The sequence below is a fragment of the Rhipicephalus microplus genome, chromosome 6 (assembly GCF_043290135.1).
Source record: "Rhipicephalus microplus isolate Deutch F79 chromosome 6, USDA_Rmic, whole genome shotgun sequence".
In the NCBI taxonomy this organism is placed as follows: domain Eukaryota; kingdom Metazoa; phylum Arthropoda; class Arachnida; order Ixodida; family Ixodidae; genus Rhipicephalus; species Rhipicephalus microplus.
Genome location: NC_134705.1, coordinates 94,960,302 through 95,104,480, shown reverse-complemented (window position 1 = coordinate 95,104,480; position 144,179 = coordinate 94,960,302). Strand labels below are relative to the sequence as shown.

At 45.1% G+C, this 144,179-nt stretch overlaps 1 protein-coding gene across 1 annotated transcript; it reads right to left on the bottom strand.

Moving 5' to 3' along the window:
• Positions 1-27,796: 27,796 nt before the first annotated feature.
• On the bottom strand, positions 27,797-97,092 carry mAChR-A (muscarinic Acetylcholine Receptor, A-type). The gene is made up of 3 exons (XM_037418946.2): positions 96,942-97,092; positions 34,017-35,456; positions 27,797-29,069 (listed from the first exon to the last, which is right to left on the bottom strand). The coding sequence occupies exons 2-3, from the start codon at positions 35,409-35,411 to the stop codon at positions 28,539-28,541; spliced, it is 1,926 nt and encodes a 641-aa protein (XP_037274843.1). The 5' UTR covers positions 35,412-35,456; positions 96,942-97,092; the 3' UTR covers positions 27,797-28,538.
• Between the last annotated feature and the right edge of the window lie 47,087 nt (positions 97,093-144,179).

The window sequence follows — 144,179 nt, the reverse complement described above, 5'->3', positions numbered from 1 at the left end:
CGTGGCTTCCCGCCTCCGCACAGGGATCTTACCCGGTGGGAGGCGGTGAGGTTGCGCCAGCTCCAAACCGAGACTGTGCTGACCCCATCGCTAGCGCGACACGTGTGCCCCGAACTCTACGTGAGTGAAATGTGCAGTGTGTGCGCGAGCGCGAGAGCCACCCTGGCTCACATACTCTGGGGATGTGACGCAGACAGCGCGGACGGTCCGGTGTTACCGCCGCAAGTAGAACAGCGTGTGGGGTCTACGGACCCAGGAGACCAGCGAAGGGCCGTCCGGCAGCTCGAGGTCGCACTGGCGCTGCAAAGGCGAAAGGGGGACACCCTCAGTAACCCGAGCGGCGACGGGGCACGAAGGCCTTGAGGTCTAGGCCCGCGTGACATTAGGACTTCTAGTGTAACGTGAGATAGGGTGAACCCCACGCCCTGCGCGGCCGGAGGGAATCCCGCATGCTGGAACCCAATAAAGTTTATTCTCTCTCTCTCTCCAAACGGCATCACATTGAATTCAAATAGTCCATCTGTTGTAACAAATGCCGTTTTCTCCTTGTATTCCTCGTGCATTGGAATCTGCCAGTAGCCTGACCTCAGATCCACAGACGAAAAGTAAGAGGCCGATGATAGACAGTCGATAGCATCATCAATCCGCGGGAGTGGGTATACGTCTTTTTTAGTGATGGCGTTGAGACGGCGGTAGTCAACACAAAATCGCCATGTCCCATCCTTCTTCTTCACTAGAATTACTGGGGCGGCCCACGGACTACATGACTCCTGAATTACATTTTGCTTGAGCATCTCGCAAACCTGTTCATTGATCACTGCGCGTTCTGACGGTGATACACGATATGGTTTCTGTCGGAGAGGTCTGTGAGATGTCGTGTCGATTCGGTGCTTTATACGAGAAGCAGGGAATGACGGTGAATCATGCTGAGCGAAATCAAAAATACCGGCATGTTTGCGCAGAATACTCGCCAGTTTGTTACGTTCCTTGGTGCTGAGTGACTTATCAATCATAGCCATAATGGTGGTGTCCCTGGCGTGCAGATTATTGCAACGGGTCCTATCCGGGGAATCATTGCTTTCTGCGAGGGTGGCAAGCGAGAATACTTGGTGTTCACGAATCTCTGCAAGTTTCAGATTCTTCGGCAGCGCTGTAGGTTCACTAGAGCAGTTAATCACCCACAAACCAGTATGCGCTTGCGCAACCGATAGTGTACAGTACGGTATTAAAACTGTCTTCTTTATGCAACTGAGATGCACGGGCTCCACAGTTGCGTCAAATGTTTTCTCGCTTGCAGGTGAACAGACAACAGGGACGCAATTTGCAGACAACGGCGGCACAGTTGTGTCCACAGACACGCAAAGAGCACTTTCTTGAGAGGGCGAGTTTTCCATAAACGAAACTGGGATATCAGAATCTACTGTAATTTGTCCTGTGCGGCAATCGACAGTAGCACCACATAGCTTCAAGAAATCGAGTCCCAGAATGACGTCATGCGTAGTATGAGGGAGAACAGCAAACTCTGCGACAAAGTTCTGGCATGCCAAACTAACAGTCACAGTGCAGACACCAACAGGTTGTAACACCTCTCCGCTCACTCCACGAAACGTATCAGGACGGTCCCAATGAAACATAACCTTTCGTCCAAGAAGGCGGGTGAAAACTAAACTCATCACTGACACGCTTGCACCTGTGTCCACCAACGCCATCGTTGGTACACCATCGATAAGCACTCGAACCTTATTTCTAAACATGGAAGCTAACGGAGGTATATCTGTTGAAATCGATGACTGTCCGGCGACCTCACCTCCAACGGCCGCGCTGGCTAGTTTTCCGTAAGAGGCGAGGAGTGGCGGCGCCGAGGAGACGGTGATCGGTTGGCACGAGGGGCAGGTGGTGGTGTTACACTGCGGTCAGAGGCCGGAGATTGGTTTCGTAGTGGTCCTGGGATCTCGTAAGACCCGCTTCCCGGGAATGTCGGTGCTCGGGTAACGCCAGAACGGTTAAATCTCGGTGATCGGTCATACCTTGGCGGCTGCCGGTAATTGCAATACCTGGCAATGTGTCCTTCGAAGCCACAGTTGTAACAGACTGGTAGAGGACGCTCACCGAACCAATGCTGGGACCGCTCAGCTGTGAAGGGTCGGTGACGAGCTTGTTGAGCGGGGGCTGCCCACCTCTGTGTGGCGGGGCCGTGCCGAAGGCGTTGGCCATATCGCTGGTCGGCCACGAATGAATCACGACGTGGCCGCGGATTTCCAGTTTCGCTGATGTCTGCCACACATACCGATGGTGGCAAAGAAGCTGATGGTGCCGCCGTGTAGTAGGGTGGATTGGTAGGTGGATGAGGAATGGTTTCGTCAAACCTACTACCTTGTCGTTGCAGCTATTCACGCACAATTGCCCGAATAGTAGCGGCAAGGTCGGTGGGCGGGCTCACGTCGACGCTGGCAACCGTTGTCACATTTGCCAGCCTACCAAATTTCGGGGCGATGCGACGAGTCTTCAATTTTTCAAACGTGCGGCAGTGATGTTGCACGTCGGAGGCAGAGGTGAGGTCATCCCTGCCTATCAGAAAATTGTAAACGTCTTCCGCTATGCCTTTCCATAGGTGTCCGACCCTGTCTTCTTGAGACATCTGCGGGTTTATTATCTTGCAAAGCTTAAGGACGTCCTCTATATAGGCAGTGCAGGTTTCTCCAGGAGTCTGGGCTCTTCCGGCAAGAGTCCGCTCCGCGCTTTTCTTTCTTGAGTCGGAGTCACCAAAACACTTCTTGAGTTCTTGAGCGAAAATAGCCCATGTTGTCAAGGACTCTTCGTGGTTTTCATACCACATCAGGGCAGTGTCCGTGAGAAACAGCGCGACGTTTTCCAGCTGATCGATAGAGTTCCAGTGGTTGTACCGGCTCACCCTTTTGTAGTGCGTTAGCCACGCGTCCACATCTTCTCCTGCCATTCCCGCGAACGGGCGGGGTTCCATGTAGTGATGCCTTGGTGTAGCCAGTGTAGATTGGCGCGAAGTCGAGGCGGTTGATTCCTGACCTTCGCTCTGGGTCATGACTGTTGTCGGCGGCAGACCGGCAAGACGACGGCTCCGGCGAACTCCGAACAGCTGTAGCTCCGTGGTACGTCGACGTGTCGTACCCCGCACCTCCACCACTCTGTTACGTCTACGAGGGGTTTATTTGAAGCAGACGTAACGGTCGACTCGACGGTATACCACAGTGAACGGGCAGCAGCGAGCTTTTGCCACCAACTGAACGTCCTCCTCTTCTGCTACCTCCATGTTCCCCGCTACACAGGTGCACATACCTAAATTACACATGTGGTAACACTATGATGAAATGATGCGAGATGGTGGTACTTAGAGTGTTGAATAGATGGACGAACGGACACACCGACAGATGCATGGATGGGCGCATGAACGGACGCAGGCGCGGATGCATGGACGAACGCAGGGACGAACGCACGAACAGATGCACGCACGGACGAATGGATGGACACATGGACGGTTACACAGACGTACGCAGGAACGGACGGAAGCAAAAACGAATGGACGGATGAATGCTTCGCCCCACTCCCCATCATTCACTCCGTGGATATGCTGCCATTTTTTTTGTGCCCTGCTTCCATGTTGCTTTTTTCCCTTCAAGATAACGGGCTCATGCGTGCCCTTCGAGGAATCCTTGGCTCCCTATATGATTTTTACTGCAGGCAACTAGCAAAGCATTGACTGTTCACAATCGTGAATGGCCGATGGAGACACAAAGACTTGGTGTTGTCCGCAGGCAGATTCGGCACGTCTTCATTTGTAAGGGAGCCAATGTGACGCCCCTGCTGCTGGGTATACAAAGTGATTGATCGATATGTGAGGTGCAACAACCTAAAACCACCAAATTGTTATGAGAGATGCCGTAGTGGAGGGCTCCGGAAATTTCGACCACCTGGGGTTCCTTAACGTGCACCGAAATCTGAGCACACGGGCCTACAGCATTTTCGCCTCCATCGAAAATGCAGCCGCCGCCGCCGGCTGCATACAAAGCATTTGTGGGCTCATAGTGAGGAGGCAATATCACCCTTGCGGCACGTCGACAAACAGCGGGCGGACGGATCAAAAGGTTGTTTTTACCGGCTCATTCCCGTCTGGGCAGTACAAAGCGTACAGGAGGCTGCAAAGCTATGGGGAATCTTTAGGTAAGTGGAAAACATGTTGTTCTAAACCATGGTTTGTTAACATAGTTGTCCATTGATATTTGCTAAAAAACACCGCAGCAACGTTTTTTTTTCTGAGTCATGTCACGGTTTTGTTCATCTTTACTGGGCCAATCGCACGCCTTCAAGAAATAATACTTTTACAAATTATTCATGAATTGGTGTTTTCCGTGTCAAAACCACGTTGTTTTTGAAGCATGATGCAGTATGCGGTTCTCGATCAAAATCAACTACGTAGAGTTTCTCAAGCGGCACCTAAAGTCAAGTACACGGATGCTACTGCTCTCACTCCCGTAGAAATGCATGATTGATTGATTGATTGATTTGTGGGGTTTAACGTCCCAAAACCAGCATATTATTAAGAGAGACGCCGTAGTGGAGAGCTCTGGAAATTTAGACCACCTGGGGTTCTTTAACGTGCGCCTAAATCTGACCACACGGGCCTACAACATTTCCGCCTCCATCGAAAATGCAGCCGCCGCAGCCGGGAATCGAACCCGCGACCTGCGGGTCACGTAGAAATGCAGCCAGCGTGACTGGGATTCAGAATCACGGCTTAAATGTTCGCATCAAAACATTTCGACCGGGCACGTGACTATGCGCTACTGTTCAATTACTTTTGTTTTTAGAACAAAGCTGCTTAACGTTGCCGTAAATTTTTCTGGCCTTTCATAAAACGGTGATGTGTCAGGGCCAGAACCCTTAGCCAGGAATTTTTTTGATAGGCAGAGGGGGGGAGGGGCGGGAGAGCTTCCGTTGAAGGCTCTCAAAAACTCCTATTTTTGTTATTAAATGTGAAGCATTTCTTAGCGAACTTTGGTGACTTTGAGCGTATCTATCTAGCCGCTTACGCTTGGGTGCTCTCGTGGTCACCCTTTTAACTTGGCGTGAACCAAAATTAGCATGGGAGGGTAAAATAGTTTAATGAATATGACGCGCTGGTCAGGACATGAATAATGTCACAATCCCGTCGCGCACGCCGTCAAACACTTTTCGTCAGACACTGGCACATACCGACGGGCGGGTATGCGCCACTGGTGTGCGGGTATGTGCCACAGGTGTTTGACACTTAGTATCTACTGAAGAATAATGAGAACACACAACTCGCGAGCGTTAAGAAATACCCGTCATCGGTAGCGTCGACCTGACGAATTTAAAGAATAAATGTCAGGGTCCCAGCTGGAATTGAACCCAAGCATTCTGCGTGGCAATGAAGCATTCTACCACAAAGCTATGCCAGGTCTCGGAGCTGCTTTTCAAATAGACGCTAATCTTCGTGAAACGTCAATTGGGGTTGCAGTGCTGCCTACCCAATTTTATAAACATTACATATGTACTCCTTTGATACAGCCGTCACGCCGGGTTAACGTCAGTTGTAGTTAGTTGACATGCACTGAAGATGATTTGTGTAGCAGTGTCCAAGGCCAGCATCCTCGCGAGCATCAGCGCTTCATATCAGCTTCTGGTGTTGGTAATACGTATGTTCCAGTTGACATCGTTGCGCAAGTGCAAGCAACTGGCTATATAAACATCTGCAACTCTTCAACATATGTCTGTGCGTGCAACATTTGTATATATATTTTGCGTGATTTCATGACGTGTCGGTCAATAAAAAAATTTCAACACGGTCACCTTCCCCCTGCATGCTTCGTATAACGACGATTCCCAGGTACGTTGGATCTGCCGAATTTTAGTCTTCGGTAGTACACCCATCCTTCATCCGAATTTTAGAGGGGAAGGCGGAGGGGGATATGTCACCCTCTCGCTACGGGCCTGGCCACGGCCTGTAACAAAATTATCAACATCATGAACGAGTGCGTGCCACAGAGTATGGGTAAAACCCACTACCCATGATTGGTCCACTTAAAATTATCAAAAAAGACTTTCGTCATGAAGCGGCCGATCTTCCAGAGTTGGTATGCCTCACAGTTTCCAGGCTACAAAGAAACACACAAACAAACTAATTAAACAAATTTGCGCCACTGCGGCGTACCGTATAAATATCATATTATTAAAAGGGTACCTGCCCCGTAAACTGAATAAAGCCCGCCACACTATTAAGTTTCCTAAATATACACTAGAGAGAACTCTGGTGATAGTGTCTGTGGAAGCTACAACGCACGGCGCTTCAGTGAGCATGCGAATGATGGGTAGTACATGAATTTGTCTACTTTTTGTACTTCTGGCTCTGTGTGTGTACGGGCGGCTTGGAGCTGTTTCCTCGCGAAACAAAAATCAGCAAAAGTTCAGTGGTTGCGCTTCACCACCTTAATCTTTTAGGCTTACCCTTTCGAATCGGGTCACGAAGTTCAAAAGGATTCGTTCTTTCCTTTGAAACAAAACCGAAACAAAGCAATAAGCAAAGCCACAAGTACAATTTGCCGCTGGCAAGTACGAAGACTAGGCATTATCGTGTACTACCCATCATTCCCATGGTCACTAAATGGTCACAGCACCAGAGTCCCCTCTAGGTAATCTTAGGAAACTCATCTCTGGTTCCGAAAAAAAATGAAACAGGCAGTTAAAGCCCCAACAAATGGTAGCGAAAAGATGAAAGTGAGCCGGAGGCCACGATATCGCACCGCTAGAGAATACTAGACAACAGGAAGGGCAACTTTGGCGTCCAGAAAACAATATTATGATAAAAGGTCTGCGCTAACGACGACATGCCCGTCGATCGTTGAGAGATGCGACCGCTTGTTTTTGGCGCGATGTTCTGTATCTCGGCTTTGAACATTGGTGCCGTGATGGTTTAACTAGAACCTCTCGGAATCAACGTAGAAGAAACCTAGCAATAACCCCGATCACACAACTGGGGCCTCGAAACCCACTAGAAGGAACCAGATTAGTGTTCATGCATAGTCGTCTACTTTTTTTGTTTGAAGCCTAGTGTGGCTACGGGCAATCTTCGAAAACTTTTTTTCTCAGCAAATGAATTCCCTCGTCTTAATCGCCATGGCTGAAATTGAACCGATGAGCTTCAGCTCAAAGGCAAGATGCTACAATCACGCGGAATCAGCAGTGTAAACATGGAATATATAATAATAAATTAGCTTTAGTAAACTTCCTACATATTACCCGAATACAAGATAATCAGTTTATTTGAATGTAACTATTCGTGACCTAGTATTGCGCCACCCTAATTAATGTTGCCGCCAAGTTAGGCCCTTCGGAAAGTCATTGTGGAACTTAGGCTTTATTGTGCCTTTGTAACGCCTGACCATTGAACGTATTGCCACCAGCACGTAGTGGGTCGACAGCAAGAGCGGCTCTCAATCTGGAAGAAAAAGAAGATCACGTGCTTCTTCTCTGCTCGAGAGCCAGCCACGACTGACGCATCGTCCTAGAGATAGCTACCCGGTGGTTTAATAAACCCCCAGTACTTGTGACTCATCGTGACAAACTGGTGGAAGTGCTGGGTAGTCTCACGGATGCTTCAGACCCCCCCCCCCCCCCAGGAAGCCGTGATACTAGTCCAGTGCCAATCAATACTCCCGTGCATCGGACCAGCCATCGAATCAGGGGATTGCCTCCGGAAATCGACGATACTGCTCCCACCACGTCGACAAACATGACCAGCGCTTCAGTGCAAACCTCGTCAACAGGCACGGGAAGCACGACGTCGAACCGCAATACGTTGGAAAGACCACGGGCACCGACGACGTTCCATGGCACGGATCACGAGGACGTTGAGGACTAGTTGGCAGACTTCGAGCGCGTAGCCACCTTGAATGAGTGAGACGACGCGGCGAAACTGGGTAGTGTCTATTTCTACCTCGAAGACGGGGCACGTACGTGGTATCAAAACCGAGAGGAGCAGCTGACGACGTGGCCCGAATTCTCTCGTACACTTCTGCAGAACTATGCAACTGCTGATCGCCAAAAATGAGCTGAACGAGCTATTCTGGCCCGCGTCCAGTTGTCAAACGAGACTGTGACCGCGTACGTCAAAGACATGACGCGCCTCTTCCGACGGGCTGATTCAAGAATGACGGAGGACAAGAAGTTGCGTCACTTGATGCGCGGTGTCAAGGACCAGCTTTTTGCCGACCTCGTGCGCAGCCCTCCGAAGACGGTCGCGGAGTTCTTGTCCGAGGCCGTGACAATGGAAAAAATGCTGCAGCAGCGATCCAACCAATACGACAGGCAAGCTAGTGGAATGTATACTGCCGACATTTTCACCGCCACTAGAACCAGCTACGACTGTCTACGTGAACTCATCTGTGATATAGCACGTGAATAGTTGCAAAAGGCTGGTGTAACACCTCATCCTATGGTTAACTCTACTGCAACTGTGATCAAGGATGAGCTGCACCAGGCCCTCCGGAACACTTTGTCTCCTGATACAGCTGCGCAAGCTCCTGCTGAATACCGCCGTGAGACAACCTACGCAGAAGCCTTGAAACGCCCTGCTGCATCGCCGCCATTATCCGTCCATCCTGTTCCTGCTGTTTCACTCCAGTCAGCGCAGCACATACCGTACTACGAAGGCACGTACACGCCACCACCCTTTCCCTTTGTCCCTGGCGCTTCTGTCGCCCATCCTTCGGTGTCACCAGTTCAGTAAATCGACGATCGGTGCACGTCTCCTCGGAAGTCTGATGTTTGACGCACACCTGATCGCCGGCCTCTGTGCTTTCACTGTGGAGAAGCTGATCACTTGTACCGCCAGTGCCCATATCGCCGTCTTGGGCTTCGCGGTTTCTCTGCGTACTCACCACCACCCCGTCACGGCCAGAGACCGCGCGAAATCGATAACTACCTCTCCCAGCAGCATGCACCACCGTCTGCCGGGCGCCAGTCGCGCTCGCCATCACCGAGGCGATTTTCATCAATGCCCCAGCGGTATTCTACCACACGGTCTCAAAGCCCCCGCCGGGAAAACTAGCCCAAGCGACCTCTGGGGGCGGGGTCACTGAACGTCGAAGCACTGAAGACCTCCTATTGACGCAGAATCGTACAGAAACCGGTCCAACATCACATACTGCTGCAAAGGATGGCCGACTTTCACTCGACATAGCAGTGACAATTGATGGTTGTGCAGTTAATGCGTTATTGGGCACCGGCGCCGACTATTCCATACTGAGCGGGAAGCTGACAACGCAGCTGAACAAAGTCATCACGCCATGGCATAACTCACAGATTCTGACAGCTGCTGGCCACGTCGTTACTCCACTGGGTGCCTGCACAACTAGAGTACAGATGCAAGGGTATACATTCGAAGCAAGCTGTCTCGTTCTACGCGAATGCTCCCGTGACGTCATCCTGGGAGTTGACTTTCTACAGGAAATTGGAGCTATCATTTATGTGCAAGAGCTCCGCGTCACGTTCTCAGAACCAGCGAGAAATCAACGTGCAGGATGACGGAAGGCGTGTCGACGTACTGCGTATTTCTGAACAGAGCGTGACGCTTCCTCCGGGAGCAAGTGTTCTAGCCGACGTAACATGCTGTGGTTTGAGCGATGGCGATGTGGTGGCCGAGACAAATTTAGAACACCTCCTGCAGCAAGGCATTTGTGTAGCTAGAAGTTTAATACATGTTCATTATGGCCGGTCTCAATTGCTCGTAACCAACTTTAGCAACGAGCATCGACATCTGTTCCGTGGCACTTCGATAGCGTTTGCCCACAAAGTAGCAAACGTCACCAACTGTCTCACGTCAGAACTAGTGGATACCGCCGACACGTCAATGAGTAATATTGACATCAATCCTGATCTGTCCACCGATAACCAGACTGCGCTACGAGCACTCTTGTTCGAGTTCAGGTCTTGCTTCGCAAGTTGCTTAGAGGTCCGCCAGATGTCTGTCACTCAACACAGGATCATCACGTACGAGGACGTACGCCCGATACACCAGAACCCCTACCGTGTGTCGGCTAAAGAAGGTGAAACGATACGTACGCAAGTCGGCGAGATGCTTGGCGATGGCGTTATTGAACCATCTAACAGCCCACGGTCATCTCCAGTGGTACTTGTCAAGAAGAAGGACGGGTCGCTACGCTTCTGCGTCGACTACCAAAAGCTTGACAACGTGACCAAAAAGGATGTGTATCCGCTGCCACGTATCGACGATTCGCTGGGTAGATTTCGTCGTGCCCATTATTTCACTTCTCTCGATCTCAAAAGCGGTTATTGGCAAATCGAGGTAGATCAGCGAGACCGTGAGAAAACAGCCTTCGTGACTCCAGACGGCCTATACCAATTTCGAGTGTTCCCTTTTGGCTTGTGTTCAGCACCGGCAACTTTCCAGCGAATGATGGACACTGTCCTCACAGGGCTCAAGTGGCAGACTTGTCTTGTCTACTTTGATGATGTAGTGGTCTTCTCTACCACGTTCGAGCAGCACCTTCACCGCCTGCGCAGCGTGCTCGAGGCTATCCGATCGGCGGACCTCACACTAAAGCCACAGAAGTGCCACTTCGGCTATAAAGAACTAAAATTTCTTGGACATGTAGTTAGTGCCGAAGGAATCCGGCCCGATCCGGACAAGCTTGCCGCTGTTGCCGAATTACCAGCTGCTGTCGATAAGAAAGCCGTCCGGCGCTTCCTTGGTTTGTGCGCCTACTATCGCCGGTTCATTCATGGCTTTTCATAGATAGCAGAACCTCTGACTCGTCTCACAATGGACGACACGCCGTTTGGCTGGGAAAACGAGCAACAAGCAGCTTTTGATGAGCTGCGAAAGCGCATGCAACCTGCGCCCGTTCTTGCTAATTTCGATGATGATGCTGACACGGAGGTCCATACCGACGCTAGTAACATTGGGCTCGGTGCAGTGCTCGTTCAGCGTCAAGAGGACACCGAAAGAGTGATACCCTACGCCAGCCGCTCTCTATCCCGTGCCGAGGCGAATTATTCCACTACGGAGAAAGAGTGCCTCGCAGTCGTGTGGGCAATCACCAAGTTTCGCCCGTACCTTTATGGTCGTCCCTTCAAGATAATGACGGACCATGACGCGCTCTGTTGGTTGGCAAGCCTGCGCGACCCTTCAGGACGGCTAGCACGGTGGAGCTTGCGGCTGCAGGAATTTGATGTCACCATCGTCCATAAGTCCCGCCGTAAGCATGAAGACGCTGACACACTGTCACGCGCACCCCTTCATGTCGTCAGTCAGGAAGCAGAGGAAGACGAAGGCTTCCTGGGTGCCGTTAGCGCATCAGACTTGAGCAAACGGCAGCGAGATGACGCAGAGATTCGTCCAATCATTGATCATTTAGAGGGCCAGGGCGCTATCATACCACGTAATTTATGCCTCTCGTTGACGTTGTTCTGCCTGCGAGACGGTGTGCTGTACAAGAAGAACGCTCGTTCAAACAACCGTGCTTACCTCCTGGTGGTCACCATGCTTACCTCCTCACGTCCTCTTCGCTTGCTATGACGAACCCACATCCTGTCATCTGGGCTACTCAAGGACACTTGCCAGAGTGAGCGAGAGGTACTATTGGCCAGGACTTTCAGCAAGCGTCAAGAAGTATGTCAAGAGCTGTCGGGAATGTCAGCGCCGAAAGCAACCATCTGTTAAGCCAGCTGGTTTGCTTCAGCCCACCGAAGCACCCTGCACGCCGTTCGACGAAATCGGCATGGACATTCTCGGGCCATTTTCCCTGTCTGCGGACAGCAACAAATGGGTGATCGTCGCGACTGACTATTTGACATACCACGCTGAGACGCAGGCGATCCCACGAGCCACGGCTTCTGAGGCAGCACAATTTTTCATGCGCCACATCGTGTTACGACACGGTGCTCCTTCCAGTGTAATAACGGACAGAGGGACGGCATTCACGGCGCAGCTTACGGACGAAGTTTTCAAACTGAGCAAAACCAGACACCGAAGGACAACTGCTTACCACCCGCAAACCAACGGGCTTACTGAGCGACTGAATAATACCCTCGCAGACATGATCTCAATGTACATTGACGTACAGCACAAAACATGGGACTGGATCTTACCTTACGTGACCTTCGCGTGTACTACCGCCGCGCAAGAGACCACGCGATTCACGCAATTTCGGCTTTTCTACGGCCGCGTAGTGCAGACCATGCTAGACTCGATGCTACGGTGTCAAGACGACGACAAGTTGGCAACAGACGCCGAAGAATTAGCAGAGCGTGCTGAGGAAGCCCGGCAGCTCGCGCGACTGCACTCGGCCAGCAACAGCAGGCAGACGCACGACGCTATAACACCCGCCACAGAGAAGTGTTTTACAACTCCGGAGATCAAGTTTGGGTGTGGACGCCCGTCCGCCGCAGTGGCCTAAGTGAAAAGTTACTGAGCCGGTACTTTGGCCCATATAAAGTGTTACGCCGCGTCACTGACGTGAACTACGAAGTGGTTCCGGACTCAACACCACATGCACGGAGCAGGACCTGACTGAGGCCGGACGTCGTTCATGTGTTGCGCATGAAACCATTTATTGCGCGTTGCTCGTAACTTTTCCTTTACTGTACAGCGTTCTTTGTGTTTTTTGTTTATTTTTGTGAACTTGCTTTTTCGTTTATTGACGTTTGTTATATTGGCACGCTCTGCAATTTCTACTTTCACTTTATCCGAATTTCCAATTTCTTTTTCACGTGCCTATGTAGTAGCATCGCGGTGCTGCTATGTACTTTTCTTTCCTCTTTTTGGGACTTTTTTTCTTTTCGGAAGGGGGATAATGCCACCAGCACGTAGTGGGTCGACAGCAAAAGCGGCTCTCAATCTGGAGGAAAAAGAAGATCACGTGCTTCTTATCTGCTCGAGAGCCAGCCACGACTGACGCATCGTCCTAGAGATAGCTACCCGGTGGTTTAATAAATCCTCGAGTACTTGTGACACATTGTGACAGTATTCACAGGCATCTTCTTCTACAAGCAAGTGCTTAACATTTGCGAAACCAATACAGGACAACTTGTGAGTGCGCCATGCCTAATGACACAACAAGTTTTCCACGAGGAGAACATGGGACCGAATTAACCAAACAAGCTGTCGTTCGCAGTGGCGTTTCCCATTGATGATCCTGATTTATGTGACCATGTTCAGCATATCATGATTGACTGAAATATTTGCTTACGAAAAATTGTAGCCTAAGACCCCTCTGCGATTACGGGCCATAGTTTCCGATAAGTGAGATATATCCTCGTGCTATAGCCACCACTTTTCTGTTGTCAACTAAAGACCGTGATTCAAAATAGTTCAGTTTACGAAAAACCTTGTGTCATGCAAGTGACGGAGCCCGATTGCTGTGACTTCACCATTCGGCAATACTCAAAGAAGTTGGAAGCAAGCCAGTCAGCTATTTTAAATAAAAAAATAGAAACCACCTGTTTAATTATGCTTTCCAATAAGGAGGTGCATGAGTCGACATTATTTTAAAGCCCCTGTGCTCCAGGACTACTATTTAACATCAAAATTTCAAGAAACAAATTTCTCTATACTTCCCAATTTTCTGACGGATAAATAAAACTGGGACAAGACGGATGATGCCTATGCGGTTAGGAAACATTTCACAGCGGCGCAAAAACACTTTTCGCGTCAGCAGGAAGAACATCTGACCGCATAGTTTGAATCTCGGCATATAAGATGCCTAATGCACGTACACACGTAATCTTAAAACAGCACGTACAATCTAGAACATATGCTGAGAGATTTAATCTCAGAAAACGTACAAGACGTGCGGTCTCCATCTTCTTTGCATATAACTGTATTGTTGTTAGATTTATCATTTGTAGTCCAGGTGTCAAGCATCTTCGTGCTTGCATTCACTCTAAAGGTACATTCTCTCTTATGCGGGAGTGCTTTGTAATACTTTGTTTTAAACCACCCCAGTACGAATGGGATACTTCAGTGAAAATTGGGTGTTTTCTTTTTCTTTCCAATAGCAACGTTTTCAATTCTGTGCTCACTCGCTTTTCATGCGCTGTATGACAGACATGCACTCTGATAAAGCTGTATTCAGGCTTTGTGTGGATAAGAAAACTTTATTTGTTTATTTATTTAAAGTAGACATGTACTATATAAGAAGTCAGAAATAAACCTTTTTTAAAAGTGTGAGTCAACTTTCGTATAACTGCTACTGTTCATTGCACGTATAATTAGAAATAAATGCAGGAATATTGGTCATATGATGTCACAAAAGTGGAAATGAAACTGTTCCCAGAACTATGATGCTTCCGTGACCACTATTTCGGCATAATGAATAATATACTTTTTTCTGCAATACCATCTTGCGATAACGATAGTTATAGCGCGAGATCAAAACGACGTAAAAGCGACAAGAAGGAGGCTTTGTCGTCGCTCGGTTCTCGCGTTATAAATATCGTCATGTCATACCAACTAGTCCAAACCGCCACGCTTCTAAGTGCCATCTTGCTGTTTTTCCAAAGAGGTAAGTGTGTCTCAAACAGGGCACGTGCCTTCTCAAATAGTAAGCTTTGAGCATGAGTCTGTGTATGTGTGCACATGTGTAAATATAACATATCGAACTGTACCAAATCAAAATGTGACTTCTGCGATCTCATGTAACGTTTTTATTAAAGAGGCAATATGTTGGCGAACGCCCGCCATGGTGCTCTAGTGGCTAAGGCACTCAGCTGCTGACCGGCATGTCACGGGATCGAATCCCAGCCACGTCGGGTGCATTTTACATAGAGGCGAAAATGCTTCAGGCCCATGAGCTTAGATTTAGTCGCACGTTAAAAAGCCCAAGGTGGCTCACATTTCTGGAGCCGTCGACTAAGGCGTCTCTCATAGTCATATCGTGGGTTCGGGACGCTATACTCCAACCATGTTTAATCCGTTGGGGAAGCATCTTAGCTTAAAATAGGTACAGGTCTTGTCTGAATGTGTCTTTATTGGTGTAGTTTAGGCTGTGTCGAGCTCAAACTTTGGTCTGAAATAAAGAGCAAATGATTAGCAAAAAGAGAAGCAAAAAAAAACTTGCTGTGTTTTCATGGTGTTACATCATCGTCAGAAGGCGTGCTTACTGTTCATATATGTATGATTTATTCATACATGCTAGAATGCCAAAGTTATCTGATAACCATTAATTGAACATAGGGCGTGATGATAAGAGTAATAGGCTGTGACATCGCATGTAAATATGGCATTACGGAATTTCTGTTTCTAGAATATCACAAGGCATATTAATTTTTTTCCTAAGTGATGTGAAAGCATCACCTGCACGTACAGGTTTTGTAACTTTGAGGCAAAGTTGAAGCAGCTGGTGTTTCATACAGCAAAAACCTTGTTCAATGTACGAATCCAGATTCATTGTAGGCCGAAGAGCATGGACGACATTCCAAAGGACAATTTACATAACGGGAAAACCTTCGTTATCATGCTTGAGAAACTGGAAGTCGAGGTCTCTCTAGAATCTGTCAAACCAATTTGATCGTGTACGTGAACACTCTTGTACTTTATTAAGAGCAGCCTTCTCTGTACCACAATCTAGGAGGACATGATTTTGCGTTACCGTGCATAGCTAGCAGCGAAATATATAGGGAACCAATAACGAGTTGATTGCGCAGGTCGACGAGTTCATTTGATCGTGTTTGCTACCCATCGTTATTGCAATTTCAAGCATTTGTAGCAGCTCACGTGCACCAATTACTACAAATACAAGAAATGTACAAATTTTGCTCTCTCACTTCTAGTTGGAATAGAAAAAGATTCGGTTTTCTACGCACTACTGTTCCGAATGAGGAACTTGTGGAGGTGGTAACCTTCCCCTCCTACACAACCTCACTTCCCTCTCCCATCCTCTTGCTAAACGGTCATATACAAAGCTATGCCATTTTTTGCCGTCTTACAACCTTCTTTCTCTCCTCCTCGCTCTGACTTTCCGCCTTCTCAACTTGACTTACCTTTTCCACTCTTTCTTGTACCACACAAAATTTCAGTACGCTGTACACTGTCCTTTTCCTTCCTTTCTTGCTTTTCCTTACCCTCACTTATCTTTCTCAGCCCTCTCTATGTTATACTACTCATGACTACTCTATGCTTCCTTTTGGCTGTGGAAAGCTGCGACGAATTTTTAGCGGTCACAATCCATAGCTGGAACTCAAGCTTGAACAATTAGGCTGTTAAAAGCTGAAGTGGCGTTTGGTTGATTCTTCTGTAAGCAAACGAAAAGTGAGCTCTTGTGGGTGACGTAAAAAAATCTGAAAAATAGGATCCACCTTTTTTACAAAAACTTGCCCAGCTTCTCAAGAAGAAGCTGGCGTCTGAAGCACGAATGTCTGAAGCAGAGCTCAAATACTATTGCTTCCAAACACCCTGCGGAACTCTGTTGGCTTACTTTGGCCCGAGTTATGTCCAAGCATTGTTTTCTCAAGACTGCTTGCTCTTGTGTAAGTGTAGGCTAGCAGTAGCCCTCGATGCGGGGCACTTCTAAAAAAGCCACTCGACTTGCGAACACACGGAGACACGAAACGACAAGAAGAAAGACGGACGCCGTCATTTTATTGTTCAACCGGAATAATAGCAATACGCTTTCTGTTTTGCTTCACTTCCACTCTTCGGCCCCGAACTCGATCGAAGGAAAAGGAATACAAACACCGATTGGGGCCACGGGTGACTGAAAACGCACGACTCACTATTGACAAAACGCACTGGTGTGGTGTTGAACAGCGCAACGACACCTAGTGGCAGCAGTCGGCTGAGAAGAGGTTTCTGGTGGCGACAGGGTCAGAAACAAATAGCCAATGTAGACTCACACACACTTAAACACACATTCACATTGACGATTACAGGTGCATGCGTGCAGGCAAAAAGCCTGCCCACAGGCCTTGTCATCGTCATTTGGCACACGTGCGCAATTGGGTCTATCTCCAACAGGGATGCAAAAAGCGCCGAACGCCACGTACAGGTAGGCATACGGCAACTGCTCACCACGCCGGTAGGTGTCGTCGCAAAGCAGCGTTAATGACTTATCTACGGCAATATGAAAGAAACGCAGAAGCGCACTGAAACAGTACCAACAACAACATCAACGACAAAGAAGACTAGATATAACGCGTCACTGTCAAAAAATGTTTTCTTTCTTTAAATCGTTCCCTAACAGGCGACACTTTTCAAGCACACATCTACTGAAGAAACAAACGTCAAATCCCATACATTTCGCTGTACTCTATGGAAGCAGCACATCTTTGCCGCATTCGTTTGAAGCACCGCATTCGCTCTGATGTACACCGCGATCGCACCGTAAAAGCACGTCGCTGCCTGTCTCGCTTCTCTTTCGAGTAACAGAATACACGTGGTCGGGTCACGGAAAAGTGAAGCTGTACGAGATTGCAGACAAGAGCGATTCACTCCGAGTGGGAGGTTTTCAAGAAGAAAGAGAGCAGTGGAGCTTATCGCGACATTCGTGAGAACAACATCCAAATGGTGCCGTCAATTACTATAGTGCCTTCCTTGTTCAGATGCGTAAACGCAACTGAACAACATGGTAGCGGGTATCGACCCGTCTCATCTAAGAGAGTAAAGCGGACTGCTGACAGAGTGCATAGTGTATGAATAGCACTGCTTGGTACCGGTGTTAACCTATGCTTGCGCCATAGCATGTGTAGGTGGCGCAGTGCCGGACAGTATGCTGTGACGATATTGGTCGCTTGGTGAAGACGAAATTTGGATAGTGTACGTGGCACAGTCGACTGTAGTATCACGCATTTAGTGCAACAATTCGTGCAACACTTCGGGGACCTAGGAGCCATTGTCGTTGGAGAACATTTTGGTATATAAAAGGGAAACGGTGGACTCTGTCACCCGCACGAAATAAAGGATTGTTGGAGATCTGGATTCCCTAAATGCAATCCCCTCCAGGAGTGCGTTCAACTGGGGCTGTTCGGTACATGATGAAGACGAAACAGCACTGGACACGTGATGTTGAATGAGTGACAGCCCTTATCTGTCATTGTTTCACCTCCCCGTTTTTAGCTCTGTTTCTTTTTGTCTGTAAATGCGTTTTAAACTAAGATAACGAGCGCAACGCTAAGGCATCGCTGACGCATGCTTATCATCTGACAACCCAGTTAGCAATATGCAAGCATGAAATAGCGTGAGACAAGGAGGGCGTGAGAGACAGCTTATTTTTTTTTTCAGAGTACACTTGGTTTTGAAGAGTAGGCCACAGAAAACTCACAATGCCAAACCTTTACCAACTGTGATAACGTTAGTGTGCTTTTATCTTATATATTTCGGTCGCACGCTCAACTCCTGCAAACCTAAATGCAAATTTTTTATTACAGCGATAGTTCATAATGATTTAAACTGTTTCCAGTCGCCAAAAGGTCAGCCAAAAACAGTTCTTTTTGTAAGATATAAATTTAGGGCTACCAAAACACCCAAGTCCTACCCATATGAAAAACCTCAACCCAGGTGTTCTACTTATAATTCTTTTATCGTGATGTCAAAGACACACTCAAGATTCACTAAATCTGCTCAGTAATGATGCAATAAACAGAAGCTCGAAAAGCGGATAAACTGAAAGCCACAGGTAGAAAAATGTGATCCAGTAACGTTTTTGACAATAGCTTTGTGTAATGAACCAATGTAATTTGTACTAAAAAAATTTGCCTCCTTTCTACCAAATTGCCAAAAAATGTGCCCGAGCAGATTAAGAAAAAAACACCAAACAGTAGTCAATGATCCGTGAGGCAGAGAACACCTTCAACGCACGTGAGGCATTCGCAAAACTGTCTGTTTTTTGTTTTTGTTTTTTTCTTCGGTTTTTTGCGGCAGCAAAAGTTGAGAAGCGCAGACATTGTAAGGAATCACAGTTTCACCTAATAGTTTCAGAATATTACGTAAGATCCTTAAAAACCATACACGAATATGAACAAGAACAGCGTCAAGGAGAGGATCTTTCACACGCTGCGTAGGTTGGCGGTGCACCTAATCAAAGGGTTGGTGCACAAGAAAGGCGAGGTGGGGTCAGTAAACGTAAATATGGATAACTACACACCGGGATGACAGGCAGATAGAGCTACCACATGTCTCTTTTTTTTTTCTCTCTTTGGGCATGGTCGCCTTCTGAAGTGTGGCTCGTGCACACGCTTCAAACTTCTTAACGAACGCCATTCGCGCGTTTGAAAACACACAAAGTCGGTAAAGTTTATGTTTAAAGAAATACCGTGTGCATCGACTAAGTTATCGATTGCTCTTTCCTGCGTCAAGTGCAGGGAGACGTTTTTTTTAAATTTCTACGGTGTAGACTGACATAACATCTGGTGCGCACAATCCGAGATTCGCAGCGAAGACTTCTTGTACAACTGTTGGTGAATTCAGATCAACAATAATTGGATTACAAGCGAGATAACTGAATCCTGTTCACGGTATTTTTTTTTTTTGTTGCTAACGTGAAGATGTGGTATTCAGAACGGGAAGTGTGTATCATAGAAGTTCTTCAGGCTACAGGGTAACAGGAATAAAAGAATATTGCAACTACACTGAGGAATTTAGTCGTAAGATAATTTTGCAGAGTTTTTTGCGACTATGACTTCGCACAAACACGCCGAGCCACAGCTAATGTCAATTCATAACATAGGTAAGGGCTTGTCTTATCTCACTGCATGACATGCCTCGACACACTCAACTCCGCAACTCTAGGAATATCCGTGAAGAGGGCTCGCACATATAAGGCAGGAGCGCGAGAGTCATAACAGCGTGCCTCCAAAGGGCAGCAAATATGGTTTGACTACATGGCGTTCGCCCATCAGTTCTGATGACAGGCATGTCAGGGGGCTATAAAGTGATGCCGCTGATTTGTTACCTCATGACGACGTTGAGAACTCCCGTGACTGGACAAATTTTGCTTGGAAGAAGCTACACTTGTCGCGCCATTCGGATGAATAATATCTGGTTGAATAAGCCAGCTGTAAATTTATCAAATAACAGAAACGAATTTTAAATCGCCCTCAAAACGCGGCATATCGTTAGCGTACAGTTCATATATATGAGTGCCATAGTTACGTGTTCAGGTATCTCACGAAACGAGAGATTAGTCAAATTTCCGCGAATTTTCAGTGTACTGCACTGGTTTTCTTTTAACTGTGTTATTTTCATGCATAATTTTTTTTCATTCGAAGAGTGACACCGCCACATAAAAGTGAGTACCTAAAGAACGACGATGTCTTTCTTCGTCGTAGACCATTTATATCTCCGTAAGACAGCTTCTGCATTCAGAGCTACGTTAATATTTTTTTTTGAATTCCTGCGTTCGTAGCGCTTGAAAGCTTGCGCCATGAATAATATTCAAACGTTCAAATGGAAAAAGGCTTCCCGTGTCCAAGTTTCGCCGTGAGTGGAAGCTACAATCCACGAAGAAGAAAACACCTCAACGCTCGAGTGACGCTTTTGTCCAGAACTTGCCTAAAAAGCACTTCGTACATCGTTTGTCCGCGTCAATGAAGTGATGAAGAGACGACGAACATACATAGAGGTCACAGCGCAGCAGTCAGGCTTCCGGAATAGGCGAACGTTGTGCATTTGACTTTCCCGCGTGTCCTGCCCAGTAAAACAATATTCAGCGCTGAAAAATCTTTCAAAGACGTGTCGTGCAGTCATGGTGTAGAAGGGAACGGGTACCTGTGCTGGACGAAACGACAACGAAGCGAACGAGTGCGCACGTACATCGCGTACCTTTCTTAAGGGGTCAGAAATTCTGTCAGGTTGCAGCCCACCACGTGCGCGATGGAAACAGGAGGGGGGAAAACACTGCAGTCGCTTTTTTGATAGAGGCCAAATGATACAGGTCCATGTACTCGGACAATGCAGGGCCGGTTAAAAGACGCCATGTGGACTAAAGTTTGGAAACCTTCCACTACGCCACGCCTCATACTGATAACATGGCTTTGGCAAGCAGATCTTCACGTATTACTATTAGATGTGTGGACACGTTACTTCCATGGGTGTGACTCTTGGCTTGCGTCTGTTCATCGCGTTTGTACCACCCTATAATGCCCAGAATAAACATTTACCTTTTTTCACAAGGGGCTCTATCTAACCAGCTTGAATGACTCTTGGGTGCTTATTGGTTTAGTCCAGGTAAAAAAAAAGAGCTCTAGGCGTAACAGCCAGTCTAGTTTACCGTAGTTTCCAACACACTTGGTGCAGAATCCTGGAAATGTGTGATATTTTAACGACTCTATAAGTATAAACGAGCTAATGGTTCGAAGTTATGCACTATATGCCAAATTTATCAGCTGAAAGTGACCGATTTAGAAGTGCAAACAATATCAGTTTATCATTTCTTTGTGTTGTTCGCTTCACCAATTAGGCTAACAAGGAGAAAGCTTACAGGACAACGCTAACACTTTCTGCGACATGTAGCACTTCAATTTCGCGTTATATCTCAGGGAATTCAGCAGACTCGTTGCCGAAATCTTGTTCGAACGAAAAATGTCCTTCTAATGTCTTTCTGGGCTAGTTATACGAGCTCCTTTAGATTTCGTTAGGCGCAAAAAGTTGGTAGCGTACAGTGGAATCAATGCCATTCCTTGTACGACTGCACCCTGTCAACTTCTTTCCCTTAAATCTCACCGGTAGATGCAGAAAAAGTAGCTCGTGCAGGTGCACACAATATTAACACACACGTAGTTGCCAACAAAACGAACGAACAGGTATTTCAATCTGCAAACTTTTTTTTTTCACCACGCATATTGTACAAAGGTAGCTTGCACAATCTTGTATGTGTGATGTGCATGCCTCATCGAAGTGGAATCTCGACGACGATATATATTTATATATATATTATATTTATATATTTAGTATATTTGCTACACAGTCAGGTACAGAGAGACAGTTTAAAAAAACATGCACTTGTGATCTGCTTGAGTGTTTCAATCACCACGAGCACAGTTGGCGCGGAGAGGTGATTTTTTGTTTTGAAGGTAAAACACTGGCACTCGTACACCTATTGTTACGACTACACATCTCGCTAAAGAGTCGTGCGCAACGCTGTGTTATACGTGTTGCGAATACCGTCTTTTTTCCCCTCAGTATATAAATAAGGACATCACTTACCCTAAAGCACATCGCTCACTGTTACAGCCTATATAAACGCAAATGGAGGAGCTGGAGTTTAGTGAACAGCTGACATCAAACGGAACACACGGAAAATTATTGATGCGAGAAGCAGGGGAAGCAGTGCGCCAATTTTGGCAAGCCTCCTGAAGGTGCAGCCGTAGGTAGCTACTACAATAATTTAGGAATTCGTAGAGAACTTAGACTTGGAACAATCGGAGACAGCAAAAGTATAGACCTAAACCCATTGTGCATCACTCGACGTTAAAAGCGTATGCGGATCTTGAACACACATTTGGTGTCCTTGCATAAAAATCGAAGAAACTTCTGGGATGCGAACCCACACACGGTTGATTGCTAACGTTATTTGACTTCACCCGAAACCGTGTGGTTTTCCTAATTGTGAAGCCCAATAATCCGAACGAGTATAAGAGATCTGATAATTTCAGTTGCCTAGCGTAAGCCGTATTTGGCAGGAGCTTCACAAACACTTTTAAAGATCTCAAACGCCAAATTGCAAGTCACAAAGCAGTTTCCGCAGACGTTATCTGCCGTAGGTGAAGTTAACTGTCCTTGTCAGAAGGAACGCCTCATTTGATGATGTGCTCAGGGTGGCCAACAGTACCAAGAATTAGGAACACGATGCTGCTAATGAATCCTAAAGAAATGAAGAAAATCTAAACGCGAGGCCTGTGTGGTGATGGAATCTAAAGACGTAGCGACAGCGGGAGAGGATGGAACAGGAAAGGGAGAGGCAAAAATTTACACGTAATTTGCACATTCTCGATGCTCTGTTGTTCTAGTTGTGTGCTTCCCGCACCGGCCTGCCACCACGCCACGCCTGTATACAACTGCACTAGTGTTTTGTGCTCTATAAAAAAGCCACCTACTGGTTAGTAAACGCCACAGTGCTGCACTACAATTTTGAAGACAGCCCAAGACATTGGTTATCGCTTAAAACGAAAGGTTCCTCATCGGAGACTTGACTTGTAGTCCTTCATTTTTGCGTCAATTGCGATGAGACTGGCAACTGAACTGGCAAGTGGACTCGATCTTTTGCGCAACTTTGTCTCTGCAGGGGTCCCGTCAGTAGCGTTTTTTTAGGGTTTCAAGCACCACTTTTTCGGGCTACATCAAACGAAACTCACTGCCATTCTGATAATGAAATTATGAATAGCCCGACATTCGTTCTGTGCATTCCGTCGGCAGCATTCCCTGTATGACTTGTTGTCGAAGGAGACCAATGGAGGAGTTTTTTAATGACAGCACTAGAAACCATGAATGATTTATGCACTACTTCACGCACTACTCACTGTTGCTTTTTCGATACTCTCCAAGAGCTTTTTTCGGGATGTCTCCTTAGAAATGCGGATATACTAAAGGATATTTCAATTTCAGATATCTCCTGGGTTACACGAATAACCTTTGTGATGTCCAAAATATTTAGGTATCCAGGAGTCACAACAGTATTGCGGGTATGCCAATAGGCCTCCATAGCCACTTTTGGGGGATTTTGAAAGATGAAGACAGGAATGGAGAGGAGAGTGTAGCATACCAGTCGCTCTAGACTTGTTAAAACCCCTGCCTTTCCCTTCTCCCCTGTTTATGTTTTCAGGAGAGCTCTTTTTTTTTTGGCATACAAGTTATATTAGGAGCAAAATATTTGATTACTTGTTTCAATTTCCAGATTTGTCTTGTGGCCAGGTTTTACTGCCATTGAGGAATTTCTCTGCCTTTCGTTTCTTGAATTAGCACGCTAAATATAATTCATCGTGTACACTGAGAAATATAATAGAAGAGCAATATTGCGACGTAAATTCCGCTCGTCAGAGAATTGCGGTGGCCTTCTTCACCGAGGTGGCTTGTGTGTAGCGCGCTCGCTGACACCTGTCGGCGACAGTGGTCTGCGTCATTGTTTCAGGAAACAAAGAAAGAGAGTAGAGTGTGAGTATGTAATTTTCCGTTGTGTGCGTGACGTTGTGGCTTTCATATCTAGCTTTGTCAGTGCAAATAAGTTGCGTGCAAGTCCGCGAGCCATCGTTCGCCGTGCGCTCTTGAGCCTCCTGGGTGCCCCAGCAGCATGATCCGCGCTTTTGTGCTCAGTTATTAGACACCTAGCTTTCCTCGCAGATCGTAAGAAGCGCGTTCGTTCTTCTCATATTTCGCGAAAGCTATGAACGGTAAGATATTATGACTTAGAAACTGTTTCTTAAAACTCAACGATGTGAATTTGATGTATGCTGGTTCTTCAGTGCAATATTCCGTTTCTTTGCGGGTGCTACTTTATGAAGCTTTTTGAATGATCCATTAATCTTCCATCCAAGGCAAATTTTTTCTAACTTGCTGCATTCCTAACACAGACGCGTTTTTGCATTGCTATAGTCTACCTGTCAAGATCTGGCGGCTTAATATGATAGCTCAATAGAAATAATTTTGTCAAGAAACTTACCTTGGCTATCATTTAGAAAGCAGGCCTTACTGCTGTATTTTCATCTTCATGTGTCAAGAAGGAGCATATGAACATATGTGTAGAGCAAACTGGAAGCATCTGTTGACATGAAAAGGCGCTTAGAGAAAAAGTAAACGCAGGGTCGAAAAAAGAGCAGTCGAGGCATCTTCGCCACGCCATTTTTCTTTACCTTGAGTTCTCGTGCTCTAGATGCAGTGTTTTAGGGTAAGCTCAAGACCAAAGTGATTTTTCATCTTTTTAACACCGTAAAAAATCATATAGCCAAGACTATCCAGCAACAGTAAAAATCATCACATTTTTTTCCAACTGCTTCTGGTTTTAAGCTGCGTATCATGTCATAAGCCACACGTCTGTGCCACACGTCTGTGCCAAGCGGGTAGCCGGGCTCATCAGATGGTCTCAACCGCACGGCGAATATGACGATCGGTGACATGGCAGTCAGTGAGAACGACTGCGTGCTCGAACGTGAGTACATGTGGTTAACCATAAGTGTGTAACTCTGAAATAATTTAAGAATGAGAGAACGTCACGCGTTTAGGGGGAGGCGACAGATTTGGTAAGCACAACGACACACACGTACTCTTTCCTACGGGTTTCTGGGCAAGGCGTATACAAGCTCTGGACGAGTATCGCACTGTGGAGTGGAGAAAAAAGTTTGAGCCAAGATTAGGTGACTAACGGCTGCGGCCAAGTTTGAGGGAGACAAAACAGAAAGATATCGTGGAGGGTGGGTGTTTCGTTCAACGACAATATAAGAAATTACACGATGAGTATATTTCGCATATGTACAACGTGTGCAAGGTTCGACGACAGAATTTCCCGACGGATGCGGTGTGGAACGAGCAGCGTATTCAAAACAGCTTCTTTGGTACAATGAGTCCACGCTTGTCATCAAAGAGGAACAGTTCTACTCTGTTGCGCAACAATGCACCGAGATGGAGAACCTCAAGGCAACATATTGTCAAACAAGTAAATGAAACTGTTTGGCACAGCGCTGCACGCATGGAGTTTTCTAAATATCCGCTAGAGGGAACCCTGGTGCTATTGCTTACGATAGCAGCAACGTATGGCGCTTCAGCGAGCATGGGAATGATGGGCAGTATAAGGATTTATCTAATCTTCGTACTTCTGACTCCGTTCGAGTTCGCATGGCTTGGAGCTGCTTTGGCACGAAACAAAATTTCGCAAATGTTCCGTGGTTGCGCTTCACCGCCATATCCGTTTAGGCTTACGATTTCAAATCTGGTCACGAAATTCAAAAGGCTTAGTTTTTTCTTTTTTCAAACCAAACAAACGAAGCCACACTTGCGATTCGCCACCCGCGAATACGAAGACTAGGCGAATCCGTGTACTACCCATCAATCTTATGGTCGCTGAAAAATCGCAGCACCAGAGCCCCCATCAGTTTCTTTAGGGAGCTCTATGGTTGCACAAAACATACCGTACTAAAATAAATAAGCTGGTTTTTCTGCTGTAAGCTGTCACGCTTACGTACAAATAAGCAAAATTATTACCAGTAACTGCCAGAGGAAGCAGTATGGTAGAAATATTTATGGTTGACTGCGACTGATCACGGTCTAAAAACAAATTATAAAACAAGGTTTTGTAAAAGAAGCTATAACGCTTCACCTTATTCTAATGGCACATCAGGGAGGTGTGCCATTAGAATATTGGGAATTATCTACGTTTGTACAAATGGCGTCTGAACGGACATTCAAATTGGAGCATTGAGAGTATTTATGTGTTTTTGAATGACTAAAAAGCACGCAATTTCGGGGGGATCGCCACTTAAGCGGTTCGTCGTTCTCCGGACCAATCTGAGCATGAACTCTCCGACGCAGCATGAAGCTAAGCTCAACAACCGCGACGGGCGAAGAACGCTTAGTGAGACATTGCGACTGATCCAATGAACGCACTCGTTGCACTCCGCTACCATCCCAGGGGCCGCCACGTCGGACGCAATAAGCAACTCTGATCAAGGTTTTCACAACAGTGCCCGTCTTCGGGTAAGCTACAGCATTTGCGGAGAGCGAAAAATTCAAAAAGGTGCAAACATGCTCGAGGATGGCTCGATACCTGCGCAGTAAGCAAAGGATTAACAGAGAGACTCAAGGGTGCGGCTCGCACACCTAAGCTTAAGAACACCCTCTCGAATGGCGCACGTCGTGAGGCCTGTTATTACAATCTCGCGATACTTTGCACAATGGTGACGAGCCAATGTGCTCTATTGACTATATACAGACGTAATGAAATCGGCACGCACGAACGAGTGTTTAGGGAGTCGAAAAACACGTTGCCGATGCAACTTGTTGGATCGGCCGATTCTCTCTTCAAAGAAACGTTTCTCCTCTCTTTCCCTCTGTTTCACGTTCTTGCGAAATATTCGCGGCAAAAAGGACAGCTTTGATGGCTAGAAAAACACGAAGGGACGCCGACATTAAAAAAAGGAAGGTCTTCATGTGACGTGACCAAACAGTCAATGATCTCGTAAGCGTGACTCGGTAATCATTTCAAGTGCTTCCGGATGAACAGGTGGTTCACAAGATTCTCATCGGCACCTTCTGCTTCTCTACACACGCTTTGACAACTAGTGTGGCTATTTCCGGCTTGAACGATGTTGTGGATTCGATTCATTGGGTGTTACACGTTCCTAAAAAACCACCGGCGTTCAGAGACTACGCTTTTTTCCTCTATTGCGTTCATTCATGAATGAAATTATCCTAGACTGCACGCCACCCAAAGCTTAGTGCCTAAATTTAGACAATCTTCCTTATATACGGCTGCGAGACACTGTAAAGATCAACAACTGGTGCCACAATGATGCAATCAATTTATAGTTGACTCGGGCGGAACAAGTATCGGCTTTGTGTGTCAGGCTAACCCCACCTGATTCAGCTCCATTGCTGTTACAGCGATCACTGCACTCACTTCACATCGAGGCTGTGAACCAGCCCACCGCAGCCTCACTTACATTTGACACTAAAGCAAGTTCCTCTACACCGCTTTCAAAAAGTACCAGTTTTAAAGTAAAAACTTTTTAAACTTAAAACCTACTAACTTGCTACGCAAAAAAGCAAGTGTTTTTTGTCATCTTGCTATTCTGATTATTTTTTCCCTTTCACATCACGCTAACTTCTGCGTATATACACTTGAAAGGACAACTTTGGCACTGCGAGAAGGATGCACTCAAGTCGCCCTTGAAGCTGCATAGCTGGACATAAAGTTATTACGCTATATCACGCCTATCATGTGACAACCTAATCAATCTGATCACCCCGTTCTACTGGGAGCACTTGAACGTGTTGCACGCAGTCATCGACGTGTAGAGTAGTGTCTACCGTGGTCAAACACGCCAAAGAGTGCTCATCCACCCACCGTAGCAGCGGCCGCTCTTTCTTCCATGGAAGCCAATAGAGCGACGTGCAGAATGGTGCTAGGAAGTGCATAGTGTTATGTCGGACACGCAATCGCACTCTTTGACGACGTCGCGGAAGCCCACTTACGCGGAAGGTTTGTCACGCCGGCCTTCTCGTTTTCTCGGCCCCGGTTGTGTTTGGCTCCCTCGAGCCTCCTCTACACTCTATATATGCTACGGTAACCACCAAGCGTAAGAGTAGGCCCCCTCCCTGCGACAGTAAGGGATGTAGCCTTGAACTTCAGCTGGCCACTCACAAAAAGGCTTAACCCAATCGCGAGTATGGAACCTTCCTACAATCCTGGATACCCCAGCAGCTTAGGTACTGCTCATGGTTTACGACACACAAGAGACCACACAAGAATGCCACGTTCTCTTCGAGGCGACGAAGTCGTGGCCTTCACAGAGGAGACAAGAGCGCCACTACAGACCCGGAGGCCACTTCAGGTGAAGTAGCCGCGGTTCATGGACCGCTGCTTGTTGTGCCACTTGCACGACAGGATGCGCATATATGTCCGGCGGAAGTTCGCGTTGCACAGCGCGTAGCACAGTGGGTTCACCGTGCTGTTGATGTAGCACAGGTAGTAGACGAAGTTCCACAGGCCCGTCGGTATGCAGTCGTCGCATGAAGAGACGGTTTTGATGAGCACCAGGACGTTGTATGGCGTCCAGGTGACGATGAAGGCTAGCAGGATGGCGCTCAGCGTCTTCGCGGCTTTTTTCTCTTGCTTGCGTTCCTGCTGCTTCCGCTTTTTCTTGGGCGCTGCCCGCTGCTTAGCGACCACCTGACGGTGCACTAGTTTGGTGTTGAGCGGTATTCGGATGGTCTCCAGGCCGGAGTCCCCTGTCCTCATGGCGACCGTCGAGTCCTCAGACGACGTCCGGGCGAACGTCGCGGCCGCACCAGAAGACGCCGCGCCGCCAGCGGCCTCGTGCTTTTCGGCGTCCTCTTCCAGGATCATCTTGATGGAAGCCTGCGAATGACACAGAAAGACAAAGCACATCAAGCAAGTTCGCAGACACCTGAATTGTGTCATCGCAATCTAGGGAAGATCATGGCGGTATTCGTGAACATCTTTCATTATTATGCACTAGCCAAACATTAGCCTACTTTAGTTGGCATTTGCTAGCGAGAGTCAGTGCTGGTACTATGCGACCAAATCTAGTGGCTGAAACGCACTACATAAGGCAGGTTCATGAGGAACTATGAATATATTACAATCAATATATTCTGTGTAAGCAGTACAGAAAGCTTGACAGCCTGAATTGGTTTCATATTTGTGTCCCGTCCTGCCACGAATTGCGATCAAATATTAATATGTTCGTTTGCTTTGGGAAGCAGCCGGACACATACACCTTTTGGCGTGCACTGTGTACTCTGTAGTCGGGATTATGGTGTCGGGGCTGAGTTGTCAACCACTAAACATGGACTGTTGGTGATTTTTGGAAGAAGTGCTGGGTCCGCGTTAGTCAACAGGCATTACTGAAGATAGCATAATTGTCACATTTGCTCCTTGGGCTTGTTGGTACAGATTTTTGTAGAATGAGGCAGCCACACACCTCCACACGCGAAGTATGTCTGCTCAATCTTTCCTGGTGTAGTGTAAGGCGGGTGCGCTACATCCTTACCGAAGTACATTCGTTTTGTAATTGAGATGTCCAACTTTGTAATAAAAGTGTGCTGCCACGGTAACATGATGTTGCTATAACAATCAACTTCGTTGAAGGTTATGATAATAGGGTTCATATTTCACGCAGTAAAGCTGAGAGATGTTAAGGTGGAACTGCAGCCTTTGAGGTGGTGATGCAAAGTTCTATTTTCTGAAGCACGGTACGGATTAATTTGATTAGTATGTGGGGTTTAACGTCCCAAAACCACGATGTGATTATGAGAGACGCCGTAGTGGAGGGCTCCGGCAATTTAGACCACCTGGGTTCTTTAACGTGCACCCAAATTTGAGCACACGGGCCTATGGCATTTCTACCTGCATCGGAATTGCAGCCACCACAGCCGAAAAAGCCCGGTATAGAGAAGATATAACACTACTGGGAAAGAGTTGCGTAATAGAAAATCTATAACGCAGTAGACAGCAGTTATAACAATATCGGTTTTAGCGATACATTGATTAAACAATAAGAGGGTGCTGTAGCATCCACTTTTGTTATTTTGATGGTAAAATAACACGCTTACAACAATGCCCGCATGCCGCATGGTGAATTACTGCAATGAAATCTGGCTGCAGGGTGTTAGCACAAACATTAATAGAACGCGAGATCAGATAAGGAAGAGTGTGAGAAATTCTAGCTGCTGAACGTTCGCACAAAAACCCAACAACTATATGGCCTGCGGTGTAGCCTTCTCGGTATCCACAGCTATGTGCGCCCCTAGGAGGTTCTCACTACACTTTGCCACAAAGCAGTACAGTATTAAGAAGAAGCCATGTTTTGAAATACCTAACAGTCTGCGAGACGATGGATATGGCCGCACTGGTGGCTTCTGCAATCGTAGTTTCACACATGCGTTTCGGACATGCATTTTAAGCACGTCCAGAATGCATGTGTCTAAAACATAAGATTTATAACAGTCTCAGCATCGTAAACTTCAGATATACTTATACATTCACTATATGGTGCTTGTAAAAGTGCAGTGACGGGGGCCGAATTTTCAATCATTCGCGAAAGATCGGTAGTTGTGTCACCTTTTGGTATTTTTGAGTGTTGGCATATGCTGTCCATTATTGCAGAGTTGTAAACAGACTTCCATCTCTTATTTAAATTTTTTGTTACACACACTTACAACAATTATAGATTATAACAATGAAAACTCCTATAACAATGGAATACGTAAGGTCGAGTATATTTGACATTCAGTTTTCAACCAACTAGTGGAGCGACGCCTACACTTCAGAGCCTCTTAAGGCCACCCATCATTCATTCGAATGTTCTTCGTGGACTTTGCGATGAATAACGTTTAGGCAATATCGCCCTCATTAATGTGATTATTTATTCTCTGCGGCCTGTTGTATCCCTCGTGTCCCTTCAAGCTGTATTTGACAGCTTCTTGACGGGGGAACCCCCCCCTCCCCCATTTTTGTGTTGGAAATAAATTTCAAAGTTCAAAAATAACGCAGTTCACTGCTATCTTCCCACTAAGTACACGTGATGCTGTTTCCTTAGCTAATGGCAATTGGGTACTGGTTTTTCGAAGCTTCTATCAAGGACGGCGACACCGAGAAGCACCCATGAAACCTAAGCGGCAACGCTCATAGAAGCGATATTTAGTGAATCCCCGTCGAGATTAGCAGACATTTTCGAAAGGCCCTCTTCGAGACGAATAATTGTAAGTGGACGGGCTTGTGGTTCAGGGTACTTTGTACACTGCGCTTGTGGTAGTAAAGCACTAAGCGCCAGTATTTTCTGCTCTCCACCGCGTTGTACGTTTTGTTGCGCTCTGCGTTCAACCATTTTTTCTGCCAATATATCTCAGACGAAATACAAAGTATAAGTATGCTCAATGAACAATGAGCATTCTGCTCATGTCGCGTACATTTAATAAAAATGCGAAGCATTTCTTTGTGTTCTGCAAGCACTTTCGGTGTCTATCTATGTATCTATCTAGCTAGCCCCTTACGCCTGGGTGCTCTCGTGATCACACCTGTATCTTCGCGTGAACAAAAATTAGTATGGGAGGGCAAGATGATTTAGGGAATATCACACACTGGTGAAGGCATGAATAATGTCGCGATGCCGTCACGTACGTGGTCAAACCCTTGCCGCCAGACAGTAGCGTATACCCGTGGGCGGGTATGTGCCGCTGGTGTGCGGGTATGTGCCACAGGTGATTGACACTTAGCATCTACCTAGGGACAAGGAGAGTACAGATCGGCAATTTTGACTCGTGGGCGTTAAGAAAAACCTGACACGAGCAGCATTGACCAGATTATTGCAAAAAAGAAAATGTCAGTGTCTGAGCAGGAAAAGAACCCAAGCATTCTGCGTGGGTATCAAGATTCATACCACGAAGCCACGCCAGATCTGGGACCGACTTTTCAAATAAACCGACAAGTTCCTGAGACGTCATTCGCAGTGCTGGTTATCCAATTAAACAAAACATTACATATGTACTACTATGTTACAACCGTCACGTCAGGTTAACCTCAAATGCCGGTAGCTAAGGCGTCAATCCAAAGTGAAGCAGGAAACCGTTCCCACGAAATGCTGCTTGCACTCTCTAGTTTGGAGATGCTTGAACAATGACACAGTGAGGCAAGCAGAAAGCCCCAAACGGAAGTGCTCCAGCAATTGAACCTTACTGCAACATCGTGTCTGCATTTACACGTGGCAATTTGAACCATGTAACCTATATGTTAACGAACCATCGCTGCTGTTTTTTTTGTTTTTTTTTGTTTGTTTGTTTCAAAGGGGAGGGGAAAACACCCTTGTTTTTCCAGTACGTTTAAAAATACAGTGTTCAATTCCAACAAACCCAACAAGCAGCACCCTTTAGGTATATTACCATCCTCTGACGGGACAATTATGATGGCAGGAGAGCATCTGATTCAAACGTACATCACCACTGACAATATAGGAGCCCACATAAGACACCTCTGCTGAGTTCCCGGTCACCATGTTGCTGTGTTAGCACTTCAGGAACCACAAGCGATGTTTTCAAAACGTATTTCTGCTCTTAGAAATTGCCTTCCATTGGGCTTCACTCCAGCAAAAAGACTACCATCACCTCCGTGGTGCCTACAACAACCACAGGTGTGCTTCACTATTCCGAGAATTACGAACAAGAGCCGTCACTCAACAGTGATCCTGTGACAGGCAACATTGTCACTACGCAACGAAAAATACGGCCAATGGACTTACATTTACACCAATGAATTGGTCTCGGCAGACAGCTCCACAAGTGCTGTTGTCATCCCGACGTACCAGGTCACTACAAAGTTCAAACGGTCCCACAGGACAACATCCACAGCAGCAGAGCTTTATTCCTTACGTGCTGCTAAACTTTAAATCGCGGAAGCCCGGCCTCAAAAATGGGCTGTGTTCTGCGAGTCTAAGGCATACCTTAAGAGCTTGCAATCAGCTTTACGACAAAGGGTGCATCAACAACTAGTGAATGAAATAATAAAAGTGCTTCACGAAGTTTTATCTAAAGGACATGACGTGTTGTTCCAGTGATTACCAGGATATTCTGGCATTGTCGGTAACGACCTTGCTGATGATGCTGCCCAATCCACCCACGCGGACGCCCAGACAACCCCGATTCCACTGTCGAGAACCGACGCTGTAAGGGGCCTTCACTCGTTCGCTAACACTATGTCGGAGACTTGGCTGAGTGACCCTAGTGTCGGCAAGAAGCACCTACATAAATAAGACTCATCGAAGAAGCTTGAAGCTCTATCGGACCTGTCCCGTCAGGATGCTACTTTACTGTGCCGCCTGTGGTTAGGAGTAGCTTTCACGAAGGCGAACTCCTTTCGCGTAGGAAGGGGGATAGCTCCCGATGTGAATCGTGCGACACTGACGAGACAATAGAACATCTACTGTGCACGTGTGATCGTTTTACGAGCAACCGTAACTTGCTTCGCGAAACGTTAGAGACACTAGATAGTAGACCTTTTTCCGAAGAGAAGATCCTCGGTTCATGGCTCTACGCGTCGTGGGCCAGCAAAGCGACGCGGGCATTGCTAAGTTTTCTAAAGACGCCCGCACTACGCGACCGCTTATAAGCGTACAAAGTACAAGGTCGCATGTACCCACACGTTGCCCTTCACTTCTCTCTTTCTTGTCTTTTAATCCCCTCACCCCTTCCCCCCGTGCAGGGTAGCAAAACTGACTTGCGTCTGGTTTACCTCCTTGCTTTTCATTTCTTTCCTTCCTCCCCCATCCCCCCCTCTGACTGTGACACTTACCTGTGACGTCTCGCCTTCTAACGACGGCTGCGTCGGCAGTCTAATCAGTATGGTGTAGACCGAATCTGATGAGTAGGAGCGGGATGCCGACGTGGCCGCTGCCGTCGCACCGGTCTTTTCGTTGCGTCGGAGGCCGTTGCGGTCGGTCATGGGGATGCTGACGCCACCGGTGCCGCCACCACCACCACCTCCTATGCTGGCGATGGCGCTGCTGGTTCCCGTTCCGGTGCGTCCGGCCGGGTTCAGCTGGACCAACTGGTCCGCCCGGAAGGTCATCGAGGCCGACTGCACGGGAGTCTCTATCGACGCCGGCGTCTGGGTTCCAGGCGAACCTCCATGGCTGGTACTGTCGTCGTCCTCTTTGTCGTTGTCGATGCGACACCAGGAGAGGAGCACGTCGCGAAGTCGCCGCCTCTTTGGCGCCGCCGGGGGCAGGTACTTGGAAGTCTCGACGCACAGCGAGGTTGGCACGTACGTAGTTTCCACGTCCGGCGGGCAGGAGTCACTGCGGCCGCGGCGGAAGTCCTCCGACTCGGCGGGGTCATCGCTGGACGTCGACTTCCGGCTGCCGCCGGTCTCCTTGCGGCCCGCCTGTAGTTGTGTCAGGTCCCTCTGGCGCTTCTCTGTCTCGCGCCAGATGCGCCAATACAGAATGCACATGACCGTCACCGGCACATAGAACGCTGCTAGGGCCGTCCCGAATGTCACGTATATGTTGGTCTCCAGGAATTGAATGTAGCAGCGGTCCAGGGGGACGCTGCGCTGACCTTCGATGTAGGGCCACGAGTAGATCCATGGGGGCCACAGCACCAGTGATATGACCCAGGCACTCGCAATCATTATGGCCGCCCTCTTAGTTGTCCTCCGGGCCCGGTAGGTTAGCGGCCGGGTCACCGAGAAGTACCGGTCGAAGCTGATTATTAGCAGATTGAGCACCGACGCGTTGCTGGTCAAGTAATCGAATGCGAGCCAAGTGTCACATATGAATGGACCCAGTGGCCAATGGTCGTACAGCGTGTACATGGTGAACAGGGGCATAGATATAACCCCGATGGAGAAGTCGGCAATGGCCAGGCTAAGCAGAAAGTAGTTGCTGATGGTCTGTAGTTGCTTGTCCAGTTTGAACGAGATCATGACCATGAGGTTTCCTATGATGGTCACCGCGCTCAACAGAGCGGCCAGGAAGGCTATCAGTATCACCTCGGGAAGCGAGTATGGCGCCGAGTGGCCGCTACTGCCTGAGGCCACGCTGTCATTTGTGGCATTTCCAGTTCCGGATGTGGTACTTGCGCCTCCGGAGCCGTCGTCGAGCACGCCGCTCCAACCACCGCTGCCTCCAGCCTCGGTGGCAGCGAGCAGTACAGAGGCGTTGAGTGCGGCTTCCAAGAGACCCATGCTCAAATTGGCTGTCTGATCACCTCATCCCGTAGCAGTGCTCACCTGCACACAAGAACGCACAAATGAACGTTTTTATAGCTTCCACAAGTGTAATAATATATTTTAAGGTTATAGCGAGCCTCCGGCTTAGATGAATGAGGCTTAGGAAGAAACTTTGCGCAACAATTAGGCACCGAAAAGTATAGCAAGGCCTTGGTGGTCGTAGTTGTGGTAACACGTTATAGTTCATTTGCACAGGATGCGTAAGCAGCTATAAAAATTTCTTACGTTACTCGCATAGAAATTGCTTCTTTAGAGCAAAACAATATCTTAAGGGGCGATGTTATAACCTCGCAGTACGATAATTAAAGCGAGGACATTAATACCCTACTCTATGATTCTGGTGAGCCTTAGCCCATAGTTTTTTTTTTTTCATATGGGCGTTAGGAGCTGCTTCTGACTGCATGACTTATTAGTCGAGCAAATGTAGTGTTGTCATCTCGGGGAGTCCTTTCGGACAGACAGCCCTATCATGATCGAAAATGGGTTGCGTGTAGTAATTAGTAAATGGGGAGCGGGTTTATTTTTTTCATGAGATACAGCGTCAACGTCAGTTTCCTATTTCATCAAAATACATTTTTACTACAAGCAAAGCTGGGCCATTCATTAGCTCGGGGCGACGATGTGATGAAGTGCCGAGAGCCTGAGATACGGCTTCCAGGAAAAAGCTGCATGTAAACCTATTGCACAACGCCTTGTAATCACCTAAAGTATAAGATTACACAATTATTCGTATGAAAAACCAAGTACACCATCAAAAATATTCGTAGTCATTATCACCATATCTACAATAGAGATTAAAGACGAGTTGAATCCTAAATCGCCTCAGTGTTGTTTCGCTAGTCGCTCGTACAACTGAGTACCGAAGTCAGGAGTCAAACATTAAGAAACGCACTAAGTAAATAATATCCACCTATGGACACTGACTCATTCAAGTGGCCAGCTGACGCACCTATTTTGTTTCTCCGTCTTTCGCATTTGTTTAAGATTGTTCTTACATAAGCGACGTGACCAGCATAATAACTGGCGCCAGCTTGCGCGACGCAGTGCCGCTGCAGTAAGCAAAACTCTACGCTTTTCTTCCGTTCTCTCCGTGTACAGACTTATTCAAGTGCAAGTTTGGGTGAAGGAAACAAAAGGAGCAAGGGTTACTCGTATTTACGTTTCGCTCGGTGACAAACACTCAGTCCGGCCGATTCGCTGACCCACGCCGCTCGAAGCTGCTCCGGGGTCATGTTGCAACGCTCCCGGACGGTGATGCGATGCGCGCCAGCTGGACCGGAAGAATTGAAAGAGCGAAATTCCGAGTGGTGACGAAATGCGATCGCGGGTTCCCGATGCCCACGCGTTACGCAGATCAAGCCACGACAGTCAAGAAACGAAGACGGCGCTGCGGTCACGAGAGCAAGGAAGGGATCTTATTGCTGGCATATACTAAAGCGTCGGACGACTTGAAACGAATGGGAGCGTATCGAAGAAGCGGAGGAGGGTGGGAGGGGGCATTGCTTTTCTTTATCGAGTAACCCGTCACTTGACAGCCGGCGGCTTGTGGCGGCGATTTATGGAGGCGGTGGCGACGATCGTGGGGCGCTGTCGCAATGCGCACGGCCGTCGGCGTAGCTTTCCATTTAGCGCTCTCCTGGCACAGACCGTTGCGTCGGCGTCACTGCGCGAGACGGGACAGCACAGGGACACGGGCAGGGGTTCCACCCTGCCGTCGATGTACCTGCGTCTACTTGTTGGTTCATTCTTCGGAAATGACTATAGGTATAGTTACTTTCCTGTAAGGTTGGAGGCAACAGCGATGTCGCTAGACATGATTTGATATGTGGGGTTTAACGCCACAAAACCACCATATGGTTATGAGAGACGCCGAAGTGATTGGATTGGATTGGATAAACTTTTATTTGGTCTTCCAAAACACAGATCACTGTGTTGCGGGCAGCTCCCACGTGGGGACTGAGATGCCAAGCTCCTCAGCCGCCTCGCGGGCTTGGTGGACAGCCCAGAGCTGATCTGCCAAGGACGAGCTGCGGATTGCCGCCTCCCATCTGGCAGAGGTGATGTTCAATATATGAGCGAATTCGGTGCACTGCCAGAGCATGTGTTCTAATGAAGCTGTTTCCCCACAATGTAGACAAGCATTACTTGGGTATAGGTCAGGGTACATGATCTGTAACATTTTCAAAGTAGGGTACACCGCGTTTGCAAAAGCCTTAATGTAAGTGCTTGGGGCCGGGTTAGATTTTTGTGAGGTGGAGGGAAAGACGCCGTAGTGGAGGGCTCCGGAAATTTCGACCACCTGGGGTTCTTTAACGTGCACCCAAATCTGAGCACACGTGCCTACAACATATCCGCCTCCATCGGAAACGCAGCCGCCGCAGCCGGGATCAGAACCCGCGACCTGCGGGTCAGCAGCCAAGTACCTTAGCCACTAGACCACCATGGGGGGCATGTCGCTAGACACACATCATCGACTAGATCCAAGAAAGTTGGTGAAGTTTGTGTGAATCCGTAATGCTACTGAAGCCCGAGAAAAAAAAAAAGACGACAGAAGAAAATAGGGCAGCTGAGATGAGAGATAGGTCGCGACGACACTGACATTGGCCATAACGCATTGCGCACGATCATACTTAGACCTTTTATTGAACATAACTTAATACTGAGCCAAGAACATCTGTAAGAGAAATAACGTGCTCCGTGCATGTCGAGATAATAATAATAATAATAATAATAATAATAATAATAATAATAATAATAATAATAATAATGAATTACAATCAATAAACATTCATTTTACGGGCCCTAGCACAGCAATGGGGGTGAGTGCAGGCGCACAAAAATATAAAACAAAAATTTACAACAAAATGCAAACAACAGAAGACATGCTTATTAAATCATATAAATACAGAGAAAGCTCACTGACAAAAACAAATTAGCTCGAAATGGGAAGTATAAAAGTTAATATGAGAATCATGGAATGGCGGTGAATATAAAGAGGAATATAAACGAATTTGTGGGAGGCTTGCTGAAAAATGAAAAAGGGAAGAATCTGTACATTGTGAAAACGTATTTTAAGACATTGCAAAGTAGAGATAAAAAATTGGCAGATCCCACGTACAGTCGGAATCAATTATATGCGAAGCATAAATCAGAAAGGTTCATATTTCACTTCAAAATCAGCGCAATGTTACGTGGTGGAGACACATGATACCGTTCATAACTTCCGTGTAATGATTATCATGTTTGGATGTCTCGTTTACCTTCGTCATCTATTCACGTCACGTGTGACCAAGTTTAGTATGTGTGGAGATAGCCCACTACGAGCGTGGTATGTTGTCATGTTCTTGCATGACGTGCGTGTCAGGATTATCATGTTTTCAACTGTCATAAATTTCGTCATTCACTGATGTCACGTAACACCGAATTTGATATATGTGGAGCCAGCAAAACGGCCGCGAGCACAATATGAGGGCCCAATATATTGCAATGCAGCGTTGACGTGCGCACACGCTGATGCACAGCGACGTTAAGTGAGCAAAACGCGACCACTCTATTGTCTGACTCCAGGCGTGACCGGTGCGACCAGCGTCCTTAAACGCAGCGCGCCGGCAGCCAGCGCGCAATGCGACATGCTACATTTCGCGCTGGTGTGTTACCCAGACAACACTGCGTCTGCCTCTCTTCGGGACGGAGGGACGCCGGACGGACGCCGGACGCGCTGAAGTGCGCATGCGTCAAAGCAACGCAGCGCGGCACGCGCCCACGAGTGTATATATATATATATATATATATATATATATATATATGTGTGTGTGTATGTATATATATATATATATATATATATATATATATATATATATATATATATAGCAGGACTGGCGCCTCGCGTGGCAACGCCGGCGCGACGCGCCGAAATGAACGCCGGCGAGCACGCGCACTGCGTCACGTCGAAATGTATTGGCGCCTTGACTGTGGCATGTAGTCATGTTCTGACATGGCACGCATCTCATGATTATCATGTTCGCCCCAACGACATACCTTCGCCGTCCATTGACGTCACGTAATACCAAATTTGGCATATGTGAAGCTAGCGAAACGGCCGCGAGCACATCATGAGCGTGGCATGTAGTCAAGTTGTTACATAACTCGCATGTCGTGATTATCATTACCATATGTCATTAACATATGGCGTCCGTTCGCGTTGCGTAATACCAAGTTTGGTACATGTGAAGCCACTGAAACAGCCGCGAGCTCATCATGAGCGTAACATGTAGCCACGTTGTTACATGACGCGCATCTCATGTTTATCATGTTTGAACCTGTCACATACCTTGTCATCCACTCACGTACCGTAATACAAAATTTTGTATATGTGACGCTAGCGGAATGGCCGCGAGCGCATCATAAGCGGGGCATGTAGTCATGTTGTTACATGAAACGCATGTCATTATTTTTATGTTAGGGTCTGTCACTTGTGTTCGCCATGCAATCATGCCATACCATACCAGTTTTGCTACATGACATGTGAACTAAACCACTGCAAGAGCAGCAAGACAATGAAATGTAAATCATGACATACATGTCATGATTTTCATGTTATGACTAGTCAAATATGCTCGTCATACCGTCATGTTATGCCATACCAAGTTTGGTATCGATTCCATTATTCAATTGGCCAGGAGAGCTAAAAGTCGTAGGCGGCTAGATAGATAGATACGCTCAATGTCGCCGAAGTTTGCTAAGAAATGCTTCGCATTTAAAACAATGGCAGTAGACTGTGAAAAACATCAAGGTCATTAAAGCTTACATTACATAGACGTAGTATTCTGTGAACGGTAGAGTGTTGAAAGAAGTTGGCAGGCACATGAAATGGTCAATTCTTTTTGGTTAACTTAACCGGAATCCGAAAATGTACATATCTCAGAAGCAAAGGGCAGGATACCATACCGTCAATAAATTATTAAACAAATAAGATGTCAGCGCGATTTTGTCGGCAGTGAAGGGACGGCAACGATAATAATCTGGCGGTGTTAAAACGGGATACTGAGCGATTTCTAGCAAAACAATGATTGTAAATGCTTATGATTTTTTTTCTAGACTTGCTCAGTGGTGTCACTTCCAGAGTACTGCAAAGATTCTGCAAACACAACCGAGAGAATAAAAGGTTCGCGTGACAGTACGTTTAGAGTGAGCAAAAAAATTGAGCATGCTATCAAAAAGAGCATCAAGATCACTGAACGCATAAACCTTACATAAGGACACGGTACTGACAGAGTACGAAAATGACACGATGGATGTTTCGCGAGATATTCTCATGAACTTGGTTTTTGAGGTATTCAGGGAAATGTTATCATTGTCACGTCATTCAGACAAAGAACACAAGTTTGACTGCAGCAAGCGACAGTCGTTAACTGGATCGATTTCCTTAAATATCTTGATTCCATTGGCATACAAGAGGAAAGGCGAATGACGAATTGCAAAAGAAACGCCGTTCACAAAAATTGAATATACGAGTGGGCTTAATACCGACCCTCGAGGGACCCCATTTCTAATTTTGTATACAAGGAAGACATTGAGTCATTTACGGTAACATACCAGGATCTATTAGGCCAGGGGCGTAGCCAGAAATTTTTTTCCGGAGGTGTTCACACCAACACGACTTGGGGGGGGGGGGGGGGCAGGGGCAGCAGCTTTTCTTTGTGACGTCACCATCAGCGGTAGTTTGAGCAGATTGTGTACATGTACTCGTATAACAATGCCCTGAAACCCTCCCCCCTCTCCCCTTGGTTATGCTTGTGAGGAGAGAAAGTAAAAGTAAAGTCATCACAGTAAATTACAGTAAATGATTGGCAATTAATTTATTGATATGCTCTCTGGGGTTCTTTAAAGGTCACCCAAATCTGAACCCACGGGCTCACAATTTTTTCGCCTCCACTGAAAATGCAGCCGCCGCCGCCGGGATTCGATCCCGTGATCTGCGGGCCAGAAGCCGAGTACCTTGGCACCTATATACCATCACGACGGATGTAAACAACAGTCAAAGTGACCGTTTGGAGCAACGGCCTCTCATCGCACCATTGAATGGACAAGTGTTCGAAAAGGCATCATTGCCATGACCCGCCCGACCGGAGAAGACATCGTTAATCGTTAATCTCTCATAAGCGTAGATGACGTATAGTCCTCGTCGTGGGGAAGTGCGTTTGACAGGGAAAGGACGGTTCCGCTTACAGCGAGTAAAGTGAGGTATACGCAGCATGTTTTTGCACATTCAAAATTACATCTTGCATGGTTTTGCTTACTTTGCCGGGCGAATCATTTCTTACTGTTGATGTTTGCGACTGCATGTCTATCGGAATGATTTTTATGTTAGGCTAAATATGTCAAGCAGCCCTGACGCAGTGATAGCTTTCAGTCAACGTTTCCTACTTTACTGCACGCATCCAAACATGCTTGCGATACGCAATATGATTTATTTTTTAAGTTATGCTGCGCGTTGGCAACACGATTCCGCACGCGTTCATTTTTGGGCAGACTTTCTCGCAACCTTGGTTGACATTATAGTTGCACTGTGACTTTTGATAGCAATGAAGCTCTCCAATAATAGAGATGTTATTGTGCAATTTGGGGGGCAAGGTAATGATTGTTGAGCAATGTTCAGTTGGTCTGAACATTGAAATTGTTTAATTGGTTCAGTCTACAATAGAGGGGAAAGACGAGTTGCACCCTAAATAACCTCAGTGTTGTTTCGCTAGTCGCTCGTATAACTTCATGCAATGCTCAGTTGGTCTGAACCTTGAACCCAACTATACCTACTCACATAAAAATAGCTGGTTCGCTGCGTATATGCGCTAGAAAACCTAAATACACGCAAAAACGTCTAATGTTCTCTTTTTTTCGTGGATTTCGTTGCTCTGTTCCCTGAAATGATAGCGTTGCGGCAAGGTGTCTTCTGTTGTTTTCAAGTGTGCAGCCGTCATTTCCTTTTACGTCAAAAGATTCAGAACTGTACAGAGTGTTTAACCACGCAGAATAGATAAGCCATGTACACATTGCTCTAACTAGTACGTGTATTCATGTTTTCAGCGCAGAAGCAGCACAAGAGCCGCCTCGTACCGCACAAAATCTCGAATGATCGGTTCACTAGTGATGAACGAATCAACTCCGGTCTTTTTCAGAGCATAGTGCACCACAATCAATTTCTCAGAACACTTTGACTCTGACGAGAACTGCCAGAGCATGCAACACGGCTTTACTTACGCTGTACTGTGCACTATCCGTGCCTGTCGATTGTCTGTTTCGGACATTATGGTGCGAGTTGCTGGAACTTCACTACTAGCATCAGTTCCTTCACGTTCAGTACCGTTCGTGGTATGGCGTCTCAACGCAACAGAGCCTACCAGCTCTCTGTATAGAGCGCAATTACAAACGCGAGACGTCTCGTGCACATGGTAAGATACTCGGCAAGCGCGACTTTACTGGCACCTGAAGGGAGGCGCAGGAATTGCATACCCGCGAATCTTTCCGCAAGGAGAAAAACGAGTGCTAGTGTTTAAGGCGGAGCATCACCAGCCGACAAGTATCGCCGCTAAAGTACAAGTTTCTCGGATTCATTGTCACTGCCCAAAATTTGCTGAGCGCGTTGCTTCTTATAGCAACGCGAAGTCACCGCCTTGAAGTACACTGCCTACTCGTATTGCTGGGTAGTTTATGTTCTGTGTCAATCAGCGCCTTTCTATATCACTCAATGGCTGCCCAGAAGCGCCGTAAGGTTACGCTTGATGCTTACTTCTCGAAAGGCGACACTGCTCCCAGTGTACTCTTAGCTGGCAAAAAAGCTACAGCAGCCGAAAAAAAAAACGGTTCCCAGCTGTAGTTCTGCACTGCCTGAATATAACTTGTGTGCCGAAGAGAGAGAGAGAGAGATAAAGATGCAAGGGAAGGCAGGGAGGTTAACCAGACGCACATCCGGTTTGCTATCCTGCACTGGGAAAGGGATAAAGGGGAGAAAAGAGGTTGCAGAGAGATGAGAAGGTACACACAAACACTCGGGGAGCACACACAGTCTACAGGCGGTCGCTCAGGTTTGTTGGCTTTAAGTAAAGTAGCAGTGCTTTAGTCGCTTTCTGCACAACTGAGGCAGATGCCCAAGTTCCTAGTATCTTCTGCACACAAAATGGTCCGGGGTCAAGTTGATTCAAAACCATCCGGAGCTGGCATCACTGTGTGTCGTAGCAAGCGCAGCTGCACAGGACGTGTTCGATGGTCTCTTCAGCTCCGCAGTAGTCGCATGCAGGAGTGTCTGCCATACCAATGCAAAAGGAGTACACCTTTGTAAATGCAACACCCAACCTAAGGCGGCATAACAGTGTCGCATCGGAGCGGGAAAGTTGTGATGGTAGCTTTAGCTTGAGCGAAGGATCCAGTTCATAAAATTGACACCTTTGGAAGCTGGTAGACGACCAGAACGTAAGAACTCCTGAAAACATATCAGAACACGATGCATGCATGGAAAACTTGATTCCTGACGAAGACATTGGTCTTTATTTGTTTAACGGGCTAATACGCCAGGAGTTGCAGGACGACTAGACTAGACGACGTTTGCTAATGACGTCGTAGAAATTAAGCGCTACACCTTTCTCTCAGTTAGTAAATGCTAACTGAAGTACCGACCTCATTGGCTAGAAATGTTTGCCTGGATGGTGTCTTTCAAACATCAGGAGGGAGCTCTCTGCAATACACGTGTACTTTTGAGAAAAAAAAAGAGTTCAGGCAAGGGGACTCACAAACTTTTCAGTGCCTTGGTCCTCTTTCCGTTGACGCGTTGGAAAAACGCGTTCAAAAATATAAGAAGCCACAACGAGTGTGACTACCACAAGACCACTGCTATAAACGCGTGTGAGTGTTCGTGTTAATTAAAATTTAATCGACACCATTTCGGTAAGCCATGTCACTTTGGTGCGTGAAAAGGTAATTTCACAGAGTTTGTTTCATTTCTTGTAAAAAACGATGGTTACTATGAATATTGTTCCTAATTTTATATGATAACATGTCCACGCATGTTTCTGCATTCTGTTGCTCGGTATGCCCATCTAGTCATGTCAATGTGGAGTGACGAACAGATGAGGCGAATTAATATATATATATATATATATATATATATATATATATATATATATATATATATATATATATATATATATATATATATATATATATATATATATATATATATATATATATATACAATATACAATATATATATATATATATATATATATATATATATATATATATATATATATATATATATATATATGTATATATATATTGTATATTGTATATTTTTTCAGGATTATGTTCTTATTCCAACGCTGTTTGCCACACTCCTCAACAATAAACCTTGCAATCACTACAGCTGTCCCCACTGCATTTCTTATTACATTGCTTCAGGTTTATGTGTACCAGGTCGCGGGGGGATTGAATCCCGGCTGTGGCGTCTGCTTCGATGGAGGAGCAAATGCTGTAGGCCCATGTGCTCCGATTTTGGGGCACGGTGAAAAACCCCAGGTGGTCGAAATTTCCGGACCACTTCACTACGTCTTCTCTAATAATCATATCGTGATTTCAGACGTTAAACCCCACATATCAATCAATCAATCACGTGTATGGCCACCATTAGCTTAAGTGACAAGATTAGTATGTAATTTGGCCTTTCTAAGCTTATGGTTGGCCTGCTAGTTTGCCTGTGTTGCACCTTCGTCATTAAACACTTCGGAGTGCCTTTAGCCGTTAGGGAAGAGTAAAGTTATGTATCAATATATTGTAGACAAGCATACAAGCGAAGTTTGGTAAATAAACAAAGTAATCTTTCGCGCACGCGTGCGTGCGCGCATATGCGTGCGTGCGTGTGTGTGTGTGTGTGTGTGTGTGTGTGTGTGTGTGTGTGTGTGTGTGTGTGTGTGTGTGTGTGTGTGTGTGTGTGTGTGTGTGTGTGTGTGTGTGTGTGTGTGTGAGGATCTGTGGCAGAAAAATAGAATTAGTGGCATATGACTGTCATTCCGAATTATTCCTATGATCTGGCTTTTTGACGCCGCTTGTCACCGTTTTCTGGTTTTGTTGTATTTCTTGCAAAATTGTGATAGTAGATATACGAGAGCAATTGCTGGTTGTTACAATTATGCGTACAAAGAATATTTGTTCACCTTTCTGATGTGCGTGATGGTAGACATTTCGTCGAGTTCCAATCGCGAAAATTCACCACCGGAATTCACCTGAAAAAAAAAAAATCGGCAGATACCACGTACAGTGGGAATCGATGATATGCAAAGCATGAAGGAGAAAGGTTGATAAGTGACTTTAAAATCGGCACATCGTTATGAGGTGGAGGAAAATGATGCCGTTCATGCCCTCTGTGTCATGATTATAATGCTTCGAAGTGTCGTTTACCTTCGTAATCTATTCACGTCACGTGATACCAAATTTAGTATATGTGGAGCTACTGAAACGACCGCGAACACGCTATCAGCGTGCTATGTTCTCATGTTCTAACATGACACGCGCGTCAGAGTTATCAAGTTTGCACCACTAACATACTTTCGTCATCCATTAACGTCACGTAACACCAAATTGCGTATAAATGGAGCTCGCAAAACGGCCGTGAGCGCATCATGAAGGGCCCAATATACTCCAGTGCAGCGTTGACGCGCGCGCACGCTGGGCCCAGCGATGCTACGTTTGCAAAACGTGGGCGCTATATAGTCTGACGCCAGGCGCGACCAGCGTGATCAGCGTCCGTCGGCGCGGCCCGATGGCGACTGGCGCGAAATGTGACATGCTGCATTCTCGCGCCGATGCATGAGCCAGACAACACTGGGTCTGTCTCTTTTCGACACGGAGGGACGCCAGACGCACTGAAACACGCATGCGTCAAAGCAGCGCAGCGCGGCGCGCGCATGCGAGTATATGCCAAGGCCGGTGCCTGGCGTGTCAACGCCAGCGTGACCCGACGAAATGGATGCCGGTGAGCACGCGCACCAGTCACGTAGAAATGTATTGGCGTCTTGACTGTGGCATGTAGTCATGTTCTCACAAGACAGGCATCTCATGATTATCATGTTTGCACCAGTCACATGCCTTCGTCATCCATTGACGTCACGTAATACCAAATTTGGTATATGCAAAGCTAGCGAAGCGGCCGCGAGTGCATCATGAGTGTGGCATGTAGCCATGTTGTATTTGACACGCATGTCGTTATTATCATGTTTGTATGTGTCATTTACCTATGTCGTCCGTTCCCGTCGCGTAATACAGAGTTTGGTACATGTGAAGCAAGCGAAACAGCTACGAGCGCCTCATTAGAGTAGCATCTAGTCATGTTGTTACATGACACGCATTTCATGTTTATCATGTTTGTACCAGTATCATACCTTCGTCATTCATTCAAGTCACGTAATACAAATTTGGTATAAGTGAAGGTTGCGAAACGGCTGCCAGCGCGTCAACATGACGTGTAGTCACGTTGTTACATGACACGTATGTCATGATTATCATGTTTGCACCAGTCACATACATTCGTCATCCATTCACGTACTGTAATACCAAATTTGGTATGCTTGACGCTGGTGAAACGGCCACGAGCTCATCATGAGGTTGGCATGTAGTCATGTTGTTACATGACAAGCATGTCATTATTTTCATGTTAAGTTCTATCGCTTGTGTTCGCCATGCAAGCATGCTATACCATACCAGTTTTGTTACATTCCATGTGAACGAAACCACTACAGGAGTTGCAGGACCATACAATGTAAATCGTAACATTCATGACATGCATGTCCTGATTTTCATGTTATGACTAGACAAATATGTTCTTCATACAGTCATGTTATGTCACACCAAGTTTGGTCTCGATACTATCATCAAAACGGCCAGGAGAGCTAAAAGTCGTAGGCGGATAGATAGATAGATAGATAGATAGATAGATAGATAGATAGATAGATAGATAGATAGATAGATAGATAGATAGATAGATAGATAGATAGATAGATAGATAGATAGATAGATAGATAGATAGATAGATAGATAGATACGCGCAAAGTCACCGAAGCTCGCTAAGAAATCCTTCGCATTTAAAAAAAACTGTTAGGAGTGTCAAAGTGGCTGTACTGCACATTTTTCTCTACTAGTAAATGAATATCAGTCAAGTTTGGTGCCAGCATGTGGCGCCGGCTGGTCATCTTATTTTGCATAATTGTCGACGTCAGAAAAACACCAGGCCTGCACGGAACTCGCAGCTCTGTCACAGCGAACGCTACAAGACCGGCCTTTGAGAGCCTTTTCTTAGCACCCTTTGAGTAACTGCTACAAGTACACTTTCTGGGTACCCGCTACGCCCCAATTCATAATTTTGGTGTAGTAGGCTGGCATTCACTATGCTGTCCTTTATAATTTTTCGGAGAAGCGTGGTATCCGCTATAAACTTGCTAGCAATATTGTGCAATATATTTTTGCAGTGGCTGAAGACGAAGAAGATTTATTCTTTAAGTAGGTATGCGCCACAGTCAATAGGTGATCAAGAACAAGCTTTCTAATATATTGTAGCATTGGACGGGTTAATCGTTACGCAATTTGAATTGTGTGACTCCTTTTGCTGCTTCGGTGTTCTAAAATTAATATTAACGCGATTGCTTTCCCGACACCTTGCCTGCCTAAAAACAGCTTAAAAACCAGTTCCCAGCAGTGGTGGGCTCAGTTTTGGAATATTACGCTGACACGCAGTGGACCTGTGTCGGATCTCGTTGTGTCCCGGTGTTTTTTACTTACTTAGTTTTTTTTCTTATTTTTTGATTACAGACACCAGCGGTGGCGGTGGCGCCCGACAAGTACGGCGCCATACGTGACTTGTGTTCTGATCTCATAACAGCTTTCACTCTAAAAGCAGTCTGCAAGCAAAAACCATACGATGAGCCACGGTGGATGAACACCCACGCTCTTAATCAGAGTGCCCCCCCCCCCTTCCAATAAAAATTTTCTATCATCAAGCACCAGTAATTTCGAATGGAGAGTTGTTACACTCGGGTACATTGTCAACGTGCTCTTGTCGTTAGCTTGGGCGAGCTGATTACTCGAGTAGATATCAACGTCACTTTCCATTTTACGTTTGGCTGAAATACCTTAATACTCAGCCCGACGTACATAAGTTTCATTCCCAGCCAGGCGGATTGATTGATTTGAGGGATTTGACGTCCTAAAACGACTAAATGATTATTGGAGACGCCGTTGTGGAGGGCTCCAGAAATTTCGACAACCTGGAGTGCTTCAACATGCACCCAAATCTGAGCACACGGGCCTACAACATTTCCGCCTCCACCGGAAATGCAGCCGCCGCAACCCGCATTTGATCTCGCGACCTGCGAGTCAACAGCCGAGTACCTTAGCCACTAGACCACCGGTGCAGGGCCATTCACAGCCAGGGTGGCCATATTTCGATGAGTGGCGGAAGGGCAAGAATGCCCGTATGCTTGAATTCCGGCACGCGGTAGGAGACTCTGCAGATCGATATTCATTCGCACTCCTTCGGTACAAAATACCTGACAATCAAAAGCGTTTTTGGCACTGCAATGTCCCAGGATGCATCACCATACAATATTATTGTGATGTGGAGTTTAGCGTTTCAGAGCCACCATATGATTATGAAAGACGGCACAGTTGAGGGCTCCAAAAATTTCGGCCACCGGCGCCTCTTTATTGTGCACATAAATCTAAGCGCGCGCGCCTCAAAAATTTTCGCTTTCATCGGAAATGCAGCAGCTAAAGCTGGTATTTGATCCTGCAACCTTCTATTTAGTATTTGAGCGCCGTAACTACTATAACACAGTGGTGGGCTGTTTGCAGTACAATACAGCACAATACAGCCGCCTGATTCAACTGTACCTTTCGTTGAGACACACCGTACGAAAGGACCTGAAGTCACGTCGATATAGTAAAATTGATGTAGTGGCATGAATTCATCGCCCAGTTTAGTAAATGAACTCGGTCCTGCAATAAATCTGATGGAACACCATAAAACATATCGCTTCGGGGATTTACGTTTAAACCATGCGCATCGTTCCAGCTTGGCTTAAAATATAACAAACAAGTAACAAAGAAATAAACGAAATAAATCTTAGCGTTCCCGGAAACTATATACCTCGCTGGGCCGAAAAGGCTCGTTACGATAACGATATTTTTACTCAGTGCGTCAGCATAAAGCGAAAGCGCAGACACCGCCTTCTGTTTGCAGTGCCAGGTTACCTCTTTCGTAGATGAGGCGCGCACTGAATACAAGACAGATGCCTATTCTGCGGCAAATGTCCAAATATTCACTCAAGCTGGATTTAGGAAAATGGAATGAAACTAAAACAAACACGCACACTGTTCTGGAATGAAATCTTAGGAGTTATTAAGATGTAAAAACACGCGACTTGAAGAGCAATAACAGCGCCATATTTGCTTCCTACGGAAGTTTATGTGGCTCCAGTTCATACTCAGTTCTTTCCTCACAAACGAAGGTCTTAAAAGGCGGCGCCTTTGTGTTTACATCTTAGAAAGCGTGCGCAGTTCTTTCCTAAATGCGCCAACCAACCTCTAGCTAGAGGTCCTGCTGGTCGGACTATCACCCAGCTGGAGATAAAAAAAAAAATTTGTCACGCCATGTCTAATCTCGGTATAACAGATTCGGTGGTGAGGGACACGGAATGCATCAATCACGGCGAACAAATGGCGCAGCAGGAAGCGACAGCACGCCATTCGGCGACTTGAATAATGAACGCCTGCTTCGAACCGCTACTCCTCGTAGTAGATCACGCAGTCGTCGCAAGCCAAGCCGAGTCGACAGATGGCGGTAAAGGCCGCCGCATTGACTTTGAATCGTTGCTAGTGTTTGCTGAAGATGTTCTTTTTAACAATAACAGCACTGCGTTTGCCGGCGGGCTGTTTGGCGATGCATTGTCCGTTTACTGTCGTGATGCGTGGAAAAATACAAAAACGTACAGGGTAGAGCGCGACGTCGGGACTCTTTATCCTGTCTCTTCTTGCTTTTCAGTGCGTTAAGAACAACAAAGCTATCTTTTCTTAGACAAAAACATTCTGCGCTGACGTGAAAAATCCTCGCTACTTTACAAAAAAATTGCACTGATGCTGATATTTTGATGCCTTTTCAATTTCAAGTTTGCTATTTTTGAGCACCGGTAAAGTACATACAAAATGCGAGCTCCTGAATACTAGGAGGCGTGTATAAGAGTGAGAAATTGCACTGCCCTCAAGGTTATGTGTTATTTTATTCTTAAATATTATTTATGGCGTTCAATAGTTACCAAAACCGCTGAATTGCAACAATTATCATGAAGAGTCCTTCCTGAACGGAAGTGAGCTGGCTCAATCTCTTTCACGAAGAGCTTCCAACAGGAAAAAGACAAATGAAAAACAATAACTTGTGCCATTATGCATGTTCCCTGCAATTAGATCGATTAAAAACGCTAGCTCACGAGTGAAGAAATACGCTGTGCCACAGCATGCTTTTATGAAAAGTCGCCGAGATTCTCTGGTATTCAAGTTGAGTAATTCTGTCTTGGTTGGTATATTTTATAGAAAACTGGAAAGAGCTCTTTCCACGAAAGCTCATAAACGCTTATATATCTAAAAAGGGCGTGAGGGAAAGGACGCAAGTTACAACGTATTTGTCGGCAATTCTATGCAGTGAACTGAAAAGTGAAAACCCATCATCCACACGAGACATATGCAAAGCCCTTGAACTAACATATCTTTCATGTGCATGATTTCTTTTCATTTTTTAGTCTCTACATAGAATCATTAAGACTTATCTCATCACAATGGTCCACCTTCTCACATTTTTTATGATCCATGAGCGTATATATTGTCACGCACTAAAGGCCGTACATAGACAAGACAGGAACGGTGAGGTAGCAAAGCACGAACGTGTATCGTGATCGAAGACCTAACGCACACTCCCTCTTTGTCATCTTCGCCCTTTTTTGCTGGGCGCGGCTTGCCGGCTACAACACCAGGTGGCAATATGAGGTCTTTCGCTGAATAATGCCATGGCTGTAAGTTCGCTAGGCTAGTTGTGAGGCTGCGCTTCGTCTGTTCCTGTAAAGCTCTACCACGGTTCGCATTTTTTTTCTATTTTGCTATCAATTAATAATCATAACAAACGAGCATGAAGAAGATATAATTGGTTGATATGTAGGGTTTAACGTCCCAAAACCACCATAATATGATGGTGAGAGACGCCGTAGTGGAGGGCTCCGGAAATTTTGACCTCCTGGGGTTCTTTAACGTGCACCCAAATCTGAGCACACGTGCCTACAACATTTCCGCCTCCATCGGAAATACCGCCGCCGCAGCCGGGATTAGAACCCACGACCTGCGGGTCAGCAGCCGAGTACCTTAACCACTAGACCACCACGGCGGGGCAGGATGAGGAAGATAAGGAGAGAAAATGTGTATAAATGTTCAGAAATGAAGGGAGGTAGGCTGGAAAATAAAAAAAGTCACAGCTTTCTTGCAAAAGCGAAGTAATGAACGCGATAGCAACAAATTGAAAGGTCACGCGTAGAATGGAAAGCAGATCCAAAACGTGCCCGGCGTTTCTCACGCAGAAATGACGCACGAAACATACTCACAGGTACGAATGCATACTTATTCTGAACGTCATAAGAATAAGCATCTCAGCTCTTACTTCGCTGTATCTGAAAAGCGCGCGCTTTTCGCAAACGCAGAGTGCGATGATTGCAGTGACCTTTGTGCACCCGGTAACTACAGCAGAATCGTTCCAGGTAAAGCCCGAGGCCAGCCAAAACGTGCGATTGTCCCCTCCTCCCCCCCCCCCGCAAGATAAGGGCACGCGAGCATAGAGTTAAGGGCGCACGAGGGAGCGTCGCGCCCCTTTTCTAAGCGTTGCAAAGTACACGTGGGAGATGAGAGCGTGCGCCGCCGCGCAATGTGGCGACGCGTGCTCACTGCGCCATCTTGCTGGTATTGCTAAAAACGCTAATCCTTTCCGAGATGCCCGTCAGCAGCGATGTGTGGTAGATATAAGTAGCTTGCCGTGTGGATGGTGACGGTTGTGCGCCTCTGTGGCTTAGCGGTTGACGCCTTGCTTTCAAGATGCAAAGGCCTCACGTTCGATTCCGTGCACCAGAGTCTTATCCTGGGGTATTTTTGCATTTTGATATATATATAGATATATGGTGACTGACGGTGACGCCGACAACGGCGACAAGGTCCAGCCGGATATATTTGCTATCGCAATAGTATCCGGTTTCCTATTCATCCTCGTGGAAGGGCTAAGGAAAGGCAGAAAACCAACGATATACGAGAAGAAAAAAGAAAAGCTGGTAGAGTGACGAGAACCTGGCTGACTATCCTTCTCTGGGAAAGAGGTAAGGATAAAAACAACAGAAAGGCCACCGACAAAAAAAAAAAACAACGGAAAGGCCACCGTTGACGAATACGTAGTACCAGAGCTGTGCTATGGTCACAGATGGCCGGTAAGCCCAAAAGTCTTTGTAAATAAAAAAAAAGAAACAGTAGTTTGTGTCTTACATCGGTGCGATACGGGCAGGTTCTGATAGGTCGCTTTGCTTAAGAGCTTATACACAGGCCACCCGCTTTGGTATTTCCGACTTCATTTAAGATCTTTAAAGCATGCCGTACGTTTCTTTTTATTTTTGAGAATTTACGTCTGCCTATCAGAAAAAAAAAAAGAAATTTTGACAGACCACCAGCAGGAACCAGTTGGTTTCTGCTGACAGCAAGTTGTGTTTTCATCAACTTTTCTTCAAACTCACATTACAGTTATTTGTAATAACATCCCCAATACTTGGCATCATTGTCTGTCAGCTCCCGTTAATCGTGCGTTTAACAATCAAAACGAGCCCTTCTATTTACACCTTCTTTATCATAGCAAGGGTCTCATTCTCGCACAATTGATGCTTCCAGGAAATACGAGAGGATTTAGTTGTCAGCTGACACCTCTATATAAAACTATGCACGTGTTACTGCACGCTAACAGGCAACAAAAAGTGACCTACACTCACTGTAACGGCTACTGGGGGCGCTGACTGGTGATCCCAACTTTAAATGCACGTGTATACGATATGTCAAGTGGGCGGAGAGATAACTGTCATTGTAACTGTAAAGCATCGGCCACGTAACTCGAATATCACAAGTTCAGGTCCTGCAGACAGAAAGTTATCCTTTCATCCTTGTTTCATCTTAGCATCTTTGTCTGTTGCTTCTTAATAATGTTGTATCTAAGAAACGAGAAGAGCCTTCAACTTTGCAGTTGTATCTATTACCACACTTCATGACATAACGTGGACGGAAGGTTTTAAGGAAAAAACTATCTTCAAGAAGGTTCCATAAATACGACAGAAGATGCGAATAATTCACCTTAATTAAAAACTAACCGCTCGAGCTATTGCGTATGCATATCACTTCGGTACGCCACAATATATGAGTAGCGTGCCGCATTTTTAACTGCTATGCTAACCCTTGATCAATTAGCACTTTATCTCAAATAGCCTTTTATACGAGTTTTAAATCTGAACAACCTCTTAACGCACCCACTAAGGTTTATGCTAACCTACTTTGAGCGCACGTAATTCGCATTCACTGACTCGCTTCCCTGGTTCTGGATAGCTAGTCTCGCGTACACCGAACAGAGAATATTATGATACGGAATCAATTGCTCCCGTAGGCTGCGCGTACGTATACGGTTGACCAGCCACGAAGACATCCCGTCTGATACATCGAGCCTCCAGCGTGTGTGGACCGCCACGCTTCTACCGTCTGGGTCATGACCAGCGTGCCGGCGCAACGGCTGGTCAAGACGTATACGTAAAAAAGGAACACCAGCGAAAACACCAGAAAGAAGCGAGGATATAGTGGGCTCAATTATCTGGAGCCCGTCGTATTTCTTGCTTACAGCACTCGCCCTGGCCCGTATTCCTTTCGCGTGTTTTTTTTTCCTTCCTATAAACGCCCTGTCCAATCTACCCTACGCACCATGTCTCCAGTTCCTCTGTAAGCATGTTGTTGCTGTTTTTTTGTTTTCTTTAGCGTGCATGATTTTTTTTTGCTGTTTATGTATTTCGCATCAGTGCTTCTAACCGCTCCATCGGCTTCCTATCCGAGTCTTCCTTTTCTTCCCTACCATCGCTTGTTCTTCCTCGTGACGGCTTCCATACACCCTTTTATAACTCTGTCAAACCTATTCTTGGTATCTGGACTCATACTATTGTACCGCTGTTTCTTTACACTTCCTTCTGCACCACTGACTTGCATTTTTTCTAATCTTTCGGTGTCGTTATCGGACTCGTTATATCGCTGAGAGATATTACAAAGAGTGTATGCCTTACGCTGGACAATGTCGCAGCGCCATATTCCCACACAGTTCTCCCTGTTTGCCCCCCCCACCCTGCCCCGCCTCGACGCTATGCGGGCTAGATTGTCCAGTGCGTCCATCATTCTTGCCTTCCATTTTATCTTTGCAAAGCAACGGCTGACTCGGTATCTGGCGCTTACTGACCAGAAACGAAAAAAGAAAAAAAACATACACCAGAAATAACGGCCTTGGCACCTTAACGGGTCTTTGACGTCCAGCTGTGAATCTTTCGCCATGTTCACCGACTTCGAAAGAGAAGCAAATAAAAAAATGCAAAACGTAGGTGGAGGTAAGCGGATCGAAGCCTAGAAGGATTGGCGATTTGTGGAAAAGGATAAGCCTCAGCCATCCCTTATCGGCACTTCCGGGTCTCCCTCTTGCAATGTTTTAGGGGCGAAGCTCCTTAGGGCGTGGGCTGTGCGTCCCCTGTAGCCTGTATGTAGCCACCTCTAGTTTAGTTCTTGCAGTGTTCACTAGATGGTGGTACCATCCCCTGTATGTAGCCACCTCTAGTTTAGTTCTTGCAGTGTTCACTAGATGGCGGTACCGTCTCCTGTATGTAGCCACCTCTCGTTTAGTTCTTGTAGTGTTTACTAGATGGTGGTACTTGTAGCTGATGATGAAAATATGCAAGATGTTATAAACTAGAAAGCGGTACTTGTAGTTGATGAAAGACGCGAGATCTTATAAAATAGGAATGATGTCACATATGGCGCGTGTCATTGGTTGAAGGCAATCGTTCGATTTAGTGCGGCGACGTACGCTAGGGGGTGCGTTGTAATAAAATCCGTTCGCTGTTGGCGCGCGCTCGGAGTCGCCGGGTGGATAAGGCTGCACAGCGGAGAGAGCGCAAGGCGGCAGCAGCGCGCGCTCGCAGACAGAATCCCGATGTGCGAGCGCGCGAGGCAAGGGACATCGCAAGCCATCCATCGTCTAAGAACAAATAAAAGTTGATTTGTGTATATACACACAAAGCGTTTCTCACGTCTTTACATGATGATCGACTGGGCGAATTACACGGAAGATTCACAGTTTACCGATGAATCCTTCCGGAGCTTCACCCATTCATCATCATTCACCCCGTGAATATGCCGTAATTTTTTACGGACGCCCGAGTTTTTCTTTCCTATTTCTAGTTATTTCTTATACACATACGTGGACTTTGTCTGCGTTGTTAATAACTGTCTGTAGAAATGCGGACATAAGTTAATCGTTGTTTATTTTGTAACCTTCTTTTCTTGCAAAATAAAATGATGTAGCACCTTGACCTAGGAGCATGGGGTACTGTCTTGCTGCATTAGTCTGTAATGGCACTTCCTGTTTATTCTTCATAATGCAATGGCAAGATTCTAACGTTAGAGAGCCAGAACTTCAATTTTAAATTCTCCATCTACGCTTTCAAAACAAATTTATTCTTAGTTACAGCACGCTCAGGGAATTTGATCTGTTCTGTTTCATTTTATTCATATTCCAAAGAGACAATTATGTGTTTGCCCCGCCACGTTGGTCTAGTGGCTAAGGCACTAGACTGCTAGCCCGCAGGTCACGGGATCAAATCCCGGCTGCGGCGGCTGCAATTTCCGATGGAGGCGGAAAGGTTGTAGGCCCGTGTGCTCAGATTTGGGTGCATGTTGAAGAACTCCAGGTGGTCGAAATTTCTGGAGCCTTTTGCTACGGCGTCTTTCATAATCATATGGTGGTTTTGGGACGTTAAACCCCACATATCAATCAATCATTCAATTATGTGTTTTAAAAATAGCAATAGAGAACACGCAGGCGGACTACTAAATACAACCTCCTTAATTCAATACAAAAAACCTTTAGCATACGTCATGTTGCGACAATACTCGAACGTCGGTCCTCGGGCGCACTTGTTTACAGTACGCTACAGTGAAGACTCCTTTCAAATTATGCACCTATGTATCGTGGGGAAGGATGCAATATTGCTTTTTTTCTTGCAGCATCTTCATGCTCAGGTGTTTGTTCTGGTGCTCTGAAGAATAAGACATTTCAATTCTCTCTTTTCTGTCAGTAGTCACGAACATTCTATCGCAAATGGTTGGCTGGACTTGGCTTGCTACGCATATGCATCTTGAAACCACTCGTTTTACATATCTTTCCTGTTCACCCACTTATCGATCAGCCTTCCAGAACATGCACTTTGAATACGTCTTGCAGAAAAGAAGCGTCTGCTTCATATGTGTTGCCTAAAGTTTTAAACTGCGTGCTTTTGCTCAAGTGAATGTTAAGTAAGCATCCTATTTGCACAGCCCGAACTGACTGGTCTACGGTTGAGCGCGCAAAGCATTTACTAGCTGTTAGGTTAGCTCGCTAACTGCTTACACTTGAATAAAATATTACAAACACGCATAACCCCCTGTTTTGCTTTGCTCATTAACTAGCACATGTATAATAGGTTTATTTTTTCTGCTGCATGCGCTATCTCTGTTTCAATAATTCTCTTCTGAAAAGGACAATGCTGTACTGGGTTTACGCATGCCACCAACGTTGGCACGCCACCATCACAAATCCACAAAAAATTCTCGCCACGTCCGCGCCATGATATTGGTCCAACTGCGAGGCTATCGCCCTTTTCACCGGGCATTGCGATTTCGCCCAATGTGTCGGCAATGCTTTACCGTGTCTCTTAATCATTATTATTATTGTTATCATCATGACCACTTTGAGTATAATCAGTATTCATTTTAATGCTCACCTCTTGATTTTGTTTGATTTATTTATTCGTTAGGACCACCATCTATTAGCGTGACCTGCGTAACGCCTACAACAACTTTGAAATTCGAATTGAAATTGAAATTTATTCCGCGACATGAAGATGTTCGAAGGAAGGAAGGTAAAAGCTGTAAGAACAGCTTGAATAGCCCTGACCCACCAGTACAGAGGGTAGCACAGAAGACGTGCTTCTAACGAAAACCAAAATAAAAGTGTTTCTCAATGTGCATAAAAAATGAACAATGAAAGATTACAATGTAAGGATAAAAAAGGTGGTCGGCAGGACACATTATTATACAAACAATAATCACAATTGGTATAGTGATATGCTAGATATATCAGTGCTATGTTTCCTTATTAGTCGGGTTAGAAGTGTAGACAGTTCAAAACTTTAACAATTTATTTCCGTATTTGATTCTACATTTTCATGTGTACGACACTTCAGGTTGTGTAGATCATAAACAGGAAAGTATTTCTCTAACGTAGCACTTCTAGCAATCATATCGCTATTTTTAAATAAATTGAACTCACATAAACAGCAGATGCGGCAGCAGTACTAACTTCTATTACTACTACGACTTCTAGTGCTGCTACCACGGCTACTTTTTTTTCTTCTACAACTTCTACTTCTAATAATACCACCACCACCACCACCACTAATACGACTACTACTAGTGCTACTACTACGACGACGACGAGAACGATGTCGAGCGTAGACTAGTATACCTTTGTTTTAAAAAACGCTAGCAGAACTCTCAGCCTGCAAAGAGGCTGCTCCGTGTCTTGAGGTCTCCATTATACTGAACCGATACCAAAAGAAGGAAACAATGATCAATCAGATGCATTCTCTTTCGAACATAAAGAACCATTATTTCGCCACATACATAGTATGTAGATTGCCGCACTCGAAGGCGGGCTTCTAGTCTAAATCGTTTTTTTCTTCTCGATGCAACTGAGTAACCACCTACGCCTTCAGTCCAGTGGTCGTGGAGGTTGAAGGTCGATTTCCTTTTATGCTCATAAACGCGGTGCCTCGATATCGACTTCGAGTGGAGTTGAAATCGATTCGCTGTCGCCCACCACCTAACTGGTTTCCCATCGGACCTCCTCATCATGCTACCGTGTAGCTGGTCCACAATCCGCCACCACACCGAGAGCGCTCCACTGTCCACTACATTTTTGCCACGACGGAAACGTACAATGGTAATGACCTGCCACTAGTATTAGTTTTTTCTTCGCGATATTGAAAACTGAAGTGGGTTTTGAAAAAAAAAAAGGACTACGTACGGGAGTTGGTCATTATCTTATCGGAGCTTTGTAAGGGCGCTGTAAAATGTGCTGAGGAAAATGACGTCGTTAAATTGTGGAAACGTTGAAGCAAGGCCAAGTAAGATAGGACGAGTTCTGGGGGCATTTATGGCGGGACGATCGTCAAAGGATGAAAAGGGTATTGGGAATAGATAAGGTATAGCAAAGGTGCGGCTAATAAAAATATTGCGTATGAAGTATAGTATATTGAGGTGCCAAACTGTCTTCAATTTTGTATTTTGTCTTTCAGGAGACGTGAATCGAGCTGCATGGAATAGTGTACTGAAAGCAAACTGTATTCTAGTTGTTGCAGACTCTCATTTTAAAAAAATGGAAGAAAGTTTTGCGCCATTATTATGGCCGGTTCACGCTTCAGAAAGAAAGTAACGCTGCCAGGTTAATGGCTATGCTTTTACATCACAAATTAATCAAGTAGTACTGGTAATGCAAAGTTTAGGTGCTGAGTCTTAGCCGTAATGTGCGGCCTGGCCCGTCGTCTAGAATTTTGAATGCTTAAGCTCTGTATGGTCGGTAACGCCTGACTAATCTTTAGGTAACAGAATTCTCCACAATAAAAATCCACGTTTTTGAAAACTAACACCTGCCCCATAAAGTAAATTTTTTTGTTGAAGAACACTTACAGCGACTGCTGCCATTCCTAGTGAAAGGATGCTCTGTATTATCAAGTTAGATTCGAGTGCCAAAGCCGACTGAAAATTCTCCCCAGAGAGTCAATTACTGTAAGCACTTACACATATCACTACAGTTACTATGTAATTACGCATTAGTAACTATAGCGGAGGCTGCCGCTGAACGAGCGCTAGGTAGTAGAGCCGAATAACGGGGCTCACTTTGCACTTGTCTCGCAAGGTAAACAATTTGTGACGACGCCTTCCTGCGGCAGTGACGGAGGCAGAGGATGCGGCAGAAGCGCTAACGAGAACATCTTGCGAGCGCTGCACAGTTTGAACTAAGAGCCGACCGAGCGGTGCCTTAGTTCTTTCCTTCGTGCTCCAGGTGAAACGAGTCGCTAACGACGGGCTCAAAAGCAGCTGCTCGCCCTCCTCTACCACTCCTTTTCCTCTAGCGCTGGGCATCCTTGATGTCGTCACTGGTGCACCTAAGGCATCCAATCAACCTCCTTCCTGGCCACAGAGCTGCTGCCAATTCAAACCCGCCTTCCCGAACAGCCTCGCTTCCATGTATCTAATCATCAGCACCGTGTGGTGAGACGTACCTCGGCGCGGCTTCTGTTCTTAGGGAAGAGAGAATGAGGTAGAAGGGGGCGAGAGGTGTCCCCTTTACAGATGCGATGTGGGAAAGCAAGCTGAATATTGTTCAGGAGAAGGCGACGCTCGACAAGACGACCGTAGATAGCGTTGAGGGCGAGGTTAGGGGGTTGGGGTGGTGGTGCTTGCACATGGGCGAGAACATAACCGACGCTGGGGCTCGAGACGAAGGCCGTAGGCGTCACCTCCAGGACAATGCGAGGTCCTGCCTTGCTCCCCGCCCGAAGTGTGTTGTACTGACGGTCGAGAACGAGGTACAAACGCGCCGTCGCTGAACACGGGTTCCTAATTAGTACAGTCGAAGCACGTCCTTTCGACACGCATCTCCTTCCTTCCACAACATCGTCCGCACACTCCTAATCCACCCCTTTTTTCCCGCTTTCTTTTTTAATATCTTCACCGACTCTACGAAAGTGCGCGTACGTTGCTGTAATTATCGACGGAGAAAGCTCCGAATCACATCGATTCCAGAAAGGTGCGCCTGGCGCATGTCGATAATGACAAAACGATTGAGGCAGCTTCTTATTAGTCGAGTCAAGTTGGAAGAAAGACCCCAGCAAGGTTTTTTTACTTTCCTTTTTTTCTGTCTCGTTCGATGTTGCGTTTCTTTCTATTTCTCTGCACTTGTTGTATGTCGCCTTAGTATACGTCTCCTGCTTTGTTTCTATTTCAATTTATTGTCAGTCCTCATTTTATGTCCTTTTCTTTCATTTCTTTGTTTTTCTGGTAATCTCACCTTATCACTTCGGTTTAGCATCTTCCTTTGTCTTTCCGTCTATGCCTTTCTCGGCCTTTTTATGGTTTTATGCATTTTTTCTCTTTAGTTCTTTCTGCTTTTCTCTTTTGATGATCTCTATTCTGTCACTCTCTCTCTTTTTTTCTATGTCTTCGTTTTCATTTGAAGACCGCACCTGCTGTACTTATTAGCGGGGCTTGTTTCTATTCTCGCGGCGCAAAACCAACCGAGCTAGCTTTCTTATTTGTATTAGAAAAATAAGACCACATTAAGCAACTAAAACTACATTCTTTAGGCGCTGTGTTTATTACTTTCACGCATTCACTCTTTACAATTGTCTGCTTAAGGTTATCTGCTTCAAATTGTAGTTTTTAAGTCTCATATATTGTTAATTTTTTTACCTGGCGTTTTATTTCATCCACCCTGCATAGGCTTAGTGTCCAGAATACGGAAAAAATATTTTCCTTAAGTTCACCACCTCTCCACGATAAAGCAGCTGCGACAGCAGAAGAGACTAAGTTAATAATGAACATCGAAACTACTATGAAGCAAACTATGTCAATTTTTGAATTATTCGCGCTGTTGCCTCAATTCTAACTCAATAAAGCGTGTGTTTGCCCCCCCCCCTCCTCCCCCGGACATCAATATCGCACATAATTTTACCGCGATTAGCAGTTCTTAGGCACGCGCTCTGGATTGTGCCATCGTGAAATTCATTCTGCGCGTTGAGTTGGCTCTAAAGCCAGAAAGTTGTGGTCACGAAGCCGTCGCTGCTTGCACCCAACAAGGTTGAGGTATACATAAATGGTTAATTCTATGATTCGACTGGTGACATAGTTATTAGAGACAGCTCTTGTAAAGATATGGGCGACTATCAGTTATTTGCGAAAGCATCAATTAGCTGCCAGAACAGTTCGCACTGATCAGCATGTCCATAGATTGTCCCCATAACTGATAAATTACAATAACCGGCCAATATCAATTTCATATTTCACCTAAAAATACAAAAAAACTGAATAAAATGTGGTGAGTCTTGCTTAAGAAGATTCGGGCAACGGTACCACTAAGCCGCACAGCAAGCTAGTCTAAAAAAAAAAGGTTGCATACTTCGCAAGCTGGCTAACTTGCTCTTTATATCCTACATTAAAAATTACTGTAACCACACTTGCGTCGACGACTAAAAAATAAAATCACTTTCTGATATTACATGTGCGTTGTTCATAGCGCACAAGAAACACCAGCCCTGAGATTTGTTTCTTTTCTTTATTGTTCTTAAAACTTCGCAAGAACACAGCAAAACTTGCTGATAAAAGAGACTGCGAGAAAACCCACCGCTTTTTAATTACAAGCGCGGCATTTCTTCGTAAATCCCAGCTTAGAAATACCCTATTACGCTACCTCGAGCATTATCTTGTCCTTAATTCCTCAATGATTAAAGCGAACTTAGCAGAAGCACCATGCTCAGAAGCAGCCACTTTCGAATAAAAAACTCGCCGAATTCGTTTTTCGCCGGGCCGTTAAAAGCACCCAGGATTTGCGAACCAGCAGTGCACTCAGCGGAATGCGATGGCACGAGACACACTTAACTAAGCTCAGTCAATGCAGTCGAGTTACGTTTCCTACACTAACTGTTTTCTCGAGCATGCGCTTATCTTTTATTATATTATCTTGTTGAAGTACTGCAGTAGCGCGAAGCAGGGTGAAAGACGCAAAGACGGCAAAAACGACACTTAACAAAACACTAAGAACTATAATTAGCCACAGCAGCTCATTTTCTAAGGCTGCGGATGCGGACGAAAAGTTAACTGAGAAGCATTTGGAACACCACAAGTTCAGGAAAACAGAAAAGCCAAATGTTACATGACTGTTGGGAGAACAAGTGGAAGAATGATATAACAAAGCACCTGCTGCATCGGGCCACCGCGTAATTCCCCAGTAGATTGGCGTTCTGCACTGTCTTTGCAGTGACGCAATGAAAAAGTTTGAGTAAAGCGCCTTTCACTCTCTCTTTCTTTCCTTGAGAGAGAGAGAAAAAGATGAGTAGTCGGATGGGCCTTCGAAAAATGTTTTCACTGAAGATTCCTGTATATCAACATAGAGCATTTCATTGAAGAATACGAAAGAATTACGCAACACAGACCTCGAGCTGGTTCTTTTGCTCACTTTGCAGGAAGCGCTTCAAAACGAAACGTGAGAAGCGTTTTAGTGATTTCGGTGGAAGGAGCAAGAAGTGGCACTCTGGCTTCCCTTCAAAGCACTTGCGTAAGCGCATTTCCGAATTTCCAAACGTGTTTATTTCGTAGCATTGCTTATGGAACTAAAGGCATTTTGATCGTCTATCTATCTATCTATCTATCTATCTATCTATCTATCTATCTATCTATCTATCTATCTATCTATCTATCTATCTATCTATCTATCTATCTATCTATCTATCTATCTATATATCTATCTATCTATCTATCTATCTATCTATCTATCTATCTATCTATCTATCTATCTCTATCTATCTATCTCTATCTATCTATCTATATTTATTTGTATCTATCTATCTATCTATCTATCTATCTATTTGTGTCTGTCTATCTACCTATCAATCAATCTATCTATCTGTCTATCTATCTATCTATTTATCTATTTCTATCTATATATCTATCCGCCTACGTCTGGGTGCTCTCGGCACTTTCTTCTGAATTTGAGGTAGAGAAAAAATAGTATAGAATGACAAAAGGGTTTCACAAATAGGCCTGGTTGATCGCGACACTAATAACGCTAAAATCCTGTTGCATACTTTATAAAACTTGTTACTTTAGCACATGTGGTGCATACCCGCATACCATGGGCCACAAGGTGCGCCCCACGTGAGTTACAGTTTGTATCTACACAGCAACGGTGAGAACAGGCTTTCGTAATTACGATTCATGAGGTTTAAGAAAAACTGGCGTCGGGAGTGTTTACCCAAGCTATACAAATAATAAATATCAGCGCCTCAACAGGAATCAGTACAAAGCACCATGGTGGCAATCAAGTATTCTACTACTGAATCGCGAGAGGTCTCTAAAGTGCATTGGAGAAAGATGCTATAATAGCGGGAAGTTGGTGAAAGATCACTTGGGCTCGCAGCACTAGTCATGTAGTTTTTAATGCAATAGGAACTATACGGACACTCTCGGCTGCATTTTGCCGCCGTCGTAGGCGTCGGTGATAGCCGTAATTTACCGTATATGTGTACGTAGATGCATGTACATATATAAAAATGCAAGAAAGAAAAAAATTGGCCCCGCATCTGCATGTTACACTGCAAATGTCGTCGAATCTCGCGTCTGGAGAGAGGGAACGAAACGTTTATTTGATGTTCTGTGCAATAAAATTGGTGAATGGTATTCTGGAGGCGCTGCGTTAGAGTGCCTCGAGCGTGCAGCGGAGGCGAACGAGCGCGTCAAGTCACGTCACACGTGAGACATGAGTACTATCTGGCAGTTATATTGGAAAACGGAGCGCGCGGCGTGCGCGCCCGTCTCGGAAGTGGTAAGGTGTAGAACGCAAGGCGACGGGTAGGTGCCACCACCGTGTCGTCTTAGCAAAGCGTTGGAAACACTTCCCTTTTTGTTCAAGTGTTCCATGGTCAGCGCAGCGTGATAAGCGTTACGGTCCTTAGAATTACTTATGTATGCCCTTTACTAGTAAAAGACACACATACATAATATTGAAGGGTTGTCATGTTGCCTCAGATATGCGCAATAATTGCCTTTTATTGACAATCGCACAAGTATGAACGCTGAATCTTGAGCAATATTGGTGGGCGCTGCGGATGGGGTCGGCCGTATGGTGTGCCGTTAAGTGCAGACAAACAGAAAAATCTACAGGCAGACAGACCAAAATTTTTGAATCGAAAGTTCAACTTCTTGCTTGTGAGTGCGTGGCGTTAGCCACTGAGCCACGAAGAAGAATCGTCTTGAAGGCTCAAAAGGCAAGCTATACATATTTACCACTTACTGCTCGCGATAGCAATCTCGGGGGCACTATCGTGTTTTCCGCATTACCAGCGAGATGGCACAACAAGCACGCGTCGCCAAGTCGGCATGACGTGGCGGTGCGCGCTGATGCGTTCATCTCCGACGTGTATATTGCCCCGCGAGGGGGGGGGGGGAATAGACGATCACGCGTGCGTGCGCTTATCTCGTGGCGGGGAGAGTCGTACATCTTGGTATTTCACCGGACAGATTCTGCTGTAGTTACCAGCTCACAAATGTTACTGCACTGGGCGCACAGTCGCCGTTTGCGAAAAGGACGTGCTTTTCAGACGCGACGAAGAAACAACTGAGACACTTATTCGCGTTCGTTTGTGCCTGTGAGTACATTTTGTGCGTCATTCGTGCGTGAGAAAGGCGGGACACATTTCCATTTGCTTGCCACTATTCACTTGACATTGCAATTTGTTGCTATCTCATTCATTGCTTCACCTTTGCGGCAAAGCTGCGACTTTTTTTTGACACTACATAGGTAACTCTTGGATACAGGTGTAATAGCACGTTAACTTCAAGTAATTAGTTAAGGGCTATCCACTGAAGTCGGTCTTTTAATTAATAGTGCGGGCTGCCATACTCGCAATCACAAGCGCTACGTATAGGTCTATCACTCCTGTGGGTAACACCCACGTTTCTGTTGTCATATATTTACGGAACTGCAGGATAAACAACTCGTGATACATCAAACTTTTCTGATAATTTAACTCATGTTTGCGTACAACTTTTGTACACATCTTTGCCGTCATGTGGTAACAATCGGTCCAAAAAGTATTACACCTATGGCATTATTTCCTCCTTTTACTTCGTATAAGATCGATTTGCATTGTACTTCGGGTCTGCCAAATTTTTCGAACCAATGTTCTTCAAGCCCGAAGCACGACAAATGCGTTTATAATTAATCGACGTTGCGCGTTTAGAAACATAGGACAAGGGAAGGGACAGGATGGAGCGCTTACTACCAACAAAATTTTATTTCGAGGAGCGTACATATATATGCTCATGAAATTCGAAAACATCAGACAAACAGATGAAAATCACTCTATTGCCATGCGCTAAAAACTTATGATCTCAAAAACGACAATTCTTTTTCACAAAGACCGAGAGAAGGATACTCTAGGCATTTATAATACCACTCACTGCGATAACTTTATTTTAACGGCTCAAAGATTACACTTGGCCACTAACAATTTTTTTTTATGGCGAAGCTCCCTGACGCCCGTCCCTGTGTTGAGCAGCATCACCATTGGCGTCAGCGTAAGCGTAGGCAATAGAATGGAGAAGGACGCGAGAGAGCGAACATCTCTCAATTTCACCAGCCACTGGCTTTTAACTTCGCTTTCCTCCTCAGTTAAGTGCTCTAGCTTCTTGGTTGAAGCCCGTGCGCATGCAGGCGGGCAAGTGCACAGCAGGCGTCTTCGCGTGTCGCAACTAGGCAGTCCGGGTTACACTTGCTTCGTGACAACTGCAATGCACACAGTGGTGTGTCTAGAACTCGTGCCCTGGCAGTTTATGTGGCAAAATAGAACGATTTTAAATTGCTATGACTCCGGATAGTCAAGACTTCAGAGTTAGCGTTGTCCCAACACTTGGACAGCCCACAATTCGGGTATAGAGAGTCTCGCAATCATCAGGGATTTTCTTTAGATGCGAACAGTCTAATGGCCAAGCAGTATCCAGTGTGCAGCGTGATCACCCTTAGAGCACATGTGCGCTCCTCCCTCTCCCTAATCCCCTCTCTTACCTCGCCGTCACTCGCTTCACCCTCTTTCTCCTTCAGGCATACCTCCAAGCGTGATTACAGTCGCGCTAAGCTATGCTTGAGTATGCACATTCCATTTCCCCTCTCCTACGCTCCCTCTCCTCCTCCTCGCAATGCCTACGCATGCAGTGTCTGATAGCCTACGCACGCTACCCCTCTCTCTCCTCTATGCGTCCTTCTCACCGATATTACACTTCCATTGCGCATGCACGTTCCCTCCATCTCTTTGCTTTCCTACGCTAACTCTCTCTCACCTCGCAACGCGAACGCACAGAACCCGTGTTATCCAGTTTCTTTGATGAAAAAATTGGCAGATCTAACGTACAGTGCGGATCGATGATATGTGAAGCACGAAATAAAAAGGTTGATATGTCAATTTAAACTCAGCACAACGTTACGAGGGGCAGGTGATTGATGCCATACATAACTTCCGTGCTATGATTATTATGTTTGAATGCGTCGTTTACCTTCGCCATCTATTCTAGTCACGTGATACCAAATTTAGTATATGTGGAGCTAGCGAAACGGCCGCGAGTACGCTATGAGCGTGATATGTTGTCATGTTCTTAAATGACACGCGCGTCAGGATTATCATGTTTTCACCAGTCGTATACTGTCATACATTGACGTCAATTAACACAAAATTTTGTATATGCGGAGCTAGCAAAACGGCCGCGAGCGCATCACGAAGGGCCCAATATAGTCCAATGTTGCGTTGACGCGCGCGCACGCTAGGCAAAGCGACGCTACGTCAGCGAAACGCGAGCACCATAGTCTGACTCCAGGCGCGACCAGCGTCTATCGGCGCGGCCCGACGACAACTGGTGCGAAATGCAACATGCTGCATTTCGCGCCGACGCGTTACCCAGACAACACTGCGTCTCCCTCTTTTCCTGGCGGAGGAACGCCGTATGTGGTAAAACGCGCATGCGTCAAAGCAACGCAGTGCGGCGCGCGCCTGCGAGTATATGGCAGGACTGGCGCCTGGCGTCGCAACGCTGGTGTGACGCGTCGAAGTGAACGCTGGCGAGCACGCACACCGCGTCACGTTGAAATGTCTTGGCGCCTGACTGTGGCATGTAGTCATTTTCTCACAAGACACACATCTCATGATTATCATGTTTTCACCAGTCACATACCTTCGTCACTCATTGACATCACGTAATACCAATTTTTTCATGTGTAAAGCTAGTGAAACGGCTGTGAGCGCATCATGACTGTGCCATGTAGTCATGTTGTTACATGACACGCATGCCGTGATTATCATGGTTTGGATGTGTCATTTACAAATGTCGTACGTTCGCACCGCGTAATGGCGAGTTTGGTACATGTGAAGCTAGCGAAACGGCCGTGAGCACATCATGAGCGTAGCATGCAGTCATGTTTATACATGACGCGCATATCATAATTTGCATTTTAGGGTCTGTTGCTTGTGTTCACCATGCAATCATGTCATACCATACCGGTTTTACAACATGCCATGTGAACGAAACCACCCCTAGAGCTGCAGGACCATAAAATGTAAATCATGACATTTACAACATCCATTTCATGATTTTCATGTTATGACTAGTCAAATATGTTCTTCGTACAGTCATGTTATGCCATAACGAGTTTGGTATCGATACCATTATTGAAACGGCCAGGAGAGCTTAATCTCGTAGGCGGCTAGATAGATAGATAGATAGATAGATAGATAGATAGATAGATAGATAGATAGATAGATAGATAGATAGATAGATAGATAGATAGATAGATAGATAGATAGATAGATAGATAGATAGATAGATAGATAGATAGATAGATAGATAGATAGATAGATAGATAGATAGATAGATACGCTCAAAGTCACCGAAGTTCGCTTTGAAATGCTTCGCATTTAAAAATCGGGAGATCCCACGTAACTGGGAATCCACGTTATGCGAAGCATGCGGATGAAAGGTGATCGTGTTGCAATTTTTTTATTGGACGATACGTCATGAAATCACGCTAAGTTAATGTACAAATGTCGCACGCACACACATATGTTGAAGAGTTGCAGATGTTTACACAACCAGTTGTTTGCACTTACGCAACGATGCCAACTGGAACATGCGTATTAGTAACCCCAGAAGCTGCTTTGAAGCGTTGATGCTCGCGAAGGTGCTGGCCCTAAACACTGCTACATAAATCAACTTCAGCGCATGGCAACTAACCACATCTGAATTTAACCCGACGTGACGGCTGTACCAAAATAGCACATATGTAATGTTTATAAAATGGGGTAGGCAGCACTGAAACCACTTTTAACGTTTCACGAAGATTGGCGTCTATTTGAAAAGTAGTTCGGAGACCTGGCCTGTAGCTTTGTGGTAAAATGCTTCATTGGCACCCAGAATATTTGGGTTCAACTGATCGATTGATTGATATGTGAGGTTTAACGTCCGAAAACAACTACATGATTCTGAGAGACGCCGTAGTGGAGGACTCCGGAAATTTCGAACACCTGGGGGTTCATTAACGTGCACCCAAATCTGAGCATACGGGCCTGAAACATTTCCGCCTCCATCGGAAATGCAGCCGTCGCCGCCAGGATTTGATCCCGCGACCTGCAGCATGCGGGTCAGCAGCCGAGTACCTCAGCCATTAGACCACCGCGGCGGGGCAATATTTGGTTCGATTCCAGCTGGGGCTCGTAGGGTCCACGCTACCGACGTCGGTTATTTCTTAACACTCACGCGTTAAAATTGCCCGTGTGTGTTCTCGTCGTTCCTGGGCAGATACCAAGTGTCAATCATCTGAGGCACATATCCGCATACCAGCGGCACATACCCGCCCGTGGGTATGTGTCACTGTCCGGCGGTAAGTGTTTGACGACGTACGCGACGGGATTTTGACATTATTCTTGTTTTGACAAGCACGTCGTATTCGCCAAACCATCTCAGCCTCTCATGCTAATTTTGGTTCACGCCAAGTAAATGGGGTGACCATGTGAGCACCCAAACGTAAGCGGCTAGATAGATAGATAGATAGATAGATAGATAGATAGATAGATAGATAGATAGATAGATAGATAGATAGATAGATAGATACGCTCAAAATCGCCGGAGCTCGCTAAGAAACGCTTCGCGTTTAAAAACAGAGTGCTCGCGTATATAGAGGTACTCAATCTTGGCCTCTAACGCAGTGCTGGTGGGAGATTTCTTCTGTGCGTTGTAGAACAATTAAAATTCTCAGCGTGCGTATTAACTAAAAGCATACGGCGGGTCTCTGTGTCCAATGGTGGCCGTCTGTTTCTCATTACCCATCAGCAGTGATTGGCATATTGCAGTAGGAAATACCGCTCCACCACTGCGTGCTTTGCCCCTCCCCAGGTTTCTGTCCTGCGCAACGCCGCGATGAGCACCATATGCAGCGTCAACGCCACCGCTGGTGTGAGACTTATTTCCCGCTGCTTCGCATCTACACAAGGTTCCCTTTAGAGGGAGGTGGTGTATTTTTTTGTAACGAACGTGTTTTAAATCGGTACCCACCGAGATTTCAGTGACGTACTACCGTACCAGATATATCTGAGCGAAATGCTGCTAACAAAGATAGGACCGAAAAATCTTTCATTTATTCGGTGAATCTGAACCTACAAACTATTTGCTCGCTACTATAGGAGGCGTGCACTCTACCCAATGCGCTAACGACACGCATGAATCAGTCATCGCAAACGCGCCTTGAATCTGCGCACTATCTGCTTTTCTCGGGGACCTTGGTTGCTGGCGTGGAAGAGAAAGGTTTTGGTGTGACCATCTGGGGCTCACGCACAGCGTGAACGTCGTCGGTCGCATTTATCCGAAGGGGTTCTATAGCTGTGTAGCATCAATATACAATTTTCCAGCCCTCAAACATCAGTGTAGAATGAACAATCAATCATACTCATGTAAATACACCATTCACCTATTAACTTTTATGACAAAGATATCAACCTCGCTTTTTTTCTTTTTCATTGTCTTTATAGATGCTGTTGTTTATATAATAGCCAGATTTATCTTTTCCTTCACTGCGTTGCTGTTGTTGTTTTTTTGCGCTCTGGTTAACAGTAGGCGGTGTGTTATCTCATTATATTATTAGAAAGTTCATGGTAGTGGGCACTACCGACTCATATTAGGACAAAACAGAAACACATGAACACAAAGAAAACAAACAGAACTTCTATCACGGAGCAATGTGCGTCTTTTTTAGGCATTGTATAAGCCTGGCTCACCTTTCTTTTTTATGTTCATGTGCAAAGAATAACCAAGAAGCCATTCTGGAACAGCTTCTCTATTAGCCTTCTAAAACTTTCAACTTCTGAGAAGATTCAGCATTAAAACAAAAGAATAATTGAATCACGAAAAAAGTTGCTGTTGGGACTACGCTTCTGCTAGTTGTTCTTTCCGGTTTGCATTAACCTAGTGAATTGAGTAACATTTATTTTTTACTGCCCCCCAACGGTCTTTATCGAGAATGTCTCGCAGTTCCTTTAGCCATCCGAGCTTTTCTGAAGACCGGAGAAGGCTCGATGAGATTTGCAGGGATTTGCATGCAATCGAAGCTATACAGGCTTGTGGGCCTCGCTATCTTCTTCTGCGACTGACTGGCTCATCCATAGTCTAGGATATGTTCGCAGGAGCTTATGCGTCTCTTCCAAGTGGGACTCGCGAGAGGACTCCGCAAGGGCCACCTCGGCGTACGTTGATAACGTGAATAAAAAATGAACCGGCACTGCATAGACCTTTCTCTATTTTTGTGTTATGACTTATGCAATGGTAATGCGTTCGCCCGAGTCATCCTATGCCGACTTTCTTGCTTCATGCGAGACCCAATGCCGAGGATTTACGTTCAATACGTAGGATGTGGGACTGCTGTCGAAGACAGCAAAACATTTCGCCAACGTCTTTATTGGTCGCATAAATGTTTTTTTTTTTGTTAACGCACAAAACAAATGGAGGCTCACCGCTGTTAAGGAGCTGTCCAGATAACCTGCATGGTGGTGCAATATATATATATATATATATATATATATATATATATATATATATATATATATATATTTATATATATATATATATATATATATATATATTATTGAAATCTAACTGCCAATAATGCCAAGGAAACTAATGAGCTACCACGACAGCTATCCCCCAAGCCACCTCTATTGGCTATCTCTGTGAATTAAAGCGTGAGAGTGTCAGTCAGCGCCATCGGTAGCCATGGCGGCGAGTGTGGCACCCTCTTATAAGGCTGTTTGGCGTCACGTAGCACGTGAAGTTATGACGAGCTGGCAGCTCACCAGTCCCTCGTACACAACCTAAGGGCACTAAGTCGGCCAGTACGAGACCCTCATTAATGAAGAAAGAATTCCCTTTTATATATATATATATATATATATATATATATATATATATATATATATATATATATATATATATATATATATATATATATATATATATATATATATATATATATATATATGAGAATAAAAGGAGTTTGACTCACAAGTGAAAAGATTTTTTACTTGACGTTTCGACCGTGGGCCCGGCCTTCGTCAGAATGAAACAAAACACAGCAATGGTAACCACTTATATGCCAGTTGGTCACATGGATTGTAGATAGGTACAATCAATACACGTGGAAAAAATGCGTTCAAAATGTATCAACATACTGTTCGTCAGTAACATACTCGCGTAACAAGAAGATTCAACAGCAATTGACAGCTCATGTGGTGACGAAAAAAACACCGATAACAGAAGATTAACACGTGAAAAACAGCACCTACACTGTTACGGACAATTTTCAAGGATATAATAATAAAAGGTGATCAATGCGCATGACATATTACTGGCGCAAGAACGTTAAGGTGCCGGGATTTTCGTTGAGACCGAAAGCAATGGTACTGAATTTGTGGATGAGATATGATTCCCGGACTTCTCTGTCACGATGGGAGCTAAAGCCTGACTCTAGAATTGTAGCTTTTATCTTGCTGAAGGAATGACCTGGAAGCGCAACGTGTTTCGATAACGGTAAGTTAGGAAGGGAAATCGCGTGTGCTTTATGATTATTAAAACGTAGACGAAAGCTGGTCTCGGTTTGTCCAATGTATTGCATACCACATACAGAGCACTCCAGAAGATAGATTACGTTCGATGTGTAACAGCAAAAGTTACCCTTTATTTTAAGACTGAAACCGGAGGCGGTACTCTGAGCTGAAAGTGATGTTGTCATATGTGCACAAATTTTGCAGCGTGATTTATTGCATGGATGGCAACCCGAATATTGCGGTTTAGTAACTTTAGAGGATGTGACTAAGTCGTGTAAATTTTTAGAGCGTCTGTAGATTACTTTAGGTGGAATCGGGAAGATTGTTCGGAGACGTTGGCTTTGCAAGAGGATATTATGATGCTTTTGAAGAATACAGTTTACTCTGGGAGCCGAAGCTGAATGAGTGAGGACCAGGTTGGTTAGGCGTGAGGTGGCAGTCTTTTTCGGTGCCTTTAATAAGGTCTTGCGTTCGACGAGGTCAGCCTTTTTGAAAGCGTCTTCTACGAGACGGACAGGATAATTCTGTTTAACTAAAGATTCCCTCAGGGAAGTGCAGTTCTGGTGATAATCAGACTCATGTGTACAAACGCGTTTGAAACGGAGTGCCTGACTGTATGGAATGCTGGTCTTCCAGTGCTTTAAATGACTACTGTGAAAATGAAGATATTGGTGCCTGTCTGTGGGCTTCTTGAAAAGCGTGGTGCTTAGTCTGCCGTTCCGCAAAAAAACAGTAATGTCAAGAAAATCTGCGCGCTTGTCCGAGAATGAATGGGAGAATGATATGGAACTGTGAACATTGTTGAACGCTGTTATAAATGAAAGTAATGCATGCTCCCCGTGTTCCCAAATCAGGAAGATGTCGTCAATGTACCTTTTATAAAAAAGTGGCGTTAATGTTTGACTACTCAAGAATTCTTTCTCCAGCACACCCATGAAGATATTAGCGTAATTGGGGCCAATTTTAGTCCCCATGGAAGTCCCGTTCACTTGTACGAAATGGTCATCGTTGAATTCAAAGTTATTGTATTGAAGAATTAATTTCAATAATGTTGCTAATGTTGCGCCATCTATAGAATGGTCGGAGGCCGAACGCTCGTATTCCTGACTATATATATATTCCTGACTATATATATATATATATATATATAAGGGAAAGAAGTGTATACCTAAGCGCTCGTTTTTCCATGTTTTAACACAATATTAATGAGATCTAACAGATAAATATATATATATATATACTCATCCCCTGATAAAGGGAGGTCCCCTCCCGAAACTGTTGGGAAATAAATATATTTATCCTTGTTGACAACGCTCCCGTTGTGCCATATCCCATACCTATATATATATACATATATATATATATGTATATATATATATGTATATATATATATATAATGAAATCTAACAGACAATGCCAAAAAAAGTATAGGAGAAATCATTAGACCTAATTGTAAGGTAAATGTGAAGAAAGAAAAGTGAGTGAAAAGGTAACTTGCCGTGGGCAGGAACCAAACCTGCGACCTTCGAATAACGCGCTCGATGCTCTACCACTAAGCTACAACGGCGTGTATCCTCCCAGCCACTTTCGTTTTTGGTATATAAGCTAATATAAACGAAGGAGTGTCAGTCAGCGCCATCTCTAGCCGTGGCGGCGAGTGTGGCACACTCTTTATGAGCATGTATGGCGTCACGTAGTACGTGGGCTTATTACGAGCTGGCAGCTGACCAGTAATCCCTCGTATACAACTTAAGGCACCAAGTATTCCAGTACGAGACCCTCGTTAATGAATATGGAAAAGAAGTGTATACTTAAGGGTTCGTTTTGCCGTGTTTTTACACATTAATAATGAAATCTAACAGACAATGTTGCCAAGGAAAGAATAGGGGAAGGTATTACACCTTATTGTAAGGTAAACGTGAAGAAAGAAAAGTGGTTCGGTTCCTGCCCAGGGCAAGTTATCTTTTCACCCACTTTTCTTTCATCACATTTACCTTAAAATTAGGTCTAATAACTTCCCGTATACTTTCCTTGGCATCATTGTCTGTTAGATTTCATTATTATTGCGTCAAAACACAGAAAAACGAGCCCTTAATCATACAATTCTTTTTCTTATTCACTAACGAGGGTCTCGTACTGGCAGAGTTGGTGCTTTAGGTTGTCTACGAGGGACTATTGGTCAGCTGCCAGCTCGTAGTAAGATCACGTAATACGTGACGCCATACAGGCTCATAAAGAGTGTGTCAAACTCGCCGCCATGGCTACAGATGGCGCTGACTGACACTCCAACGTTTCAATTCACTTATTTAAAAAAACAAAATAAAGTGAGTGGGTTGATAGCCGCCGTTGTAGCTGAGTGGTAGAGCATCGAACGCGTTATTCGGAGGTCACAGGTTCGGTTCCTGCCCACGGCAAGCTATCTTTTACCCACTTGTCTTCCTTCACATTCACCTTACAGTTAGGTCTAATAACTTCCCCCATGCTTCCCTTGGCATTATTGTCTTTAGATTTCAATAATATTGTGTCTAAACACGGAAAAACGAGCCCTAAAGTATACACGTCTGTTCCTATATATATATATATATATATATATATATATATATATATATATATATAACAGAATCTCAGCTTCTGTTCTTTTTCTTTCATCGGCGATTATAACAATGCCTTCCGAGGCATTCAATTCTCCCACTCATACTAGGCCGCCAGTGTGAACTTTCTTGACGTAATAGTGACACAATGGAAACAATTGACGACCAAAGAAGTTAGGAAACCAAGCGATACACATTAGTATCTTCGTTTCCATAGTAGTAATACTAAACACTGCAAAACTAGTATTCCAAACAGTCAGGCCATTTGAAATAAACGTATCTGCTCCTATAACAATGAATTCGCTCACAGCTGCGAAGACCTACAAGGTGCAAATACGAGGCAAAGGTACCCCACTGAAATCATTGACGATGCCCTGGAGAAGGCAGACAACATCGATCGCAAAGACTTGCTTACATGTAGCAAACGATCAGCAAACTCCGAAAGCAACAGTCATTCTGAACCTCATTTTTACGCACTCAGCTTAGTTTCCCAATTTGGCCATTATTCTAAAAAAAAGAACCACAACATTTTGCAACAAAGTGATCACCTAAAAGACATTTTTACGAACCAACTGAGGGTAGTTTGCGGAGAGAACTTAAACTGCACGATACATTAACATCATTGAAGATAACTGATCGGTCCATTTGCAATGGTTGTCATCCTTGCTCAATACCTCGCTGGAAGGTTTTCCCACACAAGTTCCCATACCACAAGTATCACCACCTCAAACGTTTCCTTAAGAATAAGTGGAGACTTCACTTGTGACAACACTAATGTTATCTACGTGCTTGAGTGCTCCACTTGCCGTAAGCAAAGCATTCGGCAGACCGAAGCATCTTTCAGATAAAGTGTTAACAACCACAGAGCCCATACTTTTCACCTTCCTTATCTTCCGCAGTCAAAACATGTCCTGATGCCAGGGTGCTGTTTATAAATATTAAGGCCACAATACCATAATCTTGGTTTAAAACTCGTCATGACCGAGAAATTCGTGAGCCTTATCTCACTAACAAGCTCAACACTTTGGACTCTGGCCTCAACGAAAGCGTCGAACGCGCATCCTTTCTAGCAATGTTCATCGCAATTATGCACTAAAGGTCCTTCCCCTCGGTTCACTTGATGTTTTCTTTCATTGGTCTGTACATGCAACGTGTGCATGCCGTGTTTGTCTGCACATTTGACATCGACACTTCACTGACAAGTAGAGTTTTGTTCTTTGTTCTTCTAGTATCTGTCCGTCCGTAACCTGTGCCTTTGATATTTGCTTCGACGCTCACTTTTTAAATGCGAAGCTTTTCTTAGCGGACTTCGGCGACGTTGAGCGTATCTATCTATCTATCTATCTATCTATCTATCTATCTATCTATCTATCTATCTATCTATCTATCTATCTATTTAGCCGCTTACGTTCGGGCGCTCTCGTGGTCACCCCTTTAACTTGGCGTGAACCAAAATTAGCATGAGAGGGTAAGATGGTTTGACAAATATGACGCGCTGATCGAGACATGAATAGTGTCGCAATCCTGTCACGTACGTTGTCAAACACTTCACGCAGGACAGAGGCGCTTACACAGGGGCGGGTATGTGCCGCTGGTATGCGGGTATGTGCCACAGGTGATTGACACCTATTATCTACCCAGGAACGACGAGAACACACATGGGCAATTTAAACGCGTGAGCGTTGAGAAATACCCGACATTGGTAGCGTCGACCCAACAAATGCAAAGAATAAATGTCAGGGTCCCAGCTGGAATCGAACCCAAGCATTCTGCGTGGTAATGAAATATTTTACCACACAGCTACGCCAGGTCTGCGAACTACTTTTCAAATAGACACCATCTTCGTGAAACGAAGATAGCGTCTATTTGTGGTTGCAGTGCTGCCTACCCAATTTTATAAAACTTGCATATGTACTCCTTTGATACAGCCGTCACGTCGGGTTAACGTCAATTGTAGTTAGTTGCCATACGCTGAAGTTTTTTTATGTAGCAGTGTCCAGGGCCACCATTCTGTCGAACATCAGCGCTTCCTATCAGTTTCTGGTGTAGCTAATACGCATGTTCCTGTTGGTATCGTTGCAAAATTGCAAACAACTTGCTATATGACCATCTGCAACACTGTTACGTATGTCTCCGCGTGCTATATATATATATATATATATATATATATATATAAATATATATATATATATATATATATATATATTTATATATATTAATATAACTATATATATATATATATATATATATATATATATATATATATTGTCACTTCATGACTTGTCGCTCAATACACAAATATTGCGACATGGTCACCTTCCCCCCGCATGCTTCGCATAACGTCGATTCCTAGGTACGTGTGATCTGACGTAGTTCGTAATGCTGACGTAGTTCGTAATGACCATTCTTATGGATTGTGTGATTTCTCCGGCCCTTCAAAGCGCCTTATGCTTGTCTATTCTTCATTCATTTTCTGACGCATGTGACTGACTCTCTCGTATGTGTACCTGCTCCAATATATATATACACCTGATTGTTTTTTGTGTGCGTCTGTGTTTACGCCTAATATCGTCCGGTGTAGGCATGATTCTAGAATATGGCAACGCAAGACTTTATTGTTTACAGATTGTCGACTACTTTTTTTGATCTCTGCTAGGGGTGGTGAATTCCGTGACTTGTGTTAATGATATCAACAAGTACTGCTGACTGGGTGAGTTGGTGTATGATAAAACGATATTGCTTGAGAAAAGCTCAGTGTGAGCTTGAAGAAAAGATCCTATGCAGTCAAGAATGAAAAAAAAAACAGACGACAGTGTCAGCGCAAACTTCCAACTCTTCTTAATTGCGTACCCTTACAACACATTATAAAGCTCATTCCACGGGACGCAACACACATGACACAACCGTACGCGTGTGGCACCGCACACTCTACCAAGGAAACCTAGTTGGGATCTGATCTCAAATAATAATCCTATATCAACGCTTCACTGTCCACGCTCTAGGAAATGGAGCTATTTTTGAGATAAGGCCACAAACGGCGTACTCACACGCAACTTCGCACATTTTGCGATAGCCTTCGTCCAATAATTTCCCATGTCAGCTGTGTATGACTGCGACCCAAGACGACCCACTGGTTACAAATTGGAGTGCATCCACACGTCCTACAATGCATAGCCAGAAATCCACCAGAAGAACACCTTTATGGAATAATGATGGGTACCTTTCAATTACTGGGCTAAACAGCGGCCGTTTCAAAGTTATCCTCCCAGTGCAGCAAGGATGCAACAAATATTTTGTTATGAGGCCATTAGTTTGCGATTTAGACGTTTAACTGTATTTTGACAAAAATTGCTACCACAGAATAGTGTCGGTAATAAGCAATGACGTTGCTCAAGATTAACGCGCAAGATGCAATCCAGACGAAACAGCACGTCTATGAAAAAAAAAAAGCGATACAGCTTCTCTGAATTTACCTTCAAATAATACTGGTGTATCTAAGAGCAAAAAAAATATATAGATCTGGCTTGTTACGAGGAAACGACGCACCCAAGCAGACCAACCACGTCAATGCCACCCAGGCGACGAGCAGCGCCGTTGTAAGCTCGCGAAAGCTCACGAACGAAACTGCCGACCGTAAACCCGTTAGCACGTCGTTACATCGTTACGAACCCATTAGCGCACAGGCGTCTAAGGCAACGCGGCATTGAGGCGGCGTTTCCTTTTCGAGGCTCGAAGACAGGAAGACCTGTGGTTGATCTCATTTGCCTTCTCTACCCTTCCTCCTTTCCCACCCACCCACCCCAGCTTTATTTGGAATTTGTCGCCTTGCCCTCACCGTTCTGCCAAAGACCAGCATCACTGAAGACGCCTACAAGACCTGTTAACAAGCCTCCGGGCTCTCTAATCATAGAAGCTCGTGGATTAACTGTGCTGCTCCTCGTCCTCCTTGTTCACCAAGGATCATTTGCTTCTGAGGATCCCCCGAGTACGCCTTGAGAAGAATTTATAGTGTTGCACCCAGCCTTCTACAGCCAATCCCAGACCCTTTCTCCATCTTTCAGTCAAAATGAAGCAGTCTTACTGCTCTTTGCCGTCATCATATACTCGTACGGGTAGTAGTAGAAGTGGTAGGAGTAGTACTAGTAAAAGTTAGTAATAGTAATAAACATTAGCCCTAGTAGTATTAGTGGTAGCAGTAGGAGTAATAGTAGGAGACGAAGTAGTATTAGGAGAAGCATTACCAGTAATAATAGTATTAGTAATAGTAGCAGTAGCACCAGCACCAGTTTCAAAAGGTGTCACACAAGTGACGTCACAAGAGAAGAGAGATGATAAATATATCTATAACCGAAAATTGATTACAATGATGAACGTCTTCAAAAAGATAATGACGTTGATTAAGGTGATGATCATGACCTAACAAAAAGATCAGCAAAAGGATCCCAGAGCGCATTGCAATGTCACTTTAATAAATTAAATAGAGGCTTACGTGAGTATACGTAAGTATCTAATCTACGTAATTAGAAACTACACGCTTACAGCTTCACTGCCCGACTGTTTTAAGCACATGCAACCGGTCGAAAAATAAAAGTTTTTTTCGCTTCATCCCGCCTCTTTCCACGCGCAACACAATGCGTGGCATGAAGGCTGTTTTAAAGGACACTTTGCTACGGTATCCGGTACGGAATGGAAATGGCAAGGCATTGCCGAGCATAGTAAAGGAAACGAAGGAAGAGGAGGGGGGAACGAGGGGTTGAGAGCTAGCTGTGTTCTCGAAAATGATTGCCCGGTGGTGTCCTTAATTGCCTCGGTTATTTCGGGTGGCTCGAGGCGGTGGCTATACCGTCGTGTAGAGGCGTGGGAATGCACCGCGGTGCGGCGCATTGTTTCGCGTGGTCGGGAACAGGTGTCGCTGATTTCGCATTAATAGTCCTTCCTCTCCCGTCCTCCTCTTGCCCGCGAAGAAACGTTAAACGTTAGACTAATACCACCCCGAACATCGGCATGCCGTGCAGCCCGTTGCATTCGAGAGTAGGTGGTGTAATGTTTAACGGTAGGGCCGGGTCACGAAGGTAACATAGAGCACCACAGCTTGCTTAAAGGCACGTCGTATTCCCAGCTTGCGTTACATTGTTGTGATTTCGGATTTGAACACATGACAATGAACTATCACTTGAGATCGTCGAAGCCTCTCTGACAAAAGAGAAAGGCAAGGTATGTGTCAGCCCACCTTCACTGAGTCTCGTAGAGGGCGAATTGAGTCTATTGGGGAAATCAAGTGTCATACTACACTGAATGTTGGTGCTTTTCGTGAGTTCTTTTTTTTTCGCCGTCTGCGCAATCATTGGCTCATGTACTCTATTTGATGTGTTTTTACCTTTCCACTTTAGTAAATTCAATTTGAAGTCAGCGCTCGTAATGTCTCCTCTTTTTTGTCTTTCCTTGTTTACAGTGCTGTGAAGGTTTTCCGTGATGCACTACAAACTCTCCCAAGCAAGTTGTTTGTTCACGGTCTTTTATCAGCGAACGCGTATGAAACAATTTTGAAAGAAATCAACTGATTACGCGCATTGCAGGAATCGATTTCATGAAAATATGTTGAGGAGTAGTACTTACACCGACTCTTCAAAGACGATAGTCTATCTTGAAAACGTTCGACAAAAAAATTTTGGTCTTTCTGTCTGTTTATCTACCCTTAAAGATACCCTAAACTGTACCAAAGTGGCCAAACGGTACTCCAAACAGCCAACCCCATACGCAGCGCCCACCAATATTGCTCAAGCTTCGGCGTTCAAACTTATGCGATTATCAATTAAAAATCAATTATTGCGCATATCTGAGGCACCATAATAACACGTCAATATGCTTTATGTGTGTCTCTTACTATAAAAAGCATACATAAGTAATTACAAGGACTATAGCGTTTATCACGTTGTACTGACTAGTCAACGCTTGCACGAAACGGCAAATGTTTCCAACGCTTTGCTCAGACGACAGGGTGGTGGCACCTATGCGTAGTCTTGCGTTCTACACCTTATCTCCTCCGAGACGGGCGCGCAGGGCGCACAAGCTTCGTTTTTCAAGATAACTGCCAGATAGCGCCCATGTCTCGTGTGTGACGTGACTTGATGCGCTTGGTCACCTCCGTTGCATGCTTGAGGCACTTTAACTCAGCGGCTCTAAAATGCCATTAACCATTTTTTTTGCCCGGAACATCAAATAAACGTTTTGTTCACTTTCTCCAGACGCAAGTAAAACTATCGTCTTTCGACGACATTTGCAGTGTAACAGACAGATACGGGACCAATCTTTTAGAAAACTATTTTATTCCTAGTTCCAGCAAGACTTTTGTGATGTATTTTTGTGACGGAAATGCGTCGGCGAAATAAAGATTGTGAGTCTAACTGGGAGTTGGCCGGCCTGATCACTGCTTCAGCCATGTTCGTCACCAGCACTCACACGCTTTACTCGGCCACGGACATACGATGTGCCGGGTGTGTTACTTATTGCGGCTTACCACGGGACATGACAGCAAAGGAAAAAAATGCGCCAATAATGTCTAGATAATTGCTATCGCAGTGTATTACAACGTATATCAAAATCAGTTGCTATACTATGGGCACATCCCCCGACCTTGACTCAAGAGATGTTTATATATAAAAAAAAGATTTTTTTAACACAAGCTTCAATAACGCCGCCACTCGTACGACCACTCTTTTCCTTCCGTATTGAAGGTAAAAGCGTAACGGCTCGCAAGAGAATCAGCCAGACACGATCTCGCGGGCCATTAGGCAGTATAAAGGCTATATTCATAACTGAGCTACTGCGAGGGCCAAGCGACCTGCTGTAATGTGGAAGTTCTTCGGGACAGCACGTCTAGGTACAGAAATGGAGACTCGGGGATCTTTTTTTAAAACTAATTTCATAAAAAAGCCACTCGCGCTGCCAAAGAGAATCACTGTCATGTCAAGCCACACGGTACATCTGGTACCTGCTGGCAGGTGCGAGTAATATAAGCGTCCCCCAATGCCGTTTCACCTTTGAGGTCAAGCAAACACCAGAAGTAGCTGAAAAGAATTTCAAAGAATTTCAACAAGAGCGAAAAAAGGAAAGAAAGATAGAAAGGAAGAAAGAGAGAAACAAACAGGGAAAGAACGAAAGAAAGAAAGAAACAGAGAAAGAAAGAAAGAAAGAAAGAAAGAAAGAAAGAAAGAAAGAAAGAAAGAAAGAAAGAAAGAAAGAAAGAAAAGTGGGCATGTCGAGGAATTTTCCTTTAATCGAACTTTGTAGCAGGCATTTAGGACAAGTGAAGAAAGTATTGAAAACAAGTGTATTGCAAAGTGTCCTTCTGTAGCGGCACGGCGCGTAGCCTCAGTATTCGCAAGTTCAATAAAACGAATGGGTACGAAAGATGGCGCTGGTAGCGAAGAACAGAAGATAGTTGTAGAGGCATGGCGACACAGGGCAGTTGAGCTAATGCGCTAGTTTCCCGAGGATCGATCGAATAGCTTCGCTAGCCAGAGGCGGGCGAGGCGAGCAAGCGTCCGGATCCACTGGACAGCAGCGGTGCGTTCGGGCGTGGCCCGAGCGGCGCTGTCCAAGCGGACGGCTCCGATATGACATCCTCTACGGACGGAAGCAGATGAAGCAACCGTGTAGAAACAAAAGGGCAAAGGATAGAAAGGGAGACCGAATAAACTGCAGAACATTCAGACAAAGAGTAAAGAACACAGCAGGATATCAGAGGGGCAACGTGAAATGGTTGCTGTGCCCCTGGCCATTTAGGCGAAATTCCGCAGAATGGTATTTCGCAGAAATCGAGAAGGAAGGAAATCCTGGAAAGGAATAGGGCGATGAAGAGAACGAGAGACGCGGCGCACCGGACAAGAATGGAATTTGTGATATCATTGCCTGTTGGGTCACCTGAAAATATTGGTCGGGTGGCTCACATTCCGCGTAATGCGTGAAGGGGCAGATTTATCGATTGAATACTCGTTGCGGCATTGTCTTACACATAGACAGCGTACTGAACATCTGATTGTTAAAGGGACACCAAAGAGGAACAATGACTTGGTTAAGATTTGCAAACTGCACCCTGAAAACTATTATGCCACATGTTTCACTCTCTTAAACCCATTATCAGCGGATAAAATTAAGGTTGAAGTCTCATTTTTAAATTTCGCGCCAAAACTTCCGTGCGTGACGTAAGAAATTTCGAAATGTGTTTTCGGTATTTTCGTAGCAGTGACTCAATAAAACTTTTTGAAACTTCATGTGCTAAGTGTATGGCTCCCACAGATTGCAATATTCTTCATTTTCTATCCATTAGAAACTACGTAGGGAATCAATAGACGTGCTCGAAATTTCTGACGTCATGGTGTTTGATGCGGGAATCTCAAGGTGGTGTCACCATGGCCCGTTTTCTTGCACACTAAGCGCCTTGTTGCAGTAAGAGTGGTGTTTTTTGGATTGCGAAATTGCACTTTACTAATACGCGAAAAATTGTTTTGCTCTTTAGTCTCCCTTTATAGTGCAATGAACAGAGGTTTCATTCTTTCTTCGGATATTAGCATTGTCTCAAAGACTTGGTGGCTCCTTCATAGGCGCTTCTCGTTCATTCGTTCATATCCTCTCTTTCCTTTCTTCAGTAGGAGGCATACACGGCGACAACTTATCTTCACATTGAAGCGAAGGCTACGAAAACGGGGCATTCACATATTTGTGTTGCAAATTGTGTTGCAATTTGTGTTGTGAACCGGGGCATTCGCAGATTTATTTTACGCTAACTACCGCAGATTTCTGTTGCTCCTCAAGTAGTACGGAACTTGCGGCTGGTTTCGTCGGTACGGCTCTCATCGTTAACTCACTCATTGAAAATTAGATTGAAAATTAGAATGACACGAGCATTTCGATAGATAAGCGCACATTTCAGCTTTATCATACGAGTGTATATTTTTCTTAGATAAAAGAGCGGTGCATTTGCGGCCGCAGACTGACGCACCATGCACGTCATGGATGTCATGTTTGCTTCAAAAGCGGGCGCACTTTAAAGGTGTTCTTGTCCAAGAAATAAAATGAAAACGAATGACAACATGACCAGTAACTAGGACTTCCCGTACCAGTTTCAGTTTTATAATAAATAAAGCAGTAATATAAATTTACCTAAGCAAGTCAGAAACCCTTCAGTATATTGTAAAGATATTTTTGGGACGTGGTAGCACGCATGCATTCCGGTTCTCCAGAATTAACAGTACTCTCGAGAAAATTTGTTATTCAATATAGCAAACTGAACATCTCCGCTGCTAAACCTGCCTGCGCTTGACTGTGTAACTTGATGTGAGTTCACAAAGGACCCCAGGTATCGCATTAAAAATCTTCGTAAAAGGTATGGTCACGGAGCCATTTTAAGATCTCCTCCGTGTTGCCACGTTCTTTTCTCTGCTCTGTTTTGTAGCTCCGTTATCAGCCCTGTTCTAAAATAAGTTCTGTGTCTTAGACTGTATTATTGCACAAATGTCATCTATCCCTCCACAAAAAGGGAGAAGGCGTTACAGCTCCGAAAATGTAACACGACAATTTTGTTATCCGAAAGGGTACCTTCATTATGGTGAGGCAAAATCATTAAATATATTTCCGGTTTACCGTACACACCGTATCATATACACTAATTTCTACTTGATCTATACACTCAGATTATTAAATATTTTACACTATTTACCGTGTATTTATCTTTATACTGCATGTGTCATATACTCTGGGTTAACTCCAACGTTGTGGAAATTGCTGGATTTCGATGCATAACAGCATGTGTCATACTTTAACTACCCCTGCATTTAGAACGTCATAGTTTAGCAGTGTGCTTATGATTATCTATTACAAGTGTATTTGAATTCGATAAATTGTATGAACGCTGTTTTTTTTGTATATTACGGTAGTTACGTCATCTATCACCTTGTAACTATGTTCACGTGTGCCACGTAGAGGTAAACAACGGTGTCCACCTGAGCTCATCAGCATTCGATGGAGAGATAAATCCTGTTATATAACTGAAAAAAATGAAGTGGCGATGTCGAAGACGTAACTCAGTGCCAAAATAGTGCTTGCTACTCTTCACTTCAGGCAGAGATAGACGGTCTTTCTGGCTAACGGCAAATCGTTTGGGGACAAAGAAATATAAAGCACAAAGAGGCGGACAAGTGAACCGCCATTCGTGTTCTGATAAAGGGTTTTCGACGAGCGAGAAAGAATCGATACGACTTTCGGCTCGACTCAGAAGATTTCCGAAGTGCACGTTTCTAACTTCCCAGCCTGTTTTTTCTGTTGTTTTTGGTACTGTGTCTCGCTTTGGTGCTGGCAGCGAAAGCTGTGCCAGCTTGCTCTGCTTCAGCATCTCTGCTATTCGTCGACGCGAGAAGGGAAACGAACGGTAAATATCGTTGCTCTGATAAGAAAGGGACAAAGCGAAGGAAACACTGCCGTTATCGACGAGCAAGCTAGCATTGATCACCTCCCCTTGGAGGCGCAAACACAAGGCGTTCGACACTGGCGCCGATCGAAAGTGGCGCTGCGCAGCTGCGCGCGTTTACACCACCGCGCGTGTGTGTTTGTGTGTGTGTGTTTGTGTTTGTGTGTGTTTGTTTGTGTGTTTGTGTGTGTGTTTGTGTGTTTGTGTGTGTGTGTTTGTGTGTGTGTGTGTGTGTGTGTGTGTGTGTGTGTGTGTGTGTGTGTGTGTGTGTGTGTGTGTGTGTGTGTGTGTGTGTGTTGTCTTTGGTCAGAAACACTCTCCACAAGGTGGCGCCACTGGTGAGCTCAAGATAAGGTGGACCTGTTCTGTTTTGCTTTGGTCGTTATTGCAGCTGCACTGCGGCAGATCGAAAGTGGCGCCATCTGTGACCAGCTGCACACTGTGCGTGGAAATAACTACTAGCTTATCGTGGCTCACCAGAGATGCCGAAGGGAATCTGCCTACACAAACCTAACACGAGTTTATTGTTGTGACTATCCCGAATTCGCACCTGCGCAAGGCCTCATTTCATGGCTGCGGAGAAAGCGCAGTAGAATTGCAGAGTTCTTGAGAATTTCTCGGGCATTAGTCATTCAAACGTAAGTTTTACTTACTCAATAGAACTTCGGGCCAATTTGGTTGCTCACCACAAAAACCGCATCTGTGTAGACAAACGGAGCTAAAAAATGTTCAACTTTATGGATAGACGAAACACGATTGGCCTCTTCATGAATTGAAGAAGTGTGAATATTGTTCACGCAGCTCAGAGCTGCAAGATTACCTCCGGTTGGTGCAGAGTGCGCATCAACTGCGGTGAACCAGTGGTACCCTAAACTTTTTCGTAGTGCTCATCCAAATTTCAGCAAGCTTCCTAATGGTACCTTCAACTAAACTTTTCGTCTTTACCATTCGCAGCCAATAATGCTTCTAACATGGAATCGTCGTTCATAAAAAGAAACAAGAAGAGTGGATTACACCGAGGCGGTAACAATTGGTCTAGTAACATTTTGCCCTTATTAACGCTTTTATAGTTATCACACTCAGAATACCAGCCTTTCATTGCCAATTGAATGGCCCCACTGCAGTGATGATAGAATGCAATTACTCTTGCAAACCGTGCCTTCGGGTTGCACGGTAATTAAAACCCTTAAAAGTTGGCAGCAGTCGCCTGTGTAATTATTTATGTATATTTTGCGCTAATTTGTGGAGTGTAAGAGCACCGTTTCCTCTAAGAACGTATTACGAAGTCATCGGCACAATGGCTTTGAGTGGACTGGTGTTTTATAAAGGACGAGCATGAAGAAACCTCACATCGATACTGAAAGAAGTCCAGAAATAAACGAGAGTGAGCGCAAACGAAAGCTTGTTAGAAAAACTTCGGGGGTGCCACGCTTGTAATGATTGCCTCAGCGAAAAAGAAGTCTTACGTACTATTCCCGCATCAACTAAGCGTGAAGTAGCCACCATATTCAGTGCTGAATACCGAAACCTTTATGTGACATTAAAGGTGAGTGGCCCAACCCACGTAATTAGAAAGGGAAATGAAAATCATTATGCGCAATAATTAGCGTGAATTATAGGAAAGAAGTTCTGGAGAGATGAATGCTGTAACTCATATGAAGACATTAATACGTCAAAGTAAAGTAAACGAGACTATAGTTTCCACCGGCGCGGTGCAATTTGCTTTTTGGAAACGTCGATGCGTAATAATTAGTTCCTCGGCTCCATACCTCTCTTTTATTGCTCTTTTTCGTTCTCGCGAGAACCGTCGCACCCAGGCGCGAGCGATTACAATAGAGATTTTGCGAATGATACCTGAATCCACAGCGTGCGTCGTCGGGTGATTTCAGACAGCGTGTAATTAAAAGGGCTTATTTCTCTTATCTGTATCTTTTTCCCATCATCCTCATTCGGTGGTATTTGATATGAACAGTACTTTTGTGAAAGCGTCTCTAATTTTCTACCGTAATTCCCGAATGTGTCAGTCGGTTAGGCATTCTCATTTCATTAGGCTGCAAAAACGTTGTATCAAAAATGCAAAAAAAAAGATTTCAGAAAATAATAACGAAGATACCGCTCGTCTTTCATATTTTCGCGAATAAGAGAACATGGTAAATGCATATAAAGAATTTACCACATATTTTCCATTGAAGTGCTAATGGCCACGAAGTGAAAATTCTTCAAAATTTAAATCATTTAAAGGCATGCAATTTCATTGGTCTTAGATAACTCTCAGTGAACGAGCAATCGAGCGAATAGGTTTTGAAGTTATCGCAGTAGTTTTATAAAAAGCATCAAATAATATCAATAAATCATTCAAAAGAGTGACTTCTCGGATAACACGATTAGACAGCACTGTTTCATGCTCATTCTTTCGACTATTTTTTCGCCGCTCTTCAACGGATTTTTTTTTTTTGCAAGTAGTATTCCTTCGGCAAAAATGAAACAAGATCATTAGCCATCCTTCTACACAGTTGAGCAACGCTTCACTTAATCCGCTCTGGAACAAGCCAGCAATGTTAACCTAGAAGGTATCTCTTGGTAGGAGTAATTACTTTTGTGTATTTCTCTTCGGCAATGCATGGTTCGTATTAGACGATGGAATGTTGAGTTTAGGCGGCTGACTGAATATTTTATTGGGACATCAGGTAATATGTATATGAACACTCTCATCAAATTTATGCCTTCGCTTTCGCTGCCATGTACCGGATACGTATAAGTATTTATATAAATATAAAATGCACAAACAAAATAATCAAAACAAGACAATTCATTAGCGCTGGCTCTTGAATTCAAACCAGTGACTCCTCGCTCCACAGCACCGCCTTAGAAAACTATACCATGTATCAAGCTCGCGCCGACATAATAACTGCACGCTATTTACATAGAATCTTTCGTCATACAGTTTTCAAAGTATACATTAGAGCGAACTCTGGCACTAGTGCCTATGGAAGCTGCAACGCTCAGTGCTTCAGCGAGCATTAGATTGATGGGTAGTACATGGTTTCCTCTAATTTTCGTACTTCTGGATCCGTGTGTTCTTGTGGCTTGGAGCTGTTTTCTCACGAAACAGTAATCAACAAATGAACTGCAGTTGTGCTTCACCACTTTATTTTTTTTATTTACCATTTGAAGTAGAGTAACAAAGTTCTAAGGGGTTCGTTCTTTTCTCGAAACAAAACCGAAAAACGGCAATAAACGAAGCAACAGGTGCAATTCGCTTCCTGCAAGTACGAAGACTAGGTAAATCCTTGTACTATCCATCATTCCCATGGTCGCTGAACAATCGCAGGAGTAAAGTCCCCTCTAGTTATTTTAGGAAATTCTATTCCTTTCACAGGACACTTGTCTTGGAAGAACTTGAGCATATTTTTCACTTTAAATGCTCCTACATTTTCTTTCAGTTTATAAACTCTCCTGAGACGAACGCCAAAAATGGCCTCTTTCTCCACCCACTATTGATGTTTTAATACTGGAACATTCTTGTTATTGAAGTTACATTGTGAATCACTTTTTATTATGCCCCCACCCCTGCTTGGTCTTTCGACTGCAGTATTCTGTAAATAAATAAATAAAAATAAATGCGGAAACAATTGAAAGTAATGCCGTGCACACAATGAACCATACGCAAACACATAGCAGGAAACACAGATAGGCCACTCCACGCACCACAGTAAAAAAAGAAAGAGAACTGTGACAGTTGTTAGCTAAGGCTTATTTTGTGTATGCATGCGCCTTCTTGACAAGGAGGTTTAAATAATCTACCGGGCTGGAAGCTTCCGCAACGCTTTGACAGCAATACTGAAACCAGCTTTTGCCCTTCAATGATCTCAAAAACAGGCTAATGTCTGGTGGTGCCCACTTTGTGAGCAATTGGCTTTGATTTGTTAGTCTAAAGTCAACGGTAATTGTATATTCAAAGATAGTTGTTTCTCATGAAATAACAAGTAAACAGTATCCGTCACATACCTTCCATAAATATCGCTATGAATTTAAGCCCTATTATAGAAACACTTGTAAAATAAATACACACAATTTAAGCACCATCTCACCCGAAAACGTCACCATGTTCAACTCGTTGAGCGTGCAAAAAAACTGCTCAATCACCGAACGCCAGCAGCTCACCATGCCGCTATAAGATGGTAGCCGCAGCCGCCATCTTACAGTGGGTACGCCTTCCCTCCTGGACAATCATTTACACTCCAATATTTTTATACGCAAAGCAGCACTTTGAATCACGTGTGTAACGCCGTATGCACGTGCATCCGTATGACCCCTCGCCGCAGGTGTTGGAATGGTGCCACGTAGGTCACGCCAGAGCTGCGTGGTAATGTCACGCTCCTCTCGCACGCTTCGCTCGCAAGTGTACACTGACGTCACTTTCTCTCTCACCAGTAGCACGCTCGGCACGGCGCCTGCAGCTGCCGGCTCCTCCACCCACTCGCTACACCCTCTCCACCTACGCAAACGCTCGACCGCACTTCGTGTGAAACCACTTTTTCAACTCCTTTATCTCAAATGAAATTTCAAGAAGCCCAACCCGCCTCCTGTATCTTGGCGTTTAAAACAAACGTATACTCGAATAAACGCTACACCGAATTTAGCTCCAGACCATCCTTCTAAAACCAGCGTAAACGCCTCTTTCAACCGGGTGAACGTCATGCGCCACCCAGCTGCTGCTTCGCAATCCTTCACGGTTTCTTCGGGGAGATGCTCAATAATTTTTTGACGCGTGTTTTATTCCAGGGTTTACATCGGCTTCGCTGACGTACTTTCGTCATGGAAGTGATGTGAAAAATATATATTAAGAGATTGCGAAGGAAGGAAACCCGCAGGCAATTATATCTCGTGCAGGATCTAACCAGCAACCCCCTCGATTCTTAGCCTGCCACTAGCGTGCCTACCACTAAGTTACAAAGCGTCCGTTGACCAGAACGCTAACGGCAAGCCATTTATATACACCGTACATCGTTTCGCAGTCCTCGCGGCTTCGAAGCTTAGCGCGTGTTATTTATCAGTGGCGAGATTGCACGATACCCACGCGTTGTACGTGCTGCAAAGGTTATCGCCTCCCCGAAACGCCACCCCAACAGAGCATGGTTTGTCCTGTGAGTTCGCTTATTAGAATCGTCATTTGGGGAAGACGAAGGTCACTTCGCATGCTGCCACGACCGCGTTCACGAAAAAAGCGTGCTGCTGATGCACGACGCGGAAATGATTGTGACATTTGTTTGCGCTTGTGCTGTGTATACTTCTGCCTTCGTTTCGTGCGCCTTTCTCTCTGTTTGAATAGCATGTTGAAAGTGTCGAGCTGTACCAGTTGTAAGTCCACGATCTTCCATTGTTTTCAAATTTTGTTCGGGCTTCTTGCCCGAGGTGTGTGCTGCAAGTTTCGAGATGCATGCTTGCTATTCCTACCGTGACCTTCAAATTTTTGGTGTTGCTGAAACAATTCATAATAAACGTTCAACCGCCTCGGCGAGGACCAGTTTCACTTTCGTGTTATATCAATTCCTACACTTGGGGAATCAGCCATGTTTTTCAAACGCCCTTTGTTTTTGACGACCATGCGTCTTTCTGCCTACGTGGCGCGCTACAGGTGTAGGGCTGTTTTTCGTTCTTCGTGGGAAATTTCGATTTCTTCTAATTGCAGTCAGTGCTTCGTCCTTGTGTCGAAGCAGCGACCTTTTTTGTAAGCACTGCACCACAGTGGCGTGCGCAACCAAAATAAAAAAAAAACTTTTGTTGGCCGTATGATGTTAACCACGGTCATTTGACGTTCAAGCCAAGCCCAGATACTTATCGAATATACTATAACGCTATTCCCCAGCACTACAGCTTATAGAACATAGAAAATATCTGTCAATTAACCAAAGGTTGAATAAGGAGGAGCAAGCCACTTTTCATTGGATTCTGAGTAATACTTTCCCGCAAATTTATCCTCTTACATCACATCTATGTGACACTTCACGCGTACAACTGCGCAATCTGCTATGTAGCAGACTCCTAGCGCACCTACTAGTCGTGTGCCCGTGGCATCTAGAAGACGCCGGAGGCAAGTCTTTAGCTCCTGCGAACGTCAGCCTCCTCGCCATGATGTGGGAGGCCTCGATCTCACCCGGGACGAAGGGGATCAACCTCAACTCGTCACCAGAGCACGGGAGGCGAGTGTGACCAAATAGTTCCTGATATAAGGGACCCACCCACATAGCGTGAGCCTGAGCTTGCATGCTCAAAACGCTGTCTTGAATATAAGCGTCTACTCATTCTTTGAATTCATAATACGACGAAATGTGTGTTAACTACACTAAACGTACGCAAGTGCTACCAAGCAATTAATTGCAAGAAATAAATGGCTGTGTGTGCGCGTGTTGAAGCGTAATCTGGAAGAAGAGAGCGCTGCGCTAGCTAGTAATCTACTATGACAATCAAGTGCGTAAGAGCCCCAGGGACGAAGGCAAAAAACACGAAGTGAGCACAGACTACCAGTTGAAAACGTACTATCAATTACAACAATATAGAACCTACACAGGTGCTTAGGATTGCTAAGAGGTGGTTAAATGACCATTTTCTTTTGCGTAAAGTAGAAATTAATTACTTCCCTGTCAACTTACACACTCATTAACGTGTTTTTTTTGCACTCTATATGTGAAACGTTAATTACGTTCTAACTTCAGAGTCAGCATCCCCACTCTCCCTTTTCTCCTTCGCACTTTCCTCGTCCCTGGCGACTTGCGTATTTCACCGCTCCAATATAATCTAAAACCCCACATGCCATCATTACCTAAGCCGATCAAGTCCTTGATGGCGATAAAAAACTGTAGAGTATATAATGTATCAGTGTAACGAAGGTCGTAGGCTCGCGAAACAAGACGACGATAAGTGGCGCCACGATTCTTTATGCGCAGGCGAACTCTCGCGGAGTTCCCATTGTTTTACCATGCGATCGATCTTTGTCAATAAACAACGACAAACCTCGCCGTGACTTCATCATTCTATGTTGCGACACAGCAGAGTTGTAACCTGTTCAGTCTTAGTGACCACACGTGGAACCACTGCTTCCAGCAAGCGCAGCTACTTCTGGCGCAAATGTTTTTTTTTTCTTCAACTTGCTTTTTCTTGCGTGGTGAGCGTTACTTTGCTCCAGAAGATGGCGCTCATCTGGCCCATCTTTGATTCCAGTACGGCATAAAATTGGCGTTTCGGAGAAAATGTCGATGTTTTCGTCTTCGAAGATTTTGCTGTGGTTTATTTTTCTGAAGTAAGTGTGACAGAACTACTGAAAGATATCCAGTGAAGCTGTAATAAATTTTGTGCGTAACCAGCGCAGTAAATCACACTCAAAAGGTGTCTAAATTAAATACGTAAATTTTAAATAATGGAGTTTCATAATTATGAATAACTAACGTTTGACAGTTCACATACTACGCATACTAAACAACTTTTTTCACAATTTTCATACGGTCAGGAGCAAAATAAATCATTTTGAACTAAGTTGACCTGAAATCGCCTTTGTATGTTTCCGGAGGATAAATATTATCTACTGCAGCAATACAGAGAAACTTGCCTGTTTCAACCATTACAAAGTGTTGCAACAGTCAGACCAATCAAGAAATTCTGCGATCGGAAATCGTACCCTCTTGAAGCCAGGCCGAGGAACTATTTCAATCGTTGACATCTAAAAAACCATTGGCATATATGCGTGAGGTTTTTGGTCATAACACTTGGTCGATGAAAACCTCATGTCAGAAGTGTTAAGAAACTGTTCTGGGAAAGTGATAAACTTCATGTGGGAACGCTACCAGAATTACTCCATTTCAGTGGGTCTCTTATGTGAAAAAAAAAATCAAATTCTTGGACCGCATTTTTGTCGTTTCTTTGTTGAAAGCAGGACAAGCTTGCCGTTTCTTCGTTTTTTGTTTCTGAAAATATTATTTCAAAAAGAAAAGTGTATTACTTGAGTCTGATTTTCTCATGTTCTGTCTAACTAAGCCGATTCTTTTTCAGGTTCCACTTGTACCACTAATGGCAGCCACACAAATACTCTTCTTGCGCACCGAGGGAAAAAAAGTATGTTCAAAAAGTTATTAAAACTTTTGCGCATTGTTCGCGCACCAGAAAACGTAGATGCCCGGCACGAAATGAGCAAAAACAGAAGGTTCTCCTTATGTGTTGTCACCAGAGACATTAGGACGTGCAGTGCTTTACAATTGAAACTTGAAATGCGTGCGCTAGATCTCCGCGCTTACGTTGCGGCCGCTATGGCCATTTCTACTCCACCGGTGGCTGTCTCGCGAGATCTCGTCGGCTGTGAGCATCCACGGCATGACTACATAGCGTCAAGAATACACTAGGCTCTCTAATGGCTGCTACAAAAAACGGCTGCGTTCATCGGCTACTGCAGTTCATTCCTTCATCTATAGATGGCGCACAGCAGTACTCAAACTCAAGGTTGTTTACACCTAAGCGCACTCCAAGCTTCGGTTCTTGCGTAGGTAAACTAACGCTGTGCTCGACAGCCTCAGCCGTTACGTACCCGACGCGCCGCGCTTTGTGTTCCTTATATAGGCTTGTGCGCCCTAAACTAAAACGACCTTTTGCATCAGGCCCATGTGCTCAGATTTCGGTGCACGTCAAAGAACCCCAGGTGGTCGAAATTTCGGGAGCCCTTCACTACGACATCTCTATGGACGTTTTGCCACGTTAAACCCCAACAATTATGTTATTATTATATTACTTTAGGTTCTCAAAATTCACAGTAATAAATTTGCTGTATTTAACGGCGAAGCTGTATAAGATATCGTCAACTTGCACTCCGTCGTCCAGGACATCACGGGTGAGTATGAGCTGTTGAAATCAGGCAAGCCCGGCTAACAAGAATAACCGGTGCGAGCTTAGAAATAAAGTTGGTTAAGCGAAGTAGAGCCCGTGAAACAGTTTAAAGCAACGAGCAGAAAAAAAAGTCAAAGAAAGAGTAAAGACAGAGAAATCAAAAGAGAGAAAAAAAAGAGAGGAAGAGAGAGAGAAACATATCAAAGTCATAGAAGGAAACGGAAAAGAGATGATTAGAAAGAATAAAGACAAAAAAGTAGAAAGACAGAAACACGCTCGATAAAAAAAAAAGGGGGGGAATAACCAGAGAACACTACACCTACAATGAGACAGCGAGACATGACCATGAACGCGAAAAAACAGAAAAAGCAGAAAAGAAGAACAAAACAAATGAAAAATAGATGAAAATGAAAAAGCGATGAGGCGGAAGGAATAAAAAGACAAGAAGAAATGGAAATAAATAGATTCAGAAACGTTGAAAAACAGAGAGAGAGAGAGATAAAGAAAAAAAGAAGGAAAGATAGAAAGAAAGAAAAAAGTGCCGCCATATCCACGAAGTGAATGATGATAGTGAACGAAGCTCCGGAGGTAAACCTGGTTAACCATGAATCCTCCGTACGTTTCGCCCACTCGATTTTATTACAACTCTCCCCCTAGCGTACGTCGCCGCACTAAATCAAACGATTGCCTTCGACCAATGACACGCGACACATGTGACATCATTCCTATTTTATAACATCTCACATCTTTCATCATCAACTACAAGTACCGCCGTCTATTTTATACCATCTTGCATCTTTTCATGATCAGCTACAAGTACCGTCATCTAATGAACACTGCAAGAACTAAACGAGAGGTGGCTACATACAGGGGATGGTATGGCCATCTGATGAACACTGCAAGAACTAAATGAGAGGTGGCTACATACAGACGACGCACAGCCCACGCCTTAGAAGCTTCATCCCTAAAAAATGAAAAGGAACAGCCAAGGTCACGCAGCTGCATTCTTTATTCAGGCTTGGCACCGCTAGCACGAAGTTGCCACAATAACTTCAAGAGAATTGTTTAATGAGGCGTACAAATTACGCACTCTGAACAAGGCGGCTGCATGAACGTAACTAAACTTTCTAATATACAATGAAAGAAGAGAACAAAAAAAATACAGATCTAAACGACGAGCTGTTGTCTGGTCTAGAGATGTGCGAATCTGCGAAAATCGCGACATACAAAAAGGGCATTCATTTTATTTTTGGTTACGCTAGTTTGAAAACGTCGACCTATCTTGCGCATAGCAGTTTGACGTAGTTGCAGAAGCTGGAACCACGTTACGAAACAAGTGTTACACAAATTAGAGAAAATTGTGCGAGCGGGTTCTGGCGCTCTGGTGCTGGCCTCAAGCTGCTATATCTGCAACACTCCTGATCTTCGTTTTCGTGAGAACCATTGTGCATCTCAATAAAACAAGATAAAACGAAAAGAGTAAGAAAAATACCGACCAAGGTGTGATCGAGATAGTTGCAGATGGTTCGCTTTCCCATAAACAAGCCCGACGAGAAAGTGCCACCGTCTTCGTTTCCAGCTGCCGAATACGACACGAAATTCGATCAGTAGCGAGGAACCAATTCACTGTATCCCAGCTGAGCGAGCACCTGCTTTCCGGTTCAGCAGCGCGAGGGGAAATTCAATGAGCGCAAATTCGATACAAATCCGGGCGCCTTTCCTTCTCCAGAATTGTTTCAGTGTTTTCTTTTTTTCCCCTTAGGCTTCTCATAGATTCACTGCTATGCCCTCGGCTAGATCGAAGGTGGAATCGGTTGCAAGAGCCCGTGATATTCTGTGAGTGAATTCCCGAAGTTTCTTCGGTAAGTGAACGTTGGGCAATACGCTTCTGCGTTGCAATTTTGGTAGTTTGGTCAAAAGTTTCATTATTCAACACCTTTGATTTCTTTTACGATTGTCGAAGATACAACATACACAGACGGTTACTCATGATCACTGTGGCTTGCCTTCTGAAGCAATCGTGTCCGTTCCAGAAGGGGATGACGAGTTGAAGTCATGCCATCGTATTAAATGTTGTACTAGTTGGCAAGGCAGCGTGTTTAGGTACAGGACAAAAACGCCATCTCATACGTTCACACAACCAACACTCTCCCTTAGCGTTTCTTAGTTTCACAGTAACTTTGTAAGATAGTAAGTACTTTGTACTTACCGAGTTTCCCATTCAGCGATGGAAGTTACCGAAGCAGAAGAGAAGGATCGCTTCTCAAGCCGGTGGTAAAACGGGCTTGCCGCTTTTACCACCGCTGTACGACCGGAAGAATCTTCAAGCGAAAGTCACGGAAATCAGAACTTCACGGGACAAATGTGTTGCTACCGTTCCGCCGGTTATCAAATAAGAATGAAAACACGATCACTTCAGTAGCCAGCTGTGCATTGTCGAGCCGAGGGAAGGACTGTCAGTTGGGTGCGACGGAAAGCGATGACAAACTTTTCTTGGAACAGCACGGCGACACCAACGCCTTGCTCGACACCACTCCCGTGGAAGCTTATGAGTGATTCACTTTAACAACGATGTAGGTTGAGTTTGTGCCACCCCACTGCGGTTATCATGATCGACATCGTGGTTTCTTTTCTGAAGTCAAGTGCATCCATTTCGGTAGAGGCCGGCTGCTTGTAGTTCGTGCAGTCGCCGCATCTTCCCGATGCAACTAATGAAAGTGAGGCCGAAGACGTGACGTCAATGCTTTCGAGTTTTCCGCCGAGCACTGTGAAGATTCAGCCACTGCGAAAACCTGCAACAATGAAAAGAAGGAAAACTCGAGGCTCCTTCATTTACGTAGCTCTCTCTTGGACATTAATACGGATACATATATGCATAAAATTGCTACTGCCAAGTGAAAACCCTTCTTAGGGCTGCGCGCACAAAAAAGACGTAGTTTATATTACCCTAATGACGCCTAATGAAAACACGTGGAACTCATTCATTTTGCCAAAATAATTTCATCGAACACAGTTATTTCACCACACCTTAGATGTTTCTATAATTTCTTATTTTACCACATCTTTCAGCTTTCATAACTCATAGCCCGTTCCTTTTTGATACAAACTTTAAGTAAGGTTACTTCAAACTCACGTGCGAAGACTTTTTACTAGAAAAGTTGTCCCACGTGCATTAGTGACATACCCGGTATATGAGGCCATTTGTAGGTGACACCATTTCTCGACAGCAGCAAAGATGTGCTGCCACAACTGAATGGAAATTAGGTAAAAAATCATACCTAACCAAATATTTTAAATTATCACAAATGGCTTCAAATTATATGCAGCCCAGACGCACGGGAGTGTGCTGGTTAAATGGCATTATCGAACTGCAAGGCGTGTTGTTTCGCAGGGCTTTTGAAAACCACCAATTAGAACCACCTGTACCCATCGTAAAACATTAACCCCTATGGGAAACCCCGTGGTACGTAGTGCAACAATGTAATTTTACCAGAATGTTGCAGTGGTTCTCAGCTGCAGTTCTCAGTTACCCTGACCCTTGGTTTAGGTGTATTGTCGTGGCACTCGAATCGCGGTGATCGCTTGTGTTCTTTGAGTTAACTACCTGTTACGTCACTCTGCCGTAGCTGGTACCTGAAGCCACGTTAAAAAGAGCTAGTGATTGATAATTGCTCTGCCTAGAGCTTCTCAGAATCCAGCTGCTCGCAAGAAAAAAACCCTGATGTTTCAATAAACTTGCTAAAATTATTTAATTAATTATCGTGCCATTTTTTTAACGTTATTTTTTGGCAGAATTGTGCCCCAGCATCATATGTATTGAATTATCTCTTAAGACCTTAACTGCCGACTCTTATTTTAAAACAAACGTTCGACGAATAAGAGTACCATGTACCATTTACTACGAGAGAGGTTTCACCTGTCCCGGTATGTTGAGCTAGACGGGAAAAAATATTACATTAGTGTGAGGACCTGTGTTTGAAATAAATTGCGAACGGTTTAGAGCACCCTTTCGCTGTTTACAAACACAGGTCCTTGATGGCATCGGGTTTCGTCCACCAATCTGCCGTTGTATGAACGATGGGCGAGGAGAGCATTAAGAAATAGCCTGCCAATTTTCTGCACTTTCTTTCCTTTAATTGACAAAATATATTCAAACAAATGTTCTTTTGAGCAACATAAAAATTATACGAGATTCCCTCGAACTTTACGCACCTTCTTTTTATCTGAAAACTAAGGAGTCACTTTTCTTATCCTTGAAAGAAACTTGAAAACGTGCTTTTAGTTACATGTTAGGAGCTGCTAAATGCGGTGACAGGAAGTTTTTTTGGGGTACAAAGTTGCAGTCTTGAAACCATAATGTTTCCTAAATATTACCCAGAGGGGACTCTGTCGCCTGCGTTCGTTCAGCGACCATGGAAGTGAGTGGTAGTACACACATTTACCTAGTCTTCGTACTTGCGGGTGGCGAATCCTGCTTGTGGCTTCGTTTATTGCTGCGTTTCGGTTTCATTTTGAAGGATAAATTCAACCCTTTTGAACTTCGTGACCCGATTCGAAAGGTAAGTCTAAAGGAATAAGATGGCGAAGCGCAACCGCTGAACATTTGCTATTTTTTGTTTTGTGTGAAGACAGCTACAAGCCACACGAACACATACGGAGCAAAAAAGCAGGCCAGAAGTACGAAAATGAGACAAATGTGTGTACTACCCATCGTTCCCGTGCTCGCTGAAGCGCCGTGCGTTGCAGCTCCCATAGACACTAGCGCGAGAGTTCCCTCTAGTGTACCTTACAGAAAACTCTATGCTTGAAACCGTCTACAATGGGACACGCGGTGCATGGCCACGTGAATTTACAAATCAGACAGAGAAAATGGTTATTTTCTGCAAAATCCAAACAGGCATTGTTTCAGAACGGTACAATCCGCCTAAAGAACCGGAAGTTATCCGTTGACCATGCCACCCTTAATACGAAACAACCTCACGCAGACTATGCACCAAATGCTTTTTGCTGGCCTATCTCAACACAAGATCAGACAGTACAGGTTTCTTTCCTACATAATTAGCATAACCACTTGACTTCCCGTATACACCAAACAGTGACACACTTCATTCTCTACATCTTTCAACCGGTGGCCTTAACTCGGCCTGATAAGTACGTATCATAACACTTCAGATGCTATGAACGACATTAAAGATAGTTGCACGAATATGCTCAAGGAGCAACGCAAGTGTTTTCTACCTGTACAATCTCTACAGATGTTCTGGCTGCCAGCTCACTATTCTACCGAATACGTTAACAATGCGACAAAGAATGCCTAAATAAGTTCACCAAGTCTAATAAACAGCATCGAGTACGTAGTCTCTTTTATAACGCGCATGTTTGCAAACGACGTTGCGTATATCCATATAATTTTAAGATACCTTCTACTCAATATTTTTTGTGTGTTAACGTCGAATGTTAGAACATATTCAAGGAAAAAGCGCCAACTCTTTCAAAAGAATTCATTAAATACAATTTTCTTTGTTAACCTGAAAGTATTGGGCCTTAGCCTAATTGGTATGCTACCCTGCACGTGGTAAATTGATAGAGGAGACTTGAACAAGGAATAACAATCAGAAAAACAGTGAGACAGGACACAACAAGGAGGTTTAAAATGCGTTTTAAACCACATACAACGCCACAATCTGTCTGTCTTGTGTCGTATGCGGCAGCATTATCCATGTACAGCCACTCATACAAGTCGGTTGTCCTTCAAGCACACAACTTTTACTCAAAGGGCGCCGAAACTTGGTGTAAATTCAACAAAGCCCAGTTGAATGGTGAACCAGCAATTCATAAAGAACACCTTCCAGCATCTGTTAATAAGGCTGTTAACTTAAATTATGTTGAATTAGCTCATCCAGAATTACTTGCTAAATTTCTTTACCAGTGCTTTCGCCCGACAACTTTCGATGGCTTGTCGGAATGACATTCGAAGATAGTTGCTAATCTCATCGATCTCAGGTCAAGGTTAGTGAACTTCTCTGCACAGCGTAGACGTCAAAGAAGATATGCTGCAAAATGTCCACGATATGATGGAGGTCACTAAGAGTGTTTTCGGTCACGCTGAACAAAAATAACTTCGTGAAATTCATCCGACGTCGTAGCCTGCGCAGCAGATAGACGTCTGTTCGGCGCAGTTCACTTGGTATATAAAACGGTAGAGGCGAGTTCTGGTAATATTGCCAATATTTCTCGGTATCTACTGTATTCAGTGCGGAGTTCGTAATATCCTGTGTGATGATTTCAAGTTTGGCAGCAACATCAGAGCTTGAAGGGGTACAATATCTTCCTTGTCGACCTGCAAGCCTGACCAATCTGCATAACGTCATGTTCGGCATGATTGCGAGGTGCGCTTCAGCAGAGGGCTCCGGAAGTTTCGACTATCTGGAGTTCTTAAAGTGCACTGACGTCGCACAGTACGTAGGCTCTAGCACTTCGTCTCCCTTGAAATTCGATCGGCTGCAATCAAACCCCGTACCTGCATTTCAGCATGCGAGTGCCACAACCATTGTACCACCAGGGCCAGAATAATACCAATTTTAGTAAACCGGCAGCTGCGAAAGGCGCCCGACTAGAAATGGATGAAATCAGTAGTGTATTCATTGTGGTGGGGTAAGAACTCCTGCATAGAAATTAACGCTAAAAGAGACCAAAAGGCTGGAGTGACAAATTAGTTTAGGCAGCGGGGCTTGACAAAAAACAGAAAGAGGAACAGAGAGAACAAACACTTGTGCTGAACGCTAGCAAACACAACCTTAGTAATAACGTGATGACAGTGGTGATACCGCAGAAGAGCACCAGCTTGGCCCAGTGCGGCAAACAAAAGGTGACCGCTTTGTCGCCTGCTTATGTCTTTCGCCATATTAAACTCAACTTTGGTCTCCTGATATTTTTTTTTGTCTTTACACAAAAGGCAGCGTCAATGAAAAGGCTCTCGCCTTTGAAGATGAACTTCCCACTTCTGGGCAGGTTTGCCTGCCCCCGCCACCCAAAGGTCTGCTCCAGTTAATCTTTTTTTGAAGCTACGCCGAGCGAGAACAATGTGCGAGACAGAAGAGCAGCGCATCTGCTGTAGCTACCGCTGAAAGATTAGACGTGTATGGAGGGCAGCAAGACGTGGCGTCCTTCCTTATCTCTCTCAGCACAGTTTCATTGTTCTTTCACCTTCTCATTTTTCTATGGTCACTTTAGTCTATGTCCTTTTTATTACTTGTTGGATCTGTACCTTATTTGCATAATTTTGAGTTCAATTAAGCTTAGGTCGAGCTTTTCACATAGCACGGAAAAAAATAAATGTGTTAGTGCATTTCATAAAGCAATTTTTTTACGCAGTTCATGGAATGACTACGCGCTAACTGACTAAATCGTCAAGGTCAACACTCTCCTCTTAAGAACTTCTCTTCTGTCTGCGCGAAATATAGTGCCCGATCATTTACGGCATAAAAGTCTCGACTACCCCTGCAACCTGTTCCGTAAAATCAAAACAATAAAGGCGAGCTCTGGTGTACAAAGGTGGCTTCACGTCCTTGCTAGACAGCTATGCAGAAAAGCTGGCTTTGCAGTTATGCGAGGGGTTCTGTTTTTTTATTTTTTTGTTATCGTGAGTTGTTGTTAAGACAGCGTATTATCCACGAGCAAATACGGTATATATTGCAGTTAAAGCCACAACGCTAACTTAATGTAGTGACCACGCGCCAGTGTGCCTGGTTTATCGTTATTCCCACCGTAACTGGCGTAAAATGTTTCTGTTTAGATTGCAAGTCTATAGCCCTACATCCAATTTCATATTTCAGTGAATTTCGTTTCATTTTATTTGATTTTATTATACACCTCAGGGCAGTGGCATTACAAAAGAGGAGAGGCCAGAACATTTTCACAAGAAAAGCAACAAGAAAGAAACTGTCGACCTGCAATCACATAAAAATAATATTTCCCAAGACCACATTACGTTATTAAGGTAACCCTGTGGTATAGAGCTCCAGAAACTTTCAGCACGTGAGATTGTTTAGCACTCAGCTAAATCCAACGCCGTTATTAGTCGCAGGTTTCAGCGTCTTGCCTTCATTTTCCCGGCAGTGAAGAGATAGATATTTTGTTGTTACCCTGTGCCCTACTTTATCGCAAGTGAACCCACGGTAGGCAGGGAAGGACATTATGCGCGGAAATTCTCATTAGTGTGATGCAGAACCCTCTTACACTGGACTAAATTCCGCACCTCGTGCTCACAAATTGCTTTGGCCCTCGAGGGTGTAAGGGGTCGATTGTACATTTACGCGCGCGTCCGACTAGTTTTCAAGCCAAGAGAAAGTGGAAGTCCATTTCGCATGCTGCATGCGCAGCACTTAAACGGGCCAATTTTCTGAGCTGATTGCCGGTTAAACCAGGGCACGTGTCCCACGTATATATCACACAGCTAGCCGCCATCAGTTCTTACCTGGCGGGTGTAAGGAAATAATTTTAGTGGTTATTTCAAGTATACTGAGCATGTATTCGCGAAACACCATCAAACCGTTACCGAAAGTCAAGCATGTGCAATGAATCCTACATGACTGCTCTGAATGTAAAAAAAAAACACTCCGACAATACAGAGCAGCGTATCATCTGCGTGAACTGCGTGAACACTCCAGCAAAAGTTTGCGGGACGCGAAATTTACGAGCAAACTATGTTCACGCTTTCTTCTGGGAACACAGTTTACATCACAGTGGCCCAGCTTGTAGTGTTCATGTGATATATGCACTTGGCAGATAGATTATATGCGTCGTACATTGCGACAGAAGTTCGCATTTCTAATGGAGCCACCTTCTGGTAAAAATGTTCTGAATGGTATATGTATACGTAATACACTTTCTTAGCAACCATGATGCTTACTGCAACCTAAGGCGAAGTTATACAGTTTTGCTCGATTACCTCCTTGATGTAGCTGCTGAGTGTTAAGCCAGGCTGTGATTGGCTTTGCGCATTAAAAAATGGACAACTGCCTCCCACTCATTCCTCTCTAGCGGAGGGCTGGCTACAAGAAAATTTTCAACCGGAGGAAAAAGCCCTTCATCTACAAAATACTTGTGCTGGCCCGGTATTCAATAGTCTTCAACGTGGCATTGTGTAACCGTTATTTAGCATTACTGGAAAACACCACGACGCTGAAAAGAATTAAAGTATGAGTATCCTGCTAATAACTGAAGAAAATTGAAACAGCCAGATCACAGCGCTTTTTTGTATATTTTTTACTATCTGGTAATTTACGCCATCTTCCGCACCTAACGTCACAGAAAAAGCCCGTGCAGACGGAATAAAACTTGTCTAGAATGGTGCAGAGCGTACTGTGGACCCTGTTCTGTACAGCGGCCCCATCACGTTATCTACCAGTTTCCGTTCATGCTTAAGTAGTGCCACAAGGACATGGCGTGCGATATGACTTTGTTGGGTGTCATTATGACGTTAGTCTTTGCATATTTTTTGAAACAACAACCGAAGTGCATTCTAGGCAAGTGCAATTCTGTCTTACATGTGTTACCAGACCTACGGCGTTCTGTTGGCCTCTCTGAAGAGTCTGAGGGACGCTCTCGTGTCTGTGTGCGTGTGTGTTATGTATATAAGCATGTATGTATGTATGTATGTATGTATGTATGTATGTATGTATGTATGTATGTATGTATGTATGTATGTATGTATGTATGTATGTATGTATGTATGTATGTATGTATGTATGTATGTATGTATGTATGTATGTATGTATGTATGTATGTATGTATAAATGTATGTATGTATGTATGTATGTATGTATGTATGTATGTATGTATGTATGTATGTATGTATGTATGTATGTATGTATGTGTTTGTGTGTGTTTGCGCGTTTTTCCAATCCAGTGTGGGGTAGGGTACCATATACTAGCGTCTGGTCAACCCCGCTCCCGCCCCTTTTCACACACTCTCTCTGTACCATGTGACTACTGTTGCAACTTCAAGCATTCCAGTAATGAATAGACGCCCAAGTTGTTTCACCTCATGCCCATTGCGGTAGACAAAACCAGCGATCTCATAAACGGGACGGCAAGTGTCATTCTTTCCAGTGTTTCTCAACGGCATGCCTTTCGCCGTCGGACGCGTGGCCTGTCCTATTCTCAGCCACAGAAGACGTGGCTGTAACCTCATTCCTGCGAGCCTCCCGTCGTGCTATGAGCCATTTATGCCCAGTGCCAAGGACAACCGCGTGTTGTACCACCGAAGCAAGGCCAGCGCAATCTCATCTCGCTAATTGAATCTCGATCTTATCGACAGTCTGACCAGCTAGGGACACCAGCCTCGCAACGCGCCAAGCTGAGATGAAAATGCATTACCGTAATTTCACCAACGACACCGACGCTATCACATTCTCGGCCGCCCACGTCACACGTAGGGCTCTGACGTTCCGCTGTTTCACCGCCTGGTGGCACTGACGAGGTTGAGGAAGAGGTGACGTCACGTGTGATCCATTAGACAAACCCAATTATCATCCGCGCTAGCACCACCACCGCGCGCCTCTGCCAGATAGGCTGAGCCCTTCAATTACGCTCGCAGCTAGGCCGCGGTGAGCGGGTGAAGAGACGGACGTTGACGGCGCTCGTAGCCGCAGCAGTTTTGCGCCCCGGCTAAAACTGGGGGCTCGAGTTGCGAGACACTCAAGCTAGTCGAGACGCCTCGGCTTTACCTTTTTTTTTTCTGTTTTCGCAACCCATACGCTCTTTGCGTGTCAGGGTGCGCCGTTCTCTGCAAATCCCGTAGATATTGTGTTAGTTTAGCGTCCGGTAGCTGCTGCTGATGTACTGTTTCCTGCGAAAGAACCCGAGAAAATATGGACAATGAAAGTGAGCTTGTGACGTTGGTATTGCTGACATCTCCAGACTGCAAAGCCAGTTGGCCGCTTCAGGGATAATTTAGCAGTGTCAGATTGCTCATACGAACGATCGACTTTGTGAAAGCTTCTTTTGTATTTCTTGTAGACACTGAACTCTCATTCCAAAAACAGGCTCCATATAGAAACGTTTGTCAGGGTGTGAAACGACAAAACATCACTTTTATTGCGAGAACATGGTGTCAAGGATTAGGCATCTAGAATACGTAGGTGTCATAAACGGAATATGATATAGGTAAAGCATTTACCGCAGAGTGTTCTCTGCAATGGCCTGTTGCCTAGAAGTTCTGCCATAGTTGTGCGCACAATCAATGCGCTCTTTCTCTCTCGTAATACTTTTTTTCACTATTTATGCATCTTCCCAGGCAATGGTAGCAAGCCAAGCGTGTGCCCGGTTTGCATGGCATGACGCCTTTCCCTACTTTCATCCGTGTATGCACACAATATGACTCGCAGTACAGTAAAACGATGGTCTGAAAGCTGGCAGAAATACGACAGGCATCACAAAAGAAGTTTGTTTCATAACAAGTACGAAGCAATGAGTTTGCATGCGAGGCTCTGAAATGTTATACTAATTAGAGCTAGCTACTAACTCGATTTGCATCTATTTTGGCGCAACTCAACAAAACGATGACATAAGTGACCGCTCATATTGCGGAAAGCAATGTGATCATGTTGCCAGTCGCTTCAACACAAACTGATCGGGGATGTCACAGAAAGGAAGAAGTTTTACGCAGTCTGTCAATTTCTGTCGAGAGACCACGCACGAACGCCATGTACCGTGTCTTGTAGCCGAGTCCACGGAGCCCCCCTCTCCTTCCCCTCCACTCTCTCTCTCTCTCTCTCTCTCTACATCCATCCCTTCATGGGCCTTTCTGGGCGACGAAAGGCACGCGGCACGTTCTTTTTTTTTTATTCTTCACCGCTTGAGCCACAATCTGCGGCTGCCCACGGACGCCTTCACTCGCACATAAAATATACGACGCTCGTAGGTATGTTGTCATTCTTAGACTTTATACGTGACCTCACGGTGACGTCGACGGCGATGGCGAAAGTTCACCGGGAGTGACGATATAATTTCTGCCGGAATAGCTCACATTCAGTATTATTGTAGAAAATCTAGGGACATCATATACCTGATAATCACAAGAAACTGGGTTTTTGGAGAATAATTAGTGTACCCTGATCATCAGGTTGAAATGCATTTGCCAAAACAGGAAATTCTTTTTCTTTTATTATTCAAAAGCTCGCGAGAGCCCTTCATTCTGGTCAGCTCGGTACGGAGCGATTACTTTGGGAGTATAATCAAGAGGCCCATTGCAATCACTTCGAGTACATAAATTTTTATCCATTTCGAGTCAGACTCAGATATTAAAGTACACTTATAGGCTTGTTTATCGAATATACAGTACCTAACATATAACAAGCATCGCATTTAATGCACACTTATGTTTGTGTAGTCCGTGACGACCTTCTTCCCCTATTTGAGAAGCCGTATGCCACGCTCTTAGAATAAAAAAGTTCCATCAATTTCTTTCTGTATAGGTTGTGTAAGTTAAGCAAACTTTTCAATAGTTTTTCTTTATTATTATAAAAGTATTCTTTGAGGACACATCAAGTTTCAATTGTCTTCCATCCAGCAGCGAAAAAAAAAAACAGGGGGCCTGTTACCATGATTGACATACTTCGGCCTCCCTTACGCTTCGCCTTGCTTCTTTCTGAAAGTCTCTTAATGATGCTCGATTGGCGCAGTTACGAAAAAAAAATGCCTTTCTTTCTGACCGAATGTCTCTTATGATGCAACGGTTGGCATAAGTGTGACCCGCAGATTTTTTTTTCCCCCAGCAAAAGCTTTTATGTTCGCAAGGTACTCACGAAAAGACCTCGTGGCGGCCCCTAATTGCTTTTCTCTTTTGGAAGTCCGCCCTTATCGAATCAGCACCACACGTGCCTTGCTTAATGATGCTTGACTCAGATACAAAGCAAAGACTGCATTTGTTTCTACCTACGCTTTATCGATCGAATAGAGAAGGCTCGACAGCAAAGAAATTGGTATGGGAAGAAAGAAGAACTCTAGTGACCGACTACAGCCTCTACGGAAAAGAGTAGCCGCCGATTGGTTTCTTTTCTTTCATCTTTCGTTTTACTAAATTCAACTTTTTTACTTTGTATGTTGTGGTTCGGTGGAAACAAAGCCTTGTTAGCGTGGCGAGAAGGGTGAACCTTTTGATCCTTCAGTTTAGGGGGCGTATATAACGCTACAAAGCACGCCTTGATGAAGCCTACAAATACCATTTTGGTTTCACGTACGTAGAGGCTTTGCGTACGTAGATTTTCTACGTGTAAGCAGTGCGCATGCTCAGATCATAGCGGCCGTGCGTTGGCGTCACGGAGGTACGTGAGATCAGATTCTGTGCATGCGTTTTCCGCGCACGTAGACAGCATCGCGCGGGCGCTCAAACAAGAAAGCGTGATGAGCGCGACAACAAGATAGCGTGTCTGGAATTGGCTACCGCAGTGTTCGTGATTCCCAGCAGATGGAGCTGCGTGGTATATCTCTGCCCGCGCGTCGCGTACGTGTAGCTAAAAGCGTTTCTGATGGCGTGCACGTAACGTATGTGGACTCGTCACGTACTCGTAATACTAAAAAGGAATACAAGAGCACTACAAAGTTTACGCGAGAACGTTTTTCAAAGAATTTGGTTAAGCAGCACCCTGGGTAACCGACTTGCGCGAGTTGGGATTTCATATTTGGGCCAGTGCCCATTATATATATATATATATATATATATATATATATATATATATATATATATATATATATATATATATATATATATATATATATATATATATATATATATATATATATATATATATTGTAACGACGAGAAATAAGACACAACGCCTTTGCTGCAGGCCGGCTGTTCTTATTCTGCTTCGTCTTCGTCCTCTTCCTCCTAGCATGCGAGTCTGTGCCAGAGAGAGTTCCAGTTTCGGTTTTCGTCATTACACTCGGCCATGACTGCTAGCGCGCAAAGGGCAATTTTCTCTGGAGGGCGGCACTGGGAGTGCCGTGGTAGTCTGTCATGTGCACGCCTCGAGCTGTCCTGTGGAACTGTCCTGTACTCTGGTGGACGACCCTGGCTGTGTCGAGGTGGTCGTTGCAGGTCGCGTCCGCGCGGCAAGTTAATGTAGTCACCTGGAGAATGTAAACCCAGCAGGTGATACTGGCTGGTGCGGAGTGATCGCATTGGTGGCGGACCATCGCGATGACTACCCCTTCGCTGCTTGGATGACATTGCAGGGACACCAGTATGCAGTACTGCGGCCCACACTGAGCGGGGACGCCTGCGTTGTTCAGAGCGAGGGAAGGTACGATGGGCTATATCGATAGATATCAGCGACATCGCTGTGTAGACTTTGCGCGTAGACTTGCGACGCAAGTCGTGCTCTAGCGTCTTCGCTGATGCACTGCTGGTCGAAGTGGAGGTTTTTGCCAATCCGTCACGTGCGTTCATGTCGACATGGCCAGTTGCCTCGCCATCCGGAGCAACCGTGAACTGCACCGGAATGACTTCGATGGCATCCTCCTCAGGTGGAGTAGGCACTTGTGGCTCGTTAGGGGAGACGGCATTTGGCAAGTTACGAGCGTCCACGCACTCGGCCAATGACGGCAAAGGTGGCAGGGGATGGTGCGGCTCCTTACTATGGGTCAAACTGGCCGTTGTGACGTGTGCTTGGTCTCCGGCTGGTTGTGAAAGAGCCGCCGTCGTCACGCAGCAGGTCAATGGATCCAGGCCATTTGGGGCTGACCAGCTTGGAGGCTGGCTCACTGGCTTCTGTGCTTTATAGGCGGTCCTAAGTTGGGTCAAGGGTAATTGTGTGTCAGGTGTCGACGCGGAGTCAGAGATCTGCCCGGAGGAGTACACCGTCCAGCTTGTCTCGATGATTGCCGCAGGGTACTCTGGGAAGCTGTCCGGGGAGGGGGCACGCGGCACAGCTGTAGGGGGGCGCGGCGCCTCGTGAGGTTGATCTCCGAGGTAGGGCAGGTTGGCAGAGGGTGCAGCTGCCTCGTCGTTGTGCTTCTCAATAGCCCCTTGCTCGGTAGTGGCGAGGGTAGAATGAGAGGTAGCAGTGAGGTCAGACTCAATTCTTCCAAACGCAGCAATGAGCTTGGCGCTCCAGTCCGCCCAGGACTGCTGCCGCACGCCTTCGTACCTGTGCCACGCAGCAGCAGGATTTTGAAGGCGGTCTAAGGCCACGCACCACTTCTGATTGTCGCTCCATCCCTTGCGAGCTCCGAGAGCATTGATGGTAGCCACCCAATCGACGGCATCGTCCTGGAAGCCGCGAAACTCGGGTAGCTCGGAGGCAGCCGGTGGTGGTGTCACGGCAGGCGAAGCTCCAGAAAATAGCGACGCCACACAGCCAAGTTGGTGTGAAAGAGCCGCGAGAGTATACTGGAGCTTGCTGCGGCTCTCGGGGGAAGTTGTTGAATGGTCTTGCGAGGCGGCCGCGGCCAACGCCTCATCGATAATGTGAAGTCCCGGCAAGGCAGCAGGGAATATCGCAGAACTCGACGCTGTCAGGGCGCCGACCTCGAGGCGGAGTCGCGCAATGGTGCGCGAAAGCTCGGTGGCACTCTCGGGCGGCCCACATGCGGAGCCAGTGGGGACGTGTTCCCCGATCAGCGTACTCACTGCTGTGGTACCCTCGGCCGAGGGAGCTTGAACAGCACCCCTGAGCGGCTGAGGTGCCGATGAAGCACTGAGCAGGACGTTGTCGCAGTGGGAAGCGTGAACGGCATTCCCGGTCAACGACAGGCCATGTACTGTCGTGGTGGGGCCGGGGCAAGCCTGCCCAGGAGCCATCGAGAAGGCCTGGACGCCGTCCCCGAATGGCGGCACAGGTGCTCCCGGCTGCAGGAGGGCTGTCGGCTCCATGATCGAGGAAGCGTGAACAGCGTTTTTACGATGAGAGAACCACGCTGCCGATGATCCACGAGGGTACGGACAGGTGGCTTGTGCCGCAGGGTTCACTTGTCGACCTGTGCTCACGGCACAATCCGTGGCGAAGGACGCGTAGACGGTGTCCCTTTTCATGAAGAAATACCGGTGATGGGTATACTAAAGCCGCCGAGGAGGCCTTGGCGCCATCCCCGAACGGTGGTGGCAGTGGCGGCAGGTGAACAGCTGCTGAGGAGGCCTTGACGCCGTCCCCAAGCGACGCTTACCGCATCTGCATGTCGGCGGGCGTCCTGGATGACGAAGCCGGGACGTATGACGTCTTCTTCGTCGACTGCGCCATTGTAACGACGAGAAATAAGACACAACGCCTTTGCTGCAGGCCGGCTGTTCTTATTCTGCTTCGTCTTCGTCCTCTTCCTCCTAGCATGCGAGTCTGTGCCAGAGAGAGTTCCAGTTTCGGTTTTCGTCATTACAATATATATATAATTATATATATATATATCATCATCATCAGCCTGACTATGTCCACTGCAGGACAAAGGCCTCTCCCATGTTCCGCCAGCTAACCCGGTCCTGTGCTTGCTGCTGCCAATTTATACCCGCAAACTTCTTAATCTCATCTACCCACCTAACCTTCTGTCTCCCCCTAACCCGCTTCCTTTCTCTGGGAATCCAGTTAGTTACCCTTAATGACCAGCGGTTATCCTGTCTACGCGCTACATGCCCGGCCCATGTCCATTTCCTCTTCTTTATTTCAACTATGATATATATATATATATATATATATATATATATATATATATATATATATATATATATATATATATATATATATATATATATATATATATATATATATATATATATATATATATATATATATAACTATCAACTATCAACGCCAGCCCCAGTGGGGTGTCACCCATGCAACAAGGCACGCAGCAAGGTGTGCCCCCACATGACCACGTCGCGTATTGTTAAGAGCTCTGCGTCGATTTTCACTCTCTCAATAAAAGGCAATTTCGACTGCGACACGAGCAATGCAATCTTCTTGCTCCAATGCTCATTGTGTGACCTCCAATATATTGGTCAAACAGCTATGGGGTGCGTGGAGTTGCACTACAACTGTTTAAAAGTTATCTAGAAGATCGTTATCAATATGTAAAACTGAATAACACTATTTCTGCAAAGATAAAGTTGAAACAAGGAGTCCCCCAAGGGTCTATACTGGGGCCATTATTGTTCCTTGTCTATATAAATGATATTGTCGATATACCTCATTCTCCTGAACTTATAATGTACGCTGACGATACGAATGTTTTCTTTTCATCAGACAATCTAATTTCGCTTGAGGTCAGTGTAAATAATTATCTAAGCAATCTTTCAAATTGGTTAAGGCAAAATGAACTGCGCTTGAATGCAAAAAAAAACAACCTATATGATATTCCGACCTGTAAATAAACCTATTAGTAACATAGCTATAAAATTCGAAGGAAATTGCATCGCACATGTTAGGGAACAAAAGTTTCTTGGTGTATGGTTTCAGGAGGAATTAAACTGGAATACACATGTAAATCATCTGATCACCGCATTAGCGCGAATAGTTGGTTGTTTTTTTAGAACAATGCACTTAATCCCATTGAGGTTAAAAATAAGTATGTACTATGCACTCTTCCATTCTAAAGTAAGTTATGGGATGTTAGTCTGGGGAACGACATCACAAGGGAATTACCATAAGTTAATAACTATACAAAAGAAAATATTGCGCTGCTTTGAAAATTACAGGGGGAATATACAAGACTTGCGCACTGCTCCACTATTCATTAAACATTCGATACTCAGAATTGATCAATTATATCATTTTAAATTACTTCAGTTAATACAAAAGACTAAGCTATATGAAGAAAGTTGCACCGAAAGACCACACTACAGTATGCGAGAACAAAAGAAGCGAGCTCCTAGAACAAGAACCAAGTATGGAAAACAAAGTATTGCTTACCAGGTGCCTCAGGTTTTAAATACCCTTGCAGATCAACTGAACTTTAGGGCTAGTAGTGCGACTTTCAAGAAGCAAATAAAGAACTTATTCATAACCACCGGTCTACACTATCGAAACTACGTATTGGAGTCTCATGCCTCTACAAATGCTTAAATTGTTCATAAATTTATAAGTCAATTATACGAGTGTATACCGCGGAATTCATTGTATCCACATGCCTCTTATATCTGTTTTTGAGTTGTTTCATTGATATTGTTTAGTTGTGAATTATAACGAGAGTGACCTATAATTTTTTAAATGTGTTATGTAAACTTCTTATGCTATTTATGTTTGAATTTTGTGTTTACAATTTCAGGTTGCTTGAAATTAATGTATTGAATATATATATTGTTTAAGCTTGCACTGTCACGGACTGCGGAGGGACAAGGGCCTTTGTCAGGCTGTTCGCCTTTAGCCCTTTGCCCCTGCAGTGAGCTCTGTATCTGGCTTACTGTAAATAAAAATACTACTACTACTACTACTTAACACCCGTTTGTCCCCTAATCCACTCTGCTCTCTTCTTGTCTCTTAAGGTTACACCTACCATTTTTCTTTCCATTGCTCGCTGCGTCGTCCTCAATGTAAGCTGAACCCTCTTTGTAAGTCTCCAGGTTTCTGCTCCGTAGCTAAGTACCGGCAAGATACAGCTGTTATAAACCTTCCTCTTGAGGGATAGCGGCAATCTACCGGTCATAATTTGAGAGTGCTTGCCGAATGTGCTCCACCCCATTCTTATTCTTCTAGTTACTTCAATCTCGTGGTTAGGCTCAGCGATTATTACCTGCCCTAAGTAGACATAGTCTTTTACAACTTCAAGTGCACTATTACCTATCTCGAAGCGCTGCTCCTTTCCGAGGTTGTTCTACATTACTTTCGTTTTCTGCAGATTAATTTTAAGACCCACCTTTCTGCTCTCCTTGTCTAACTCCGTAATCATGAGTTGCGATTCGTCCCCTGAGTTACTCAGCAATGCAATGTCATCGGCGAAGCGCAGGTTACTAAGGTATTCTCCATTAACTCTTATCCCTAACTGTTTCCATTCTAGGCTTCTGAAAACCTCCTGTAAGCATGCGGTAAATAGCATTGGGGAGATTGTGTCCCCCTGCCTTACACCCTTCTTGATTGGTATTCTGTTGCTTTCTTTATGAAGCACTATGGTAGCAGTTGATCCCCTGTAGATTTCTTCCAGAATGTTTATATATACTTCATCTATATATATATATATATATATATATATATATATATATATATATATATATATATATATATATATATATATCACTATCAACTATCAACGCCAGCCCCAGTGGGGTGTCACCCATGCAACAAGGCACGCAGCAAGGTGTGCCCCCACATGACCACGTCGCGTATTGTTAAGAGCTCTGCGTCGATTTTCACTCTCTGAATAAAAGGCAATTTCGACTGCGACACGAGCAATGCAATCTTCTTGCTCCAATGCTCATTGTGTGACCTCCAATATATTGGTCAAACAGAGACAGCTTTCCGGTTGCGCTTTAATAATCACAGGTCACACGTCAGGTGCCTGCCTAGCCTTCCCCTGTCCAAACACCTCGCTACCCCAGGCCACTCTTTCGACAACATAACTGCCACAATACTCGAATCTGGTTTCAAATCGCACTACGAAAGGGAAGTTCGTGAATCTTTTCTTATTCATAAATTTAACGCCATAGCGTCTGGAATAAACGAAAACCCAGGAAGGCTTACGTTTTTACCGGCAAATCAGATAAATCAACCACCGTAGCCCACATACACGTTTGTCCACTGCCGTGATTACGTTGCGGTGTCATTGGTGACACATTAGTTAGTTGACCAGAATGCATGCACACTCTGTTACCACATTTGTGACATCAATGGTGATATTATGCTCATGTATATTTCATTGACAACGAACAAAACTTACCATGGCATTGCCTTTTTTTGTTCATTCACAAATGTTGCGATATCACAAGTGTCCATCATATTATTTGTATCTATGCTTTCAAGTCACCTTGCCCTACCATATTCTGTATAGCGCGCTGCTGCTCCGCTATCAACAAAATGCTGCGCATGTCTGAATATCTTTTTGTTAACATGTATGTCAATATTGCTAAGAGTGATGATTCACAATTGGGGCCCCCATGCTATGTCTTTAAGAAGTGCGTGTTAGTGTAATATGCACGTATGCCCTGACGAAGGCCGGTCCCCGGCCGTAACGTTGGCAATAAAGCATCGTTTTTCGTTTGCTCATTCGCTTCTTCTGGTGACTTATAACTCGACCGGAATCCAGGAAAACTTTCAATATATATATATATATATATATATATATATATATATATATATATATATATATATATGAGATATGGCACAACGGGAGCGTTGTCAACAAGGATAAATATATTTATTTCCCAACAGTTTCGGGAGGAGTCCTCCCTTCATCAGGGGATGAGTTATACTGACATGAGCTTCCAAACTTCGTTGCTGCCGCGTCCCTCTCGCCTTAAAAGATGTTCAAGGCGAGAGGGACGCGGCAGCAACGAAGTTTGGAAGCTCATGTTAGTATAACTCATCCCCTGATGAAGGGAGGACTCCTCCCGAAACTCTTGGGAAATAAATGTATATATCCTTGTTGACAAAGCTCCCGTTGTGCCATATCCCACACCTTCACGAAGACTGACTGGCCCATTGAATTATTACTCCCACTATATATATATAATTTGTGTGTGTGTGTGTTAATGAGTGGCGTTCGTGGTGCCAGTGGACGCTGCTTTCGGCACGCGCGTGATGACTGCTGTTGCTCACACAGCCGCATTCTCCCATTTTGTTTAAACCAACCTTTCATACACTACGCTTCGTGTATGTCACGGAAACGGACGGTATTTGAGCGACAACATAATTGAGATGTACGTGACAGTGGGCACATTAACCTAAGCATGCAAACACCTCTTTTTTCATCTTCACTGGCAAGCTGCCGCAATCGAAGGTGAACCTGCAGTTGACGCTATTCGTTACGCACACCAGTCTGGGAACACCTCGACTGCTCCAAAGGGTAGCGAGACCAACGGCAACGACATGGACAAGTGCTGAAATTTCACTTTCGGTGAGTCAGTGATAAGGCAGCGAGGAGCGGGGGATGGAGGGTGGGCGGGACTGCGACACCCGAGTAGCAACAAGAAGATTTGTTCAACAGGGCATTCAATTATGAAGGTAGATGGTTGAAAGCTTAAAAAGGGCATTTCTTGTCTTTGATGAGGAGACATTGATAAAAAAATCACAGCATATCCAAGGAGTGATTGATGATGAGTGGGGCGAAGCATCTCTCAGCCCGTCTCTGCTTACGTCCGTACCTGCTTCCATCCGTCCGCGGGACCATCCGTGCGTCCATCCGTGCGTCCGTCCGTGTGCCCGCGCGTCCATCTAGTGAACACTCCAAGTGCTGCCATCTCCCAACTCGCATCCTCTGTGGCACATACCCGCTCTGAAGCGGGTCTGTGCCACCGGTGTCTACCTACTACTACATACATCGGAGGATGTACATACCCACGCCTTAAGGAGCTTCGCCCCTAAAAGGCTGAAGTCGCGAGAGGTGGCTAATGTAGTCTCAACAGACATCAGTAGACGGCTGGTACACCTTTGTATGCGTTATTCTGTCATCGCTTTCTTCTCATTGAGAGGGACAGACAGCGTGAAAACCGCCTCGTGGCTTGGGATGGACGTGATCCTCAAAACAGGCGTTTTGTAGAGTTCACCGCATCGCATCCAGAAGAGTAGCTTACGGTGTAACAACAAACCACAACCAAATATGTGGGCTAAAAGACGGAGAATGAGGAACGCATTAAGCGCTGTTACAGCGTATTCGACCTTTTGAGTCTGGTTGTTTTCTTGTGGTGCCATGTCTCATTGAAATGCGAACCGATGCCAACTCGTCCAAGTTGCCGTCGTATTGCAAAAGAGCTTGCTGCCAGGCTGACTTCACAGAACTTTTCCAATTTCTTGCTGTCACATTCCATGCTTCGTTCGTGCGGTGAAACTGCGATTCACTTTCTTCCACTTTGCTTTACACTGGTCAGTGACGTGCCCCAAGTTTTTTTTTTTTTACCTTCAATATCTTTTCCGTAGGTACACTGTTACCAGAAAAAAAAAAGACAGAAATGTAGGTAAGGCGGTGCAAGATATGTATCGGTGGCACACGTGAATAACGGGCACTCGTAAGAAAGCCAAAGTGAAAGAGGTCACAGCTGCAGAAGAAAGCGATGTTCAGGGATGAGGAACGTTCTAGAGTGTACCGGGAATAGGGGAAATGCCTTTCGAAAGAAAAATTCGGGAACAGGTTTTGCTGGCCTCCAATACTGGAAAGAATGCGCGGGCGCGAGGATGCCGAAGCCGAAGACAAATCGCTTCCAGGTCCCGCGTCTTAAATGACGCCGGGGGCGCGGGCGGCCCTCCCACGTGCCTCTCGGTTCCTGACGCTGCCGCTTTTTCTTCACGTAAGGCAAAGGGAGGAAAGGGGGGAGTGCGCGTATAAGATGAATCGTGGAGCACACGATCACAACATCGTCCGGTGCCATTCGTTGTTTTCGAGGAACAGGCACTGCGCAGCTCGCAAGGAGAGCAACCCGACTTCACTTCGTTTTGTGCGCCTACCTTACTCTCACTCTCTTGTTGACCTTAGCTTGAAATCCACGCTAGGTTGCTGAGAAGTAACGTACAGTATACCACACGATGTACAAGTCACAGCTGATTCAATTTTGCACCCGTTTGCTTTCTGGCCTATAAACACGCCACAGTGGTCTAGTGGTTGAGGTTCTCGAACGCTGACTCGCAGGTCGCGAGATCAAATCCCGGTCTCGAAGGCCGCATATTCGATGCGAGCGAAAAATGCTAGAAGCTCGTGTACTTCAGCATAGGTGTATTGCACTCACGAAATGAAACAGGACAATTTAGGGATAAGTAACGTTCATACTTTTGTTTCTGCTGTCTTCAGTTTGGGTAATATAAGTGTGATCGACTCCAAAGCGTAGATAAAACCGAGTTTACCTATAGAGGCCGGATTCGTCACGACATGGCGTGGTTGTCGTGAGCAAGTGTGAACACTAGTTCTTACACTTATAAATATGATGTCGCCTTTGAATCCGTTTAAGAAGCACAGGCGATCAGAATTTGTGGAGCTTTCTACGTGGCTCTCTGATAATCACGTTGTAGTTTTGGGATGTTAAACCACGGCAATTACTATCAAACTTTACAAAGTTAGGCAGTAGCTAAAAAAGAGAGGGGAACCCACCTTTTACTGATTCGGACATACAAAGAAGATTACTACTTTGAGATAATGGTCGTCACCTGCCTCCTTAATTTCGATGTATGCGTGTCGTATACACCGAAAGAGACATTGTGTGCAGCGACTCATTGTGCTATATCACAATCAACCCTCATCATGAACTCCTCTTTGTCTTCCTTTCCCGTTACTCCCGCGAGGAATAGCAGGCTAGAAACCCACTTTCCAGGCCAACCTCTCTTCCTTCTTCTCATTGAACACCTTCTTCTTCTTCTTCTTCTTCTTCTTCTTCTTCTTCTTCTTCTTCTTCTTCTTCTTCTTCTTCTTCTTCTTCTTCTTCTTCTTCTTCTTCTTCTTCTTCTTCTTCTTCTTCTTCTTCTTCTTCTTCTTCTTCTTCTTCTTGCACTCCGGTCGCTCGCACTGGAAGCTCGGTTACCACAACGCGATCTATGGAATTCGCATCCCATGCTCATGGAATGCTCGTGCCTATATACGGAATGCCGTGAGCTACGGAATGTCCATCTAGAAATCAATATTTCTGAATGTTGCAATCCTTAGAGATCCTAAAATTATTAATACTTTGTTTTTGAAGCAAAATCTTGTCATTGCGAGATTAGTCTGTACATAGAAGCATCATCTTTAATTGATGTAGCACACGTAGCATTTTTTTACGCACAATAATCTACCGCGCGTCTGGACTACTTTTGAGTAACTTCAAATTCTATGCCCAGCATGTGCCTTTAGGTTTCTCAAGCTGCCTATACGCTATCATAGAGTGGCCTCGACCGCGCTTTCTCAAACTATAGGTGCGGACTGGCTCAGGCCAGACTGCGTACATTGTGCGCTCACGTGCATTCACGTGAGTCCTGTCTTCACAGCGATCAGTGGTGCGTTCTCGTCGCTCAGTTTGCGATGTTATGATAGCCAGTTCGGTTTTGTTTCCTAATTCACGATTACCCTGCTTTCACCGCGTCACTTCATCCACGCCTTAGCTTGCAGCAATCCTGCACGAAACTACACCGGCAAGATGTTCTAAATCATCTATTTCTTTTTCTAGTCCATCTGTTTTCTATGGCTCCCCTCGCAAGACGAAGGCTGTGCCCGAAATTCTTCGGGCGGCGTGCGACCTTCTTATGGCGGCTGGGACAAAAGGACCCTACGCGCGTCCGCAGCTCGAACCGAGGGAAATGAAAACGAAACAAATAAATACTGGCGGAAGCAAAGGAAGCGGCGTGAATTGTAAGGAAAGGGCGGCAAGGGAAAGAATGGAACTCCCATTCAACGAAGCCACAGAATAGCCCCGCTGTTCCGGCGGTGGTTTAACGTAGTGAGGTGACCGAGACGGAAAGGGGAAAAACCCCCGCGACTTGCCGCCTTTTGTGGGTCTGAGCGGCATCGAGACGCCTTTCACAAGACGTGTACGGGGGCGGTTTATTTCTATATATCTATGTACACGTGGATCTGAGAGCGGTTTTCTCTATTCCGTTGTTCATCTCACGATTCATCTTCGTCTTTCCCGTCTTTCCAATATATACGCCTCCGTTCATAAGGCAAGAGAAAGGACTGGAGGCATTCGCTGGATCGCCCTTCCCTGCCGTCGCTATGGAGCTTCGGTATGCCGCGCGTGAGGATCTGTAAACTGCACGGGCGAGTCAATTAACGCTACGAGCATGCAGATTACATTTTCGTTTTTTGTGTCGCTCAAGCTTACCGAATGTACAAGCCCGTTCTCACTACCATAGTTTGGTCAGTGGTATAGCTGGGGAGGCGAAATTTAATAACCAGCCTGTAGCTGTACCGAGGCATGTTATCTGGGAATTCAAGGCTCGCGCCAAGCGATGCGTTGTAATAATTGAAGTTATAACGACTACTACATAAGGAGGAAAAAAAGAACAAAGGAATGGGGAAACTACAGTTCGTACGCTCCGATATTGCATACCACCGCTACGTCTTGCCGCCTGCTTTTCCAAAAATCTCAGCCTTACTAACTGTGAACTGCATGCATAATAAAGCTGGTCGGTTGAATGCTTCACCCGTAGGTGTTTCTAAGACGGATGAATCAAGGTATGGAAAGAAAGTTAGTTCAATTGTGTGCTTTTTAGAGAGCAGCTGCGTCCTTACAATGGTGCCCTTCTTTCGTACTTACAACGGTATTCCCGTGAGCCCAGGCTATACCTCTTTTACCAGTCGAACCAATAAGCCCAAATTATTTTCAGAAGCCCTTATATAGACTTATGCTTTCATAAATTGGAGAATGAGCAGATCAACTAGTAGTCATGCTCCTCTAATGCGGCCGTGGTTAATTTAGCAGGGTTGGTTTTGCCACGCGCTCTTCTTGTATTTTCGTGCGACTGGCACACGTAACCATTACACGGCACCGGCCGCGCCGGAATGTCGGGAGACCTTTATGATTGTTTTAGACATCGAGGCCTTTTCGGCCTGCTGGTGCACACAACGCCCGTAGTCACGTTTTCTCCGCAACGAACACAGCCAGCAACAATATCACTCGAATATTCGATCCTGGACGAAGTTTTCATGTCCCGGCTCATAATAAGCGGATTTGTGGTTCCTTTTGTCGCCGCGAAGTCGCTTGTAGATTCTTCCGGTCACTCGTCAAGTTTTCTTGGGCATATATATTTGAATCTTTCCAGCCAATGTAGTTCACATCATGCTCACTGATAGCCCGTATGTCTGTGTCGTTCAGTTGAGTGTTCAAGTCGAACATACGTTCGGGCGGATCAGCAAGTTACGTGAATCGTGCACTCGCCAACGTGCAATAAATCGAACGGACACCATCCTGGAGGATTACGCTAAAAAGTAAGCATGTGTTATTGTTTACATTTGTGTTCTTTGTGCGGAACCCGGGTACACTGGGTGCCCACCCAGTATTCTGCCACTGAGCTACGTCCGTGCTTGCGACGTCTTGCAAACTTGGCTTAGGTGGGCTTGATGTCAGTAAAGCAGTCACGTTAATGCATACGGCTTACAAATTCTTTTAAAACAGCGAAAAAACAACCAGTCGTCGCACAATGTCAACAGCGTAACGAGTGAACCGTCTAATCCCCCAACCCAATACAAAGGCTTGTTCTTGTTCTCCTATTAACTGTGTTACATGACCACTTCAGCCATAATTCCTCACTGTCGTCAGCCACTGCATGAACAATTGGCACAAAATCTCTTGCAAGTGTTTAGCGGAGCTTCTCAGAAGAATGACAACAAATAGCATAGCGAATGCCGGCCAACTACCCAAAAAAGTTCCTATTATTGCCCGAGCGTGCTTGCAGTAGTTACCCAATGAGTGTTTTGAAAAAGCTCTAAAAGGCCGCTCTGCTAGCTTTCGCTTTGATTATGCTGCGCCTTCTGTGCAGGCCTGACGTTTTCTCCAAGTCATTTACACCATTTTTTTTCCCAAGAGAAGGGTGGCCAACCTGAGACTCTCTCTGGTTTACCTCTCTGTCGTATCTCTGTCTCTGAAGAGCCCTTGCTGAGAAAGAAGACTACTCGTGTAGAAACGTTGTCTTCAGTGACATTCCCTTTTCAAGGATTCCTCATCTCTGCTTTGCTGCCGATTTCTGTGAAGATCTGTTTTTTTTTTGATTAAAAAGAAAGAATGCTTGCGTTTGGAACCGGTGAACATAAAGTATTCCTGTTTAACATACCTACGATGTCATGGAATCAACAGGCAAATCACACTCCATGAAACTGACTCGCACGGGCGCCACTGTGTACAAGTGCCGCTGTGAAGGTCGTATAACCGCCCATCAAGTGCGTGTACGTAAAACAGCAGCAACAACAACAACGGCACTGGTTAGCTTAAGGCCCAAGGGTGGTGGAGGAACTTTTAAACATGAGGCCTAACTCCAAGCTAGTCGACAAAAAACGCAAGGCTGTACCTCATAGACAAAGACCACGGGAACTCGCATCCGTTTATTTAGACCCGCTGGGTGCAGGTATATACTTGCTCGGTGTTGGTGTTTGCTTCTTTATTCAACGAACTCCGACACACATATAGAGCTGCCAACGCTCCCTGCGCAAGTAGACAGGCACGATTGCATTCGCACCGAGGCACCGCACCTCTACCGCGCAGTGGCGTGCTTGGAAATTGCGGTCGATGCATCAACGTCGCCAACGACGAGGGCGTGGAAGCGGCCAGGTTTTCGCATATCAAATGACCGATGGAGCCGCGGGTGCACAGGAGCTCCCCTCCCTGCCTCCACAGGGGAGTTGGGGAGTTTACTCGGAACCAAGTTTTGGCGGATGTAATGAAGAGAAGAACCGGGTATGGAGCAACGCATGACGCTTTTGCGTGCGTACCGTTTCTACTTAGTCAGTGCTTCCTTAGGAAGACGCGGATTCACTTTTGAATAGTTCGCACCCGCGAAAGACGGGTGTGAATGTTGAATATGACGCTGCTTTTCACATGGTAATTGTCTATAGAATAGGTAATAGCACCACCGCATTTGTTTGTTTGTTTTTCACGCGTCTACTTTTCTCTTCATTTTACTTCTCATCTTTCTCCCCAGTTCTCTCTCTCATTGGAGCTGGGTAGCGAACCGGATGCTACACTTCTGGTTAACCTTCCTGCCTTTCTCTCAGCTTATTGTCTATTTGTCTCTTCTAATATTGTTGATTGCAAGCATAACTGTACGTTAAACATAACATATATGCAATCAAAAAGCCCGGAAAGAGAAGTGACGTGCAGAGAAAATAAAGCGATGAAATGCCGCCAAATGAGATGCATGCTGGGAGGGGAATCTATAAAACTGTGTTACACTCACCTTGTCTATATGGACAAGAAATTGATTGATTCCGGGATGTCGAAACAAAGCTATTATATATAGAGGAGATTCTGAAACATAAATAGTATGAACGTGGAATCATTCCTTGATCACCAGCATCATCTGTGTGTGACGTATAGCAAAGTTGTTAAGAGTGTTCTTTCTTTTCTGCGGACAATGACGGAATAGAAGAGACTACCGAGTGATGTGGCTAACTGCGTTTTAAGTGATGTATAGAATAGTTACTACAGCCTTGGAGAATGACCATCAGGGATACAAGTTATTTGAGTATTGATCGCCGACACGCTCTACACGATTCTTCTCGGTGGCATCCTTAATTTTGTTATCGAAGGTCTTTTGAAGCTCGCTCTCGTATACACCTGCATCATCTTGTGGTTTGTACTACGAACAGTGTGTGGTTGTTGCCTAAGAATTTCTTCCACGGGATGTGTATCTTTCATTAAGATGACCTTTGATGCAGTATGTTTCGAATCCAAAAAATTACATTTAAATCTTTTATGCGAAAAAAAAAATTCGTAAGTAACTCTGCATCTTTAGAACTGGTAATAAACAATCTCAATGATTTTGGCGCGTTACGATTTCTCAATTCTGCTATATTCAATGTTCTCACACGGACGCGTCCTCGTATTCAGAATATAATTTTATGTTTTCAACCACTACAAAGTGGCGAGAATCACGAGCGCACCAGTTTTCAAGAAACATTCCAAATAAATTCATAGTTTAAATAAGTATTCATAATACAATATCAGCTAATATGTCGTGTGTAATAAACACCGCCTGATCTTGTCCAGGAGTTTTCTCGGTGGTGCAAAAGTTTTTCAGCTCTACCTAAACAGCTGGCGGGTACACCCTTTCATATGCGGGCTGCAACACCACCTAATTAAGATATGTGCCTAGACGGGTTTACACGCATGAGAGTCTCTTCGCGGTTGGGTGTGCGCATGGACCTTATTTTGTTTGTGTTGTGGGCAGACGTGGTAGACGCGAGCTACTCAAATATGCACGTCTCTGCGCTGCTGCGTCAACGAGAACTGAAAGTCTCTATCGGTGTGTATCAGTCGTCAGTTTATGCAGCATTTGCATAATGTTCGGAGCCAGTCCCGCATTATCCGCTCGATCGCTTGGCAACAAAAGGAGTACCGAGGTTGCAAAATGTTTGAAGCTGTTTCGTGGGGCACCAGCGAAATTTTTCGAGTAGGTTCATTGCTCTACAGTCGCGTGTTAATAAAGAGGCACAGGTACATCGAGATGTGGAAAATTTCGTCATTATGTTTGCAAAGTTTTTGGAGTGTCTGAGCATCTGTTTTGGCCCACAAGCACAGCAAAGGAAACGCATCATTGAAGCATACACAGACTGTACAAGCGCCATTGAGAATGCTGTCATTTGTGGGAAACTAATAAAAAGCACTGCTTTGTGGTTGCAACATAGCCGTTGTCGACATTACCCATGCCTGCTTGCATTAACTAACGAAAGCGAAGCCAGTCTATGAAGGATGGAAAGCGTTCGGTACCACTCAATTCGGATTTCTCTACATTTGCCTCAGAGTGCACAAAGGGTGGCGACTATAGTCAACGCATGGGACCACATCACGAAAACCCACAACGAGGCTGAAAGACTGAAGGCACACATGAAACATCTTGCTCTGACTCCCTACCATCATGTAGCTTCTTTCGCACAACAGCAACGGCGTACATATTATTTCAAAAAAGTGACACCGCATAATTAATCAACGCCAACTTACTTCCCACCATCCGAGAAACATGTCACCCCTTCATAGTCTCTCACTGAACCAACCACCACCCTCGCATTCAGAATGAGCAAATTTTTTGTCATAGGCCTTTCGACAGCTCACTTTGCTGGCATTGTTCAAGAACACGAGAACGAAAAAAAAAACTGTGCATATCTACAATTACGAACCCTTCCTTTCAAACAGCTCTATCGGAACAGTGGTGATACGAAGGCTGCGCTGGTTATTACATTCAAGACATGTACCCTAATAACATCGATGGCCGCAGTACCGACAGCGTTTCGCGCTACGTTACAGCTCATAAGTGACCAACTGACACAAAAGCGGCACTGCAGTCCACACTTACGCAGCAGGCCACACGAGTAGTGGCGACTCTAGAGTGCAGGTGTAATATATCACCTAACTGACAAAGGACGTCAAATCACCTTTCAATGGCTACCCAGTCACTCTGGTGTCACTGACATTGAACCGGCCGATGAAGCTGCTCGTTCAGCTCACTCACAGAACAACGGACCATCCTTGCCGCTTTTTAGGACCCACGTGTCGCCGCGGTCATAGTGAAATGCACCTGCATAGTCGCGGTAGGCTGAGCTGTCCTTCGAGCATGCACAAGTGCAAACATTTGACCCAAACCTCAAAAAGTCTTCGAATTACATCGATGCTTCGCTGAGTAGACGCTATCGTATACCCTCTTCTGTAAACTATGGTTGGGCGTTGCGCTAACAATTCCTACGTGTTCCGCATTAGGATAGCCTACTCAGCATTCTGTGAACAGTGCAGCGCTGAATAAATCATCGCACATACTTGTTTGCTATATACTGCCCGGAGTACCGTCCACATTGACCATCCCTGTTGAGCGAAGCACTCAAAGAATAAGACAGAAGAACCTGTGTCGGAGAGGCGATTTCTACGACATGACATGACAGAACGTCGCAGAGGAACGCCCAGCAAGTTCTGCTGCTGCACTATTTGCGAACCACTAGCCATTGTAAGCGACCATATTAAGAATGCTTTTCCTGTGTGTTTTTGGTGTGAATGTGCGTTTTTTCTCTCTCTCTTCTTACCCTCTTTCCAGCTCATATTTCTCCACACGAGAATACGGTGTGGCGAATCATATGCTAATATCTGGCTGACCTCCTATATATCTTGAGCCTTCCTCTTCACCTCGTTCTCTCTGTCCTGTTATTCATAACAATAGCACGAATAATTGGGCTAGTTGGTATTGGTTCATCTTTCAACTGAATAAGGGCGCGCACACAGACACGGGCACTAGAACAGGAAATTGCTCTTGGCACTCTTGGTCTGTGCAATTTCCTGTTCTGATGTACGTGTCTGTATGCGTGCCCTTATTCAGTTAAAAGGTAAACTCAATCTATGACTTCGATCGTCGTTAGTGGGTAGTGTTATCTCTGCTTCTTCTGTGGATTGCAAGCGTTGCACAAAACATGGTTTTTTTAGTTGTTATTTTTTGTCCGCTTAGGCTCACCTAAACTGGTACAACATCGATCATTTATATTCTTGTTTAGTATGTAAAAACTATAGGAAATTCTAGTTTTCACAACCTTCGAAGATGCATATAGCCAGAAAGTGCCACCTTCGTCAGTACTGGCAATCAATCTTCCAGTCAATACGGCAATGGTTCTCTCAGCCTTTTCCAGGTTGCTCAAACTGCGTACTTAGAGACACAAGCCATGTAATTTCATTTCGCAAAAAAGCACCTACCTCAACGAGTCATGACGTACGCTGTTCTCGCATCGTAATTCATAGCCACCTACATATTAACTGTGCCAAGTACGAACCCAAATTCAGCAAAAACAAACGAAGAATTGTTTGGGACAGCTCGCGCCTTCACTCTGACTTTTTTTGTTTGGGCTCGACCATATAAGAAGACTGCCGTCAGTATTTTTACTGCGTGGAATTTCTTGCCCGAGGACTATCTCTTGACACGTTACAACTGGTGGAGGGGCGAGACAATGATCTCCATGGCTATCGGTGTATCTCTAAATAAGCCCTTCGATGTGATGGTGACGCTATATTAAAAGGTACACTAGAGAGACAAAATGGCTTGATTTAGGTTGACGAACTGCATTCGGAGAACACTAATGCCATATGTTTGACTATCACAATTTCATCATTAGCTGAGAAAATTATGGCTGCAGTTTCGCTTTCAAATTTCGTGCCGATGTCTCCGCCCGTGGCGTCGAAAGTTTCAAAATATATTTTTCGTAGTACGGTCGTATCTCCGATCCCCCTCATGTCACCTCAGAAAAAAGAAAACTGATAATGTGAAACATGCCAAGGACGCCATACGTAAGGCTCTAGTGAGGGCGTAAATTTTAACGTGTTAGTTTTTTTTAGAAGCTTAACTTTCATTCCCTCGTAGAGTTTCTTCCATGTTATGTAGATACATTGTGAAAAAAAAAAACTGAGCGCGTTAAAGATGAAACATACACTACGTGCTTCGTTTTCCTCCTCGGCATATTTTCACATTATTACGCCCGTGCACGCACGCCAAACTTTATCTAAGGAGGACGCCTTCAAATTAGCCCCCCCCCTCCTTTTGTTGTTCCTACGGAGATAACGTATCTGAGATAATAATCTTATAGTGATATTATTAATCTCTCATAGCAGGGCAGTAGAGTGTATTGAATCTCAGAACACTCGTGGTACTGATGTCATCCGTGGGGATGTCAGCATCGGTGAAGTAATCGTGGCGCAAGTGAACACCGATAGAGGAGAGGTCACAACACCACGAGCACCATCTCATAACTGCGGAATGACTAACGGTGAAATCGTACTCATCGTCTTCTACGCGATCCGTTATCCGTGTTCTTTCGTGCTGTGATGACGTTTAAATTCAATCATACAAAAAGAAGGTTTACTGTGTCAGCACCACAATCCTTTCTCTTCTTACATCAAAATGTTTTCAGAACATTTCTAACTGTTCCTATTCACCGAGAAGACATTGGATTGGATTGTGTAAAATTTTTTATGGTCCTCCAAAACACAGATCACTGTGTTGTGGGCCGCTCCTACTTGGGGACTGAGAAGACAAAAAAAACATAAAACACTCATCTTCCCATAAAGCTTCTGCACATACCTATGGAGAAGAAACTGTAGTCGCTTGAGTCAAAATACTAATAAAGGCATCCTCATCCAACGATGACGCCGGTAGAAACTTCAATTTCAGAGAGCCCATTCCCCGAATGGCATTTCCTGTTTTCTCAATGAAAAAAATTAGTACCGTAAACAAAGACAGAAGTTATACTTTTCATCGAAAAAAAAAACGGAGGTTACTTAGTCTCGTCTGTATGAGCTGCTGTATGAACATCAACGAAAAAATCCGATCATACAAAATAAATCATTCAAGGCATTATACCGACCTGTCCCTCGACATCTATGTCAGTTTCGCCGCTCGACTGGCTATTTCTTCCCTCTGTTTCTCATTTATCAATCTTGTCTGCTTTCTCGAACCCTTCCCATTGACGTAATGAACTCACGCTGGCGCGACGTCGATGCGACGGATGCAGCATCCTGCCCGGAGCCGTTCGATACGGCGTATAACGTCTTGAGGCGAGGAAGCCATTATTATGCGCGATGCTCGTCTATCGGATCGAAGCAAGATGCGGACAGCCCATTTTATCGGCGCGCCGGGGTCTTGTCTATACTGCGATACGTCGCACCGAGAGCGATCGCAATATCCGGGATAAACTGCTGCCTGAATAGCCAAAATGATGTTTCATCCAGTTACAAGATTGTTTTTCTTACATTAAGATACACAAAGAAGCACGAAAAATCCAGTGTCTACCTTTTGGAGTTAGGTTGCTATAGGTCTGTGTACAAAACTGATTGAAATATTGTCTTGGTGAAGTGAGCAACAGGGAATTAAAAGGGACGTAGAAAGAAAACAGCTAACGACACAGCGCTGGTTTCTAAGTCTTTGTAAAGCGACCCATGTATGCGCTCTACCATGGATGTTATAAAGTTGCCCACCAATGTTATGTAATTATATGGACAACCAGACATATAGTGGGCTCTTAAGGTACCGAAGACGTATGGCAGGAAAAAAAAAGCTCATTTATCAATGCATTGTTCTTGCCGTAACGGACAGTAATGCAAGGTGGTAACTATAAAACAATGAAAATATGTAAACATTACGAACTGCTGTGCACGAAGAGAGATGACAGTCTTTATCGCAATTTCCGTGTATGTTAGCCCGGTTAATGACAAGTCTTGCTACGTCTGGTGTTGCTTGCTGTTCATAATATGTACAAGGATCACGTGTGCACAGAATTGATACGTGCGGTTTCAGCCGCACATAAATACAAAGGAGAGAAATTCATAAAGCATCGTTCAGTTTAGTTGTCTTCAAAAACACCAACAAAACCAAACGCGAGTGCAAAATATGAGCGCATTCGTTTCTGAGTTTTGCACTTGTTGCGTGTATACACGTCAGCGCTTTTGCATGTTGGCGACAAGGCTAGGGCATGGATTCCCTAACCCACTTTCACCGATGGCGATACTGCAAGTTTACACACCAACAAAGAACTATACCTTCGTAAGAAAAAGGACATAAAATAAAAGAAAAATGCCCATTTTCCAAACTCGACAGGCTGTCGCCTGATACGCCCTGATTTCCGGCATTATCGCCGTCTAGACGCCCATTCTTCGCGATTTCTCGCCTCGTCCCGTGAATAGCGAGTCGCAGATGATGTGATCGTCTCGGTGCGTATGCGGAAAAGGACGCGATTACAGCTTCGCGGATGATATCATACAAACACGCAAAGAGGTGACTGGCGACGAGGCGGTAGTCGATATAAATCGATTCCATTTAGATGGAGCCATTTCTGCGACGCCTGCAGCGGCCGCCCTAAGTCGAGACGATTTCATTTCCATGCCAGTGCGCGACACTGAATCGAACGGGGAGGATGGCTCTGTGGATTGCGCTTTCGATTGGATGTAGTGGATTGAGAGAGTCGGAATAAGTAGAGAGAGAGAGAGAGAAAGACGAGAGGGAGGATGTTTTTCGGTGGCGTGTTTCGAGCAAAAGAGAATGCCGATATCGCACGAAACTATATATATGGCGTCCGTGACGCTACACTTCGCAGTCAAACTCAGGCTCAATATTTCTTCCTTCTTGTTTTAGCATCGCTTTGCACGAGCAACGTGTGCAGAGCACTCTTCTTAATATATATATATATATATATATATATATATATATATATATATATATATATATATATATATATATATATATATATATATATATATATATATATATATATATATTTACATATATATATTTATTTATTTATTTATTTATATATATGTGTGTGTGTGTGTGTGTTTGTGCAAGGAATGTATAAAGTTTCGGGAAAGGGTGCTGTTCGAGTCAAGATAAAAGCCCGCAAAATCTTTCAGGCACTTGTCAAGTACATGTTTTTTTTTTCACTTTAAACTTGTGTGAACGAATAACAAATGAAAAAGCATAGAACCCGAGCCTATCTTGGTTGTGTTTTTTTGTTTTTTTTTATTTCTAGGCTGAGAGGTGTCGGTAGAATCCACAGCTACTGGAGTGATGAGTCGACATCGAATATCCATTCTTCTGATGGGAGCATCGTCGACGCGGAATAAGGTAAGGAAGCAGCAACCAAAAGTTTGGCCTATAGTTGTGGCAAATAACTGTTTCGGTTTCCCAATTTTTAAACCTGACCCAGAATGTCCCGCCGACTTGAGCTCTTCTCACTGACGGAGTAGGTTCACTGGCATATAGCTGCTGGTTGGCGTATTTCGCTGGCGAAAAAATTGAAACCAAGTCTCGGGCAGAGCTTTATATTCAAGCTGCTGAACACGTGATTGGGTAATCCTGATGATGATAATGATGTCATTGTTGTTGAAGCTAGTGGGATCCTACGGCGTGCCTTTCATTCACAACACGGTTTAGCAAGTGCGCGTATATTCACATTGGCGATAAACTTTTTTTTCAGTACTTTATAAGCACCCTGTATAATAATGAGTTTTAGCCGGTCTCTTCTCAAGGCGCATACAATCTCAGCGGATTAACACTGTTATTGACCGCTCTAAATTGGAAGTAAGGCAATTTCACTATGTATGTCACCGAGTCTCGTGATAATGACGAAGTTTTGCACCCGCTCTAAAGCAAATCTTTCAGATTTGCCAGAAGCGAAAAAAAAGTATAACTGAACATTCCACTTCATAACCACTCCACCAAAATGTAAATACGTGAGAGAAAAAGGAAGGAGTTTACCGCGCCGCTTATCAAACAGAGATACTCCATCATAATCTTCTTTTCCCACACCACCTTTCTGTGTCATATTTCAAGAGCAAAGACAAACATTTCAAAGCATCAGGCATCACCGATAAGCAAAAGCAGGCTCCGTGCCTCAACTTGAGATGGACAAGTTTGATGTCGAGAGACCAGACAAGGATCTTCCCTCATCCCTAATGGACGAACCTTGTTGTCGTCCCTTCAAGCCTTGACAGTTGGACAGCCAACCCAAACTTTCGGGCGTGAAAAAAGATTGCTGTTATTATTTCACTGATGCAGTTAGGTGAACTTCTAATAAAGTAGAAAACATGCATGTTCTGCGGTAATTGTGCCCCAATAATGCGTACGTTAGTTCATCAGTTTCCTCTGCTGCAGAGCTGAACGAAATCAGATTATTGTTTCTCAAGTTTTTTGGGGCCACATATTTTGATGGGGACGTTACGGAAAGAACCAGAAGCTGGCGAGCGTACAGAAGTTCCGCACCTATAGGTGCTCTGCAACAGCTTTTGAGCATGGTAAGAAAACACTGCCCATCGGTAGTAGAGGCTCCCAAGAACACATGAACCAAATAATATAGCACAGCACGTGACCTGGAATCTACCATAAATTACCAGAGTCAGCTAAATATTACGGTCTGTTTTCTCGGCAATTGACGGAAGACGCTCGAAAATCAATCGTACAAAGGCATCTACAATTGTCGACATGGAGGAAGAAAAATGTTAGAAAGAAGCATTGCATATTGAGAAAGAAATAAAAACGAGAGAAAAGAAGGAATGAAGAAAGAAACAAAGCATATAGGGAATGGTGTTCTAGCTCCACTAACTTGAAACTCTCGGAGAAACCAAGCACGCAGTGTTTTTAGAGGTAGAAATGCGAAGCACTTAGGCGGAGTTCCTTCCGGTGTGCGGCGTGACCAGCGTTCTGCGCATGCGCAATGGCTTACCCGTGCCTCGTTAGAACGCGCTCGCGCGCTAGCGCGTTCGGGCTTGTTTAAGGAGCTGTGCAAGATGCTGTGGCCTCTCCCGCTCACACCCTCTCAGCAATCGTGTGACAACGTAGGAGAACGACATCCTGCAGACGCGCGATGAACGCACGTGCTCCTGCGTGGCGTGACGATCAACCCACGGGGCATGCTCCAACAAGAGCTTGGGACGAGCAACAGCAACATTAACTACCGTGAATGCATGGTGCGCTCCACCTGGAAGGACGCATCAACATCGGGCAAGGTGCCCATAATGAATGGAACCTTAAGTCGACCCGCTCACTGCTTCGCGTGCTACCCGCTGTTCCCTTTGGTGGGAGATGGTGCAATTTCTGTGATGAGGCACTGCTTAGCGCCAAGCCTGAAACTGGTCGTGCAAGAAGGCGAGTTCCGGTGCCACCAGCCTCGTGGGAAAATTTCATGGGAATTCAGTTTACTGTGAGGTTCTTCGTCTCTTTCTTCCTATTCTTCCCTACATTTCTCGATTTCAGTTCTCTACGACATGTAGAGAAGCGCAATTGCGCCCCACGGACAAGTTCGGCTATTTGTTGGGCTGAATGCTGCCTTTGTCGTTTTTAGAGAGATGGTGGCGAGTAGGGGAACTTATCTAATTATGATGGCGTATACTTGTCTATTATGTACTGGGACTACATGAGGCACCGCGACAGCATGAGAGGCCGAAAAGCAGTGACCCTACGATGCTTCAAACCTAGAAAAAATGCCAGCAAAAAAGAAAAAATAAAAGAAGAAAGAAAAAAAGGAGGAAATAAAGGAAGTAAGAAAGGAAGACAAAAGAATGAAAGAAGAGAGAAAGAAAGGAAGAAAGATGGAAGGAAAAAGAAAGAAAGAAAGAAAGGAAGAAAGAGAGAAAGAAAGAAAGGTAGAAGGGGTGGCACATACGCCAAGAACCGCTTGTTCCCGTTTATTCGACAGGGGAAAGGCTCCTAAGAGATACAAACTAAGAAGAAAGAAAGGGAGCTTAACCAGGGTTGAGCCCAATAGGCTCCCCTTCATTGGGAAAGGGGGAGGAATGTAAAGTTAGAGAGAATGATAGAAAGGTCACCGTTTCAGCCCACGTAACCGCTTCGCGTTTGACATGAATTTTTCTTGGAAGGTTAGCATGTAAGGACTGGGTGCTTCGGCACCTCATAACAACCATGCCACTTTGAGGGGGGAAAAAAGTAACAGCTTTGCTGCAAAGGCGATGCAATGAACGCGATAGCAACAAATTGCAAGGTCATGTGCTGAATGGCAAGCAGATCGAAACGTGCCCCACGTTTCTCACGCGCAGATAACGCACGAAACGTACTCACAGGTAGAGATGAACGCGGATAAGCGTCTGGTTTGTTGCTTTGCTCTGTCTGAAAAGCGCGCTCTTTTCGGAAACCGAGTCAGCACAACAAGTGCAGTGACTTTTTTGTGCCCGGTATCTACAACAGAATTGTTCCGGTGAAAGCTTAAGGACAGCCAAGACATAAGATGCTCCCAACCACGAGATGAGGGCGCGCGAGTGTGCGTACAGGGGCTTTACGACGACCCACTTCTCTCCGCGAGGTAAAGTACGCGTGGGAGATGAGGGCGCGTGTCGCTGCACTCTCAATGCGCCATCTTGCTGGTAATGCTGAAAACGCAATAGCTCTCCTCCGAGAAGTCCACCACCAGCGGTAAGTGGTAGTTATAAATAGCTTGCCGTTTGCACGTTGATGGATGTGATCCTCGATGGCTCAGTGGTTAACGCCTCGCATTCACAATGCAGAGGTTCCAAGGTCGAAACCGTGACGGTGACACCAACGCGGCGGCAAAATTCAACCGAGAGTGTCCATATAATTGCTATCAGAATAAGGGTAACGTGTTGGACAAAGACGTACTGCTTCTTTGAGATAGTCTATATTCACACCTCTGGCATACTTGCATCTCGAGTCAAACTTCGTATCCCCGTAATGGTGACCTCTAACTTCCGTGGTGACTTCTAACAGCTCAACTTAGAGATTTAGCCATACAACTAGGTACTTGTAATGTTACCAAATCGAGGACTTCTTGCTTTTACTCCTTTAGTTGTTTTTATTGCAATAGCAATTACACATACACTCTCGGCTAGATTTTGCCGTCGATGTCACTCACGGTATATGCATACGCATCTACATATATGAAAACGGAAGAACGAAAAATAATCCAGAAAAACACTCTGCTGTGCGGAATCGAACGTCTGACCTTCCGTTCGTGAGAGCGCGGCTTTAGCCACTGAGCCACAAAGGAGCACCTTCGTGAACGTTGAAACGACAATCTATTTATATCTATCACGGGAAAAATAGTGTGTTTCCAGCTTTACCAGCGACATGGCATGATGAGCTTGTTCCGCGCAAAGGTCGGCGCCCAGCTTGTCGCGATGCGCCGATACACGCTCATCTTCTACGCTTGCTTTGCTCCCTGGAGGAAAGGGGTCTTATCCGCACACTCATCCTGTGGGGGGCCATTACCGCTCGCCTTCGGCGTTGATCGGAACAGTTGCGTTTATTTTCCCGGCGCACAAATATCACTTCACTCGCGGACAGGCCCAGTTTGCGAAAAGAGCGCGCTTTTCAAACACACTAAAGTTACAAATGGGACAGTTGTCAGTTCGCACTCATATTTCTACCTGTGATTACGTTTAGTGCATCGTTTTTGTTCAAAAAGCGAGTTAAGTGTCGAGTTGTAAACGTTGTTAGTCGACGTTCGTCCGGTGTGTGTTGTTTTCATGCGTCATTTGTTCGTGAACAGCGCGCTGCATGTTTCGATCTGCTTGCTGTTCTCAGTGTTACATTCTAAGTTGTTGCTATCGCATTCATTGCTTCACCCTCGGGGCGAAGCTGTGACTGAGGGCAGAGACTGGTAATAGTCATGATGGAAAATACTGTTAATAATTAATCAACTAAATTGCCATATAATTTTAGAATTCAGTGTCATGCCTGTCTAGCATATTTGACCGAAATCAAGGAGTAGAAATATTGTTGGGGGTACGACTTTAAAAAGCAATGTTTTGCTCTGAATTACACAGCATTTATCTATATAAATTATGTGTGGTCTATTCACTGGCATTATTTTGGGTTGGCATAATATTGACGCAGATACTGCCGACTTAAGTGAAGTGCACTACTGTATAGCTTTGAAAAAGTAGAAAAATGAATTACAACAAATGTGAAATAAGATAGGCCAAAATGGTCTATCTTATTTCTGTTTTCACGTCACTATTCCTTAATCACTTGCAGATAGACATTCGATCTGAAGTGCAAGCCTAATTTCTCGTGAATGCACTAGAAGCAATTAATGCCTAAAATGTCCTTGTAAGGTCCTGTTCACCAATCAATTCATTTGTCACAAGGATGATAGTACTCGAACTCCACGAAGCGACTCGAACTGTCCGAGTACCATAAAAGCTGCTGAAGGCACGATGTGTTCAATGGATGGTTGCAAGTGGTTAGAGATTGGGACATCGTATTTTCAATGAAAAAACTTTCAGTTTATCAGCGCACCTCTTTTTTAGGGCTCGTTCATCCTTCCTCACGTTTATGATTGCTAACGAGGTACAATAACGGTTACTCTCGATGGTCTTCGTTTTACATGTGATGCTTTAGATGTGTCCGTGGTCATCTATATGCCAGTTAATAAAAGGCTTTTAATAGGCCTGCAACATCATGAATGACTGTGCTCCGGATAACATAGATACAAAACGGATACCACATTATCACAGCTTGCACAGACTAGCGCAATAACCCCTTCAGAAACGGCTATCGTGATGGAACGACAGTTGTTCTGGCACATGAATGTAAAATTCGCATTAACTACAGATAAGGGTGTAATAGTCGGAGTTTATTTCATTTGAAAAAAGCAGTTATTTACGGACTCATGTGCTACTGTTTGAAACAACTGAAGTATTTCTTCCGCCGAACCTATACGTTCGGAGAGATGGAAAAAAAGGATGGCGAGGGGGGGGGGAGGGGCTGTTTCGCCCCGCACTTTATTGGTGCCCAGAGTCGACACCAGTGGCATTATTCACAGCAGCGAAGCAGCACGACACTTTCGTGTCAAAACACGTCGAGCTTAAGCCTTCAAAGAGCTTTCTGGGGACCGAGCTTCGAAAGCCCCTTGTCCTCTCCTAGCGTTTTTGTTTCATTTCCTTCTTTTCCGTCCAACCGCCCCCCCCCCCCTTTCTTTTTCACAAGAGGCTTTCACAAAGTCACTCTCGTACCAGTATTCGTATCGTATAACAGCTTCTCACTGCACGCGTGGCTTTTCGCACGTCGTGCAGAAAGGGCACGTGTAGGACTTCGCGCTTTGCTCGATGGTGTTCGAAAAAGGCTTATCCGTTTCGAACACGCGTTTCTACTGCGCGATGGCTCGTTGGAAGCCGGATGGATCTGTGCACCGACGTAAGGATCTATGTTGGATACCGAATTTCGGAGGGGCCGCGGTGGCAGTAGAGCCCGTAAGTGCGTGGCTACGCAGGACAAGGCAATGCGACGGCTCACAGCGTCGATGTGAGCAAGTTTGAACCCTCTAGCGAAGCCCGAAGTCTAACGCTTGTACAACTGGCACGAGTGATGCAACGTACACCGGCTTTACGGGAGCCGGCGAATGTGTAAACTTCAAAAGGGAGAAGGTTTGGGCGTGTGCACGCAACACGAGACAGAAAGAGATCACGACAACCACTCACTATCAACCTTCTTCCTGATGAAGTGCCTTTCTAGTACCTTGGGCCTCTCCACAGTTGATAGTGAGCGCTTCTCCTGATCTCTTCCTGTACCGTGTTTCGGGCGCTCTGTTTCATGAAGGATGCATGAAGATGGCTCCGGAGCTCAACAACCTGGGTTTGTACAGTCCAGCATATTGATTTTGCTGTGTTATATACAGTCTGCCGTTTAGAAAGGGGAAAGGGTGAGAAGCAGGGGAAGCGGAGCTTGGCGGGCTGACTCGAGACAACCGGTATCGCCAGAACAAAAGCCTCCAATGTCGAAAGACGGGTAGAGACCCTACCACAGCGTTTGAAGACGTTCCCGCCAGGGGAAGAGCGCACCCGCCGTGACACCACGAAAATGACGGATTTGACCCATGTCCTTGAAGTCGACAGAGCTCAACTCTAATATCTGTAAGGGTGCAGCCGGAACAATGTATCCTCGCACTTCACCTCTATTTTGCCGTTACTTTTATCTTTCTTTCTTTCTTCTTTCCTTCTCTCTCTTTATTTTTCAGAATAGAACCAATACATTACATTGTGGATGGTCTCCTGGGCTAATAGCTGTAATGAAACAGCTTGACTAAGGCCCAGAAGACCAGTTACATGGCAAAAAGCGACAGCTAAAAATTTTTGCGCCGAAAATGTACAAGTCCGATCACACATATGATAGAAAAAATATTTACAAAAACAAAGCATATAACAATACCTGTACAAACGTACCAGGGAATCTCAGAGCCGCTGCCTCCTTACAAATGGTAGAAAATCGGCACTGGGGCAGTTTTACTCCCATGCGTTTACTTCTTTTCATCTTTTAACTTCAAACATATAGCCTCTTTCGACGCTTTTATGTCTGGGGACCACAGCATATAGATCATAGTGGGATTTAACCACAGAAGGTGGGTAAATTGTGGGTAAATACCGTAATAAACATGTGCCACTCCTCACCCCACTCCCTCTATACGCACTATTCTCACATTTAGCCATTGCACCCACCACCACTCCCAACAATCCTCCCACATAATTCACCCATTTTCTTCTAATTCATTCCCACTTCACTAAGCATCACTTCATTCCCACTTTAAATAACACCACTGCACGCCACTAGACTCGCTGTTTCATCATTGTCCACCTGGCGGAGCTGGCTGATTTTGTTTTATCATGCGCGAAATTATGTACACCTCGACTCCTCTTCAGCAGCTTTGCACGAGACTTGTTGTGCCATCTCGCGTGAGAAGCTTGTGTATATCCAGAGAAGCATACGTAACAAGTTCTAAGTGGTCGGCTCAATTGCTGCGACGCTCTTCCTCCGAGATTCAGCCTAATATTATAGTGAAGTTCTACTATTGGAAGTTTAATAAAGGAAAATTAAATGAAGTGCACCAATCGAAGCAAATGCGACACAGCTGTGTCTGTTTCATATTTTGTTGCTTTATTTCCGTTTTTCTTTCGGTCAGTTTGGTACACGTGCTGTGCGAGACGTGGTAGAGAGTTAGAGTGCGTGCTAAGTGACATAATAACACGAAACGTACATCTATACTATTAATATTTCATACAAACAGAAATGCTACTGACATTGTCTGTGTGCCGATGTCACAACGTAGACCTATAGTTCAATAATAATTCCTAACCCCGGGGTCAACGCGCAATACAGAACTTTGTCAATTACTCTTCGCTGCCGTTGGCTGATGGTCTTTTCTAAACAAATACCCAGTTAAAGAATGAAATGCTACCTAACAGACGTTTCGGGCCCAACAAATTTTAATTTATAATTATAACATGAGCACTGCAAATTTGGCCGTATTGAATGCAACTGCTCAGAGTGGTTGATTCTCGTTGTGATCCTCTATCTTCCTGGTTAGCTCACTTGGTAGAGTAACCATCCCGAGAAGGTTTTAGTCCGGAATGTCAATGTGGACGCAGGACAATTGTTTTTTCCAGTGGGAAGCTTTTTCTCTGAAAGGGCCACTTGAGTTTCTTCATTGCTAAGCGCCTGAAAGTGGGTGAAAGAAGAGTTTTTCCTTCGACAAAGATATCGTCACTTCGTGAAAACATTACCAGTATCTACCATGCATGCCTTTCAAAATTGTGCCACTGTGCAACTTCGTTTTACGTAAATTTTCAGATGTATCTACAAAAACAAAACAGCTATAGTGCATCCTTTTTTTTAACTGGAATAGCTCCTAAATATTGTTTTTACTTTATATTTACCGTGGCCATTCACCATTCGCTTCTCATGAATGCTGTAGCCTCAAGATTTTTTTCGCGTCAGAGTACACAGCGGCCGTCCTCCATAAAGACTCTTAAAATGTAAAGGCCATGTGACCTGCGAATAAAGTTGCTCAATTCTCGCGCCCATACGAGAAGAATAGTAAGGCGTATAAACGGCGCCTTAGGCGCTACCGAATTATACAGCACATACATTTCCGCAACCTCTTCCGTTTTTCTCTTGTAGTCAAGAAGTTGGCGAGCGGTGTTAAGTTTAAACGTTGCTTTCCAACAAGAAGAAGGCGCGGGACGGGCTTCAACGAATGACGCAACGACAATGCGACAAATGGCGGCAGTGGCTTGCCAAATGGGTATCACGAAGTGCACACACTTCGCATTTTAAGAAGCGCTTCTCCAGCGTAAACTATCTAATCAGAACACAAAGGACCAAGGAGCACCAACATTTGTACCAACGGACTCACTTTCGTAATGCAACGCACGTCAGTTCTTGTTTGTTTTTTCTTGTCATTCTCAGTGGCACACAAATCTTGTCGCGGATTGGCCACGCAGGAAACATCCGTCGTGAAAGGTGAAGGCCAACGAAGTGACGAGGCACTTCGCACGTCAACTGGGAGGATTTCAGTTGGAGCAAGAAGGGCTCCCAGCTGAGGGCGGGCAGGCTTATAAGTCCTTTCTCTGGGCTCATCCTGAAAAGCAGGGACAACACAGATAGTGCGTGGGGCACCTCGAGTGAGGGCTGTGTAAACCTTAGGAGGTCGCCTGTGGAATGATTTGTAGTACGTGCTCGGCATTCGGTCTTAGCGAGTTGCTGGGGACCATCCTCCTAGCCGAGGCTTTATGTACCGGCCGAGAAAGTTTGGCGAGGAATGAGGAACGGCTCCTTGAAAACCGACTGACCCAGCCTTACGGGAAGCCGAGGGAAAAGTCAATGCCAGCTGCTAAAGTATGGGGGTGCTCGAAAAGGGAGTAGTGAGAGAAGAAGGAGAGGCGAATCATTTGGGCTGTCTTTAGATCGCGGTCGAAGCAGCGAGCGGGTGAGTCAAGCGAAATGAGTGGGTAGCGCCTGGCGTATTTAGAAGCCGCGTGGCAATGACGTTGAGTGCGCTGAATACTGTGAGGAAGCAGGCAGAAGACGAAGGTGTGCGGACGAGTTGTCGAGCCGCGGTAAAGAAAGAGTGTTTGCAAGTTGGCAGCCAGGCCGGAATGGACTTTCTCGCGGTAGATTGACTAAAACCTGCGCGTCTTCGCAAGATTTTAAGGAGGTTCGATATCACGATCAACTGACGGTAGCGGTCGATGCACGGTGATTATTGTCGGGCACTCCATCGTGGCCGGTGAAGCGGAAAAAAGTATTTGCCGAAGTTCACCAGGCATCTATATAGGCATTTGTCAGCAACGTGGTTTGTTGCTGGTGCCACATTGTGCAACGATGTAGCACCGCAGAACGATATACTCCCTTGCCACCTCAGTCAGTAAGGAAATTGTTAAGGTGTTATTTACGGAAAAATAAAACTAGAAAGAATTGCATATATGACATACTCAATCGGTGTAAGACTCCATAAGCATCAATATTTTAATTTAATTTCCAGATTTCGATTGGCATTCAAGCGAAAAAGGTCTTCTACGTGCAAATACGCGTCACATAAACTGTAAAAACTGAATCTAACGGCATTGTGTGAGGTCGTGTTTAGTGTTCGCGGTTATTTGCTGTTTCCCCGCAATTCTACTTTCCTTCCTTACCTGATGTATTCGAGCACTTTATTCATTCGTTCATCACTTTGTTCGTTCGTTAACCTGTTCATTCTAAGAACCGCAGCTGCCAACGAAGCATTATCTCTCTCCAATTTTCTTTTTTTTGCTTCACCCAGTTCATCAACGTATTCAGCGTGGCGTTCAATAATTATTGAAAGAAAATAATTGGAGATCTCGTTAACAGCAGTTTCACGAAGCTATAGTGATCAGGCAGTGTTTAGCAAGACGATGCAGCAAAAAATATCAGCGAAATGACCGAGCTAAACGTTGGGAGCGTGTGGAGATAAAAAAAAAAGAAAACTGACGCCATTTCGCAAGGCATCGTGTTGCTAACCTCTCATTACTACTAAAAGCGGCAGAGGGGCTGAAAGCGACTAACCGAAGGAAGAGAGAAATGAAGTGAGTTATATTCGGAGTAGAGGAGAGCAGATATATTGTTAGGGAGGGAAGGGTGGAAGGGCGGATTGCGCGCGCTCACAGTCCGCTCCCTTGCCTACCGTTGAGTGTAAGGAAGCGTATTGGGGAGCGGAGAAACGCGGGAAAAGGGGCAGGGGGTGGACAGCCGTCAGAGCCTTGGAGCGTAATGACCCGCCATATTTTGCCCGGACTTTATCCCTTTGACGCGGCAGCCCTGGTCCCGCTTTGCCGGACCGCCCCACTAGCGAGGCCAGCGGACAGCTCCGTCTTCGTCGTCTTATCTTCGCGGGCTGGCTGCGGACCATCCCGCCTGGCTGACGTCCCCACCCCTTTTACTGCTTTCGGAGCTCGACCATGCACGCCTGTGTATATATTTACCTCGCTCGAAGCAGCGGGGCAGCGGTGGCAGCAGCCATTAATTACCGCCCCCCACCCAAAAGCCCTTTTCTTCATCCCCACCCTTTTTTCTGTCTTTCCTTCTTTTTCATCGCAGCGCTCCCTAATTTCCTCCGTATTATCTTCGTTCTTATAATAACGGCCCTCCTATATATGTCGCGCCCGTCTTTTCCCCTCAAATGTGTTCGGATCCTGAGTGCACTACGCTGCCTGAGATACTGCTCGAAACATCCGCGTAGTGTATATATAGTCGGCGATAGAAGCATTCCCGAAGGATCGCCGGATCGAAGCATTCCTCATCCTGGCAGATATGGGCCCAGAATCGGCAGCCATAAAGCCACTTACAGGGACTGGGTGGATAGGGAGATAGATATGGCACGAATAACGCGGCGATAAAGCTGTCATCCAGCTATCCTGAGTTTTTATACCGAGGAAATTGTTGGCATCTCGAAAATGAAGAGTTACGTCTTGAGAGGACCACTAGTGAACCCACTACTGGTGTGGCTAACGTATTAAGATCTCGTATTCTTTGATAAACTCGTTAGATAAGCTAGTTCAGGAGGCTTCTAATGGTAGCGTGTCGATGGGAGATCCTTCCGGACACCGTACAACAAATTTGAGAGGTGCGTTTGTGAGATGAGGGTTCTCAACATACACCAAACTTTATTGTAGAAAGCACTGCTTTTTGTCAAAACAAAGCTGATTTGACAGAGTTCCAAAGCACACCTCGTGTCAATTCCGAACCAGGAACAGGAAGTTTATGATATAAAGTTGATAAATGTACCGACGATAACTAAGCAGGTTCAGCACAATATCTTTTTACACTATCTTTTCGCAAGTTCTTTTTACTCGTAGGTCTTTCTTGTCTGCTGTGAAAAACATAGACACGCTGCTCACCTGGTAAGCGTCTCACACCACTCATGTGGTAACTGTCTCATCTTAATGCCTTTTTGGCAATATTATACCGCAGTTGATGTGTGAGTGGCTTCAGATATGGTAATTTCAGAGAAGTAGAGTCTAGTTTTCTGCTACAAAGCCACGCCAATGCTTGTAAATGATTTGGAAAGAGAGCCTGAGCAGTCGGCATTAAAGATCGTCATATTTCATAGAAGAAACGTGAAACGGCACTGTCGCGACACCATATAGATCGCGTACTGAGTGGATGGTTGAAAGCAGTCAACCAATCACAAATGGCTGAGCTATTTGTTTCACCATCAGCATCGGTAGCAGCGAAAGCAACATCACGAACCAATTGTGCAGCTGCTTCAGTGATGATGCTGACGACAAACTAGCAAGACCATATGGGTTTCGCCCTCCAGTTGTCCCAGGCAAATACAAAAGGGTGGTCATGAGGCTTTATCATCCCCCCCCCCCCCCTTTGCCAAAAAAAAATCACATTGAGCAAGTCTTTTTCACGCTTCTTGCAACGAAAAAAAAAGAATTTGTGGAGTTCAGGAGCAAACAGAGAGTGGGAGCATTTGATACGACAACTCATCGTTTGCAACAACAACATCAACAAAAAAAGACATAAATTTCTCGCGACGAAAGCAGCTGCTGTTTTTACGCGCGGCGGATCACGCTGCCTGCGATTCGGAATGCTTTCTGACTTCCACACGAAAGCCCCACTTGAGACGCTGTTTTTCCTGGGGCCGCCTGTCGTATCCAGACTGCTTAGGCCTGCTGAACGTTTGCCGTATTTAACCATGCTTCTTTTTTTTTTGTTTTCTGCTTGTGCGTTTCCCCGGCAGCTATATACGTTCACAATGCTCGCATGCACTGCCAAACTCATTTGGGCAAAAGATTGCTGGTCCTTACTAGTGAGGTCGTAAATACATGCTAGAAATCCCGAGTCAGTGCTGCCTGCACTGGAGACACAAGGACGTTTGTTTCTACGCTCAGCTTATCTCTCTCTTTCTCTCTCTGAAAAGCGTATATGCGCGTTTTTTTTTGTATTTCCTGGCGTTAGCTTCAAGAGCGCAGTCTGGTTGTGAACAATGGCTGTACATGGAGGGAAGAGAATATGTTGCTATGACCATTGAAGTGCCCTTGTGCCGCACATGTACAACTTGAAGAGAAAAGAAAGTAACCTGGGAAAAATATATAGAGGGCATTTATGTTTGTGTTAGTTACTTGATAAAGGTAAGTTTTGGATGTGGTGATTCCGATGTGACAAAAAAGAAACTGAATAGTTATTCACATAAACGTGAACAGCGTTCTCCAAATGATTAACTCGACCGGAGGGGGAGGAGTGAACCTTTACACCAACCTTCACCCACCTCTCTCTGCCTATTCCGAACCCCTGGCTCACTTAGGCATTTACGATCTGATGAGTAAATGTATATATCTGAGGTATTAAAGGGGAGGATGGGATCCCTCGTTTAGCTTGTCGTTGTCTTTGCAAGATGTGCATCGAAGCATGGTTCTCCAGATTTAAAACATTTTACAAACTCTCGTATTTTATAATAGAAATTTGCATTAGGGCGAGTTTAAATAATATGCAGGAACTCGTTCTATGCACAGTTTTCCTTAATCTCTAACGTTGGTTAAGGCACCATTTTTCATTAGTTTATGCGGGCACACAGTACTTGATCTTTCTATGGCACCTAGCTTGACCTGATGCCAGCGCTTTACCGGCGAAGAAGATTTGTATGAACTTGGAAGATTAAGAGCCTAGACTGCACTGCTCAGGTCATTTATCCAGATGTGTATTGAAGCATGATCACTCTTCATTTTCTAGAATTTGTTCCTTTTAGAGCGACGCGCAGCCTTACGATCCCGTTGCAGAGACGTCCAGTTTTTTGTCGTCCGAGTTGTTGTGTACCGATGCAGCATAATCACAATAATTAACGAGGTATTCGCCACGGAGGAGCCCTGGTTATGGTGTTCTGCTGCTTACCCGAAGGTCGGGGCTACAAT

Bases quoted from the DNA above. Each gene is read 5' to 3' on its own strand.
- mAChR-A (XM_037418946.2), bottom strand. From the start codon at position 35,411: ATGGGTCTCTTGGAAGCCGCACTCAACGCCTCTGTACTGCTCGCTGCC. The intron at 29,070-34,016 runs GTAAGTGTCACA...TGTCATTCGCAG, and splicing joins TAGAAGGCGAGACGTCACAG to GCTTCCATCAAGATGATCCT.